Source organism: Narcine bancroftii, chromosome 3 (genome assembly GCF_036971445.1).
Source record: "Narcine bancroftii isolate sNarBan1 chromosome 3, sNarBan1.hap1, whole genome shotgun sequence".
Lineage (NCBI taxonomy): Eukaryota > Metazoa > Chordata > Chondrichthyes > Torpediniformes > Narcinidae > Narcine > Narcine bancroftii.
In genome coordinates this window covers 135,763,840-135,908,018 of record NC_091471.1, presented here as the reverse complement: position 1 = coordinate 135,908,018, position 144,179 = coordinate 135,763,840, and the positions used below count along the sequence as shown (strand labels likewise).

Here is a 144,179-nt window from a genome sequence, read left to right as displayed (position 1 = left end):
AGATTGCTCCAAGGAAATAATCAGGATGAGGGTGAAAGAATCCTCTTTGTATGTTAAGTTCAAAGAAATGCTGGAGTCTAATCTCAAACAATGGCTTGAAAGCAAGGATGGCGAAAATGGCTTTCATGGTCGTTATTATGGAGGGTTTGACAGGAATTGGACAGATCTGAAATTAGATTCTGACAAATCACACACTGAGAAATGAGAATGGAGTGGATGAAGATCCAGGGAATGCAAATGTGACATATAAGCTGGGAAAATCTAAACCCCTTTTACTTTGAAAATTAACTTCTGTTTCTTTACTTTTAAGATCAGCTTCATTTTTAATTGACTGAAGGTCACTGGAACTAACCATTTATTCCACCGCTTTAATCAAGTGAAGAGTAAACACCACTAAGTGAAAACTTTTGCTGGCAATTTAAGACAAGCAAGTTTTCTGCAATTTTGTTTACCAAATCTTTTTTTTTGTGATTGAGAAGTAATAAACACCAGAAGTGTCAGACAAAATTATTTTATAACATTTCAAAATGCATAGATTTCAGCAGAAAAAAATACTGTGCTGGTTTCTGGCTCTCATTATTCCAAGTGCAGCAACCAAATCTCAGCCTCCTCTAAGCAGGACCACACAAAATCTGTAATTTGGCCAGCCTCCTATTAGTTAGAGTTATCCTCTGTTGGGAGGGGTGAGATTTTGGCAGACAAGGCCATTACATTGCTTCCGTGGGTTGACCTGATTAAAGACATAAAGCTATTTATCATTTGCACCTCTTGCTCAGATTACAGTTAAATTCTTCAAGATGTGCCATGCATATGTTCAAATCAGTGAGGTTGACATTTTTTTGCTGTCCATTCTATGGAGCACATGAATGTTATGAATTGGCAGGTGAGTGAGGCTTTGTACCTTCTTTCCTTTCAGAAACAGTTTGTAGTAAGTTCCCCCCCCCCCCCTCCATTTTCTCTCCTTTGAGAGAGTATTTCAAATGTGTTGTCCTATTTGGGTGAAAAAAATGTCATCATATCTCCATCTTAAATGGCCAACTCCAATTTCTTTCCTTCACGAAGAATGGAAGAGAGCCTCTTCAGCTTACGGTTCATGTGCCTCCTGTGACAACTTTCACCTGGTAGACAAAAGGAAAACTCATTTCCCACTATTGTACTGATATGATTATCTTAGTTGAGTTTGATTTGTGGGTGATGTCTGAGTTGAACTGTGATTGTGACTGAGAAGAAAGGACAAATGAAGACTGTAAGAGGGAAGCTGGAGCAATGGTTCCAATAATGGACCATGTTTCTATAGATTTATGCTAAGGACTGAAACTTGTGAACTTGCATTTGCCAGTCAGGTACAGTTCATTTTAATCTGTAATATCCTGGGCACGGAAGCACATAACTTCTTTGGACACTTCATTGAGTAAAATGAAAAGGTCTGATCTGAGGATTGAGCCATCATTCCTTCTGTTGCAGTTTCTCATGAGCATATTTGCATCCCTCAGCAATACACTTTATATCAATCCAAAACCAGAATGGAAATTTCCCATTGAGGATTGACATTAAATAGCACAAGCTTGGCCCCTATTAATGCAGCACATGTTGACTGTGAATTTCGAGCTAGGATGGAGCATTGTCCATTCACAAGTATCTCAATTGTACACTATGTTGTTCCACATTTATTTTGTGTGTGCTGGTTTAATTACACAGCACAGGTTTGCTTCTCTTATTACAGAGAATCAGGTAAGAGTGACTTAAGACAGGAAATAGGTCATCGTGAATGGCTGCTTTTGGGGTTTGAAGGAGATAGGTGGTCATGCTCACCAGCAGGCAGTACTTCAACCATTTCTTTTCCTGTCTTACAGGGCTTGATGATTAGGTTTTCATGTGTAAAACTTGAAAGTTGCTTTAAGCAATGATGGAGGAATTGCATAACAGATGAAAGGTATTGCCAAAAAGTGTAAGATAAGCCCTTTTAGTTGGAGAATTAAGGAGATTTATATAATGTGTTCAATTTTGAAGGAGGTTCAGTGAGAGAAAAACCTGAGGATACGCAAATATGTGGCAGCACAAGTTGAGAAATAGATTAAACAGGGATAAGGGAACATTGGCTTTATTGATGGAAGCATAATAGTTAAAATGAAAGAAGCTCAATAAACATATATTGAATTGGCCTCAAATGAAATAGCGTGTCAAAATCGAGCATCGGATTTTAGAAAGACTGTGTAGAACGTTGAGAGGTTGCAGAATAGACTTTCTGGGATGTTCTCAAGATTTGAGGTCTTCTTTAACCTGGATACATTTTAGCAAATGGGATTTAGGAATAAAAATTGGTAAAACTTGAAAAAGATAGAAATTTAGGAAAAAATTTCATTTTAATTGAATTAATATGACCCATCATTGTAATAGATAAGTGTGACCATCCCAATAATAGTAGTTTAATTGTAGTGCGTCATACCAAAAATTCTCTTCCGCTAAACTTTTATAACTTTTCGTAATTGTAATTCCTAAATGTTGAATTGATTTTTCACTGCTTTAAATGGGAATTTAGAATAGCTTGCAAAATATCCTTTTAAGGGTAAAAGTTCACGCTTAAGAAAATTTATAGTCCAAAAACTGGTTAAATTGGGTGAACAAAGTTAATATATTTGGTATAAAAACTTCAGAATTTGAAATAAAAACCAATAATTCATCTGCATAAAGAAATACTTTATGTTCAATTCGACATCTAGTTATACCTTTGAATTTTCTACACTGTCAGAGAGCAACAGCTAAAGTTTCCAGTACTATATCAAAAAGCAAAGGACTTGCCACATTTCCCTATTAAGACTAAACATTTCAATTGTTGTAAATTAGACTGAATTGAAGCTATTGGGCATGAATTTAATAATTTAATCCATTTAATGAAATCTGGACCATTTTTTTTCTAAGAGAGCAAATAGATAATCCCATTTCACCCGATCAAATGCTATCTCAGCATCTAATGAAGGAACACATTCTGTCGCAAGGGTGGAGGATAAATATGAAATATTCAATAGATGATGTAATTATAATAAGAATAGTGATTTTTAATAAAACCAGTTTGGTTAGTGTCGATAATTATTGGTAGAATATTTTCTATGTGTTAAAATCTTGGATAGAATCTTCATATCAACATTAAGTATTGTAGATTCTGTTGACTCTTTCCCTTTTTTTGGATAAGGGTATACAAGCCTCATTAAACGATAAGGGAAGCCTCTCATCTTTAAATGAGTCACCCAAGCTTAAGTGGGCACCAAGCCATTTGGAGAAAGATTTATAAAATTTTACAGGAAAACCGTCTGGTCCTGGAGATTTACCAGACTGTAGTAAGGAAATAGCCACAGCTATATCCTCCTGTGAAATAGGTTTCTCCAGACTTGCACGTCTGTCTTGAGAAAGCACAGGTAAATTCAGCCGATATGGGAATTCCAGCATTGAAGAATACTCATTGTTAAATTCAGAGGTATAAAGGTTAGAACAAAATTCTCTATGTCTCATTTATTTTGAAATAATCTGTTGCCATTTTACCATCTCTCATCTTAAATCTTATTCATTTGTTTTTTTTTATTTGTATCTTTTTCAAGTTTTGCCAATTTTATTCTTAAATCCTTTTTTAGCTCATTAGGTTCGGCTATTTCTACTTACATATGGCAGGGAAAACAACCATGTATAAATAAAGCCCATCTTCAAAAGACAAAAAGGAATGGAGGATTATCACTTGCAGATTTTAGATTCTATTATTGGGTAATTAATATACATAATTTAATTTTATTATTATATTTTGATGTTAGTGAATTGTCACTTTTGGATAGAAATGGAACTGAAGTTTTCAAAATAACCTTTCTTTATCGTCAATTTTAGGAATTTTTAAAACCAATTTCTTTTTCTCAATTGATACCTAATCCATTAATAAGAAATAGGTTGAGAATATGGACTCAATTTAGAAAATTCCTTTCTAATGGCTTATCCCATTAGAAATAATTATATATTTTCAGCCATCTCTGCTGGACGTAGGTTTCAAGGAATGTTATGGATTAGGTATCCAAAGTTATAAGGATTATCCAAGATAGCTTTGCTTCTTTTGAACATTGATCAGCCAAATTTAATATTTCTAGCACATTTTCTTAGATATTAAACCTTGATTAGAAGGAGGTGATAAATTAAATTTAGTTAAAATTTTCAATTTTATTTGAATTTTATTTAAATTTAGTTAAAATTTTCAATTTTATTTGAATTATTTGAATACTTTGCTTACCCACATAAAAAGTGGTTACATGATGTAATGTCCTATTTAAGTTTAGAAAATTAGATACAACATTAAAGATAGAAAGTTTCAATTTGTAAAGATGTGGGGCCCATTTTGAATGATCTGGAAATTCTCTGTCCGATGTCTGGAAGTCGCCATCAGATTCACAGTTTTCCTTTCCTTTTACAAAGGATACCTTGATTAAAGGGAGGGGGTAGATTAGATTTAGCTTTTAGTATTTTTTAATTTTTATTTGGATTAATTTAGGAAATATGGGTTTCAACATGGTTATCAATAACTCGTTTCTCATGTGGATTAAGGAACTGTCTAATGTAGTTCCATCCATTTTCTTTTGTACTTGTATGTATATGAGATGACTTGTTTTGTGTTCTCCTTAAGATTTTGCATTGTAAATTTATATGTTAAACTCAATAAAAACATTTAAAAAAGAAGAAAAATGGGGATTGTCATCAGAGCAATTAAAATAAGTCATTAAATAATTCAGAATCACAAAGGATCTTGACAAAGTGAGTAAAGAAAATTTCCTTCCATTAGTGAAAGGCTGAAAGGAAAGGATCCAAGTTCAAGTTTACACCACAAAATTATGGCAAATAATTACAGTATAAATTTAAAAATAAGTAAACAGCATACTTGTAGCTATCTTTTGTAAAGGGTTGATAGCCTCACAATTTTAACACCAGGTAACCAGGCGTCAAGCTAAATGGCAGCAAGCAATTGTGTGCATTAGCAGACTAGCGCTCTGCTGTGGGGCTCAATGGCAAATTCAACTTTGGAGCAGGAGAGGTCCTGCACTGGCATTTAAGCACCAGCTTCAGTATTTGATCACACGTGCATGGTCATCAGAGTTGAACGGAACCACAGATTGTAGGGAGCTAGAAATTCACCATGGCACTGCCATTTTAAGGTAAGCACATAATGTCAATAAGCATTTGGGCCCATCAATCCATCAAACATCAAGGACCCATTTACATTAATCCCACTTTATTCTTCCACTGTTCCCATTAATCTCCCCACATTCTCCCAATGATTGCCTACATGCTAGGAGCGAGTTGTAGTGGTCAAGTAACATCTTTGGGATGTGGGAGGAAACAAGAGCATTGGAGGAGATACATGCAATCACAGAGAGAATGAATAAGGCAGCCCTGGAGATCAGGATGAAGCCCGTGTCATTGCAACTGTGAGGCAGTAGCTCAACACATTATGCCACTCTGCTGCTTCTGTTTAACTCTATCAGAACTATCTTTAACAGTAAGTAACAGTAAGTAGAAATTACTGCATGCCCTTGAAACCTGGAAGGCATGGCCTCCTGAACAGGAATCACCTGCACTCACAACTTTTACTGCCCCTTCCACCATTATCGCCACAATTCTCCTGATAATAATCAAATAATCCATTGTAGCAAGTTGTGAAAGAGCAGCTGTACAGACTGGAGATGCAGGCTGCTAGTTCGGGTATCACAACGGGATGCTTGTTTAAAACTCGCATGCTTGATTTTCACAGTGACGAAAACGTACACACTAACTACTGGAAGAGATGGATGTGCGCCGCCATCTTTGCTGTGGCTGCCCCGCTGACCGCACGTAACAAGCAGGGCTGGTTCATCCTGGCACATCTGTGCGTCGCCATACCACCAGCAAACACTAGAATGTTTTGATAGACCTTTGCCTCCCTCATCTACCAGCAAAGTGGATTGCCCTGGGGATGCTTCTGTTGATCTTGTTGATCATTCTTGATGGCCAAACACCTATGCTGGGCTGCAGAGTGCTGGTGACTGGCTTGTGGGAACCAAAAATTGGATCTAGATTTGTCCAGGAGCAATGGTGAGCAGGCCTCCCAAAAGGCCTTGGGTGCTGACGGCTTCTTCATGCTTCTGGGATTTGGGAATCATGGGTTGAGGAGATGCAGGAGCCGGCCCCTGACTGCCCCAATTCGGTCGACTTTCCGACTGGATAACATGATCGTGTGCCGAACTGCACACCTGCTGTACTCCACACTCCGCTCTTGACCACAACCATCGGAGAAAAGCAACTCAGACCCCAAGGTGGTCCTAGCATCCACCATGCTATTGGAAGACATTCCCCATGGACTCGGGCACTTGATGATGAGCATCAGTGTCAATGGCAAGGTAATAAGATGCTTGTTTGATAGTAGCAGGTCTGAGAGCTTTGTGAACCTGAATGTGGTCCATATGCTGAAATTAAAAGTATACCCAGCAAAATTCTCTATCACCTTCGCCGCCGAGGACCACTCTATCACGGCACTCAGGTGCTGCTCAGTGGACTTGACAGTCGGGGGGGGGGGGGGTGGAGCATATCAATGGTTCAGGCTCCTGGTCATGCGCAAGGTCTGTGCTCCCTGTCATCCTGGGACTAGACTTCCAGTGCCACCTCCACAGACTCACCCTTGTCTTCGGTGGCCCATTCATCCCACTCGCCATCCACAGCACGAAGCTCAGTAACTACCCCCAGTCCATCTCCACCCTACAGGTGCCCCCTCCATCCCTTTTCAACTACCTGATGCCAGATTGTAAGCCTATAGTGGCCTAGAGCAGGTGCTACTGTGCAGCCGACAGGACCTTTATCAAGGCTGAGGTGAGACAGCTTCTGGCAGAAGGAGTTATCGAGTCCAGCACCAGCCCCTGGAGAGCCCAGGTCTTTGTTGTAAAAGGGGGCAGCAAACAGAGGATGGTCATCAACTATAGTCAGATCATTAACAAGTACACCCAGTTGGACGCCTATCCACTGGCCCACATTGCCAAAGTGGTAAACGAGATAGCCCAGTACGGGGTCTTCTCCACGACTGACCTGAGGTCAGCCTACCACCAGCTCCCCATCCATGCACAGGATAAACATTATAACACCTTTGAGGCAGACGGGTGCCTCTAGCAGTTCCACTAGGTTCCTTTTGGGGTCACAAATGCGATGTCTGTATTTCAGCGGGAGATTGATTGCGTGGTAGACTGACCTAAGACCGATCTTCCCCTACTTGAACAATGTCACCATCTGCGGCCATGACCAGCAGGACCACAATGACAACTTGGAGAGATTTCTCCGGATGACTAAGTCACTGAACCTCACTTTCAACAGGGAGAAGTGTGTGTTCAGCTTCGCTACATCAGAAAGGACATCGCCAATGTCATGATGCATACCATGGATGAGGACACCCCATTCCAGGTGGAGTGCGATGCCTCTGATGTCACCCTCACTGCCACCCTCAATCAAGGGGGCGGACCCTTGGCCTTTATCTCAAGAGCTTGGACACTCCACCATCAAAAATGAGGTTCAGGTGATTCAATTTTCACAGGTATAGAATGCAAATGAAGATAGTGCTGGTGTTGATCATAGATGAGACATTTTGCCTTGTTCTTATTGAAAACAATACTTTGAGTTGAGCAAATAATTTACTCATACCAGCATTCATCCCATTTCCTTGTCTGCTCAAGCTGAACCAGAACACAGGAATTATTTATTTATTTATTTCAGAGTATAATTTTTTTTTGTCAGAGTGCATACATGACATCACATATAACCTTGAGATTCTTTTTCCTGCAGACAAGGCAGAATTACCACTTATTGGTAGTGAATTTAAATATACTGTACAACATGTAAACATGTAAACAAATAAAGAACTATAAACAGATAACAATACAGAGAGAATTAAAAAAAAACAATTAGGTGCAAAAGTATGAGTCCCTGATTGAGTTTGTTATTGAGGAGTCTGATGGTGGAGGGATAGCTGCTGTTCCTGAACTTGGTGGTGCAAGTCTTGTGGCTCCTTTCCCTCTTTCCTGATGGAAGCAGCAAGAATAGAGTGTGTGCTGGGTGTTGTGTATCCTTGATGATTGCTGGTGCTCCCTGTTGGTAATGTAGATATTCTCAATGGTTGGGAGAGTTTTGTGTGTGATATCCTGGGGTGTGTCCACTGCCTTTTGGAGGGCTTTGGCATTCTGCTTTAACCAGAATGGGTTTACACCTCACTTTTCTATTAGGTCATGGTTTCAGAGTTCTATGCTACCTCAGACCTTTTGAGTACAACTTCATCCTTGACCAGAATTGAACTACACTCTCCTATCTTGCACTGAATCCCTTTATTAGCTATCTGGAGTTTCTTTCTAACCCCACAAACATTACATTTAACATTCTCATCTTCATCTTTAAATTCACTGCAAACCTCGCTCCACTTTACCATAACACAATATTTGGCCAGCCATTTATTATGCCATCCCTTCTGACACTTACCATGAGGCTGCCTTGGCCCTACATGCCATAGATTTCTTTCTAGATTTGTCTATTTCTCCAACAATAAAAATCAAGTCAGACTGTATCGGTTAGACTAAATCTTCTGTCAACTTTCCACATCTCTCTGCCCATATCTTAGTGCTCCTTCTAATATCTCTAATGGTTTTTTTTTAACCTTGACATAAATGCTCAAATAGTATTTCCTGGTAGACGACTCTGCTTTTCCTGGCTTTTCTCCCATCCTACTGAGAAAATTATGTCTCATCTTTGTAATTTCAAATCCCAATCTTGATAACCTTAGTTAGCCATTTTGAAAACACTTTATCAGAGGAAACAAATGAAGCCTCTTTTACCTTTCCTATTATCTTATATTTCTGATACCTTGGATTATCTTTGCCAATCAATACTAGGTTTTTGTATCCTCCCAAGGCCTATATTACCCTTGCCATAGTTTTGTTTCATGTTTTATTTTCTTTCAGAAATCTGTAATTTAAGTTTGCGTAACAAAAAAAATGGAGTCTTGGACTCCTCCTTATCTTTGCCAATCAATACTAGGTTTTTGTATCCTCCCAAGGCCTATATTACCCTTGCCATAGTTTTGTTTCATGTTTTATTTTCTTTCAGAAATCTGTAATTTAAGTTTGCGTAACAAAAAAAATGGAGTCTTGGACTCCTCCTTATCTTTGCCAATCAATACTAGGTTTTTGTATCCTCCCAAGGCCTATAATACCCTTGCCATAGTTTTGTTTCATGTTTTATTTTCTTTCAGAAATCTGTAATTTAAGTTTGCGTAACAAAAAAATGGAGTCTTGGACTCCTCCGAAAGGAGAAAGAACGTTTCTTTGAAGTGTTAAGTTAAAATCTAGACATGATGTCATTCCTTTTCAACAAAGACAACCATCTAGGCCTGTGAGGAAACAGTAGTTGACAAGTAAACAAAGCTGGAAATTATTGCATGGCCTAAGGTGCTAGCTGACACTGCGCTGCCAATGAGCTGTTCTCTTTCATGTTTCCCCTATTTACACATAAGATGGACAGAACAGAGTCTTAAACCTGTTTCTGCAGTAGCTAGAAGATAGATGGATTGAGAAGGAAACATTAATTCTTTCGACAATACAACAGGATTGAAATTACATAGCCTGAAGGAGAAGGAAAACTTTTGTTATATTGCTTGAATCTCAGATATAACTTTATCTTTTATTCATTGTTAAAAGTTGATATACTCAAAATGATATACAACTGCATTTCTTAAATTTCGGCAAAGTTTTATAATTTCTATGATCTCATACCTGAGAGATCTCAATTGGAAAGACACTAGTTATAAATAGTGAAATATGTGAAAATGTATCCGTTTGGCTCAATGACATAATTAACCCACATTTCTTTAAGAAGATGGCGGTGCTCCCGAAGCTGCTGTAGTGGCACTGGTGCGTGGGAGTGGAGATACAGTGGTCCTGTGAGGTTCAGCTCCCCCCCTGTCGATTGCCGATGGCTCCACACAGGCTTTGAACAGCTCACTGAGGGAGCCGACAGTGGTTTCAGTTGAGATTCCACGACCTCGGGGTCTGTGCCCAAGATGGCGCCACCTATTAATTGGCAGCAGCCGTGATTCTGTGGAAGTGGAGGACTGGAGCAGGGCACCAGAAAACAGGATGACCAACCCCTGTCTGAGAAGGAGAGATGACCCACGGGACTGTGGCCACGGAGATGGACCAGTGATGGGTCTCTGTGGGGGGGGGGGGCTGCTGGTGTCTTGAAGGGGGGTACCCACAGAAGCTGCAGGCCACTTCAGACTGCGGTCTGCTGCAGACTGGCTTAAACTGGCTGGAGGGGTACTAGGTATCAGAAAAAGAATGCAAGGAGGTGCTGAGGGTGCCGAAGGGAATGTGGGAGGTTTGGATCTGGACTATGGAAAGCTGCGGAGGCTGTGAAAACACTGGACACAAATCTACAGACAAATCTATGACTCTGGGGGGAGCTCTCTTTTGCTTCTCTCTCTCTGACTGTAAGAAATGAAAGAGGCGCTTAGGCAATTCCTGCCAGTGGTGAATCTGTCTGCCTTGCAGCAGACAAAATGGAAATTTCATGTAACCATAATAACCATATAACCATTTACGGAGCAGAAACAGGCCATGTTGGCCTTTCGAGTCCGCACCGGTTCACTGATTTTGTGCACCCTCTTCAGGCATTGGACCAGGTAGATCTTCATTCAATAACCTTATCAGAACATTCCAGCACATGTAATAGGACACTGCTTTATTACTATGACAATAAATTGAATCTTGAATCTTGAATATATCAGAAGCTATTTAAACAAGAAGATTGTGTGATTTCCAGATAGCCAATGAAATTTTGGAGGACTGAATAATCTTGATTAATTTATTCTATTCTGTATTTTTTCTTTCTTCTTTGGCTTGGCTTCGCAGACGAAGATTTATGGAGGGGTAAATGTCCACGTCAGCTGCAGGCTCATTGGTGACTGACAAGTCCGATGCGGGACAGGCAGACACGGTTGCAGCGGTTGCAGGGGAAAATTGGTTGGTTGGGGTTGGGTGTTGGGTTTTTCCTCCTTTGTCTTTTGTCAGTGAGGTGGGCTCTGCGGTCTTCTTCAAAGGAGGTTGCTGCCCACCGAACTGTGAGGTGCCAAGATGCACGGTTTGAGGCGATATCAGCCCACTGGTGGTGATCAATGTGGCAGGCACCAAGAGATTTCTTTAGGCAGTCCTTGTACCTCTTCTTTGGTGCACCTCTGACATGGTGGCCAGTGGAGAGCTCGCCATATAACACGATCTTGGGAAGGCGATGGTCCTCCATTCTGGAGACTTGACCTACCCAGCGCAGTTGGAACTTCAACAGTGTGGATTCGATGCTGTCGGCCTCTGCCATCTTGAGCACTTCGATGTTAGGGATGAAGTCGCTCCAATGAATGTTGAGGATGGAGTGGAGATAACGCTGGTGGAAGCGTTCTAGGAGCCGTAGGTGATTAGATTCAGAGCACAGGACCAATGCCTGAAGAGGGCACACAAAATCAGTGAACCGGTGTGGACTTGAAAGGCCAACATGGCCTGTTTCCGCTCCGTAAATGGTTATATGGTTATAAAATGAGGGACATGCCTTCTACCTAAACTGCTGAGCATTTCTGGTGTTTTATGTAATGCTACTGTAGCAGCAATACTGAGAATTGAGCTAATATCCGAGTGAGTGAATAATCCTGATGTGCCAGTTTAAACATCTGACATCATATTTGGAAATTATATTGAAGGTAGAATATCTATTCAAGATTCAAGATTCAATTTATTATCAAAGTAATAAAACAGTGTCGTATTACATGAAATTTCTTTTTGCCTGCTGTAAGACAGACAGATTCACCTCCAGCAGGAATTGCCTAAACACCTCTTACAGTGAGACTTACAGTCAGAGAAAGAGAAGCAAAAGAGAGACCCCCCCAGAGACACCGAGTTTCCGTAAATTCACCTTCAGCGCTCCTGCAATTCCCACAGCCAAACGGCATCCAGTCCAAACCATTGGCCACCTGAGCTCCAGATACGAACCTCCAACACAGTCAGGAACCCTTCAGCACCCTTGGCACGTCCTTGCATCCCAGTTCCGGTATGTGATACCCCTCCAGCCTGTTCAAGCCAGTCTCCAGCAGTCCACAGCCCACTGTGAGTCTCCCGAGAGCAGTGTCCAGCAGCCCACAGCTTCCACGGGTTCTTTGGCTCGAGTCACCAGCAGCCCACTGCATGCACTGGGCCCTCAACCATCGAGCCCCCTTTCTGGTTCACCACCGTGGTCACTGTCCCCGCAGGTCATCTCCTCCACTTTCCTTCTCAGACAGGACATGATCTTCCCATCTTCTGGTGCCCTGCTCCAGTCCTCCACTTCCCCAAAGTCTGCAGCCCCTTGTGGCTGCTGCCGATTAATAAGGACCGCCATCTTGGACACAGACCTCAAGGTCGTGGAATCTCAACTAAAACCCTGGTCATCTCCTTCATTCGGCCATTCAAAGTCTGTGTGGAGCCGATAGCAGATGACTGGGCGGCTAGACCCTGCAGGAGTGCTGCATCTCTGCTCCCTCTCTCCCCGTGGGTCCATGCAATGGCAGTGCTAGTCGATAAAATATACCAAATGAAAAACAAATTTGAAGTTCATCTTCCAAAGCAATTTATGTATCCTTAATCTTCTGTGCTTATTTAAAGAATATTAATCTGAGAACCTCATATCCATGGAAATGGCCTCACACATAGTGAGTTCAACTAGTTGTGCCCACTAGCAGCTGATTAAAAGGTAGCTTAAAACCATATATTTTCAAAGGCATGGACATTAATATGCACATGAAAATTTTTAAATGTAAAATAATGTTTACTTGTTTACATTAAAGAAAAACAACAGTCCTATATTTCATTAATATTATTTAAATTATTTAAAATATGTTTATTTGCATGTGTGAACATTTGTAATAAAAAAAAGAATTTTGGGAAAACCATTGCTTTCAGCATTGCTAATTAAACTAGATAAGGTCAACAATTCAACACATCAAAGAATTGTATTAATGTAACAGAAAATATGAATAATTGTTTCTAAAATGGCATCTGATTGCACTAGTGTATGGAAGATTTATATTTGTTATTCAAGTAAGACAAAGTGAAGTCTTAAAACAATCACTTTGCTTTGGGAAGACATAGTGGAATTTGAGCAGAATTTGAATTTAGATTTTGGATAAGACCTGAGGTGAAGACTGCCATATGTCAGTAAAAGTCTCTGGAACCTCTAATTGCTTTACCAACACCCCTTAGGGAAAGAATTCTATTGTCCATATCTGGTTTGGTTTGAAATTATCTCTATTACTGCTATTTCTTCAGGAAGCTGTATCAAACAACTCAAAACTACTGGAGGCACATAGGAACACTTTCACCACTACACTTCTTCGTCAGCTCAGGGTGTGAATAAAAGCTCAAATTCCTCAATGTTCACATGCCAGAAAAAAAATCATTAGTAAGACATAATAAAGTTGTAATGCAGCTTAATATGTATTAATTGACTTGTTTTTGATATCAAAATGATCTTATTATTTCTTTCATGATTATTTGATATTTGAGGAAAACAACTTGGATTCTCATATTAATCATGTCAACTGCCTTTTTAAAAACATAAATAGGAAAATGATCTGATCAACATAAAGAGATACAGCATGAAAACAAGCCTATCACATACCTATTTCATCATCCCATAACATTGTATCTGGTCCACATGCAATGTTTGCTGATAATGGTCTACATACAATGCACTCGGTACAGCATCTACACTCTGTTGACACAATTACTGGTCAGAATGGGCTGGATACGTTAGAACAATGCTTAACCACAAAACACCAAAACAGTTACATTATGGAGAGCTGACTGAGAGCAGATGATGAGGCTGTGGGCAGAAAAAGAGATTTAAAGACTCTTAGAACATTCTTGAAGTCTTTAACATTGGTTCACACTACTGTGAACAACAAGCAATGGGTCATCCTGTTTAGTGTGCCAGTATAAAAGTGGTGCTCATTCATATGATGAAGCCAGATTGAGGAATTAAAGAAGAAAAGAGCAATGGACCAGTGTTGGACAATCCAACACCAATATTTTCAAGGCTAAGATTATTGAATTTTTAGGAACCAAAAAATTAAAATAAAATGTTGAGGCCCAAGCACCAGTCCCTGTTGTGCATTTCTTGTCACATTGTACTAATTGGGCAGTATGGTTAGCATAGCAATTAGCACAATGCTGTAACAGTGCCATTAAGCTGGTTTTGTACCCACCACTGCCTGTAAGAAGTGTACATGTTCACTCCATGTCTGTGTGGGTTTTATCCAGGTACACTTGTTTCCTCCCATCCTTCAAAATATATGGGGGTTGTAGGTCAATTGAGTGTAATTGAGAGGCATGGGCTCATGGACCAGAAGGGCCGGTTAGCGTGCTCGATGTCTAAATTTAAATTTAGCCAGGAGACCCTATTCACTCTCTGTTTCCACTCAACTATCACCAATGTGTCAATACTTACTACATGACCTTTTGTTTTCTGATTTGGCTCTTTTCAAATCTTTTGGAAGTCTTGGCATTGTACTATCACCAGTTTTCTTTCTCCAAACTCGTTATTTCTCAAAGAGTTCTGATTAATTTGTTAAACCATTTCACCATTTCAGACCATCCCTTACGACAACTAACATGCTTCCTATGCTGACAAAGACAGCGAAAATACAGGGATCAAAACTGAGACCTTCACTGATTGATGAAAGACTCGTCTCTAACAATTGTGAAGCCTTGTGGAAGTTGCAGGCTAGATATGGTTGTCTGACAAAATATATCATGATGTTGAGGCCTCTTTGTGGAGTTGGGTTACCCACCCCAAGGCTGTTCTTCATCTTCCTAATGGTCATTCTTCCTGTTTCGGAAAACCAGCTTGGCATTGAAATTGACTTTTTGGGCTGATTTTAGGAAAGTGAATCGAGGAAAGCATCCGGTCCGGATGGAGTACCAAGCTGAGTATTAAAAGTCTGTGCTGACCAACTTGCCAATGCATACACAGATAATTCAAAATCTCACTCCAGCAGGGCATAGTGGGTACCCACCTGTATCAAACAGGTGTCCATCGTACCAGTGCCCAAGAAATGTGTGGTAACCTGTCTAAATAACTATCAACCAGTGGCACTCACATCAACAATGATGAAGTGTTTTTAAAGGTTGGTGTTGAAGTGTATCAGCTCCTGTCTGAGCAGTGACATGGACTGTTCCAATTTGCTTATTGTAGCAACAGGTGGATGCTACCTCACTGGCTCTACACAAAGACCTGGAACCTCTGGATAGGAATGATCTATACATCAAGATGCTCTTTATCAACTAAATTTCAGCATTTAACAACATCATCACCTCAAAATTGATCAACAAACTCCAAGACCTAGGTCAAAACACCGTACTGTAGAATTGGATCCTGGATTTCCTCACCTCCAGACCACAATCAGCGAGGATTGTAAAGAACATCTCCTCCACAATCTCCATCAGTACTGGATCACCATAGGAGTGTGTTCTTAGCCCCCTATGCTAGTCGCTATATACCATGACTGTGTGGCTCAGTATGACAAAATATCATCTACAAATTCACTGACAATGCCATGATAGTGGGTTGTATATAAAAGGGCAATGCAGAATAAAGGAGGAAGATTAAAAACTTGGCTAAATGGTGAACCAACAACAGTGTTGCACTCAATGGCAGCAAAACCAAGGAGCTGATTGTTGACTTTAGGAAGGAAAAACCAGAGGTGTGCGATCTAGTGATCATTGGGGGATCAGAGGTGGAAAGGTTGAGAAAATTTAAGTTCTTGGGAGTCACTAGTGCCCAAGAAATGTGTGGTAACCTGTCTAAATAACTATCAACCAGTGGCACTCACATCAACAATGATGAAGTATTTTTAAAGGTTGGTGTTGAAGTGTATCAGCTCCTGTCTGAGCAGTGACATGGACTGTTCCAATTTGCTTATTGTAGCAACAGGTGGATGCTACCTCACTGGCTCTACACAAAGCCCTGGAACCTCTGGATAGGAGGATCTTTCCTAGATGGAGGATCTTTCCTAGATCCAACACATAAATGGCATCATGAAGAAAGCACATCAGCGCCTCTACTTCCTCAGGAGTTTGCAGAGGTCTGGCATGACATCGGAAACTCTGCCAAATTTCTGCAGATGTGTGGTGGAAAGTGTGCTGACAAACTGCATCAAGGTCTGATATGGACATTATGATGATAGAATGCTGGTGATAGTATCAGAGATGAATGCAGCACCTTGAGTTAGATATAAAGAATTGCTGCACCATGAGGTGATGAATTATTAATAAAGTATTGTTAATATAAAAGAATCCAAGGTTCTTTATTACTTAAAAGAAACATCACATGGTACCAGGAGTGTTTATCAGTTGGTATCAGCAGCAAACATGGTGAGTGTGAAGACTCCTAGCACTGAGAATAGGACTGGGAATGTCGACAACAAGTTGGTGGTTGTTCAGACGACGATTCATTCTGTATATGCAAGCCATTGGACTTGATAGCAAGCTGGATGCACAGAGGTTTGCACTGCTACTTTCTGTGGTGGGACCTCAAGCACTAGAGATTTTCAACACATTTGTCTTTACTGAGTCAGATGATCAGGGCAAGTTAGACAATGTTATTGAGATATTTGATGAACACTGTTCACAAAAGAAAAATGAAACCTTCAAGAGATATGGGATAGCATGGGTGCACAGAGCTGCAGGCAGAGAGTTTCAATACTTTCATAATTTACTTGAATCTAAAAGCAAGTACATACAATTTTGGATCGTTGCAAGATTCAATTATCTGTTTCTAAATTATGTTTGGAATTATTGAGAGAGAGGTTGCTATGAGAGACAGAGCTTACCTTAGTTGTAGCTGTGAAGATATGCCATGTCAGTGAGTTAGTTCTGCAGCACACAAAAAAAGCTTGTTGAGATTACAAAAGCCGGAGAAAATGAAGACATAGCTGCAGCCACAGTGTCTGGATGCACAGAGAATGAGACATAGGAAACAACAAAAAGATGGCGAGGCATTCAATTGTAAATGATGTGGCACACAAAATGCACCAAACAGTGCCCTACCTATGGAAAAGTCTGTAATAAGTGAAAAAGGCAGAATCACCATGCAAAACAATGTTTATCCAATGGGAAACAAAACAGAAGTGAAAGTGTGCACAATATAGAAGACATTGCCCTCAGTGATTCATTCTTCATGGGCATGGTGGTGCAGGAAGATTTCAAAGCAACAGGCACTGAACAATCAAGCGTGAACAGTGTTGAGCAGGACAAGTGGACTGTGTCACTGCATGCAAATAGAGCCAGATATCCCTTTCAACCTGGACACAGGGGCAAAGGCCAATGTGATCTGTGAGTGCAACATCAGGACAATGAAGATAAAGCCATCCATTCATCCAAATTCTGTTCAGCTCAAGGCCTACAATGGGCAGCACATTGACACGAAAGGAACATGTCGACTAAAGGTGAAAGTTAAAGGTAAAGAGCACCACATTGTGTTTACAGTAGTCCCAGATGGATATGAATCACTATTTGGTGACAAAGCATGTGAAAACTAAAGCCTCATCAAGAGGGTGTATCACATTAACAGCACCAGTGCAAGGAACAGCATAGAGGAAATATTGAATCAATTTCCAGACATTTTCGAGAGGTTTGGAGTTCTACCATTCACCTGTAAGATACAGTTAAAGGAGGATGCACAGCCAGTCGTGCATGCCCCAATGCAGGTTCCAGTGCCACTAAAAGATAACCTCAAGCAGGAACTTGACTGAATGCCATCACTAGGGGGCATAAAGTGGAATAGCCCACAGAAGGGTGAATTCAATGGTGTGTGTCAAAAAGAAGAACGGTGACCTATGAGTGTGTATGGACCCAAAAGACTTGAAAACCTATTATAAAGAGGGAACATTATCAGATTTCAACCAGGATGAAACTACAAGTGAGATGGCCAGTGCAATGTTTTGCACCAAATTGGATGTATCCCAGCGTTTCTGGCAAATAAAACTTCATGAAGATAGCATAAAATACAATACATTCAATACACCATTTGGCTGATACTCCTGTCTGAAGATGCCTTGTGGAATTTCCTCAACTCTGGAAGTGTTTCACAGGACAATGAAGCACACTATAGAAGGCATAAATGGGTTACGCGTGTACATGAATGACATGATCCTAAGGGGAATCCACACAGGAGCAACACAAGAGGCTCATCAAAGTGCTACGACACATCCAGAAGTATGGATTAAAGCTAAACAGAGTAAAAATGTCAGTTTGGTGTGAAGGAAATCACCTTTCTGTGAGATAAGCTGTCAGAGGGAGGTGTGGAGCCAAACAAGAGCAAGGTGAAAGCAATTCTAGAGATGCCCAGACCATTGACAAATAGGGCATATTGAGTGTGCTGGGAATGATCAATTTCATTGGTAAATTCAAACCTGTCCTCCAAAACAATGTACCTGAGGATGTTGTTACAGGACAAATATGAATTCAAATGAACAGACAACTACGAGGAAAAATGGGGACGACTGAAGACCATTCTAACTACAGAACTGGTGCTTTTGACTTTCTTTGACCCATCCAGAAGGACGAAAATATCTATGGTTGCTTCAAAAGATGGAATAGGTGCCGTATTACTTTAGGCTGTAGAAGAAGATTGGAGGCCAGTTGCATACACATCTAGGATGATAATAATATCTGAATGCCGATATGCACAGATCAAGAATGAGTGTCTAGGTGTGGTCTATGGGCTTGAGAAACTTCACAGTTATGTATATGGTCTACCAACATTCATGGCAGAGACAGACCACAAGCCATTAAAATCCATAATCAAGAAAAATCTCAATGAGATGTCACCAAGAATCCAAAGACTAATGATGAAGCTACATTATGATTTTGAATTGGTGTACACACCAGGAAAACTTACTGTGTTGGATGATGTGTTGTCCAAGGCAATGACGCAGAGTGAAGAACATAATAAGAGTTTCACAGAGACATATGTTAATCTCCACGTGAATCTGAGCACTGAATCTCTTCCCGCATCTGTCATGAAATCCAAGCAGATCACAGCTGAAACAGAAAAGGACACAATTCTGCAGAAGGTCATCAAGAATCTGAATGAAGGATAGCCTTAGAGGTGAATGTCAGCCACACTACCACATCAGAACTGATCTGTGCGTTCTCAATGGGCTTCTACTCTGACAGAGCAGAATTATAATTCCTCATCACTGCGACAAGATTTGCAATGCATGAGGGGCATCTTGGATGGAAAAATGTAAGAGGAGGACCAGTACTGATGTTTATTGGCCTGGAATAAATGCTTAAATTGAGAGAATGGTTTCAAACATGTTGTAATGCGCGTCGAAAGAACCAAAGACTTGTTGATCCAAACCAAGGCTTTTATTAACTAAAAGACTGGAGCTCTTCACAGGTGGCTGACCAGTCCAGAATGACCTGGTCTGGCTAGGAGCAATCCTTTAAGACCTGCCAGTAGGTGTGGCTACACTCTCAGCCAATCACAGTCATCCTACACGACCATCTGTACATATACACGTTGGTGATAGAATCTGTACTATCACACACGTAAAGCATCCAAAGGAACCCATGATCATATCTGACTCACCAGCAAAACCATGGCAAAATGTTAGGATGTATCTGTTCCACCTGGATGGAAGGAATTACTTGTTGATTATGGACTATCTTCTATTGAACTACCCTGACGTGACACTGCTTCCTAATCTGTCTGATGGTTGTGTGATCAAATATATGAAATCGATCTTTGCAAGACTGGACTTCCTCAAATCGTCTACAGTGACAATGGACCATGCTACAGTTGTAGAGAATTCCAGAACTTTGCAGAAGAGTATAATTTTTGACATGTGACTACAAGTCCTCTACATTCACAGTCAAACGGTAAAGCAGAGGAAGGAATCACATAGTTAAACAACTGCAGGACTTGGGGTCTCCAGGGGCTCTATGATACCTTCCGCTAGAAGCTGCCTCAGTTCTGCCTTGATGAAAACCCTGTTGGCTGTGCATTAACACGTGCTTTTGGCAGCTATAGGCTTGCAGTCTGGCGTCAGGTTGTTGAAGAGGGATGGAGAGGGTACCTGTAGTGTGGAGAGGACATAAGTGGACTGGGGGCGACCGCTGGGCTGTGTGCTGTGGAGTGTGAGCGGTGGGAGGGGCCCGCCAAAGGTGAGGGAGAGGCTTTGGATTTAGCACTAGAAGTCCAACCCTAAGATGACTGGAGCACAGAACTGGGGCATGACCAGGAGCCTGAACCTTTGATATGTTCTCCTTCCCCCCACTACTGTCAGATTTTCTAATCAGCACCCAAAGGCCGTGATGGAGCAGTCCTGGGCTATGAAAGCAATAGGCATTTTGTTACCTTCCCATTGACTGTGGTGTCCATCATTGAGCACCCGAGTCCATGGGGAATGACCCTTTTTAAGGTGGTGGATGCTAGGACCACCTCCTGGTCTGAATCGCTGCCCCCCCCGATGGATGAGGCGAGTTGTGACCAGCGCTTCCTTCCGGGGTGTTGGATGCGTCGGGTGGGTGATCACGAATGCACCCATGTTGACCATGTCATCCCGTTGATGAGGTGCACGGGTTGTGGCAGTCAGGGGCCGGCTGGCCCAAGATGGCAGCATCCGGTGGTGTCAATGCAGTCGGGTGACCTAACTGGCAGAGAAACCAGAGATGATGTCATCTGTGTGGGTGGAATTGACGTCTTTGGTGGGGGCAGAAGTTGCCTCAAGGAAGATGGCAGCACCTGGGGTGAGCACACTGCAGCTGTGTAGGTCACGCCAGGCAGGAGGTTGGGGGAGTCGAGTATTGAAGACCTCTGCATGATGAGGTGCAGCCTCTAAGGAGCAGACTACCTCCATTGTCCTGGTAAGTGAGGCAATGTTTTCATCCAGCAGCTTTTGTTGCATTCTCCTTGATTGTAGCCCTTGCACACAGGCATCCTCGATCAGTCACTCCACTTCCCCTTCGGTCACCCCGGTCTCGGTTCAGCATGTGTGAGCTAGCTCACGAAGGGCCCCCAGATAGACATCTGCCATCTCACCTGGCTGCTGGACCCTGATGCTGAGCAGATACTGGGTGTAGACCACGATTGTCAGGGGCTTCAACATGCTCTCCAGGACAGCCATTGCAGCTTCATAGTCCGTGCAGTCTCTGATGGTTTTGAAAGCTCATGGGCCCAGCTTGGTGCAGAGCACCATGAGTCGCTTCTGGTTGGTGTTGATCACCTTAGCTTGTGTTTGGATGATCACCTCAATCGCGTGCTTCCAGATCTCAAAGTGTGCCTGAGCATCCGAGTGTTGGGGTTCGATCCCCAGCTCCCGATTGTCAGAAACTTCTCCATGGACTCTCTTTAAAATTTTAATGGATTAAATTGTGGTGCGCTGTGGTGCAGCGAGTAAACACAAAACTCAACAAAGACTGTACAACAGGCTTTAATCTATTAAAAGTCTCTACGCCAGTTTCTGTCCTGATGGCTCCATGAGTGACTGGCCCAGAAGGGATCAGCTCAAGTTTATATTCAAGTCGGTTGTTTGACAACCAGTGAGGTGAAGTCATCCCCTTAGGTGGTCTTCCTCCAGGTACAGAGGTCACCCCCTGCAGTAGGCTGGTGGTCGTATCACCACATTAAGGGATTGGACAAGTCAGTTTCTAAAAAACCATAGAGTTTGTGTGACAATGCCGTTTGTGCTTTCAACAATCTGAAGACTGCACCTGCAAAAACCATGATGCTTGTGCACCAAAAGCCCAAAGTCTTCCTTTCTCTAACCACAGATGCCTCCATCAATGCTGTGGGAGCAGTGTTAGAGCAAAAGAGTTAGTGGGAAGATGGAACCGCTGACATTTTTTTTTCCAGCCAAGCTGTCACCATCTCAGGTGAAATATAGTACATTCAGGTGTGAACTCCTAGCCATCTATCTCACAGTGAAGCATTTCTACTTTTTGTTGGAAGGTCGCCATTTCTCGATTTATGCAGACCACCAGCCTCTTACGTATACCACATGTATAAGCACACATCTTTACTTGCGCAGAGAGGTTCAGCACTTGGGCTTCATCCCACAATTTTCATTGGACATGCAGGTCATCTGAGGGAAAGCAAATGCTCTGGCTGATGCCCTGTGAGGTGCAACATTGACGCTTTATGTTCAACTACTGCAATCAATTTCACTGCCATGGCTCGTGCATAGCGCACCAATCCTGATCTCATCCGGTATCACCGGATCAACTCTGGTCTCCATCTTCAAGATGCGTGCTTTGATAAATTGGGTGAAACAATAGTTTGTGACTTTTCCACAGGAAAACCTAAGCTTTTGTGCCAGCTGCAATGTGGCGAGAGATTTCATAACCTGCCTCATCTTTGTAGAAGAGCATTGATCCAACTGATTATGGAACTCTTGACCTGGTCTCACATTAAATGGGATGTTGGATTATGGGCAAGAACCTGCTTGTTGTGTCAACGCTCTAAAGTCTCCAGACAGATACCCATTTCCATCATGTACACCTAGACTTGGTAGGCCCGCTTCTGCCATCCAAACGATACATTTACCTGCTCACATGTGACAACCAGGCTACCAGGTGGCAGGTGGCTATTCCTGACACTGACAGCTCTGCAGAGTCGATCGCTTGGGCTTTCATGAATCAATGGGTTCCATATTTCGATGTCTGGGCACCTTTACAATGGACCGAGGGTCTCAGTTCAAGTTGACATTGTTCTGAGCTCTCATGGAACCTTTGGGTATTACCCACATTCAGACTATGGCCTACCATCATCAGGCCAACGGCCTTGTTGAGTGTTTCCATCACCAATTGAAAGCAACATTGACAGCAGGTGACGATGCATCTATGTGGTGCAAGCATTTGCCCATGGTTCTCCTTGGAGTATGTACTGCTGTAAAAGAGGATCTTGGATGTTTAGAGGCAGAAATGGTATATAGCATGACATTGACTTTGCCCAGTGAGTTTGTGAATGGGTTCCAGGGACAGCTCTCTATGATCCAGTGAGTTATGTTGACCATTTTTAAGAAAGCATATGGTTGCTCAGACCTACACCTATGCGACATGCGTCACCTGCAGTATAGGTCCCAGATGATTTACAATGCTATATGCATGTATTCATTTAACATGATGCTGTTTGCAGACCACTTCAGCCTGTTTACAACAGACCTTTTGAAGTCTTACAGCGCCACTGAAGACTTTTGTCATTCGCAAATATAAGAAAGTTGACACGGTCTCCAATGGTAGGTTGAAGTTGGTGTATACTGACGGTTCATGTTCTGCCTCGGCGCCAACATCGAAGAAACAGTCACACCCCTGCTCGTCAGAGCATACACTGCCCATCTTGCAGTATTTTACTAGGTCAGGCTGAACTGTCAGCCCTCCTGACCATTACGTAGAAGGACAGATCAAATCAGTCACATCCTTGCATGGCTCAGATGTTGGGGATGAGAGCAGCAGTTATCAAGGATCCACACCACCTGTGCTCTGTACTTGCTGCTGCCATCGGGAAAGAGGTATAGGTGCCACAAGACTTGGACCAGCAAGTTCATGAACAGCTGCTACCCCTCCACCATTAGACTCCTCAACAACAAACTCAATCAGGGTCTTGTTTAAGGACTCTTACTTTTGCACTTTATTAGTGTTTTTCATCTCTCTCTCTCTCTCTCTCTCTCTCTCTCTCTCTCTCTTTATTGCACAGTTAGATTGTTTATGTTTCTTTGTTTGTTTTCATGTGTACATTGAGTCAGTTTGTTTTTGCACTGCCAATAAGGAGTAATTCTTCCTTGCCCACAGGAAAAAAGAAATTCAGTGGTTGTATGTACTCTGACAATAAATCTGATATCTGAAATCCGACTTAGCAAATAACACCCACTAAGTTGTTCCCACATTCATAGTGATGAAATGTTTTGAAAAGTTGATGTTGAAACATATCAACCCCCTTCTGAGTGGTGACATCAATCCACTCCAATGTGCATCTTTTACCGCAACGGGTCTATGGCAGATGCCATCTCATTGGCTCTATACAAGGCCCTGGAACATCTGGAGAGCAAAGATGCATAAATCAGGGTGCTCTTTATTGACAACAGTTCAGCATTCAACATTATCATCCCCTCAAAACTAATCAGAAAACTCCAAGACCTGGGCCTTAATACACGAATATGTAATTGGATCCTGGATTTCCTCACCTCCAGTCCCCAATCAGTGCTGATTGGTGAGAACATCTTCTCCTCAATCTCCATCAGCACTGGAAAACCACAGGGCTGTGTACTTAGTCCACTGCTCTACTCACTTTACACCTATGACTGAATGGTTCAGTTTGACAACAACACCATCTACTAATTTGCTGACAATACCATGAGAGTGGGCTGTATAAAAAGAGGCGATAAGTCATCATACAGGTCGGAGATTGAAAACTTGGCTGAATGGTGTACTAACAACAACTTGCATTCAATTGTTACCAAAACTCAAAGAGCTAATTGTGGAATTTAGTAAAGAAAAAACAGAGGTGTACGATCCAGTGATCATTGGTGGATCAGAAGTAGAGAGGGTGAGCAAATTTAAATTTAAATTCTTGGAAGTCACGATCTGAGAGGACCTTTCTTGGACCCAACATAGTAAAGTCATCATGAAGAAAGCACATCAGCTCCTTTTCTTCCTCAGGACTTTGCAGAGGTTCAGTATGACATCAGACATCTTGGTAAACTTCTACAAATGTGCAGTGGAAAGTGTTTTGACTGGCTGGATCACGCCTGGAATGGGGGTACCAATACCTCTGAACGAAAGCCATGCAAAACATAGTGGACACAGCCCACCACATAATAGACAAAAATCTCATCTCTTTGGCTTGGCTTCGTGGACGAAGATTTATTGAGAGGTAATGTCCACGTCAGTTGCAGGCTCGTTTGTGGCTGACAAGTCCGATGCAGGACAGGCAGATACAGTTGCAGTGGTTGCAAGGGAAAATTGATTGGTTGGGGTTGGGTTTTGGGTTTTCCTCCTTTGTCTTTTGTCAGTGAGGTGGGCTCTGCAGTCTTCTTCAAAGGAGGTTGCTGCCCGCCGAACTGTAAGGCGCGGTTTAAGGCGATATCAGCCCACTGGCGGTGGTCAATGTGGCAGGCACCAAGAGATTTCTTTAGGCAGTCCTTGTACCTCTTCTTTGGTGCACTTCTGTCATGGTGGCCAGTTGAGAGCTCACCATATAACACGATCTTGCGAAGGCGATGGACCTCCATTCTGGAGACGTGACCTGCCCAGCGCAGTTGGATCTTCAGCAGCGTGGATTCGATGCTGTTGGCCTCTGCCATCTCGAGTACTTTGATGGTAGGGATGAAGTCATTCCAATGAATGTTGAGGATGGAGCGGTGGCAACGCTGGTGGAAGCGTTCTAGGAGCCATAGGTGATGCCGGTAAAGGACCCATGATTCGCAGCCGAACAGGAGTGTGGGTATGACAACGGCTCTGTATACGCTAATCTTTGTGAGGTTTTTCAGTTGGTTGTTTTTTCAGACTCTTTTGTGTAGTCTTCCAAAGGCGCTATTTGCCTTGGCGAGTTTGTTGTCTATCTCGTTGTCGATCCTTGCATCCGATGAAATGGTGCAGCCGAGATAGGTAAACTGGTTGACTGTTTTGAGTTTTGTGTGCCCGATGGAGATGTGGGGGGGCTGGTAGTCATGTTGGGGAGCTGGCTGATGGAGGACCTCAGTTTTCTTCAGGCTGACTTCCAGGCCAAACATTTGGCAGTTTCCGCAAAACAGGACGTCAAGAGCTGAAGAGCAGGCTCTGAATGGGCAACTAAAGCGGCATCGTCTGCAAAGAGTAGTTCATGGACAAGTTGCTCTTGTGTCTTGGTGTGAGCTTGCAGGCACCTCAGATTGAAGAGACTGCCATCCGTGCGGTACCGGATGTAAACAGCGTCTTCATTGTTGAGGGTCTTTCATGGCTTGTTTCAGCATCATGCTGAAGAAGATTGAAAAGAAGGGTGGTGCGAGAACGCAGCCTTGCTTCACGCCATTATTAATGGAGAAGGGTTCAAAGAGCTCATTGCTGTATCTGACCCGACCTTGTTGGTTTTCGTGCAGTTGGATAACCATGTTGAGGAACTTTGGGGGGCATCCGAGGTGCTCTAGTATTTGCCAAAGCCCTTTCCTGCTCACGGTGTCGAAGGCTTTGGTGAGGTCATCAAAGGTGATGTAGAGTCCTTTGTTTTGTTCTCTGCACTTTCTTGGAGCTGTCTGAGGGCAAAGACCATGTCAGTAGTTCCTCTGTTTGCGTGAAAGCCACACTGTGATTCTGGGAGAACATTCTCGGCGACACTAGGTATTATTCTATTTAGGAGAATGCTAGCAAAGATTTTGCCTGCAATGGAGTGCAGCGTGATTGCCCTGTAGTTTGAGCAGTCTGATTTCTCGCCTTTGTTTTTGTACAGTGTGATGATGATGGCATCACGAAGGTCCCAGCAGAGCTTGAAAAACTCATGCAGTTTGGCATGCAGTTTTGCCGCCAGCCTTCCAGACGTCTGGGGGGATTCCATCCATACCTGCTGCTTTGCCATTTTTCAGTTGTTCAATTGCCTTATATGTCTCTTCCCGGGTGAGGAACTCATCCAGCTCTAGCCTTAGGGGCTGTTGAGGGAGCTGGAGCAGGGCGGATTCTTGGACTGAGCGGTTGGCACTGAAAAGAGATTGGAAACATAGTGGACACAGCCCACTACATAATAGACAAAAATCTCACCACCATCGAGGACATCTACATGGAGTTATGCTGTTGTAGAGCAGCAGCAATTATCAAGGATTCACACAACCCAATACATGTTCTCTTCTCGCTGCTGCTCTTAAAAAAAAAGTATAGCTGCCACAAGACATGTACAACTAGGTTCAGGAACTTTTGTTACTCCTCCACTATCAGACTCCAAAACAAAAAAAAAACTCAATCAGGGACTCATTTAAGGACTCTTACTTTGCACAATATTTATTGCTGAATATTTATCATTCCATATTGCACAGTCACTTTGTTTACATTTCTTTATTTTTAAAAAAACATTTATCTCTTTTATATACATATCCTTTTCTTGAGGACAGCCTTCAGTTACTGATAAGTAGGAAAACTCTGCCTGGCTCATGAGAGAAAGAATCTCAGGGTTGTATGTGATGTGATGTATGTACTCTGACAATAAATATAAACTTTCGATATTGAACCTTTTGATCTTTGAACTTTCAACATTCATTATATAATGGATTGACAATTTTTCCATCTCTGCCATTTCTATTTCTACAGATCAACCATAACTGATCTTCAGAATGTGAAAAACAGTGCCATCCTTGTGAAGATTGTGAATGATTTTTTACACACTGGTGACTGTAGATGGTGGAATTTGGAGCAAAATCACAATCTGCTGGAGAAGCAATCAAGACTGGATGAAAGGTTCCGACCTAAAGCATTGACAATTCTTTATATCCCACCAATGCTGCTCGACCCACTGAATTCATCCAGAAGATTGTTTTTACAAATTACTGTACCATTATTCTGCACAAAATTTATTTGCACAAGTTTACCACAGTCTAGTATTCTCGCTGACAGGACTAAGTGTTTTATGAGGTTTACACGCATCAACAGATGCAACTGAAGGACGTGATAGAGGGGGAGGGATGAAATGGCATTGCTAGTCAGGGAAAATATCACAAGACAGGACAGCCCAGAGGGCTTGTCTACAGAGGCCATATTGGTGGAACTGAGGAATGGGAAAGGTGTCATCCCACTGATAAGGTTGTATTATAGACCGCCCAATAGAAAGAATTGGAGGATTAAATCTGTAGAGAGATAGCAGAATGATGTAAGAAACAGAAAGTTGTGATAGTAGGAGAGACTTGACTCCCATTCTTTAAAAGGGCTAGATGGCTTGGAGTTTGTAAAATGTGTTCAAGAAAGCTTTCTAAATCAATATATAGAAATACCAATGAGAAAGGATGCAATACTTGATCTCCTATTAGGGTACCAGTCAGGTCAGGTGACAGAAGTATGTGCAGGTAAACCTTTTGTCATTAGTTTCAAGTTAATTATGGATAAGGATAGGTCTAGTCCTTGAGTTGAGATTTTAAATTGGAGAAAGGCCAATTTTGTGGAAATGAGAAAAGGTCTAGTAAGAGTGGATTGGGATAGGTTGTTTTCTGGCAGGGATGTGTTCAGTAAGTGGAAGGTCTTCAAAGGCAAAATTTTGAGTGTAGAGTTTGAATGTTCCTGCCAGGATTAAAAGCAAAGTTAACAGGCATAGGGAACCTTGTTTTTCAAGGCATATTAGCAATCTGGTAAAGAGGAGGCGAGAGGTGTAGAGCAGGAATAGGCAACAAGGAGCAAATTAAGTACTAGAAGAGTATAAAAAATGTAAGAATATACTTACGAAGGAAATCAGGAAGGCAAAAAGACATGAGGTTGCTTTGGCAGATAATGTGAAGGTAAATCCGAAAGGTTTCTACAAGTATATTAAGAGTAGAAGGATAGTAAGGGACATAATTGGTCCACTAGAAGATCAGAGTCATCATCTATGTATGGAGCCTAACTAGAAGGGGGAGATATTAAACAGTTTTTTTTTTCGCAGCAGTGTTTACTCAGGAAACTGGCAGAGTGTATAAGAAAGGAAGGGAAACAAGCAGTAGTGTAATGAAACATAGAGAGATTAAAGAGGAGGAGGTGCTTGCTGCCTTGCAGTGAATAAAGGTAGATAAATCCCCCAGGCCTGACATGATATATCCTTGGACCTTGACAGAGACTAGTGTAGAAATTAGAGGGGCCCTGGCGGAAATACTTTAAATGTCCTTAGCCATGGGAGAGGTGCTGGAGGATTGGAAGGGAGCTCATGTTGTTCTGTTGTTTAACAAAGGGCCAAAAGTAAACTAGGAAATAATAGGCCAGTGAGCCTGACGTCAGTAGTGGATAAATTATTGGAGGGTGTTCTGAGACATAGAATATACAAGTATTTGGATAGTCAGGGCTGATTAAGGATAGTCAGCGTGGCTTTGTGTATGGTAGGTCATGTTTAATGAATATTTTAGAGTTTTTTTGAGGTGGTTACCAAGAAAGACTGTGGATGTTGTCTACATAGACTTTAGTAAGGCCTTTGACAAGGTCCCACATGGGGGGTTAGTTCAGAAAGTTCAATCACTAGGTATCTATGGAGAGATTGTAAACTGGATTCGAAATTGGCTGAATAGGAGAAGACAGAGAGTAGTAGTGGATGATTGCTTCTCAGACTGGAGGCCTGTGATTAGCGGTGTGCCTCAAGGTTCGGTGCTGCAACCATTGTTGTTTGTTGTCTATATTAATGATCTGGATAATAATATGGGAAATTGGATCAGCAAGTTTACTGGTGACACTAAGATTAGAGGTGTGTGGACAGCAAGGAAGATTTTCCAAGCTTGCAGAGGGATCTGGGCCACTGGAAAAATGGGCCAGAAAATGGCAGCTGGAATTTAATGCAGAGGTGTTGCACTTTGGAAGGACAAACCAAGGTAGGATGTACATGGTAAATGGTAGGGAACTGAGGAGTATGGAGAAACAAAAGGATCTGAAAATATAGATACATAATTCTATGAAAGTGGCATCACTCTTTTGACATCTTGGCCTCTGCAAATCAAAGTATTGAGTATAGGAGCTTGGATGTTATGGTGAGGTTGAATAAGACATTGGTGAGCCCAAATTTGGGGCATTTTGTGCATTTCTGGTTGCCAATCAGTAAGATTGGTTACTATCAGTAAGATTGAAAGAGTACAGAGAAGATTTACTAGGATGTGGCTGGGTCTTCAGGAATTGAGTTATAAGGAAAGATTTAACAGGTTGCAGTTTTATTCCTTGGAATAATGAGGGGAGATATAATAGAGGTTTACAAAATTATGAGGGAATAGACAGAATAAATGCAAGTCAGCTCTTTCCACTTAGATTGGGAGAGATAAATATGAGATGACATGACTTTGGGGTGAAATATGCAAGGTTTAGTGGGAACATTAGGGGAACCTCTTCACTCAGAGAGTGGTGAAAGTTTGGAATGAGCTGCCATCTGACCTGGTAAATGCAGGCTATTTCTTAAGTTTTGAAAATAAATTGGATAGATACATAAATGGGAGTGATCCAGAGTGTTATGGAATTGGTACAGGACAGTGGGACAGACTGAATGATGTTTTGGCACAGACTGGAAGGGCCAAATGGCTTGTTTTCTCTCCTATTGTTTTCTATGGTTTCTATGGACATAAGTTTTAGATTCCTGCACATTTTTCTTGATTATGATTTTCCCAGACCCCACTTTCAAATGTAGATAACATCCGCACACGCTTCAAGGGAAGCAGAAGGAAGGTGACCTACCGAAAACAATTCAAGTTCTTGAAGAGATAGATCCTGAACAGCACTACTTTTGGAATATTTTTGAATATCAGAGCTGCTAGTAAATTTGATGAATGGTACAGTCTGAGGCATCTCCTTACTGGCAACCAAGGCTTTTTAGTGGGTTTTCCAATCAGAAGGCCCACCGCAATCAAGGGTCTTATTGGCTTACTTGAAGAAATTCATGGTTCGAGACACACTCAGAGCATGAGTCACTGAGCATGAGTGACATTTTTGGTCCGACATTTCTATTTTTTTAATCCTTTGATCAAATTATTGAATAACTCTTTGGCTAGTTGTGATATATTCCCCAATGTTGCATTGTTTGAGTTTCCATTTATTTTCTGTTGCATACTTTTGTTTTCCTTTTTAAATTATCTCCCTGCAGCAGTCTATTGAATTTGTCACATGTTTTGATACATGCATGAGTTGCTCACAAAGATAAAACAGAAAGTTGTTTGCAGTTCAGAAAACCTTTGGCATAAAAAGTCACATCTGTTCACATGATGATGGAAGATATATTAAATTCCAACATAGCCTACGAAGGCTTTGAATTTGGTTCTGATTTCATCAGTATGTTTGCTAGAATGTGTGGCTGGTTTGATTGCCTTCCAGTAAAGACATTGGTTCTTCAGCCAGAATCAACTTTTCTGTGCCTCAACACTCCCTGCTGTGGCTGAAGCTCCATCAATCATTTCTGGACTGGTCCTGCCAGTTCTTGGTAGGAACATGTTACAAAATGACTTGGAATGAATAGATGTTTCATTCAGGGGATAGGGAAAGTGAAATGTTCAAAATGTGAAAATGACAGTAGGCTATCCGTGAGAAGGCAGTTTAAAATGTTTGACTGTTGCTAAATAAAGAAGGTAGTATAAAATATCATCATTCTGTAATCTCTGTTGTTTAAGTCCAAGCAATATATGGTATATTTCATTAGGAATTTTTGCATATAAATAAACAAGGAGTCATTTTCCATGAGCACAGCTGCTAATAATGCAGGCTGTATTTGTAGGCATTAAATATGTGCAATTTAAAAACAGTACAAATTAATCTCTGAACAGTATCCAAGATCATGGAAAATCATAGAAATTTATAGCACAGGAGGGGGCTATTTAGCCCATTGTGTCCATGCTCTCAAAAATTGACATCCCCACATCCCCGTCCTAACAGAGTCCATGGCTGTGCAGATGGACTTCAGGTTTTTTTCCAGGTACATTTTATAAGAGGGGGTTTATCTGCTTCCAAAACACCTTCAGCCACAGTTCCAGAGATCCACCTCTGATTGTTTCACTAGTTAACATAATAAGAAATAGGAGCAGGAATAGGACATCAGGCCCATCACGCCTGCTCCAATAGATCAAACTTATCGATCAAATTATACCCTCTAATTCAGTGGTTCTCAACAGTTTTCTTTCCACTTACGTACTATTTTAAGTAATCCATTTTCCATCAGGGCTCTGTGATTACTTAGAGATTGCTTAAGGTGTATGTGTGTGGGAAGAGAAGGTTGAGAACCACTGCTCTAGACCCAATTGTTACTGAAGTATTTTACTTGAGAAAAATTGTCATTGGCCCATTTCCTTTGGAGTTATGAAACCATGGACATAATGAGTCAATCAGGTACGATTAAAACAGTGGTTTTCAAAATTTTTCTTCCCATCCACATACCACCTTAAGCAATCCTTTACTAATCACAGAGCACCTATGCCATAGGGAATACTTAAAGTGGTATGTGAGTGGAAAGAAAAAAAGTTGGGAACCACTGCTCTAATTCTTGACCTCTCTACTCAGGTGAAAAAGTCGTCACTGTTTCTTTTAGAAAATGATTATAACTACTGATGCTAAAGCAGAAATGTTGTTTCTGCTTTAGTCAAGCGGCATCTATGAAAAGATAAAACAGTTAACATTTCAGGTGGAAGACCCTTCATCAGAGTTGAGAAAGAGAGAAAGCAAGTTACTCTAAGTGACAGTGGTGGTGGGGAAGTGCAAAGTGTAGATAAAAGGGGATGTCTGTAAAGATGGAGCTGCCTCTGTTTTGGCATACAGTCATCATTACAGATCCATCCTACCTGCGATATGAATGAGCAAATTATGGACCCTCCATTCATAAAATTGATAATCTTGGAGACCAGTGAGATGGATGTTGATGGGTTTGATGGGTATTGCAGGCATGTAGGCATCTGTGGGAGCAGGGCATTTCTTTGTGCCTACTCTTCCCCACCCATCCGAGCCGTAACAATTGGAGGCTGGGTTGAGATGAGCAGAGTTGGCAACACTGAGTAGACTCCCTCATTCACCCATTTACTCAGAGAAGATTGCTGGTGAAGGCTCATTCTGTGCCTGATCATTCTCCCAACACAGTTGTTTCTGTGATCCTCTATCAAACAGTGTTTTTTGTCCTTTTCTGATTTATGGACAGTTCTTAGGAACGGAAATGTGTTGTAACCTTGTTCTTCCATCAAAGCAAAATGATGACTCAGGACAGAATCAAGACATGGAATACTTTTTAAAAAGGTATTATCCGATTTTGCTTCTGGAAGCAAACCTCAATTCAAGGTTCAAGTTTCCTTTTATTGATACGTAATAATACACAAATATGTAATACACATTATATACTTCAACTTTTGTCTTCCATAAGGTAAACAAAAAGTCGCCATGAGCATTGCCCGGTGCTCCTAACAATAAGACAAAATTATGCAAAAGAGAGCCCTTTCAGAGAAACTGAAGCCCCTTTCACACGTGCCAGTGCTCCTAGGAATCGAATGCCAATTGGCGTTTAAAGTGGCAAGTGTTAAAGCAAAACCTGCTCAATGCCGGCATCAGATAATGTCATATCATGCCAGGGATTGCCGGACTCGACCCCTAGTACAATCCCTGGTGTCTGCAGATGCTGGCATTCAGATCAAGCAAGTGTGAAATGGGCACTTCCTATTAAAGGTAGAATAGACCAAACACCAGGGATAAACCGTTGCAAGTGTGAAAGCGTTCAGTGTCCCAGTTAGGAATGGTCTAGTCTGAAAAGCCAAACCCCCATTCCTATCCCGGGACACTGAATGGCCGATTTACTGGGATGCAAGTATGAAAGGGGCTTGAGTGTCCAAGGATTCATCTCCAGCACTCCTGCAGCCTCCATAGCCACAAAGACTCCTGTTCAAAACAATTGGCAGCTGAGCTCCAGATCCAAATCTCTATTCAATCAGAAAACCTTCAGTGCCCGAGGCCCTTTGGAAACTTTCTTGCCCTTCACACTTTCTTTAATCCCAGTTCTCATGAGCCAACCTCCAGCAGCCTGGAGCCTCTGTGGGTTCTTTGACCACAGGCACCAGCAGCCTGCAGCTTGTGTGGATCCTTCAGCAGCTAATCTCCTCATTGGTCCGTTCCCATGGTCACCTTCCCTGTTGGTAATTAGCCAGATATACGCATGCAGGTAATCACAATTTGTGTCTGCCAGAACTTGCATAAGCCGTTGTCTTGAATTTATATCAGTGTTGCACAGGGAGAATAGCAGGCAAAGTTAAGCCATCCAATATTAATAATTTCAGGCTTATGTCAGTGTCATAAACACATAATACAGCCTGGATATTTTAGTACATGAAAATTCTTAACTTTGACAGTGACTTGTAGTAATAAGGGATTTTTTTTGCAATAGGTTTGCACAGTAAGATTACTTTTGATGGAAAAGTAGAATTATCTGTGAATATTGATATTTAGAATAAATCACTATTTACTGACTAATCAACATGAAATGAATATACAACAATTTTGAAGTTTCAGTGTTATTTTTATTTCAAGCAAATTTGATAGTTAACTGCATAAAAGAATAATTAACATTAGTGTCTTATCATAGCAAACCAGAAGAATAGAATGTGTCAAGATTCCACGGCCATAATGTGATCTTATCTGTGCCTAATGTTGCTGGTTGAAAATACAATGTTGGCCAGTTCTTCGGAGTGAAACGTGAAAGTCTGCAGACATGTGAATGTGGTGAAAACACGGAAATGCTAAAGGAACTCAGCAGCTCTTGCAGTGTCCATAGGAGGTAAAGATAAATAACCAACGTTTTGGGCTGGAGCCCTTCCTCAAGCTATGTTCTTCAGCTCCTCCTAGAATAATGCCAAGGGATCTTTTCCATCCAGCTCAACCAATATCTCACAAAGTGGTTACTTCTGACCACTTCCATTAATTATCTATTTTTATATCCGTTGTCTCTTTCTGTTTAGTGATTTAATGTATACTATTAGAATTGTTTTTATTTACAAAGTACAGTAAAACACCTGGTATCTGAAATTCAAGTAACAGCAAAAGAAATTAAGAAAATAAATTTTAAAAATTAAAATAAATAAGAATAAAATAATTGGTAGGAATTACTTAAGTTTAAAGTTGTAAAAAGAAATGTTCTCTGAAGTTACACATAAACCTTTGGTGAAGATGGGGTTTAATTATCTACCATGTTATGATGTCCTGGGTTGTGTCCACTAATTTTTGTAGGGCTTTTCTCTCAAGAGTATTGGTGTCCCCATACCAGACTGCAATGCAGCCAGTCAGCACACTTTCCACCACACATCTGTGGAAATTTGTCAGGGTTTCCAACATCATACCAAACCTCTGCAAAGTTCTGAGGAAGTAGAGGAGCTGACATGCTTTTTCATGATGCCATTTGTGTGATGGGCCCAGGAAAGATCCATCGAGATAATGACTCTGAAGAACTTAAATTTGCTCATCCTCTCCACCTCTGATCCCCCAATGATCTCTGTGATTGTTAAATGTTTTCAAAGAATGTGACCAAAAATAAAGTAAAATCCTTCAAGGTTTATATATTCATGCAACTGAAGTTTGTTCAGTGTAAGTACAGTATAGTATTTTTGTCTATTGACTTCTAAACTGTTTATTATTAATGCAGGTGTATTAATTCGGCATTGTAAGAGTAAGCCTCAAGCATCTGAAAAATACACTTAACTGGCATCTACCAATCCCTTTAAGTACTGGATACCAGGGGTTTTACTTCCTGTTTAGCAGCAGCAAGCAGAAGTGTACATTGTATTAATGTGTATGACAATAAACTTATTATCGTTATCACAAGGAGCTTCCATTGTCTGATCGAATTTCATTGATCAAGGTGATGAGGTAGTGAGGAGTGTTGTTTCAGAGCAGGACAGTTGGCATACTGCAATAAGTAAGTGCAATACTGTTGCAGGACCAGTGAAATGCATTTGAATCCAGAGCTGACTGTAAGGAGTTGTTATGTACTCCCCATATCTGCATTTCCTCAGGACATTCTGGTATGTACTCCCCATGACTGCGTTTCCTCAGGACATTCTGGTTTCCTCCCAAACCTTCCTTCAAAATGTACAGGGTTGTAGGGCCTCTTATCACGCTGCATGTCTAAATTTTTTTTTTATTTTAAAAATAACCTTGTGAGTCTTGGAAAAAGACTTCTGATCATACAATAACAAAAATTATAATAAAGAAACTTGGGTTCTTTTAAGACAACTATACTTTATTAGCTATAGACTCAAGACCATGTGGAGGCATCCATCTTGAATTCAACTGAAGCTGGAACCAAACTAGGACAGTGGCCTTGTTGTCCCAACTGTTGGAATCTCTGAGTCTCACTGAGTCATGTTGTGCCAGTGGCCCTAAACTTGCTGACTTGTAATAGTTTGTTTTTTGTCTCCATTGCAGGTGCTTTTGTTTCTGTTCAACATCTTCAATATCTTTGTTCTATTTTGGGTCTGCAGAGAAGGGAAGTGTTGTGTATAGTCTACATCCCATCAGAATATTCTATCCCATGTTCACATGGTGAATTTCTGTAACTCAATAAAGCTAGATAAGGATCTGAGCCACTGACCAGTGTTTTCTTGAGCAACTGTTTAACTATCTGAACTCTTTTCTTTCCTTTACTGTTTGACTGTGGATGCAGAGGATTTATAGTCACATGTTGAAATCATACCCTTCTTCAAAGTTCTGCAATTCTCTTCAGCTGTAACATGGTCCATTGTCACTGTAGACAATTAAAAAGGAATTCCATTTGTTGCAAAGATCAATTTCATTTATTTGATCACACAAGCAGCAGACACATTAGAAAGCAATGCAATCTCCAAGTAGTTCAATAGATAGTCAATAACCAGCAGGTAATTCTTTCCATCCACATGGATCAATCCCAACTTTCTGCCATAGTTTTGCTGGTAAGTCAGTTATGATCATGGGTTCCTTTGCCTGCTTTCCATGATGTTTCAAATAGGTCTCACAGCTGGAAAGTAACCTGTCAATGTCAGCATTTATTCATGCCAATAAACAGTAGTTCTGTCCCTCCTCTTGCATTTTTCCATTCCAAGGTGCCCCTCATGCACCCTTTTCAGCATTTCTTGTCACAGTGATTGAGAAATGATCATTCTGTTCTGTCTGAGCAAAAGCCCATTGACAACACACAGCTCAGCTGTAATGTTGTAGTATGGCTGAAATTCACCTCTAGGCCATCCTTCATTCAGATTCTTGATGACCTTCTGTAGAACTATGTCCTTTTCTGTTTCCACTGCAATCTGCTTGGATTTCATGTCAGATATGGAAAGTGATTTAGTGATCAGGTTCACATTAAGATTAACATTTGTCTCTGTGGCACTCTCATTGTGTGCTTCACTCTGCGACATCGCCCTGGATAACATATCAGGTAACACAATAGGTTTCCCTGGTGTGTACACCAATTCAAAGCCATAATATTGTAGCTTCATCATCAGTCTTAGGATTCACAATGACACTTCACTGAATTTTTTCTTGATTATGGTGGATCATGGAAAGCTGCTGGACTGGATAACATTCCTGGAAAAATGTGCAGGTGATGTGCAACTCAGATTGCAGATGTTCTCACTGGCATCTTTAACATCACCCTGAGAAGCACCATGGTCCCAACATGCTTTAAAGCCACCACCATTGTCCCTGTGCTGAAGAAGTCGTCTGTCTTTTGAGGGGCTTGTCATGAGGCACATCAAGCACCTGCTGCCCCCGTCATTGGACCTCCTGCAGTTTGTATATAGATCCAAGCACTGTACAGATGATGCCATTGCTATTGCCCTCCATCTAGCCCTCAGCCACCTGGAAAATAAGGGCACTTATGTTCAAAAGCTGTTTATTGACTTCAGTTCAGCATTCAACGCTATCATACCTCAGTACCTGATAAGGAAGTTGGGCCTGCTGCATCTGAATATCTCCCTCTGTAATTGGATTCTTGACTTTCTTTTGGGCAGTCCAGATAGGAAACACCACTTCCAAACTTCCAAGACCATCACACTGAGCACGGTCGTGAGGAGGGGGTGGGGGGGTGCAGGGCTTTGTTGCACCGCCAACAACCTGTATCTGAGTGTTAATAAAACTTAAGAGATGGTTGTCAACTTCAGGAGGGCCAAGGGTTGACAACTGTTGAGGTTGTCAAGCATATTAAATTCCTTGCAGTGCACTTGGCAGAGAATCTCACCTCATCCCTTAACACCAGCTCCATAGCCAAGAAAACCCAATAGCACCTCTACTTCCTGAAAAGGCTGAGGAAAGTTCATCTCCTGCTCTCCATTCTCACTACATTCTACAGAGGATGTACAACTGCATCACCACCTGGTTTGGAAACTGTACCTCCTTGGACTGAAGTCAGTGGAAAAGATCACTGGGCCTCTCCTTCCAGCATTACAGACATCTACAACATTCAATGCTTGCGGAGAGCAATAAACATTGTGAAGGACTCCACACACCCCTCATATAAACTTTTCTCCATTCTGCCATCTGGTAGGAGGTACTATAGCACTCAGGGGCTTGTGTCCAGATTGGGCAACAGCTTATTCCTCCAAACTATCAGGCTCCTGAATTACCACAATATATGTGGATAGTGTACCATGGACTTTTATTGGTTATGTCTTAATATTTTAATTTCTATTTTAACTTTATTTATATAAATCTGCTCCATCGTCCCCGGAGAAATGCTATCACGTCCTTCTTCTTTCTTTGGCTTGGCTTCGCAGATGAAGATTTATGGAGGGGTAAATGTCCACGTCAGCTGCAGGCTCGTTTGTGGCTGACAAGTCCGATGCGGGACAGGCAGACACGGTTGCAGCGGTTGCAGGGGAAAATTGGTTGGTTGGGGTTGGGTGTTGGGTTTTTCCTCCTTTGTCTTTTGTCAGTGAGGTGGGCTCTGAGGTCTTCTTCAAAGGAGGTTGCTGCCCGCCGAACTGTGAGGCGCCAAGATGCACGGTTTGAGGCGACATCAGCCCACTGGTGGTGGTCAATGTGGCAGGCACCAAGAGATTTCTTTAGGCAGTCCTTGTACCTCTTCTTTGGTGCACCTCTGTCATGGTGGCCAGTGGAGAGCTCACCATATAACACAATCTTGGGAAGGCGATGGTCCTCCATTCTGGAGACGTGACCTACCCAGCAGAGTTGGATCTTCAGCAGCGTGGATTCGATGCTGTCGGCCTATGCCATCTCGAGTACTTCGATGTTAGGGATGAAGTCTCTCCAATGAATGTTGAGGATGAAGCAGAGACAACGCTGGTGGAAGCGTTCTAGGAGCCATAGGTGATGCTGGTAGAGGACCCATGATTCGGAGCCGAACAGAAGTGTGGGTATGACAACGGCTCTGTATAGGCTAATCTTAGTGAGGTTTTTCAGTTGGTTGTTTTTCCAGACTCTTTTGTGTAGTCTTCCAAAGGTGCTATTTGCCTTGGCGAGTCTGTCGTCTATCTCGTTGTCAATCCTTGCATCTGATGAAATGGTGCAGCCGAGATAGGTAAACTGGTTGAACGTTTTGAGTTTTGTGTGCCCGATGGAGATGTGGGGGGGCTGGTAGTCATGGTGGAGAGCTGGCTGATGGAGGACCTCAGTTTTCTTCAGGCTGACTTCCAGGCCAAATATTTTGGCAGTTTCCGCAAAACAGGACGTCAAGCGCTGAAGAGCTGGCTCTGAATGGGCAACTAAAGCGGCATCGTCTGCAAAGAGTAGTTCATGGACAAGTTGCTCTTGTGTCTTGGTGTGAGCTTGCAGGCACCTCAGATTGAAGAGACTGCCATCGTGCGGTACCGGATGTAAACAACCTCTTCATTGTTGAGGTCTTTCATGGCTTGGTTCAGCATCATGCTGAAGAAGATTGAGAAGAGGGTTAGTGCGAGAACGCAGCCTTGCTTCACGCCATTGTTAATGGAGAAGGGTTCAGAGAGCTCATTGTTGTATCTGACCCGACCTTGTTGGTTTTCGTGCAGTTGGATAACCATGTTGAGGAACTTTGGGGGGCATCCGAGGCGCTCTAGTATTTGCCAAAGCCCTTTCCTGCTCATGGTGTCGAAGGCTTTGGTGAAGTCAACAAAGGTGATGTAGAGTCCTTTGTTTTGTTCTCTGTACTTTTCTTGGAACTGTCTGAGGGCAAAGACCATGTCAGTAGTTCCTCTGTTTGCGCGAAAGCCGCACTGTGATTCTGGGAGAACATTCTCAGCGACACTAGGTATTATTCCATTTAGGAGAATCCTAGCGAAGTTTTTGCCTGCAATGGAGAGCAGCGTGATTCCCCTGTAGTTTGAGCAGTCTGATTTCTCACCTTTGTTTTTGTACAGGGTGATGATGATGGCATCATGAAGGTCCTGAGGCAGCTTTCCTTGGTCCCAGCAGAACTTGAAAAACTCATGCAGTTTGGCATGCAGAGTTTTGCCGCCAGCCTTCCAGATGTCTGGGGGGATTCCATCCATACCTGCTGCTTTGCCACTTTTCAGTTGTTCAGCTGCCTTATATGTCTTTTCCCGGCTGAGGACCTCATCCAGCTCTAGCCTTAGGGGCTGTTGAGGGAGCTGGAGCAGGGCAGATTCTTGGACTGAGTGGTTGGCACTGAAAAGAGTTTGGAAGTGTTCTGACCTCTGGGATCAGCTGAAGTCTACCATACTGCAATCCACTGAAGAGGTACTGGCCTTCTCCTCCAGGAAAAACAAGGACTGGTTCGACGAAAACAACCAGGAAATCCAGGAGCTGCTGGCAAAAAGTGAGCTGCCCACCAGGCTCACCTTACAAAGCCGTCCTGGCCAGAGAAGAAACAAGCCTTCCGTCGCGCATGCAGCCATCTTTTGCGCAAACTCCGGGAGATCCAAAATGAGTGGTGGACTAGCCTCGCCAAACAAACCCAGCTCAGCGCGGACATTGGCGACTTCAGGGGTTTTTACGAGACTCTAAAGGCTGTGTATGGCCCCTCACCCCAAGTCCAAAGCCTGCTGCGCAGCTCAGGTGGCAAAGTCCTCCTCAGCGACAAGATCTCCATCCTCAACCGATGGTCAGAACACTTCCAATCTCTTTTCAGTGCCAACCGCTCAGTCCAAGAATCACATCCTTATCATGCAAAGAATGACATTAACAACAAATAAAGATGACTTGACTTGACTTGATAATGGATGTGTGGGAGCAGCAGTTGGACTGACGGAGGGAAGAGGGGCAGACAGGAGGCAAAGAGGCTCCCAGACAGGGCAAGTGTGAGGGTGTGGGCGGCAGACATCACCCCCTATTTCCCACCCCCCCACCCTGCTTACCCTAATGCCTTCTGATTAGATCTCTTCTGGCGTCAACTCTGCCAGGGTGAGGCTGTTCACTCTGCTATGCAAGTGAAATATTTATGTGTTTTAATATTTATGTGCATTTTTTTAAATTTAGGGCCCCTTTATAACATATGCTTCAGGCCCCACAGTAGCTTAATTCCCCCCCTGAGTGCATCACTGAGAGCAGTTTCTTCTACAGTGTGCACACTTCCACTCTTTTTTTTCCCTTTGGAAATAATGAATCTTCCCTATTGCACTTATTACAAACTTTACCATTAGGCTGGGCATTGTTTTGGTGCATGTTGAGTGTCACATTGAATAATGATTCTCCACCTATTTGTTGTTTCCTATATCTCACATTTTCTTTATGTGCTTGGACACACACTGTGGCTATGACTATGCCTTCGTTTTCACTGGCTTTTACATTATCACTGAACTTTTTCACGTGCTGCAGAGCTAAATCACTGTCTTGGCATATCTTCACAGCTCCAGCTCAGGCAAGTTCTGTCTTTTGCAGCAACTTCTCTCTCACTTTTTTAACAAGGGTCCCGAACACAATTTGATCATGGTGCAGTCAACTGGGATTCACTGGTAGTGTGGTGTCCTGATGGCTGGCCCCATCTCCTGGCTCTTCCTCCCATCTGCTCACATATAACCCTGGTTTCCCACCTAAACCCAGAAGACCACCATGAGACCTTATCCATAGTTATAAGCTAATAAAAGCATTTGATCTCCCTCCAGTCATGAGAGATTTTATTCATGCTAAAATTTTATTTTCTTATTCCCTAAACGATGGAAGCGCTACTCAAGCCATGGTGGTAGACCCTCTGTCCCTCGATGTGGCTGAGGTGTTCACGTACTGGCTAGACTGCTTCCAGGCCTACCAGAGACATCTTCCACACTGATGAACTCAGGTGGTCCACACTTATTTTGAGGGTAGGAACAAAAGAGTATGCAGTCATCATGGACTGTTTTGCATATGATGCTGCTATCAAGGCATTGGAGGCACAGTACCTGATGTTGCAAAATGAGGTCCTAGTGAGGCACCGACTCAGTCTATGTCACCATCAGCCAGGAGAGACCATCGATGATTACCTGCTGGATCCGTGGACGCTTGCCAAGAAGTGCAGGTATGAAGCAACTACAGGCTGCATTCGTGAGGAAGAACAGATCCGGGACACTAGTCGTGGGGGTCCGCTCGAGGTAAACGAGGCAGCGACTGCTTAAGTCAGGTAAGAAGGACATGACTAGCCACTTTGAACTGGCCAAATCATTGGAACGGGCCAAGCTCAAGAATGACAACCTCGAAGCCAGTGAGCTCACTTACCCAGGTGACAACTTCCAAGGACCAGTTGCTCCTGCTATCCCAGCCCTAACAGCTGCCACTTCCCATGCTAGGGAGTGCTTTTTCTGCGGCAAGAGCCAGCATCGCTGATCTTGTTGCCTGGCTAAACACTCAGTGTGTTCCAGCTGTGGCAAGAAAGGACATTGGGTGAGGGTTTGCTGCATGAAGGGAAGCCCGGGGAAGTTTGCAGCCTGCACCACTCATGGATCCAATTCCAGCCCAAGCCATCTACCTCGAATTCACCCAAACCCACTTACTGCACTACACGCCGATGGAGGGTGGCAGTGAGGAAATAGCATGAAAAGGCCGGTGGCCATCTTGCCATGACACAAATTCAAACTCGGCTCCATTATTTTCAGAGGAGGAAGGAGGGTGACCATCTTGCTGCGCCATGAGGCCAACTCCATCTTACCCACGGACAACCCAAGAAGGTGGGGGCCACTCAAGTGAGGAATATGGAGTCTCTGGGGATCGAGACTCAATGGTCCTAGATCAGGACAGATCTCACCAGCTCAGCAACTCCATAGTGACTGTGAAGGTAAATGGACATTCCACAAAATTTCTAATTGACATGGGCTCTTTGAAAGCTTCATAGACTCATGGACTGTGCAAAAATACAACCTAAAGATGTATTCTTCCAATTATCGCATATTCCTTGCGTCTCATTCACATTCTAGGCATGTTCAACAACATTTGTACAGTACAACTGCCATTTGAAGGGGAAGAATTCTGTAAGATTTGCCTATAGATACTTCATGAATTGTGTGCTCTGGTGTTGTTAGGTCTGACCTTCCTGTGTCAACTTAAAAGCATGACCTTGAAGTATTCTGGTTCCTCCCCCCGTGATGGTTCGGAATGGAGGGCTCCTAAAATCAGAACCCAAATGCAGCCTCTCCACACTGAATATCTTACCTTGTTGAAAGCTCCAAGGGCGGATTCAGGAGGTGGACACTGATCCACCTATGGGGGTAGAGTCAAAGATGGAGTGACTCTCTCCACCTCTGACTCTACACCCCCCACCCAGGCAGACTGGAGGGGTTATTCACATATTCTCTTTGTAGCATATAACAATGCTGCAGTTCAAAATCATTGAAATTGTGAGGTAGAAGGTGTCTATGGTACTAGTCCTTGCAAGGAACACCATCGACACAGACCAGGGTGAGGTGTACTCGCAAGTCAAGCTGTTCTTAATGAGCAGTTTGAGGCCAGATCAAAAGGCCATAAGATATAGGAGCAGAAGTAGGACAGTTGGCCAGTTGGGTCCACTCCATCATTACATCATGGGCTGATCCATTCACCTATAGAACATAAAACAATACAGCACAGTACAGGCCCTTTGGCTCTCGATGTTGTGCCGACCCATATATCCCTTCCTAAAAAAATGTACTAAACTCTCCCTACCCTTTAACCTTCTATTTTTCTTTCATCCATGCTTCTGCTTAAAGCCCCTTTCACACTTGCAAGTGATCCCAGGAATCAAACGGTAATTGGCCTTTAAAGTGGCAAGTGTGAAAACAAAATCAGTTAAACGCCAGTGTCAGATTACATCATCTCACGCCAGGGATTGATTATCTCAACCCCTAGTACAATCCCCGGCATCTGCAGACACCAGCATTGCGATCAGGCAAGTGTGAAATGGGAATTGCATTGTGGGATTGAAATGACCCGTTTTTGCATAAGGGCAGGAAGAAAAGATTAAAATGAATTTATAAACTTTGCCATGTGGAAGTTGCAGTGGGAGAAGAGAGAGAGAGAGAGAGAGAGAGAGAGAGAGAGAGAGAGAGAGGAAATAAATAGTAATAAACAGCAATAAATAAAGATTTAAACAAGCACTTAACTGTGCGAAGTTCAATGATTATTATTTGAGCAATGGGAGTTGGTGAATCAACGTGAGATCCCATCCACACATGTGTAACCATTCCTTTACAGCCCAGAAGGATGAAGCCACTGAACATAAATGAGTTAAATTAAATGAACCAACCATAACATGAACCTGTGACTGAACATGTTTATTGCAACCAAAACATCTTTATCCATAAACAAGAAAAAGGAGGGGAGGGAGAGTTGGGCATGTTGGCTACCAACTCCCATTGCTCGAATAATAATCATCAAACTTCACACAGATAAGTGCTCGTTTAACTCCTCATTATTCTTCACAATGTACGTTGGTTCTCCAACGTGAGAGTTTGTAGCTCAGTGGCTTATCCCCTTCAGGTGGTTCGACAGACCGATGGGTCCCTTTCCTGTGTGTAGGATGGAAGCCATGAAACTCATGGTTTAAAGGTTTATTGTAGAACCTATTAAAGGATCTCTCATTCCTCCATCCCTCCTGGCAAAGGATATCCGAGGTCGCTGCCGCTCTAGTTGAATGGGACCCAAACTGAGAAATATCCACTCCAGTCGCACTCATGACCTTCTGCAACCATCTGGTCAACATCTGGGGTGGGGGGGGGAGCGATTTCCCACTGATGTGCTTTCTTATAGAACGTAAAGAGGTATTTCTCATTTAGTCTAATATGCTTTGTACATACAATATATCTTTTTAAACAATCCAGCACATATAATATTTCATCTTCACCGTATGCATACAATGAAAATTCAATCCCAATTCTCCTTTGACTTTGACGTTTCAAAATATCTGTAACTTGAATGCTTACACAGTTCTCTTCCCAATGAATATAGTCCATATGAATGTGAGACAAAGTTTGTACCCTCTGGGACAATGTCAAGGCCACCAGCATTATCAGCTTATGGGACAGGCTATGTAAATCCAAACTGGAAGTTTGTGGCAGTAGCCTTAAATAGTCCAAAACAATATTTATGTCCCAACTTTCTGTATATCAGGATACTGGAGGATGCAAGTGGAACACTCCTTTAATAAATCTTTTGATCAGGGGGGTTTTCATCATCTCATGCTCAGAGTCCTGGAACATCAAGAAAGCAGCCAACGCACTCTTCACTGTATTCACCGCGCTGTAGCTGGCCCCCTGCACATAGAAAATATTGGTTAGAAAACTCAGTATGCCTCCGATAGAGGCTGACTGTTCATTCAGTCTGATTCGGGCTCAGTAGTTTTTCCATTTCCCCACATACGAGGCATACTGTTTCTGAGTAGACTTTCTCCAAGATGCCCACAGGATATCCAGCGTTCTAGGTTGCAGATCCTCGCTCTCTAATCCTGCAACCAAACAGACTTAACTGAGACAATGAATGAGATATCTTTGATTAGGAGACTTCTGCTTTTCGTGAATATCAGTGGAGTCCCCACCATAAGCCTAAGGAGTACGGGGAACCGACATTGGCCAATTAGGCACTACCAGCAAACCCAAGGCACCGTCTTCCTGTATCTTATTCAGGCACTTCGCCACAAAGGGGGAAGCGCATAAAAGTTAAATCTTGACCAGTCTAGGGTAAAGGTGTCAATGGCCTCCACTTGGGGATCCGGCAGCCAAGACACAAACTGCAGAACGTGGGCATTAAGTCTGGATCCAAACAAATTGATCTCCAGCATGCCAAAGGTGTCTGCTAGCCATTTAAAATATTTCTTACTCAGAGTCCACTCAGTGCTATCATTGAATTTCCTGGACATCAGGTCCTCCAGTACGTTGATCCAACCCGTCAGGTAGGCGATACTAATGCAAATGCTGCTCTGAATACACCAGCACCAAGTCTCAATGGCTAACTTGTTACAGGAAGGAGATTTAAGATGTCCCATATTATTGAAGGAGGCCACAGCTCAAGTGTTATCTCACCTCAGCAGTACATGAATGTCAGCTTCCCTCGCACAGAAAGTGCTTGAAACCCCACTAGCATTTCCAAATAATTAATTTCTGATTTAGAGGCCTCCCTGAACTCTATATCCATCCATCTGCCTCCAGTAGAGAACTTTTAGGCTCGTGGCTCCCCAACCTTCACCACTGGCATTTGACCTGATCTCCAGGTCCACCTTTCTGACCTCGATCTTCACGTAAGCCCATGAGATATGGTCGACCTACCATACCAGGTGGGATATGACCTCACTAGTTAGCCTCATGGGCCTGTCAAAATGTCCCCTGGCTGCCTTAATTATAGGTTCCCCAGGAACCTATAATTTAGCTGGCCATGTTGTACTGCCAGGAAAGCCACCACCAATTTTCCAATCAATCTGGCCATCTTTCTTATGGAGGGACAACACTCTGTCATGAGCCCTCTGCAGGCTGTCCTAATCTCTGCCACTTTATCCTCTGGCAGGGTAAGTCTCATGTCTTCTGTATCAATAATGAAGCCGAGGAATTTTAACTTTTTGTTAGACACCAACACTGATTTCTCGGGATGAATGAGAAACCCCACATGGCTTAATAATCTCGAGGCCGCTGCTACTGCCCTTTTCGTCAAATGATCTGCCCAGGATAAAAGTATCATCTAGGTTACCCATTACCGTGTGCCCCTCTTTCCCTTTTTTAAAAAACTTTATTCAAAAGATAAGTAAAAAGTATAACATACAATCTATTCAAACAAAATAATTTTACAAAGATTTATATATAAAGAAAAGCAAAACACAACAAAAGCAAAACAAATAAAAAAAGAAAACAAAAAAAACCTTCCCCCCCTCCCACCCCAGCTAAGGGGAGCCAAAAATATAAATCATATATATAAAAACAATTTATAAATGTTAATAACAGTTCAAAATACATCCAATTGCATATATTTCAAATACGGAGACCATTTATCAACAAAAAAAAGAATAATTATCATGTAAATTATAAGTAATTTTTTCCATAACAATACAAGCTTTCAATTCATTATGCCAGCATATTATATTAATTTCTACATCATCCTTCCAAGTACTAGCAATGCATTTACGCGCTACCGATAACACTAAACGTACAAAAGCAATTTGAACTTTATCCAAACCCATTCCCCTTAAAGAATACAAATCTCCCAACAAAAAAAATCATTGGATCCAAAGATATTTTAAAATTATACAATTTTTCCAAAACTATTTTAATTTTTTACCAAAATTATTGGAGTTTCACACAAGTTCAAACAGCATGTAAAAAAGTACCAGTACACAAACCACACCTAAAGCAAGAATCCGAATTACTAAACCCATATTTATTTTAACTTTTCCGGACTCAAATACAATTAATGTAAAAAATTATAAATGACCATACCATATCTTACATTAGTCAATTTAATTACATTGTCCTGATACATATTCACCCAACCATCTTCAGGAAAAGTAAACACTAAATCAATCTCCCATTTAAGTTTAGATTTTTCCCAATCTGGTTTATCCATATTGTCTTGTAATAAATTATACATTTGTTGGGTTAAGGCCTTATATATGAATCCGATTGCTAGGGCAGTGACAAATGGACAGACATCTTTACCTTTTGAATTGACTCGATCAACATGTCAGGGCTGCCCATTGTTGCCAGCCCTATTTGCATTGGTTATAGAACCATTAGCACAGGCTATTAGACAAAATGAGGATATTAGAGAGATGAGGATTATGGATGAAAAATATAAAATTAATCTATTTGCAGATGATGTGTTGATATATTTGACAGAACCTGAGAGATCATTGAACACAGGAGTGTTTATTGAAATTTGGAGAATTGTCGGGATATGAAGTTAACTGGGATAAAAGTGAAATTTTGCCAGTTGGAGTAGAAGATTATTCTGAATTTAAAAATATTACAAAATTAAGATGGATGAATAAAATCAAACACTTAGGTGTGTTTGTGAACAATGACTATCAATCATTATATCAATTAAATTATGTACCTATATTGAGGCTTAACTAAATGGAAAGATCTTCCATTAACTCTAATTGGACATGTTAGTTGTATTGAGATGAATATCTTTCCTCAAATTCAATATTTATTTCAATCAATACCTTGTTTACTTTCAAAGAGTTTTTTTCAGGATTTGAATAAAGCAGCATGAGAATTTTTGTGGAAAGGTAAATTAGTTTGAGTAACGTTGCACAAACTTACTTGGAAGTATGTATTGGGTAGCTTACAATTGCCACATTTTCAAAATTATTATGAGGCAGCTCAGTTAAAGTTTATTAGTAGACTGATGGATTTGGGCTAAGGTGGAGATATCATGTCTACCTAGAAAGGAGATATATGAATTTATATTCTGTTGGAATTTGATTTTATTGCAGAAATATGATATGCCAATATGGAAACCTTTATTAAAGATTTGGATTAAAAAAAATAAAATTTTGGGGTCAAAAGATAAATTATCAATTTTAACTCCATTATATAATAATCGGCTTATTCCTTTTTGCAATGTTTAATAGTTATTTAAATATTTGGAATTCTAAAGGTATAAAGACAATACAGGGCTGTTTTGTAAAGGAACAATTTCTTTTATCCATTTGAGATAATGATTTGAAATATCTTTAAATTCTTTATTTGTGTATTATCAATTTAGAGCTTTTGAAAAAGAAAATTATGGCAGAGAGATGTATTTACCTACTTTGTCAAAATTTGAATCTTTGACCTACTATACCAAAGAGGGGTTATATATCAGTTATGTATAATTTATTACAGTGCCCCTCTTTCCTGAGCTTGGCAAACCCAGTAACTTGGTAAATGCCCAACTTGGGTGCTGAGCTCAGCCCATCCAACAAAGTCTTATACTTCCATAGCTCTCCCTTCCAGGAAAATTTTAAAAACTTCCTGTGCTGTGGGCAGATCGCGACCGAATAATATGCGTCTTGAAAATCTATCGAGGCTATGTAGTAGCCCTTACGTAACATAGGCAACACAGAATATATGTTATCCATTTTAAAATGCCTGTACAAGACATATTCGTTAAGATCCAATAGATCCAATATCACTCTAATGCCGCCACTTCTTTTGGGTCGTGTGAAGATGTTTGATACAAATTCATGTTTTTCATGGCTAATGTTCAATACCATTTTTCCTTTTTGATGCCGTGATTGCAGCATGTACAGCCACCATCATTTGCGGTCTGTGTATATATGTATTAAAGACCCTTCCTCTTTATCTGAGGGGATTTCTGTGGATCATATTCGATTTTATACCCCTTTACTGTCTGCTGGATAGAAGTATCCATAGTAATATTACACCATCTATCATAGAATAGCATTAATCGACCGCCAACCTTTAAAGCCTTGTAATTATCAGGAGTACTCAACAGTAAATGCATAGTGCTCACTTCCTCGACCTGCCTAGTCTGTGGGATGGTGCATTCTGGGCCCACCTCCACAAAGTACTTTAAGTGGGAAAATTCTGCTGCTGCTGTCTCCATGGAGGGCGTTGCCCTATAAAGATCTGCTGGCTGTAGTCGCTTGGAGCAGGAAACCACCTCGGATAACCCACTTAAATACACCTGCATACCTGCAGTAGGGGTGAAACAAAACAGGTTCTCTTGCCTGCGCTCTCGAACATCTGATCATGCCAGTCGCTGCCTTCTGCTGCTCATTCAAATCTTTCACCTGTTTGCAGAGATTGCGACCAAATAAAAATTTTGTTGCAGGGTTAGATGGCCTGCACAAATGAGCATATCTTACATTTAGGTTGGGCTTGATTAGTTCCTTCCTGAAGGCATTCAGTTCATAGTTTGCATAGGATAACACCCGTAGCGTGTCTTGCTGGGTCTCCGATAAATCGTGTGAGAGCATTTGTGCGAATGCAGTGATACCTTTAACCAGCGACCCCTGTAGTCTATGCAATTTCATGTCTTTTGCACTTGTGGGAACCTTCAAATTGTCCCATATTGGGGGATTTACCTTAGGCACCTCCAACAGGCAGTTAGAGGACAGGGGTACTTCCTAATGGATTCTTCTAATACCGTCTCCTCTGCTCTCTTGGGCCCTGATCGAGCAGGTGCCCGTTGTGCAGAGACCACACCCCTCTTCGGGCTTTTTCTGGTTATTCTCACCTGTTGAGTTGGTAGCTTTGCTACACAACGTGTTAATTTTGGCTCAGGTCCTACCTGCGCTTGTGCGGGGTACTCCCCCTCGCTGCCACTCGATATACTGAGGTCCAATCGTCTCATGCAGATCACCTCATGCAGTGGCATTCATGAAGCCAGGTTGGTGCAGCCAGACTTGGACCCCACCTCAGCGAAGGTAAATCTCTGTCGCCTGATCTCACCCCCCCCCCCCCCCCCCCAGCAGAGGTAGATCGGCATTGCTGATATAATTTTCAGACCCCAACTTCAACGAAGCTAGGTCAGTGCAACCAGCATCGGGCCCCAACTTCAACGAAGGTAGGCCACTGCCACCTGATCCCACCCACAACGGAGGTAGATTGGCCTTGTGGCTCCTCAGCTGGGACACTGAACCCCGGCAGACCCACTGGATTTTTGGCACTAACGAAGCGCTATGGGGGAGGCTTTCCTCCTTGGGCTTTTGCCACCTTGCCTCTGCCACAGCCCCTCATTGGCACCAGGGAACCTCATGCTGATTTTCCCGGACCTTTTCCGGTACACTTCTACCTCCAGAGGGCTACATCGGGGCCTCCCCTTATCAGGACCCAGGAACCTCCCACTAGCAGTTCCGGAATTTTTACCGCTCCTTTCCTTCTCCAGATGGCTCGTTTGGGGATTTGATTCCATTTTGTGGATTGCACTCCTGTGATCTCCCTCAGGGCTCTGATCCTGCAGACCCACTAATTTATCACTTTTTTTGGGATCACTCTATTGCATTCCCCACTGATTCAGCAATTACCCTTGCCAAAAACATGTTTCTCTCCTTGCAAGTCAACGGATGTAATGGCTGCGCATGCGCGGATGGGATCTCACGTTGGCGAACCAACGTGCATTGTGAAAAATAATAGCAATAGTGAAAATTTTTTAAACAGTGTGGGAAAATTGGTAGTGGCATAGCGCACAATTTATAAAGACTGTGGGAAAAAAGTAATAGCGGATCTGACTTCCCAGAATGAAAAAAACACACAAATGCTGGAGAAATTCAGCAGGTTAAACAGTGCCTTTATGTAGCAAAGATACATCACCAGTGTTTCGGGCTTGAGCCCTTCATCAAGGTGTGGTGGAACATGAAAGATGTCTGAACAAAAGGGGGAAGGGGTAAGGTGTGGTGGTGAGGGTGGGAGATGAGAGGTTAGGGGGCACACCGCAGGAGAGTGGAGGAGTCTAGGCTAGGTGGAGAGAGAAAGGAAGTAGGAACTGGAATAACTAGTTAAAGGGGGAGGGGGTGTGGGAAGAGGAAAAAAGCAAGGTGATTAGTGGAATGCACTGAACTCAATGTTCATGCCCTGGGGTTGGACAGTGCCCAGACAAAAAATGAGGTGTTGATCCTCCAATCTGTGGGTGGTCAGGTGAAAGGCCATGGACAACATGTGAGCTTGAGAGGGTGACTCAGAATTGAAATAGTTGGCTACGGGGAGGTCGCTTTTGTTGCAGTTGGAGAGGAGGTGCTGAGCGAAGCACCGATGTAGAGAAGGCCTCAAAGGGTGCACCGGAATCAGTAAATGAGTTCTTTGGAGGTACAGGTGAAGTGTTGCTTCACCTGAAAGGTCTGTTTGCGACCTCAGACGACGGTGAGGGAGAAGGTGGGTGTGTTGCAAACTTCTCCACTCTGTATAAATTGAGTGCTTTAGCGCTACCAACTTTCCCACCCTGTTTAAAAATTGTCCGCTATTGCTATTTATTGCTCGCACTTTCCCCCCGGTCCCCTGATAAAGGTTTATATAGGTCGGAACAACAAAAACAGGAGCTGTACATAAAGTTTAATTATGTTATAATTATGCATGATTAATTTTGTTCAAATATAAGGTCATAACACATTGATCAGGATTTAGGGCAGATCCACCTTTGCTCAATGCATCATGACATCACCAGTAGAAGATAGAACAGTCCTAACCCTGGGGATGGCTCCTTGCAAGTGTGAAAGTGTTCACTCTCCCAGTTAGGAGTGGTCAAGTGTGAAAAGCTTAATCCCCATTCCTATCCCAGGACACTGAATGGCGAATTTAGTGGGACGCAAGAGTCTTTTAAATGCCCCCAATGCTTCCGCTTCCACCACCATCCCCAGCAAGACATTCCAGGTATCCACACTTGTTTGAGTAAAACAATTACCTCTGATTATTGATTATAATGACACAATTAATTACTGATCCAAATATTACATTAGAAGGAAACATTTTCAAAACTATGCCTGCAACTCCATGAATCTGATGTCAGAAATTATTCATGAAGAACACCACTTTTCTTAAAAACTAATGAATTTGGAGGTGCAACTAGATCAAATATTTTGCAGACATGAATGTAATTTTAAGTACACATCCTGGTATCAGCAGATGCTTCTCAAGACCAAAATACGTTTTTGTAGTGTTCTTGCTGGGTTAACATGTCTGGGCAAAACCTGACAGCTGTCAGGAGAACGTTTCAATGCAACTTTTGTACAGCTTTAATTGTTGAACTCAGAGCTGCAGGGCCATATGACAAAGGTATGCCGACTGAGTTTTTCAAAAAATGTATTTATTGCGATGGCCTTCAGAGAGATATTTTAACTATTACATATGCTTTAGGTGATGCCTGTACAAAAACAAAGGAGAGAAATCAGACTGCTCAAACTACAGGGGAATCACGTTGCTCTCCATTGCAGGCAAAATCTTCGCTAGGATTCTACTAAATAGAATAATACCTAGTGTCGCCGAGAATATTCTCCCAGAATCACAGTGCGGCTTTCGCGCAAACAGAGGAACCACTGACATGGTCTTTGCCCTCAGACAGCTCCAAGAAAAGTGCAGAGAACAAAACAAAGGACTCTACATCACCTTTGTTGACCTCACCAAAGCCTTCGACACCGTGAGCAGGAAAGGGCTTTGGCAAATACTAGAGCGCATCGGATGTCCCCCAAAGTTCCTCAACATGATTATCCAACTGCACGAAAACCAACAAGGTCGGGTCAGATACAGCAATGAGCTCTCTGAACCCTTCTCCATTAACAATGGCGTGAAGCAAGGCTGTGTTCTCGCACCAACCCTCTTTTCAATCTTCTTCAGCATGATGCTGAACCAAGCCATGAAAGACCCCAACAATGAAGACGCTGTTTACATCCGGTACCGCACGGATGGCAGTCTCTTCAATCTGAGGCGCCTGCAAGCTCACACCAAGACAAAAGAGAAACTTGTCCGTGAACTACTCTTTGCAGATGATGCCGCTTTAGTTGCCCATTCAGAGCCAGCTCTTCAGCGCTTGACGTCCTGCTTTGCGGAAACTGCCAAAATGTTTGGCCTGGAAGTCAGCCTGAAGAAAACTGAGGTCCTCCATCAGCCAGCTCCCCACCATGACTACCAGCCCCCCCACATCTCCATCGGGCACACAAAACTCAAAACGGTCAACCAGTTTACCTATCTCGGCTGCACCATTTCATCAGATGCAAGGATCGACAATGAGATAGACAACAGACTCGCCAAGGCAAATAGCGCCTTTGGAAGACTACACAAAAGAGTCTGGAAAAACAACCAACTGAAAAACCTCACAAAGATAAGCGTATACAGAGCCGTTGTCATACCCACACTCCTGTTCGGCTCCGAATCATGGGTCCTCTACCGGCACCACCTACGGCTCCTAGAACGCTTCCACCAGCGTTGTCTCCGCTCCATCCTCAACATCCATTGGAGCGCTTACACCCCTAACGTCGAAGTACTCGAGATGGCAGAGGTCGACAGCATCGAGTCCACGCTGCTGAAGATCCAGCTGCGCTGGATGGGTCACGTCTCCAGAATGGAGGACCATCGCCTTCCCAAGATCGTATTATATGGCGAGCTCTCCACTGGCCACCGTGACAGAGGTGCACCAAAGAAAAGGTACAAGGACTGCCTAAAGAAATCTCTTGGTGCCTGCCACATTGACCACCGCCAGTGGGCTGATAACGCCTCAAACCGTGCATCTTGGCGCCTCACAGTTTGGCGGGCAGCAACCTCCTTTGAAGAAGACCGCAGAGCCCACCTCACTGACAAAAGGCAAAGGAGGAAAAACCCAACACCCAACCCCAACCAACCAATTTTCCCTTGCAACCGCTGCAATCGTGTCTGCCTGTCCCGCATCGGACTTGTGAGCCACAAACGAGCCTGCAGCTGACGTGGACTTTTTACCCCCTCCATAAATCTTCGTCCGCGAAGCCAAGCCAAAGAAGAAGAGGTGATGCCTTTGTAAAGTTGTATGGGTGGTATTGGTTATGTGATGGTAAATCCAGTTTCCAGTCAAATAGTTACAACAGAAAACTAGACAAAAACAAGGAGAAGGTGCTTTGAGAATTTCTGAATTTTTATGACAGAAAATAAAACAATCATATGAAATATTTAAATAATTTTAATTGATATTATAACTCTAAGAAAAGACAAGCATCAGAACTGTTCAGACATCATAAAGTCACATGATATTCAAGGTAGTTGGCCACAAGTTCAAAGCTTCATAGCTTTGCGTTATGACATTCCTCATCCTTTGCACTCAACCTCGGCCTCTGTAGGAACTGGAGAAAAAATGTACATTTATCTATATCTCCAGATAAATTATTAAGATTAAGTTTTGAGAGGACTTTTCTAATGTATAGAAACATATAAAATTATGCAAGGCATAGATAAGATGGAAGAAGGTAAGTTGTTTACAGTGATACAGGAGACCAGAACTAAGGGACATAGCCTCAAAATTCAGGGGAGTATATTTAGGATGGAGATGAGGAGGAACTATTTTTCCAAGGTGGTGAATCTATAGAATTCACTGCCCATTGAAGCAGTGGAGGCGAACTCAATAAATTAAGACAAGGTTAAATAGATTTTTACATAGTAGTGGAATTAAGGCATATGGGGAAAAGCGCACATAGGTGGAGATGAGCCCATCATCAAATCAACTCTGATCTCACTGAATGGTGGCGAAAGCTCGATGAGCTGAATGGCCTTCTCCTGCTCCTATTTCTTACGTTCTTAAGTAACTCAAAGAATGATGAGAGAAGCTTGAATTTGTTTCATTTGTTCTCCAGATGCAGGAGAGACCAGCACATTCCAAATCATTTAAAAAAATCTCTGGTAAAAAATTTCAAGAAGGCAATGAAGAGACTACTGGGAGGAGCTCACAGGAGGTTCACAAGAATGATTCTGGGACTGAAAGGATTATCATATAAGGAGCATTTGACAGCAGTTGGCCTGTACTCATTGGAATTTTGGAGAATGAGGGGTATCTCCTTGAAACATTTCAAACGTTGAAAGAAATGGACAGAGTAGATGGAGAAAGATTATTTCTCATGGTTGGAGAGTCTAGGACAAGAGGGCACAACTTCAGGAATGAAGGGTGTCTGCTTAATACAGAGATACAGAGGAATTTCTTTAGCCATTGGGTGGTTCTGGATAGTCAGAGGATCTTTCCTGGACCCAACACACTAATGACATTATGAAGAAAGCACGTCAGTGCCTCTACTTCCTCAGGAGTTTGTGAAGGTTTGGTACGACATAGGAAACCTTGGCAAACTTTTACAGTTGTGTTGTGGAAAGTGTGCTGACCAGATACATCACAGACTGTTATGGAGAGACCAATACCTCTGAGTGTAAGACCCTGAAAAAGGTAGTGGACACAGCCTAGGAAAAACCCTCGCTACCTTTGAGAACATTGACCAGGAATGCTGCCATTGGGGAGTCACAGCAATCATCAAGGATCCACATCACCCAGCACATGCTCTGTTCTCGAAGCTACCCTTTGGAAAGAGGTATAGGTGCCAAAACACTTACACAACCAGGTTCAGGAACAGCTTTTACCCCGCCCCATCAGACTTCTCAACAAACTCAATTAGGGACTCATTTAAGGACTTTTGCACTTTATTGTTTTTCTTTGCTCTCCGTATTGCACAATTTGTTTACATGTGCTCATTAAGTATATCTTTTTGCACTAATAAATGGTAATTCTCACCTACAGGAAAAAAGATTCTCAGGGTTGCATGTGATGACATGTATGTACTCTGACAATAAATCTGGATATTGAACTTTTATATCTATGGAATTTGTGGAGGCCAGTCATTGGGTGTATTTAAGACAGAGTTTGGTAAGTTCTTGATTAGCCAAGGCATTATGGGTAAAAGCCAGGCAGTGAGGCTGAATGGGAAAATGGATCAGCTCATGATTAAATGGTGTGACAGACTTGAATGGTGGAATAGCCTATTTCTGTTCCTATGTCTTTTGAACTATCATGTATCATCCATTAGAGTTCTATTTGATTCTGAGTAAAGATGCTAAATTAAATGAGTAATGAATCATAGCCAATCTGGAGTGACATGAACTGTTTACATTTTCCTGAAACCATTATTGTTGATCTTCTCTGTGGTCAGATCCACAGTAGGAGGTGTATTGGTGAGAAGACGACTTGGTAAATTGCTGCAATGCATCAAACTCCATACATTTATACTGCAACTCCCATTCTTCTCAAATTAATCCAGCATGATCCAATGCCTTATGAGGAGGCTTACAGTCTCAAACTACTCCCACCTCAATGATGTCAGCTGATTTTCCAATTTATAAAGATATATTCCCATTTATAAAGATATGTCAATTCTACCTCCCATTCATTGAAACAAAATGGTATATTGGCAACCCCTTCCTCCCTTCAAGTGAAAAAATTCCCTCCCATTGATATAGATCAGTGCAGGGTCAGCGCCAGAACGAGTCTTAGCAGGGAGTATTAGGATGACCACAATCTGGCACTTGAAAACTTGCTTGGGGGGGAGGCAGAAAAAGGGCACTTACCATGTTAAATATAGCATCCGGGGTCCGTGCACCATGCACGGCCATGTTTCTTCTTGCACGCATGCGCTAGTGCAGGCTAGCGCATGTGTAATGGATTGGAATACCAGGGCCACTAGCGTCACTTCCTTGGAGGGAGGGAAGGGGAAGTGATGGTGGTGATGCTAGTGGCCCTGGTACTCCAATCTATTATGCATGCACGCAATAAGAAATATGGTGACACATGACCTACATACTCCGGGACGTTCCATTTAACCTAGTAAGTGCCCTCTTTCTGCTCATAGGAACATAGTAAGTAGGAACAGGAGTAGGCCAAAAATGGCCCATTGAGCCTGCTCTACCATTCAATAAGATCATGGCTGATCTAATTTATGACCTAACTCCACCTACCTGCCTTCTCCCCATATCCCCTAATTCCTCTATCATGTAAAAATTTATCTAACCGAATTTTAAATATGTTTAATGAAGTAGCCTCAACCACTTCCCTGGTTAGAGAATTCCAAACATTCACTACTCTCTGGGAAAAACTATTTTTCCTCATCTCTGTCCTAAATCTACTCCCCCAAATCTTGAGACTGTGTCCTCTCGTTTTAGTTTCCCCAGCCAGCTCAAAAAATCTTCCTACATCTTATCCTATCCATACCCTTCATAATCCTATATGTTTCTATAAGATCTCCTCTCATTCTTCTGAACTCGAGCGAATACAATCCTAGACGATTTAATCTTTCATCATAAGTCAACCCCTTCATCCCAGGGATCAACCCACAAAATAGAGGACAAATTAACATCCAGCTCAAGGTGGTGCCAGACAGAGGACAGATTACTCAAAAGTGGGCTGTCTGGCATAAAACCAGACATCTGGTCATTCAAGCGTGGTGGGGGGGGGGGGGTGTGGGGGTGTTCACAATACCTCCTTTTGTGAGGAAATCCCTTCATTTTCGCCTCACCACCCTGGTGCTGACACTAGATCTGTGTGATCCTTGGCAGCTATCTGGAGTAAGGAGATTAACACACTTATGTAAATGTATTATTCTTCAAGTATGATCTGTGTATTCTTTTCCTTTATTGCCTTCAAGCAATAAAGGATGATAAATCCCTAGGGCCTTACAAGATACTCCTTCTGACCTTGAGGGAGACTATTGAAGAAATTGCCGGAGCCCTGGCCGAAGTATTTAAAATGTCCTTAGCCACAGGTGAGGTGCCAAAAGATTGGAGGGTTGTTCATGTTATTCTGTTGTTTAAAAAAGGCTCCAAAAGTATACCTGTAAATGATAAGTCAGTGAGCCTGACATCAGTAGTAGGTACATAATTAGAAAGTGTCCAAAGAGATCGGAAATACGGACAGCCATGGACTGATTAGGGATAGTCATCGTGGCTTTGACCATGATGGGTCATATTTAACCAACCTTATAGATTTTTTTAGGAGGTTATCAGAACAGTTGATGAAAGAAAGGCTGAAGATGTTGCTTTCATGGACTTTAGTAAGGCCTTTGACAAGGTCCCACATGACAGGTTTGACAGGAAGGTTCAGGTGCTCGGTATTCATGGTGAGGCAATAAATTGAGTTCAACATTAGCTATGTGGGAGCAGCCAGAAAGTGATAGTGATTATTGCTTCTCAGAATGGAGGCCTGTGACAAGTGGTGTGCCTCAGGGATCTGAAATCTGAAATCTGAAAAAAGAAACTAATGGCAGCACTGCCACTGGTGTGAACCCTGGAGAGCAGGGAGCGGAGACACAGTGCTTCTCTACAGGGTCCAACCGCTTGGTGTTCATGCCAGCAGCTCCATACAGGCTTCAAATTGCCTGTTAAAGGAGCCAATAGTTTTATTTTCATTAAAATCCTGCAACTGTGGGGCCTGGGCCCAAGATAGCGGCACCTGTCTCAGCCATGGTCATGAGGGGTTGCAGACTCTGGGGAGCAGTGGACCAGTGAAGAAAACCAGAAATGGGGAGAAACAGCCCAATTATGAAGGAGAAACAAAGGAGGAATAGTGGCCATGGCAGTGGACCAATGAGTGGCTCAGTTACTGAAGGACCCACAAATGCTGTAGGCAGTCTGTGACGTGATTAAGGGACTCATGTAACCTGGATTCGTGAAGGTGCTGATATCAAGAAGAGCTCCTGAAGAGCCCCGGAAATAGAAGACTTCCTGATCATATTAGAGTTTTGGATCTCTAGCTTGGTTTGCCAATGGATCAAATAGGGGCTTGAGTATTTGTAAGGACTGTGGGAGCACTAGAGATGAAACCATCACCAATTAGTGTCTCTGAAGGGACTCTCTTTTGCTACTCTTTATGCCCTTTCACACTTGCAACTGATCCCAGGAATTAATGGCCAATCAGCCTCTGAAGTGTCTAGTGTGAAAGCAAAATCTGCTCATCGCCGAAGTCAGATGATGTCACCTCATGCTGGTGATTGACGGCCTCAACCCCTAATACAATTCCCAGTGACTGCAGACACTGGCGTTGCAATCAGGCAAGTGTAGAGCGGTTAATTGCATTGTGGGATTGAAATTACTCAAGTTTTTGCGTGAGTGCAGGAACGTGAAGGAAGAAAAGATTAAAATGAAGGTTTAAACTTTGCTGTGGGAAAATTGCAGTGGGAGCAAGAGAGAGAGCGAGAGGAAATAGATAGCAACAAATAACAATAAATAGGAATAGCGTACATTTTATACAGCGTGGGAAAGTTGGTAGCTCTTTCCCATGTTCTTTATAAATTGTGAACTATAGCGCTACCAACTTTCCCACACTGTTTAAAAATTGTCCACTATGCTATTTATTGCTGGCACTTTCCCATGGACCCTTATAAAAGTTTATATAGGCCAGCATAACAACAACAGGGCTGAAGGGATCATATTATGTTGTACATAAAGCTTAATTATGTTATAATGATTACTGATTAATTATTACGTTTAATTTTGTTGAAATATAAGATCATAATACATTGATCAGGATTTAGGGCAGGTCTGCCATCACTCGATGTGTCATGAAGTCACCTGTAAAAGGTAGAACAGTCCTAACCCCAGGGATGACTCCTTGAAAGTGTGAAAGTATTCAGTGTCACAGATCAAGTGTGAAAAGCCAAACCTCCATTCCTATCCCAGGACATGGAACAGTCAATTTAGTGGAATGCAAATGTGAAAGTGGCTTTTCTCTCTTACTGTAAGGGGCATCAGACAATACTAATGGCAAATTTGTCTGCTTATGGCAGGGAGAAAAAATATTGTGTAATATTACATTTTCTGTATTATTACATGACAATAAAGGAATCTTGATCCTTGTGAGATTTTATTGCACACAAATTTATCTGCTACATTTTTTAAGTTGACAACTGTGATTGTAACCAGCCAAAAATACATTTTTGGCTGTGAAGGTTCATAACAACCCAGTGTTCAGAAAAATACAGTGTAAGTGGAAGTTATTTCCCATTATTTAATTTGACATCTTTTCCATCCATTAAGTATCATACCTTCATAATTAAAGGAATGAAACAAAGCAACACCACTGTCTGAGATTGCATATTGATATAGCTTCAGAATATAATTGCTGGTGTGTTCAACATGACAGAACATAGAACAGTTACTGAAAGCTCCTCGTTGTGACACAACGGTATTTCAGCCTGTTCATTGCTTCATTTTGTATTTCTGGCAAATATTGTGTTTTTATTTCTTAATAAACTTTGTTTATCATTTACTGAATGTGGAGATCTCTGCAAAGACCATGACTAAACAATTTTGTGAAGGTAGTGATGAGTAAACTTAAATCATTATAGTTCTTCTTTGCTTCCATAATATTCCAGCTATTCCAGGATTTAAACCATGGTAACAGCCATTGGTTTGGAAGAGCTTCAGCAACATCTTGGCAAATTAGTCCAATGCATTTGTCGATGAAGCACACTGCAGATCAAATGGGTTGTTTTGTCCAAGATTGTTTCAAGCTTCTTGACATTATTTAGAGTTGCATTCATTTAAGCAATTGAAGCTTGATATCTGAAAGGCTAGAAGTCTTCAGAAAGTAAATTTTCTGATAAGTATTTTATGTAGTTGTTCCAGTTAAGTTTCTGGCCAATAGTGGTCCCTGAGTGTTGCGACTTGGAATTCAGTAATGTTAATGTCATTGTTAATGACATCAGTTTCGAGCATGCATGGTTAGTGTTTCTTTTGAAGACAGCACATATTTTATTTGGCATGTTCAACCCATGTTGACTTGCTATACTACATTCAGAGAACAGATTGCTTTGTTTTGGGACTGGGATGATTGACCCCTCAGAAACCATGACCTTCGAGTTCAGTCAATGAAGTGTTTTTCTTGACTGCCATTGTCACAGTCAAGCAAGTGCCACCTTGGTGATATTCGTGAGACTTATCCTGAACACAAAAATAAAACAAATGGGTAATGACATAATTTTGTTGACCTAACGGGCAATAATTCAAGTGTTTGGTCAGCTTTATTTTTTGCCTGTTGGCGCCTGATCTCCATTGATAACTATGTGGAGCAGTGAATAAGCCAAAATTGTTCAATCTAGTAACCTTTGCTGTTAATCCTTATCTAGGATCTCTATTCCCTTAAGGTCATAAATTGGAGCTATTTTCAGACATTCAAGAGAAGATTTTCACCAATTTATTAATTGGGCTAGCTCTAGCTTCGGCTATTGGCTAAATATCAATCCTTAATACCAGCCCAAGATGAACCTGCACTAGAACTATGAAAAATGCTTCAGTCCTTTGATTCTAGTTTCTTAGGAATGACCACATTATCTTTGGTAATTATCCAGCAGTCTCCACATCTTCATGCACAATACTTTCCACACCTAATCCCTCCTATTCTTAAACACATTTAATTCTTAAAGCCTACCTGCTGGCTCATGCAATTTTTTTCATGCACTTTTGCATTCACCTTGGCTGAACATCCATCTCTTACTGAACTAATAGAAAACTTTTTTAACATTAAAGAAACTGTGTAACTATAAATATTATTATTGTAAATAGGTCATTAGCCATGAGCCTCCACATGGCTCTCCAGTCACAACTTTGCCATCCAAAATTGACAGTCCTAATTTCTATTTTGGTTTCCTAATCATTAACCAGTCCTCCATCCACACCAGCATAACACATGTGTGCTCTAATCTTGTTTAATAGCCTTTGGTGTAACATCTCATTGAATTGTTTCTCAAAGTTCAAATAAACCACGTTCATTGTTTACCACTTATCTATTCTGCTGGTTACAACCTCACAAAACTCTTACAGATTTATCAGATGCGATCTCCTTTAAATAAATCCATGATGACTGCCTTAAATGCCCTACTACCATTTATTTTGCAATAACTTCAATCATTTTCTCCACCACTGCTGTCAATCTGTTTAGTTTGTTGTCTTCTGTTTTCTCTTTCCCTTCTATAAATTTTGAAATAATATTAGCTGCCGTGACGGGATGGGCCATGGATGGATGGATGGATCTAATTAGCGAGATCCCTTCTAGAATGTATGGAACTTTGGAACACCATCCATCAACATCTTTTTCAAAATCTTGGGATTACACATCATCAGATCCTGGGGGTTCATTAACATAACATAACATAACAGTCCAATGTTAACTTTTATCGGCCCTAATTATTTTCAGCTCCTCATTAATGAAACCTCCTACATTTCCAGAAGACAGACAGAAAATTTTAGTTTAATTCCTCTAACATTTCCTTATTCTCCAATATATTCTATTCTAACTATGGCCACAGGACACCTTTATTAATTATTACTAATTACTTTTTTTTACATATTTGTTGACTCTTGCTCCTTTAATGTTTTTGTTGGATGACTCTCATCATTTACTTTCCCTTTGTTAATCAATTTCTTAGTCCTCTTTTGTTAAACCAGGGGTCGGTCATGAGTTCATTCCTCACTGGGGCCTCATTTCTGTGAAAGGCGCTTGACAAAGTGGCAACTCTCGGTCTTCCTTAGGATAGACAAACTTAAATAATTTCATGTAGTATTACATGACAATGGAGCCTTTACCTTTATCTTTACTTTTGCCTTTGTTTCTCTTTTTGGAAATATTATAATGTTAACTTTTATTTTGCAGCTATGGGGGAAAAAAACCTATGTTTTTTTGTGCCCTAATGGTACATATATTCTTTAAATGTTAACCATAGGTTTCTTCCTATGATGTTTCTAATATAGTTTCCCAATCCACCATAATGGATGGTCATTCCATAGGAGGAAGTGGTCATAGGTTACCATGTATTACCCCCTTTGGAATAAACTCAGGTTTAATTTCTTTATATTTCACTTTGATTATACTTAAGGCCTTCACTTTAGATTGAACTAATTCATTATTAACTATTGTATGAAATTCTATAAAATTATCATCGTTCTTCTTGAAAATCCCTTAATCAAGAGATTGATTGCCTTACACATAGCTTAATATTAGACCTAAAATAACCTGTTCTCTCATTGATTCCTAAAGTAAAACACAAAATTGTGTAGACATCACGCTTTGAAGAATGGCTCAAGCCCAAAACGTCATTTAGGTATCTTCACCCTTGCTACATAAAGGACACTGTTTCACCAGCTCAGCTTCTCCAGTATTTTGTTATCTACAAAACCTATACATTCCATTTGTTCTCCATACTTCACTGCTACTTTGTTTTGCACTGTCCATAGGAGGATTAAAATCCTCCATGGCAATTTTATCACCCATGAATCTTCACTTCCATTATGAATTAAATTAAATTATCTGACTAGTGATCCCATTCTGCCTATATCCTATTTTCATCATTTTGGGGTGTGTGTGTGTGTGTGTGTGTGTGTGTGTGTGTGTGTGTGTGTGTGTGTGTGTGTGTGTGTGTGTGTGTGTGTGTGTGTGTGTGTGTGCGCGCATGTGGGTGTGTATGTACGCATTAGAGGTGAGTCTTGGCTTGTTGGGGCCTTAGAAGCAGTCAGAGCTATTCCACGAGTACACCCAGTTGCTGGTACTGAGGAAGCCCAAGTTCCACATCCAGACACAGCAAAGTGCTTGGAGTTGAGCACGTGGTGTATGACCGTACCCATGGCCACGCTAGAAGAAACAGTATGACCCAGAGAAGTCAGAGATTTGATTTGGGGCAATTGAAGGTCTGCTACTTCATTGTTTCTGTTTTATGGTCTTTTATTAAAACCAAAATCCTATTGGCCTTTCTGCAGCTTCAGTTACCTGGATTTGCACTTCTAAGTAATTATCCTTTTGAACTACTAAGCCTATTTGCTCTTTGTAATGCCATGTTGAAAGTAATCTCATCTGTTTTCTTATCAATGTGCTGCAAGTTCCCACAGTTGTTAGTGTGTAGCCCAGCAGGTGTTACCTTCTCAACCAGTTATTAAAGGGATATGCTGCCATGCAAGAAACTGACTTCTACTTCAGTGAGCTGTTGTTATTAAAGCAGTGTGATACTGCAATGATATAAGGAGAGAGGGAGTTTTCCAATCTGAGTTTTGATGGATTTGGATAGGTTGTTGTAGAAATATTACTACAATGTTTAGACAAATTTAGACATGCATGGATAGAGCAAGATAACAGACCCTTTCGGCCCACAGGCCCATGCCGCCCAATTACATCAAATTGACCTACAACCCCCAGTACATTTTGAAGGGTGGGAAGAAACCGGAGTCTTCAAGGAAAACCTATGTAGACTCAGGAAGAATGTACAAACTCCTTACAGACAGCACAGGATTCGAACCCTGGTCTCAATCATTGGTGCTGCAACAGCATTATACTAACCATACACTGACAGCAAATGTTTTCTTCTCTTGTTTATCCTCTGAGCTTCTCATTCAACGGATGCCTCATTCAGATAGAGGCTACATTCAGAAAGAGTTGGGGATATCAGAAGAGCAGCCAAAAGCAAGACATCATATCTTCTGTGAATTGTTGTGTTGAATAATATATTCATAGGCTCTGGTTATTTTTTTGCAATCATTGCAGAAGCATTTCACATCCTGTGGGATGATCTTTTAGGCTCTTATGCCTTAAATACTCTTTTTATGGAGGTCCATGTGATGATGACAGTCTTGCCTCATGGATTGTTCAAGGCAGCAAGAATAAATTTATGCCTCACCTCTCACTTTGATTCCAACCACAGCATCAGAGAACCATACCGCACAGGAACAGGCCCTTCATCCCTTGTGTCTGTGCCATACACGATGTCTAAATTGAACTAAAACCTTGCTGCTTGCATTTGATAGATATCTCCACATCCTCTTCATATCCAAGTGTCTGTCTAGAAACCTGCCTGCACCCTTTACCTGGGAGTCCAATCCAGGGATGCACCATTCTCTGAGTAAAATATTTGCCCACAATTTCCTCCCTAAGTTTCTTCCCCTCACTTTAAACACATGTTCTCTCTTTATCCTTGGGAAAACATTCTGAATACTCATCCCTTCAATGCCTCTCACGAATTTTTAAACTTCTATCAGGAGGTTTATTTATCATCATTTTCAATTTCACTGAGGTGAAGGTGCAGACGCTTGTTTTTTTTCCAATATTTCTGGCTTCCCATGAGTGAAAACAGTTATTGCCTCCTCTTGTGCCCCATAAAAGATCTCACTAATATTTCAAACCTTCCTATGAATTGAAAGGATCTCCACACCCCCATCTACTTGACTGTGATAAGAATTTTTAGATGTCAGCATGTTTCTTGGTGGCACCTATGAATTTATCCCGAGAGAATCAGCACTGCTGGTTACTTGCAGTGGTCAACACCAGGAGAATGGATCATATGGTCAAAGGACTACCCTCACATTGACTGGTTTATCAAATCAATTCAGACTCCATACGCTGAAAATGAGTGCCAACGAAACAGAAAACATGTAAGCACCAGAATCAGAGTGGAATAAGCCGTTGGCATTTCAGAAATGAAATTTTATTGTCTCCAAGTGTTCCTGCAGCAATGTCAACTGTCAAAACTTTATTGTTGTGTTCTGCATACTGAACAACATTACCAACTTTGAAATTGGCTTATGGCATAAAAGATCAGAAAACATATCCACGATCAGAGGACCACAGGGAACAGCCTGAAGTTCTGCAAGAGCAGGACTAGGTAGCAACTGGCTAGGTGAATATCCCCAAAAGAACATTGAGAGCCTCAAATTGCATCTGAATGGAGGATAGAGGCATTCTTGATGAGGGAAATTATTTTTAATTATGCTTATATATCGCCCACCAAAAATACATAAAGATTTTATCACTCTAATCGCAGACTTCCTTTCAAACACTATACCCAACTTCGATCGAGTTCTGATTCTTGGTGACTTCAATATCCATGTGTGTTGTTGAACTAAGCCACTTCCTTGTAAGTGATTTTATGCATTTAGTTGAGTCTTTTAACTTAGAACTTCGTAGACAAAGTTGAGTCCCACCCGTAACATAACTGTACCATGGTTCTGCTTATCTAACCTGAACTGTTTTAGTCCAATCACATGAACCATCCTTAGAAAGATTGTGTCCTCCATGAAACCTACAACCTTCCCCCTTGACATTATCCCTACTCCCCTCCTGAAGGATGTTTTCCATATAGCTGATCCTAGCATCCTGGCCACTGTGCTTTTCAAATTTGTTTCAAGAACGCTGTGGTCCAGCCCCTCCTGAAAAAAACCCAACTTGGACCTGACCACACCAAAAATTACAGACATGTTTTTGAACTTCAATTCCTATCAAAGATCCTTGAAAAAGTTGTTCTTTGCCAATTATTGCCCTACCTACATCAAAATAACATTTCAAAAAGATTTCAGTCCGTTTATAAGGCCCACCATAGCAGAGTCGACCTTACTAAAAGTGTATAATAACCTCCTCCTTTCTACTGACTCAGGTGGCTCCACCATTCTAATTCTCTTGGTCTTTAGCACTGCATTTGACACTGTGGATCACATTATTTTAATAGACCGTTTCCAGTATGAGATCGGTGTCAATGGCACGGCCTTAAACTGGTTTAAACCATATCTTAATGATAGGAATTTCTCAGTTAATATGGGCAAATTTTCTTCTTCTTCAATTACTCTTTCCTGTGGGGTCCTACAGGGGTCTATTAAAGGCCCTATTCTCATCTCTTTATATGCGGTTCCTCTTGGTCGTATCATTCAAAAACATGGCATCTCTTTCCATTGCAATGCAGATGAGACTCAGCTCTATCTCCCCTTGAAACCTAACAACTAATCAAAGATAGCCAGCCTCACTAACTGTCTAGAGAACATAAAATGTTGGATGGCTTAAAACCTCTTACAGCTAAGCAAAGGCAAATTTGAGGTGTTACAGAATAAGTTAATAAAATTATAATAAAATATATTTTAAAAGGGTAAGATTGTGAGGTTTAGTTATTAGGTTACATTTCACAAACAAGCATCTCATTTTCCATGCAAGAACTATGCAAGGGTAGACTTTGTGCCTGTAATTGGCTTTGCAGAGACAATGAGAAGTGCTTGTGAGTTTCACAAGTAGGTATTAATGGACCAGCTTATTTGAACAGTGTCCATGCTCAAGAACTGAGAAATCTTTTGGCTTCTCAACTGGTTCCAGAGTTTTAAATTTCTGGTTGAGGTTTGTTGTCCTAAAAGGGCCATTTGGTTTTGCAAACAGAGAAAACATCCATTGTTTGTGAGAGAGAGAGACTGAGGAATATTCTGCAACAGTTTGTGGTGAAGACTGCACATTGACAGACCTGCTGCATGATCCCATTTCAAGACAAATTTTGTGTTCTGAGTTCAGCAAATTCTAAAGCTCTGTAGTCAGTTGCAGAGATAGTGAATGATTATTGTGTTTCTCTTGAAATAGCAGAAAACAAAGAACTCTTTGTGGTTACCTGGGAAAAGAGGGGGAAAGATTCTTCGGTAAGACACTTCAGTTGCCATTTGTGTGTCCGACAAACAACAAATATCTCTCTGAAACCAATGAAGACCTTCCTGAGCAGTAACAACTTAAGTTAAAGCACCAGAACTAGATGAATGTAATATCTGTCCAATTCTGTGCATAGTATGGAAGATTGTCTGATACTAGTGAACTTGAAGAAGTAAAAAGTCAATGATTGGACAGTGAAAAAGAACTTTCCTGAATACATAAATATTACATACCCATGTGCTTTGAATTAGAATAGGGTTAAGTTAAGTTAATAGTAATAAGTTAAGTATTGGTCTTATTATTATGTATTAAGAAAATAAAACCAGTTTGTTTAAGTAGACATTATCTTAGTGACTTTCTTTTGCTGCTGGTTTTTGAGTCCTTTGGGCTGTAACAGATTATTCTATTTTGTCCCCCTAATTTTACCAAGATTATCTCCAATAGACTTGGTAATTTATGTACCTTCATTAATCCCCACGTCAAATCCTTTGGTGTGATATTTGATTCCACTTTCAAGTTCGACAAACAAGTTAATCCAGTAGTAAAAGCTAGCTTTTTCCAGATCCACACTATTGCCAAAATCAAATTATTCCTGTCATTTGATGATCTTGAGAAAGTTATCCATGCCCTTATATTTTCCCTTTTAGACTATTCTAACTCTCTATATACTGGGATTAGTCAGTCTTCATTATCCCATCTGCAAATGGTTCAGAATGCTGCAGCCATGCTCCTGACAGATGCCAAGAAGAGGGGTCATATCACTCCTATTCTGGCTTCCCTCCATTGGCTGCCAGTATGGCTCAGAATTGATTTTAAAGTTCTCCTGTTTGGCTATAAACACTTTTATGGGCTAGCCCCCTCTTATATCACAGATCTCTTAACACTATACCACTCCAAGACCCCTCTGGTCAGCTAACTTGGAGCGCTTGGCTATTCCACGCTCAAATCGTAAACTCAGCCCCCAAAACATGGAATAACATTCCTCCCTCCATCAAATCAGTTCATTCCATCAATTCTTTTATATCTAGATTAAAGATGCACTTTTGTTCACTAGTGTTTTGAGTCCTCCTCATGCACCTGATTGTAACCTTGTGTTCTAACCTCTCGTATTCGTTTTGTTCTGTACTTTAAATAGTTGCTGGTTGTGATGTCTTTTTGATCTGTACAACACTTTGGACAATGTGAGTTGTTTTCAATGTGCTATATAAATAAATAAACTAAACTAAAACTAAATATTTTAAACGAAGCCTGATGAATCATCATGCCCATTGCAAACCACATGTCATCCTAATACAACAAAGCATGGTTAGGATGGTATACAAAATAACCTAAGATCCTACTCAGCTGGATTTTCTGCAGCAATTTTATCCCTGATCCGATTCCTAAACGGCTCGATAATGTATTCCCTGTGTACATCTTAACAGTTATGACATTTGCATAAAATCCAGCTCATAGAGATTTTTCCTTTCTATGGGTTCCAAGATTTGTTGAGACCTTGATCATCCAGACTGCTGCTCAACATTAACTGTGGTGAGTCGACATTGAGAGTAATGGATATCACACCATATTAATTAGATTGACTTACAATGGTAGGGAAGAAAGCATTCATGCCTGTGAACTCTATGCTCATTTAGCAATGAGAAATACTTCAAGGAACTCCAAGCGAGTGCTTCATTTTCAGCCATTTCTCTGAAAGACCATATAAAGGGGCAGGACTGATAAAGTAACTTTTTTACTCAACTACCAGCAATTGAATGTAATCAAGTTTTTGTTTAACCCTCTCTTATGAGAGGTTTAGCCAGGAGCAATAAAGTTTTTTTTATCACGTGCACAAACAGGATCCCCCTTCACCTCCTCTCCCTTTAGTCTTCCCTCCTGCTCTTCCATCTGCTGAGTCTCCAGTGCTCTGAAGGTTTGTCTTCTGTTGAAGATAAATCAGTGTTCTCTCCTTATATTGCAAAAGGATAAAACAGAAAATAGTTGCAAATGTAAGCTGCTCCCGAAGCACCTTCATTGCAATATAAAAACAAACAAGAAAGGTTTAGTGATCAGTATCAAACTATGTTAATGAAATTCTGTACAACCTCTGATAAATGTTTGGTTTGCTCCTCTGTGATCTCTCTGCCCATGAGGAAGAGGATGGTCAATTCAAGGTTGGTGAAATAAGCATCCTTTTTTTCTCAGTAACCAAATTCCTATTCCTTGCTGCTTTTGCCAAAATGTAAGTGACGAAGCACATCAGGGGTGGGTAACCTTTTTTTTAAAAACTCACATGCCACCTTAAGTAATCCCCATGCCATAAGTGCTCTGTGATTAACAAGGGATTGCTTAAGGTGGCATGTGAGTGGAAAGAAAAAAGTTTGAAAACCACTGTTTTAATCATCCCTAATTGACTCGTTATGTGCACGGTTTCAGAACACCAAAGGAAATGGACCAATGTCAATTTTTCTCAAGCAAAATATTCCAATAACAATTGGGTCTGGAGCAGTGGTTCTCAACCTTCCCATGCCACCTTAAGCAACCCATTACTAATCATGGAGCACTTATGGCATGGGGAATACTTAAGGTGGAATGTAATTTTATTTTAAAAAGGTTGCCCACTCCTGATGTGCTTCATCAATTACATTTTGGTAAAAGCAGCAAGGAATAGGAATTTGGTTACTGAGACAAAAGGATGCTTAAGGTGGAATGTGAATTTAAAAAAAAACATTGCCCACCCGAGTAACCCATACATTATCCCACCTTCTGATGGTTGACCTCCACTTGGGGAGTGAAGTATATTGAAATTTGGTGGTGGGATGGAGGTGGGCTTATTGGGGAGGTTAGAATGTTTGGAGGAGGTGGGGGTGTAGATAGAGTAAATGTGTGGTTAATAGTTTCCAAGAATGGATGTTTGTAGCCTGGATATGAAAGGAATCTTCTTACTGGTGTGGCACTCATCTCGATATATCTTGTGAGATAACTTTGTTTTGTGAAGTCAGGATTCAAAATCCTGAAGGAGACATCTCCAACTGCTTCTGGACTGATTTTTTAAAATAGTGCTCTGGAAAATCTGGCACACAGGGTATTCTTGTTTCTATTTGTTTTATCGATCGAGGCTGATGCCTTTTCGGATTCAGCACCATGGCTCAGCAGCTTTCCTGAGTTGAAGCCCGTTCTGTCAAGAGCCATGCTTTACAGCGTTCAAAGCTTCTTTCCATGAGCCAGTCATCCTAATGCTAATTCAAAAATATTTTGTGACTTTTTGAGAAAATGTAACAACATTTTAGCACGCTAAAAGTAAAACTCAAATGATTGTTTTTTTTTGGATGACTAAGACTAAAGAGATGAATGTTTCTTGTTCCACTAACTTGGAGGAGTTTTATTCAAGAATAACTGCTGAGGAGCATAAAAAACCTACTGAAAAGTGAGGGCACAAACTTCATAACAGATGGTGAAAGTCCAATCAGTCTTGTCTTTGCTAAGATGATTTTAACAGCATAATACAGTTCTATTTCTATACCGTTTTAGTTGAATCAGCGACTGGAAATCTCAAATTCTATTTCAACCAGGGAAATGGTTAGATTGGTAGTGCTAAGAGTTGTGTGAGCTCCCCTGTTGAATGTTGCAAGTCAATGGATATGATCAAGGAATTTTAGAAGAGCCTTAACATTATCTTCAATCCACCACCATCAAGAGCATCAAAACCAGGACTGCCAGGCTGGGGAAGAGCTTGTATCCTGTAACCATGGAAATCATACCAAATATTTATATATATTTATTTGGATTATTTATGTGATCTTTATCAGGGTGACATACTTAGTGTAACAGTTAGCACAACACTGTTACAGCTTCAGTGGCCAGGGTTTCGATCCACCGCTCTCTGTAAGGAGTATGCACGTTCTTTCCCTGTCTGCGTGGGTTTCCTCCACGTGCTCCAGTTTCTTTTGACCATTTAAAAATGTACAAGGCTTGTAGGTCATTTGGGGATAATTTGGCCACATGGACTCATTGGCCAAAAGAGCCTGTTACAATGCTGTATGATGATGTATATATGTCTTTATGTACTTTGTATTGTGAACTTTTGTGTGTGCACCATGGTCTGGAGAAATGCTGTTTCGTTGGGTTGTATATGTACAATCTTATGATAATAAATTTGATCTCGGACTTAATATTCCCGTTCCCCTTTTAACCCCTGTGATGGTAAACTTAGAACCAAGGGTAACTAGCATATTCTTTTTCATAAAGGAACCACAGAATCTTCTACACCAACTTCAGAATCGATGAGTTCACAACCACTGCTGTTGAGGTCCAATGTCAAATTTTAGATAAGGATTAAACTTCTGGCACTTTGGTGGATGTTTCCTGCAGACCTCATTGCAGAGTAGAAAATGGGAAAAACCTATTTTCCTTCCTGTCAGTAAGATATTTTATTATCAATGCTTTCAGAAATATGGCACCCAAGCTAACAATAAATAACATCAGCAAACTTTCTCTTTGGTTGTGCAAAACAATTTTGGGTAGAATACATTGGCCAACAATTATTAAAATGAAACAGACTGGCCATCTACACTGTGATACACTTATCGCCAATTCATAGTGTTCCATCCTCAAGGAAAGTTCTTTTGACTGAAGAAGCAAAGGTATAAAGTTGTACAATGGTGTATACTTAAGTTTTGAATATCATGAAATGGCGCCTTCATGTCAAAGTGGAAGAAAATCAAGTTTAATATTTGGCCTTAGCTTATTTAAAACACAACACACTTGGCACATTTTATTCAGTGGGAATCATAAAAAGTCACCAAGGGTTTAAAGCTTTCAATCTCTGTGTTGCTAATGCAGATACTTTGCTTTGAAAGAGGTGGATCGCCTCCCTTAGGTTTGTTGCCAATTTCAAGATGCAAGGTGGTCATCTAAACATCAAACAGTATGCAACCTGGAGGAGTCACGTGATGTAGTAGTGGCCAGTAGGAGAATACCAGCCCTCTCCAGAAAAGAAGAAAAAAAGTGAAGAAAAAGCAAAGCCCTAGATACACAAAACACAACAAATAAAAGATAAAGGTGGGGAGAAAATGGCACCTCAGAAAGAAAAATCAAAAACAATGGGAAAAAAAAAGGAAAGATGCCAGAAGAGAAAGGAAAAGGCCTTACCTGCACGAAAAAGCAGGGACCTGCCATGGAAAGAGGAGCCCACTCCCCGAGGTTAGTGGAGACCCCACAGGGTGGCGACCTACCGACCCCGGGACTGCAAAAATAGCTCACTGATCCAAACAGAGGTGCGCAACTGCGCACGACAAGGAGAACACCGACGCGAGGGGAGACCAGCTGTGGAGTGAAACTACACAGCACGAACAGCTGAGAGATGCCCGACAGCAGAGCTCCCAGCAAGAAGAAAAAGAAAGCAATGGGAAAGGGAGGGATGAGAAAGAAAAACAGAAGCAGGAGGCCCAACAGATAACCAGCCCAGAAGAAGAGGACCAACAGCAAGAAACCATGAAAAAAAAACAACAAACTGAGACAAGCAGCTCAACAAGAAAGTCAGAAGAGACACAGATACAAGGAAGAGAAATAGAAGACACAAACCCAAGAGCAGACACAGAAGAAGAAAAAGAACACCAAGCTCTGCACAGAGGAATAGAAGGTAAAATGAATGGACAGTACATAGATAATTTTTTTTTCAAGAACAAATGAAAGCATTAAAAGAATGGTTGACATTAGAATTTAGTGAAATGAAAAGAAAAATGAAAAGCACAGAAGAAAAAGTGAGTAGAATAGAGCTGGTCATAACAAATGTAGGAAAAGGATTAGAAAATGTGGAAGAACGTGTAACGGCGGTAGAAATGGAAGTGAACGACTTAGAAAAAAAATTGGAAGAAAGTGACAAAAAAGTTAAAGAAACACAAGAGTTGTTAGCTCAGAAGATGGATATAATGGAAAACTATAGTAGGCAAAACAATATAAAGATAGTGGGCCTTAAGGAAGATGAAGAAAGCAAAGATATGAAAGAATTTATAAAAAAATGGATCCCAAAAGTCCTGGGAATGCCAGAAATGCAGGAAGGAATGGAATTAGAAAGGGCACACAGAACATTAGCCCCAAAACCACAGTCACAACAAAAACCAAGATCCATTTTAGTAAAATTTCTGAGATACATGACAAGAGAAAATATATTGGAGAAGGCAATGAATAAAATTAGAGAACACAAAAAACCACTGGAATACAAAGGTCATTTCTACCCAGACATAAGTTTTGAACTCCTAACGAAGAGGAAGGAGTTTAACGCAGCAAAATCGATCCATGGAAAAAAGGCTATAAATTTATGTTAAGATATCCAGTGGTGCTTAAAATAGTTATCCCGGAGCAGCAAAACAGACTGTTCTCGGATCCGGAGAAAGCACGAGAATTTGCAGAATGCCTGCAAGACAGAAAGTGAGATGAAGAGATATAACAAGAATGAAGAACGATGACAAACTACATTTAAAGATGTAAAAATAATGCATAAGTAAGAACTAAAGGAGGGAAGAAAAGGGAAGTAAGGGAGAAGGGGGTGGGATAAAAAGAGGAGGGGTTAAAAAAGAAAAAGAAAAAAAAAGAAAAGAGGGGGAGCTATGTTTTAATGTGAAGATAAAAGGGTATTAAAGGTTACGGAGATAAGGCGGGGATGGGGTACTGATCTCGTTGAATGGCAGAGCAGGCTCAAAGGGTCGAATGACCTACTCCTGCTTCTATCTTCTATCTTTCTATGTTTCTATGTTTATGGTCCTGTGGATTGACCACTAATCCAATGCTCTTCAGCAACCATTCCATATTGTGATGCAGCCGGCAAGGTTGCTCCTGTTAGAGCTCCTGTAGAAAGTTGACAGTATAGACACTGGTAGCCTTGTCCACTTCAGTCTTTCCATGAAGTGCAGTCACTGTTGCGCCTTCCTGACAAGTGAGATGTTGAGTGTCTACGATAGGTCACCTCTCAAGTAGATTCTGAAGAACTTGGTGCTCTCTACTCTCTACATCAGGGGTGTCAAACTCAAATTCACGGAGGGCCAAAATTAAAAACTTGGACTAAGTCGAGGGCCGAACTAAATATTTATTGAAAATTTTCAACAACATCTGCATGTTTTCTCTTCTTTCAACATATGTAATGTTAAACTTTTTCTTATTAAAATAAATGTTTAATAATAGTTTTGGATAAATTCTTTCCAGAAGCATTAACAAATGAGAAATAAAATATTCAATAAATAATATTTCTCTATAGAGGATTTGTCAAATGTTGTTAGTGTGTTGTCGAATAGTAAAATCTGAGGGCTATTGAGAATGTGGGAGAATAACATGATTCCTGAAACAATCAAATGGGTGACTGATTGTGGGCATGAACTCTAGCAGGGTTATTTGCCATGCCCTTTTTCCAGATATCCTTTGATTTACACACTTTTCAAGTTTTATGCCTAATGAGCTTGTATCCAGGTGCAGGACCATTTTTAACCAGGAATATATTTATCACTGTGACATGAAACTATTGGAAGATCGTTTTATCCTGAGATTAAAGTTCATAATACTTACTCAGGCCTGTGTGCGGGAGGGCGGGGTTTGCGGCCGATCGGGTTGGACAACGACAGTGCGGGGGCATCGGCTCTTGCTGCAGGGCGGCATCTCGGCGGATCAGCAGCCCCGTCACCGTGAGTCGCGGGTCGGCCTGCGGCAGGGAGGGGGAGTGGGCAACTGTCCTGGTGAGGTCAGGCCCCCCCTGAGTTTCTGCCGGACCCCCCTTTGACCTGCTGAGTTTCTCCCGGATCCCCCTTTGGCCTGCTGAGTTTCTCCTGGACCCCCTTTGACCTGCTGAGTTTCTCCCTTCTGGTGTTTTTACGAGAACCACAGACTTTCGCTCATACATTGATGAGGGGGATCAAGGGCCAAACATTGTCAGGTACCTCTCTGCTGGATAAAGGATACGGTTTAACCCGCTGAGTTTCTCCAGTGTTGGGTTTTCACGAGGTAGAGTCAAAGGGCCGAAGTGCCTGTTTCTGATCTGTAATGTTCTACGGACCCTGCTCTTCTTTCCGTGCCGGTGTCCCAGGACCTTTCCAGGGCAGTCTCCGCACTCAGGACCGTGCTGGGATCCCGGTCAGCGGTGGAGGAGCAGGTGAGTGCAGCTAATCCCGATCCAGACACGCCACTCCGGAGATTGGCGGGGGGTTCCACCCTACCTGCCCGACCAGCCTCGCTCTCCACGTGTACTCCGGGCACCCGCCACTGGTCCGGTGGGAAGCCGCAGGGTGGCCGGCTGCCGGCGCCCCCATCGCCCGCCGGGGAGCCCCAATCTTCCCTCCGGCATCCTGACTCCATCTGCAGCTCCAAGAAACGCTGTGCCACTGGGGTTCCGGGCGCTGGGAAGCGGCCTTGGCTTCCCCTGACACCGGCCAGGCTGCGCTGTGGTGGGGGGATGGGCGGGGGGACACCACAGCGTGTTTATAAAACCACCCACCACTACTTTTCAAGGACCAGGATTTTTCTCTCTCTCTCTCACCCTGGGACACAGCGTTTACTGTGCATGCGTTATACTGGCGCGGCGGCCAGCGGGCCACCTCTAATACATTTTTGATATGATCTTGCGGGCCAAATATAATTATATCGGGCCAGAGTTTGACTTGTGTGCTCTACATTATCGAGTCATTAATGTGTAGAGGAGGGAGGGCATTCCTGGTCCTACTCAAGCCCATGATTATCTCCTTTAACTTGTCCACATTGTGACTCAGTTTGTTATTCTCACACTATATCATAATATTTTCCACCTAGGTAGTGCTGATGAGACCAACTATTGTTGTGTCATCTGCAAACCTGATGACTCTCTTGGAGCTGGATCTGGTGTTGCAGTCGTGGGTCAGCTGCTTGAATAAGAGAGGGGTGAACACAAATCCCTGAGGTTTGCCAGTGCTCAGAATGATGGTGCTCGACGTCCTGCTGCTGGTCAGGACAGACAGTGGTCTTTCCATAAGAAAGTCCATTGACAGGCAAATTGAAATGGACCCAGTGACTCTGGCAGGTGCGCTTTGATGTCTTCCATCACCAGATGCTTAAAGCATTTCATAATAGTGGAGGTCCGTGGCACAGGGTGGAAGTCATTTAATCTGTTACTGTCACCACATTTGGTGCTGGGATAATGGTGGCTGTCTTAAAACCCATGGGCACAATGGACTGTTGGAGTAAAGTGCTGAAGATGTCCATAAGGATCTCCATTAGTTTGTCTGTGCAATCTTTCAGTACCTGACCATGTAAATTGTCTGGTTCCACCCCTTGAGTGGGTTCACCATGGATAGGGTTCTCCTCAACTCAGATGTGGCTATGCAGGGGCTCATTCATCAGATGGATATGGACTTTCTTCAGTGTCAGCCTGTTCTTCTCTTCAAACTCTGCATAGATGTTCAGCCTGTCTGATGCTACTCCCTTTAACTTGCAAGGTTGTTTTGTAATCTGTTATAGTCTTGATCCCCTGCCACAGATGCTTCATGTTGCTAGTGTCCCACAGTTGTCCATGGATCTTCTGTGTGCATCTTGCTGTGCCTTCTGGATTGCACGGGAGTATTCAGCTCTGACTGATCTTAGTATCGTATTGTTTCCTTTCTTGAAGGCAGCATCATGAGCTCTGAGAAATGCCTGGAGTCCTGCAACCAACCATGATTTTTAATTAGCCCTGCTTATGCATCTTTTGATCTCTGAGACATCCTCAATGCACTTGCAGATTTAGCCGCTCACTGAGCTTGCATACTGGTTTTTTTAAAAAAAAAATATTTTTCACACTATGATCCATATTAATCAAAATACGCACAAACATTTCCCTCTTGAATATACAGTGTCATTTTCTCCCCTTTTCTCCCCCCCTCCCTTCCCTCACACCCTCCCACCCCCCTCCAAACCCATTAAACATTCAACATAAACAATACAATAAAACCATTAAACAATGTCATCACAAAATGAAAATAAACAAGAAGATTGTGTCATCTACTTTTACAGACTGGGTCAGTTCATTTCATCTTCTTCTCATTTTATCATTTTAGGGGGTGAAGGTCCGTGGTAGGCCCTCTCTGCTGTTTTCCATGTACAGTTCCCAAATTTGTTCAAATAATGTGACTTTATTTTTTAAATTATTTGTTATTTTTTCCAATGGAATACATTTATTCATTTCCATGTACCATTTCTGTACTCTCAGGCTCTCTTCTGATTTACAAGTTGACATTATACATTTTTTTGCTACAGCTAAGGCTATCATAATAATTTTTTTTTGTGCTTCATCCAGTTTGAGGCCTAATTCTTTACTTCTTATATTACTTAGAAGAAAGATCTCTGGATATTTTAGTATGTTGCATTCTGTGATTTAATTTAATACCTGATTTAGATTTTCCTAAAACTTCTTCACTTTCTCACATGCCCAAATTGCATGTAGTTTTGTTCCCATTTCCTTCTTACAGCGAAAACATCTATCTAATAATGTTGGATCCCATTTATTTAACTTTTGGGGCGTGACATATAGCCTGTGTAACCAGTTATATTGTATCATGCGTAACCTCGTATTTATTATATTTCTCATAGTTCCAGAGCATAGCTTTTCCCGCATTTCATTTTTTATCTTTATGTTTAGATCTTATTTCCACTTTTGTTTGGGTTTATAGCTTATTTCATCATTTTCTTTCTCTTGCAGCTTGATGTACATGTTTGTAATAAATCTTTTAATTATCATTGTGTCTGTTATCACATATTCAAAGCTGCTTCCTTAAGGTAATCTCAGTCTGCTTCCCAATTTGTCCTTTAAGTAGGTTTTCAGTTGGTGGTATGCAAACATTATACCATGAGTTATTCCATATTTGTACTTCATTTGCTCAAATGATAATAAATTATTTCCCAAAAAATAATTTTCTATTCTTTTAATTCCTTTTCTCTCCCATTCTTTAAAGGAAAGGTTATCTATTATAAGAGGGATTAGTTGATTTTGTGTCAATAATAATTTTGGTAATTGGTCATTTGTTTTTTTTTCCTATCTACGTGAATCTTCTTCCAAATGTTGAGCAGATGGTGCAGTACTGGTGAAATTTGATATTGCAACAGTTTTTCATCCCACTTATAAAGTATATTTGATTTTCTGTTCTTATCAGTTCTGCCAAGGGTTCTATTGCTAAAGCAAACAGTGAGGAAGATAGTGGACATCCCTGCCTAGTTGACCTGCTTAATTTAATTTGGTTCGATATATATCAATTTACTGTCACCTTTGCCATTGGTCCCTTATATAATGCTTTAATCCAATTAATATATTTCTCTGGTAGGTTAAACCTCTGTAAAACTTTGGATAAATAATTCCATTCTACCTTGTCAAAGGCTTTCTCTGCGTCTAAAGCAACAGCCACTGTTGGCATCTTATTTCCTTGTACTGCATGGATTAAGTTAATGAACTTACAGACATTGTCTGTGTTTGTCTTTTCTTAATAAATCCAGTTCAATCTAGTTTTACTATTTTTAGTACACAGTCAGCCAATCTGTTTGCTATTATCTTATAATCTGAGTTAAGTAGAGATATTGGTCTATACGATGCTGGTGTTAGTGGATCTTTTCCGGTCTTTGGTATTACTGTAATTATTGCTGTTTTACATGAATCTGGTAAGTTTTGTGTTTCTTTTATCTGGTTCATCACTTCTAGGAGAGGAGGAATTAGTAACTCTTTAAATGTTTTATATAATTCTATTGGAAGTCCATCCTCTCCACGCATTTTATTGTTCGGTAGCTTTTTTAATATATCCTGTATTTCCTCTATTTCAAATGGTTTTATCAATTTGTTTTGATCCTCTTCTTGAAATTTCAGTAGTTCAATTTTAGCTAGAAACTCATCTATTTAGTCTTCTTTCCCTTCATTCTCAGTTTGGTATAATTGCTCGTAGAATTCCTTGAAGTTTTCATTGATCTCTGTTGGGTTATATGTAATTTGTTTGTCCTTTTTCCTTGATGCCAACACCGTTCTTTTAGCTTGTTCTGTTTTAAGCTGCCAGGCTAGTATTTTATACGTTTTTTCTCCTAGCTCATAATACTTCTGCTTTATTTTCATTATGTTCTTCTCCACCTTATATGTTTGTAGAGTTTCGTATTTTATTTTTTTGTCCGCCAATTCTCTTCTTTTTGTTGTATCTTCCCTTGTTGCTAGTTCTTTTTCTGTACTTACTATTTCCCTTTCCAGCTGTTCTATTTCCAGATTGTAGTCCTTTTTCATTTTAGCTACATAACTTATTATCTGCCCTCTGATGAAGGCTTTCATTGCATCCCATAATATAAATTTGTCTTTCACTGATTCCGTATTTATTTCAAAGTACATTTTAATTTGGTACTCAATAAATTCTCTAACTTCCTGTCTTTTAAGTAGCATGGAGTTTAATCTCCATCTATATGTTCGTGGTGGGATGTCCTCCAGCTCTATTGCTAATAACATGGGTGAATGATCAGATAACAATCTAGCCTTATATTCCATTTTCCTAATTCTCCCTTGGATATGGGCTGACAACAGGAACAGGTCAATCCTTGAGTATGTTCTATGTCTACTTGAATAATATGAGTATTCCTTCTCCTTTGGGTGTTGTCGCCTCCATATATCCAAAAGTTCCATTTCCTGCATTGATTTAACCATAAATTTGGCTACTTTGTTCTTTCTGCTCGTCTTTTGTCCAGTTTTATCCATCTTTGGATCTAAATTAAGGTTAAAGTCCCCTCCTATCAATATATTCCCCTGCGTATGTACAATCTTCAAAAAAATATCTTGCATAAACTTTTGATCTTCTTCATTAGGTGCATATATATTGACCAAATTTGAGAGTTCTGAATATATTTGACACTTTATCATTACATATCTCCCTGCTGGATCTATTATTTCCTCCTCTATTTTGATTGGTACATTTTTATTGATTAATATAGCTACACCTCTGGCTTTTGAATTATATGATGCTGCCGTTACGTGCCCTACCCAGTCTCTCCTTAATTTATTGTGTTCCACTTCAGTTAGATGTGTTTCCTGCATGAATGCTATATCTATTTTTTTCCTTTTTCAGTAAATTTAATAGCCTCTTCCTTTTGATTTGGTTATGTATTCCATTAATATTTATAGTCATATAGTTCAACATGGCCATCTCATACTCTGTTTACATCTCATTTCCACTTCCTCACCACCACCTTTCCCCTTTTCCCCATTTTCATTTCTCAGTTTTCCTTTTTTAAACACACTGTATGACAACACTTCTAAAACATAAAATACTTCAACCACTCCCACATCTAAAATTCCCATAACCCCAAGTATCCCCCACCCCTTCTGAGTCACCCCTTGTCCCTTGCCGGGCAACCACAACTCCCCTCTCCATTCGAACTGCAAGTGTCAAGCACGATTTACCTTTTGTAAATCCATGTTGACTCCGTCCGATCCCTTCTCTGCTAGTCATATGCTCCGCTATTACATCCTTAATAATAGATTCCATCATTTTGCCCACTAATGATGTAAGGCTCACCAGCCTATAATTCCCCACTTTTTCTCTACCCCCCTTTTTAAATAGTGGGGTAACATTAGCTACCCTCCAATCCATGGGTACTGATCCTGAGTCTATCGAGTTCTGGAAAATAATTCTTAAAGCATCTGCTATCTGAATGGCCACTTCCTTAAGTACCCTAGGATGTAGATTATCAGGCCCTTGGGATTTATCTGCCTTCAATCCCATCAATTTCCCCAAGACCATGTCCTTAGAGATACTGATATCTTTCAGTTCCTCCCTTGCATTAGTCTCTATGTTTCCCAACATCCTTGGGAGGTTATTTGTATCCTCTCTTGTAAAAACAGAACTAAATAAAGAATTTAATTGGTCTGCCATTTCCTTATTCCCCATTATATATTTCCCTGATTCCGACTGCAAGGGAACTAATCTGGATTTCACCAATCTTTTCCTCTTGACATATTTATAAAAGCTTTTGCAGTCGTTTTTTATATTTGCCGCAAGCTTACTTTCGTAATTTATTTTTGCTCTCTTGATTAATCCCTTTGTCCTCCTTTGGTGCATCTTGAACTGCTCCCAGTCTTCGGTTGTGGTACTTTTTTTGGCCAATTGATATGCTCTCTCTTTGGACCTAATGCTGTCTCTAATTTCCCTTGTTATCCACGGTTGAGTCACTTTTTTTGGTTTATTTTTATGCCAAACTGGTATAAACGATTTTTGCAATTTCTCCATTAGATCTGTGAATGCTTTCCATTGTCTATCCACAGTCAACTCCCCCATAAACACCACCCAATCACTCTTACTCAACTCCCGTCTCATACCATCATAATTCCCTTTATTTAAATTCAGTACCTTAGTCTCGGTTTTAATTTCATCACTCTCCATGTCGAGTGAGAATTCGATCATATTGTGATCGCTCCTACCCAAAGGGCCTCGTACAACAAGATTGTTGATTAGCCCCTTATCATTGCATAATACCCAATCTAAAATGGCCTGCTCCCGAGTTGGTTCCTCGACATATTGGTCTAGATAACCGTCCCGTAAACATTCAAGGAATTCCTCCTCCTCAGTATTTTTACCAATTTGACTAGTCCAATCTATATGCAAATTAAAGTCTCGCATGATGACAGCTGTTCCCTTATTGCACGCTTTTCTAATTTCTCTTTTAATGCCTTCCCTCACCTCTACACTACTATAAGAGCGGCAGAAAGGATCACTGGAGTCTTCTTCCCCCACATCAATGTGATTTACTGTGATTGTTGTTTGAAGAGGGCTCTTAAAATGGTTGAGGACCCCTTATCACCCCACACGCACCATTCTCCAGCTACTCCAGCTATAATGGGAAAGAGATGCAGGTGTATCAGAGTCAGAACCACCAGGCTGAGGAACAGCTTCTTCCCACAGGTAGTGAGACTGCTGAAGGACTGAATAAACTGCTCATACAAACCCACCAAGACTCTACCATTTATTAATATTTATTTTCTTTTACATATGTACTGCATTCTGTATTTATCATTTGTCTGTATTTATGTTATGTCTGGCTGCATGTTTCTGCACTGAGGATCAGAGAATGTTGTTTTGTCAGGTTGTACTTGTACAATCGGATGATAATAAACAGTGAAGTTCCTGGAAGACTACATATCAGAGGATCTGTTCGAGATGCAGTACATTGCATTTACCTTCTAAGATGCGTGCATAGATTTGTAGACAGGAGACATCATGGGTAAGGTATACACCACACTTAGTTGGGGTGCAGAATTGCATTAGAACAACACTTGCAGTGAGCCACATCCCTTGGTACAGGGAATCAGGAGTGTATTTGGAAGGAACATAGGAACATAAGAACATAGGAAGAAGGAACAGGAGTAGGCCAAAAAAGCCTCATCGAGCCTGCTCCGCCATTCAATACGATCATGGCTGATCTAATTTATGACCTAACTCCACCTACCTGCTTTCTCCCCATATTCCCTAATTCCTCTATCATGTAAAAATTTATCTAACCGTATTTTAAATATGTTTAATGAGGCAGCCTCAACCACTTCCCTGGTTAGAGATTTCCAAACATTCAATACTCTCTGGGAAAAACTATTTTTCCTCATCTCTGTCCTAAATCTACTCCCCCAAATCTTGAGACTGTGTCCTCTCATTTTAGTTTCCCCAGCCAGCTCAAAAAACCTTCCTACATCTATCCTATCCATACCCTTCATAATCCTATATGTTTCTATAAGATCTCCTCTCATTCTTCTGAACTCGAGCGAGTACAATCCTAGATGATTTAATCTTTCATCATAAGTCAACCCCTTCATCCCAGGGATCAACCGAGTAAACCTCCTCTGGACCGTCTCCAAAGCCAGTATATCCTTCCTCAAATATGGAGACCAGAACTGGACACAGTACTCCAGGTGCGGTCTCACCAGTACCTTATACAGTTGCAACATTAACTCCCTACTCCTGAATTCAATTCCTCTGGCGATGAAAGACAACATTCCATTTGCCTTCTTAATAACCTGCTGCACCTGCAACCTAACTTTTTGCGATTCATGCACAAGCATGCTATAGTTTTTCACCCTTTAAATAATATTCAGCTCTTTTATTTTTCTTGCCAAAGTGGATAACCTCACCCTTACTAACATTGTACTCCATCTGCCAGACCTTTGCCCACCTATCCAGCTTAATTATATCCCTCTGCAGACTCTCCACATCCTCATTACAATTTGCTCTTCCACTCAATTTGGTGTCATCCGCAAACTTGGCTACACCAAATTTTGTCCCCTCCTCCAAGTCATCAATGTAAATCATGAACAGTTGTGGGCCTAACACTGACCCCTGCGGCACCCCACTTACCATTCTCTGCCAACCTGAAAAACTCCCATTTATCCCGACTCTCTGCCTCCTGTCAGACAACCAATTTTCAATCCAGGCCAATATATTTCCCCGGACTCCACTTTCCTGTAACTTACTGAGAAGTCTCTTGTACGGCACCTTATCAAACGCTTTCTGGAAATCCAAATATACAACATCAACCTGTTCCCGTCTATCCACCACACCCATTATATCCTCAAAGAATCCTAACAAGTTTGTCAAACTAGATGTTCCCTTTCTAAAACCATGCTGCGTCTGCCTGATTGAACCCTTATGTTCCAAAAGTTTCACCATTTCATCTTTAATGACGGCTTCAAGCATTTTTCCAAGTACAGACGTCAAGCTAATTGGCCGATAATTTCCAGTCTTCTGCCTACGTCCCCGTCTTGTGGAAGTGCGCACATGTGAAAGATAGAGTAATAGGGTCAGCAACACGGGTATCAGGGATCATCACACACAATGTGTCTGCTTACACCATTACAGCTATTAAGCTCTGTGTTGTGCAGAGAATAAGCGGCCACTGGTAATGGAGTCCACCGGGTCCGATGTGAATGAATGTGCAGAGATTGCATGTCCCTACCAGGAATAAGGGCCAAGTTAACAGACATAGGGAACCTTGGTTTTCAAGGGATATTGGAGAGCTGGTAAAGAAAAAGAGGGGACTATATATGCGATATAGACAACAAGGACAACAACTATTTGCAGAGTATAGAAAATGTAAGAAAATGCTTAAGAAGGAAATTATGAAAATAAAAAGAAGACATGAAGGTGCTTTGGCAGATAACGTGAAGGAAATTCCAAAGGGTTTCTACAAGAATATTAAAAGTAAAAGGATAGTTCTTCTTTGTTCTTTGGCTTGGCTTCGCGGGCGAAGATAGTAAGGGAAAATTAGACCTCAAGTGAATCAGAGTGGTTAACTATGTGTGGAACCTTGTGAAATGAGGAAACCTTAAACAATTTTTTTGTATTGGTATTTGCACAGGAAACTGGCATAGTGAATAAGGATGGAAGGGAAACAAATAGAAGTGTCATGGAGCATATGGAGTTTAAGGAGAAGTAGGTGCTTGCTGCCTTGCAACAAATAAAGATAGACAAATCCCCTGGAGCAGATATGCAGTTCAAAAAAAAAAGGGATGAACTTACCGAATGTACCGACAGGTGCCGAGAATGGTCTTTTTACTACCGCTGGTGGGGGAAAAAATGCCTGTAGGTGTGTGCCCCTGTATGGCTACCACAGCAGAGGCAAGCCTGTAAAGTTGTCAGTAAACGACAAAGCCAGTAGTGGCAGCGGCAGCTAGTATGAGTACTGACCTCCTCTATCTCCATGATCAGGCTCATGAGCACAAATTTCCCATGGATACAGGTGCTGTGCTCAGTTTACTCCTTTGAAAAGACAGACAAGCTGCCAATGGGACGTCCATGCTCAGTTTTGGCACGTGACATGTCACAATTAAGATAGGGGAGGTAGCGTTCCATTGGAATTTCATATTGGTTTGTGACGCACAGCCCATCTTGGGTGCAGATTGCCTACGGGCCCATGACCTTGCAGCTGACATCAAGTGAAAGAAGCTAGTCAACGCCACTACTTTCTGAACATACCCTCTAATACCCCTACTCGGGGTGCAAGCCTTACGCATTGACACCTACGCAGCCCTGCTCAACAAATTTCCTGGTGTGCTCTCTCAATTCAATTCCTTGTCAATGGCCCTTGGCTTAACCCATTAGATTGAAACCTCGGGCCTGCCGATTTATGCCAAAGCTCATTGTCTCGCACCAGATAAACTAAAGCAGGCCAAGGCAGAATTCACTGCCTTGGTGGTATTAGTTATCATTTGGTGTTCCAACAGCACTTGGGCATCATCATTACACATGGTGCCCAAGTACACCGGTGGATGGAGACCTTGTGGTGACTACCGCAGGCTCATGATATAACAATGCCTGACAGATACCTTATTCCGAACATACAGGATTTCACTGCTCACCTGCACAATGGCCGTATCTTTTCAAATGTTGACCTCATCAAGGGATATCGTCAAATTCCAGTCCATCCAGATGACATTCTCAAAACAGCAATTATTACTCCTTTTGGACTTATTGAATTCCTTAGGATGACATTTGTTTCGAAGAGTGTTGCTCAAACATTCCAGCAGCTTTATAGACACTTTGGACAGGGATTTAGAATTTGCATACCGCGGTGGTACACCACCAGCCTACTGCAGGGGGCAACCTCTGTATCTGCAGGAGTGTAAGGAGACAGGACAACACCTGGCCAGCTGTCAATCAGTTTGCCTGAATCGATCAAGCCCCACCCGGTCGGGTGTCAATCACCCTCTAGGATATCAGCCTGTGCCGGCCTCCCGAAGCCTCACACTGAGTTCCTGCAGCCACAGCCAACCTGCCTCTGTGGAGGTTTTTGTGGATTAAAGCCTGTTGTTCAGTCTTTACCTGGTGTGTGTCTGATTTTGTCTAACAGTGCACCACAATTTAATCCACAAGATTTTCCCACGGCTGCCATGAAAAAACTCCTGCATGCAGGGAGCCTTGAGGTCGACCCACACCACCCGAAAGCCCAGACACGCTTCGAGATCTGGCAGCACGTGGTCGAGGTAATTGTCGAGGCACATGAGGGTGACATCCTGGACTCCGATCGGAAGAGGTTGGTCCTAATCTGGTCAAAGCTGGGTCCCTGAGCCTTCCAGGTAAACAAAGGCTGCACCACGTACAAGAGGACAATGGAAACTCTTGAGAACTTGTACAAGCCCCCCATGAATGTGGTCTGTGCAAGATACCTCCTCAACACCTGAGCCCAGCAACCCAGGGAGACGGCTGAGTCTTACCTGGGACACTTGCGAGAGTTGGCCCGACTGTGTCTGGCTGAATCTGCGGTAGGTGGAGAGGAGGTCGTGAGGTTGATCCGGGACGCCTTTGTCCGAGGTCTAATCTTGAGGGCCATCTGGCAGAAGCTGCTGGAAGACAACATCTATGCCCTAACCAGGACTGTGGAAGTGGTCCAAACCCTGGAAGCAGCAGCCCTGCACGTCGAAGCCTTCGATTCCAGGTTCCCCCAGGTTCCCTCATGGCCCTCTCACTCTGCAGCTGCAGCCCCAGGCTGAACTGGGGAGGAGAGAGTCGCTGCGGCAGGCACCCGGTGCCCCTGTAAGTACTGTGGGTCCTGGTGTGGGTCAGATCAACTATCATGCCATAACTACCCAGCTAGGAACCTGTATTGTTCCGGATGCGGCAAAAAAGGCCATTTTGCAAAAGTGTGCCTCTCTAAACCTGCCGGCAGCTCAGTGGCCCTCTATGACCTCCCTACCTCCCCTGCAGACCCCCCCACATGCGCATGCCGGATGGCGCCATTGTCCCCATGATGACTTCCGTCTTCCCCAACTTCGACTGCGCAACATCCGGCCCTGCCAGCAACTGTCGCAGCATCTTCCCCGAACATCTGCTACAGCCCTCGCCCTCGCCGCTTGCTGAGAACTACAGCGACGTCACTTCTGGCTCACGGTATGAGGTCACTTCCGGCTGATGTAATGACATCATTGCCACTGGCTGTGATGATGTCACTTCCCCTAGCGCAGTGGGCATGGCTGGAGAAGGAGGCCAGCCACACAGCTGCTCCCCATGTGCCACCTCCGTCTTGGGCCAGGCAGCGCCCGACACGGAGGGCCCCCGACGACATTGAGAATAACGTGGTCAACATGGGTGATAACCAGACCGCGCTACCGACGCTACCTATGCCTCCGGGTGCCATCAGCTGCCTAACACCTCACACAGTGACCGATGGCAATGTGGTCAACACGGGCAATGACCAGGCCACCCTACCGATGTTCCCCACGCCTCCGGAGGCCATCGGCCACCGCATGCTGCACCTCATGACCGATGGCAATGTGGTCAACACGGGCAATGACCAGGCCACCCTACCGATGTTCCCCACACCTCCGGAGGCCATCGGCTACCGCATGCTGCACCTCATGACCGATGTCAACGTGGTCAACATGGGCAATGACCAGGTCACCCTATCGATACTCCCCATCATTCCGGATAGCGATGACTCCGACTCCGAAATGGTACTGGCCGCCACCATGCTGACCAGGGACATTCCCCACAATCTTGGGCGCTCAATGATCGACGTGCGAGTCAACGGGCATGTAACAAAGTGCATGTTGGACAGTGGCAGCACCGAGAGCTTCGTTCACTCAAATGTGACCCACTCCCTAAGGTTAAAGATCCACCCTCGCCACCAAGGATAAGACTGTTGGCACCCTCGGGCACTGCATGGATGATATAATGGTGGGAGGGGAGACTTACACAGGATTCAGGCTCCTGGCCATGCCCAAACTCTGCGCACCACTCCTCCTGGGCCTGGATTTCCAGTGCCACTTGCAGAGTATCACCCTTGCCTTCGGTGGGCCCCAACCTCCACTCACCTTTGGCCTCTCCACATTGCGCATCATCCCACAGGGGCTCTCCCCACATCTTGCGCTAGGCTGCAAACCGTTCACCACCAGAAGTAGGCACTATTGCACTGCAGACAGGGACTTCATCAAGGCAGAGGTGTGGTGACTCCTAGCAGAAGGCATTATAGAGCCCAGGAACAGCCCTTGGAGAGCCCAAGTCCTGATGGTCAAAGGGGGAAGTAAGCCAAGGATGGTCGTGGATTACAGCCAGATCATTAATAGGTACACCCAGCTGGATGCCTACCCCCTGCCATGGATTGTTGACATTGTGAATGAGATTGCCCGCTATCGTGTTTTCTCCATGATTGACCTGAAGATGGCATATTACCAAATCCCTATCCACCCGAAGGACAAGCCCTATACCGCCTTTGAGGTGGACGGGCACCTGTACCAGTTCTGCCAGGTTCCTATTGGGGTCACGAATGGGATCTCCATCTTCCAGCGGGAGAAGGATCGCATGGTAGACCAGCATAAGCTAAAGGCCACGTTCCCATATCTGGATAACGTTATTACCTGCGACCATGACCAGCAGGACCACGATGCAAACCTGGAAAAATTCCTCCAGAAGGCCATGGAGCTTATCCTCACTTACAACAAAAAGAAGTGTGTTCAGCACCACCCCCTTACCATCCTGGGGTACATTGTGGCCCATGGAGTCGTCGGCACAGATCCAGAAAGGATGCGCCCATTAATGGAGTTACCTCCCTCAACCCCCCCCCCCGCCATGCTAAAGACCCTCCGCAGGTGCCTGGGCCTGTTTGATTATTACTCGCAGTGAGTCCCTCACTTCTCGGATAAGGTCCACCCACTGGCCAAAGCCACAACTTTTCCCTCCCACCTGAGACGCAGGCAGCCTTCACCTGCATCAGGCAAGACATCACGGACGCCATAATGCAGGCTATGGATGAGGACTTCCCCTTCCAAGTGGAGAGTGATGCCTCCGAGGTGGCCCTCGCTGCTACCCTCAACCATGGGGAGCGCCCTGTCAGACCCTCCATGGCTCTGAGCTAGGGCACTCGCCATTGAAAAGGAGGCCCAGGTGATTGTGGAAGCAGTCTGCCACTGGCGCCACTACCCGGCCGGCAGGAGATTCACGCTCATTATGGACCAGTGGGCCGTGGTGTTCACGTTTAACACTACCCACAAGAGCAAGATAAAGAATGACAAGATCCTTCGCTGGAGAGTCGAGCTGGCCCCCTACAGCTACAACATCCAGTACAGTTTAACGACTCTCCTGATGCCCTCTCTCGCACCAGTGTGTCTATGCATGGCGACAGGTTGCAGGCATTGCATGAGTCCCTCTGCCACCTGGGCATCACCCGCTTGCACCATTTTGTTAAATCCCGAAATCTGTCGTACACCATCAGGAACGTCAGGGACATGACCGAGGCCTGTCGGGTCTGTGCGGAGTGTAAACCCCGCTTCTTCCGCACCCCCTCCCAGGCCCACATTGTAAAGGCTACTTGGTCTTTCTTGTGTCTTGGCATGGACTTCAAAGGGCCCCTGCTTTCCATGAATCAAGATGTCTACTTCCTCATGGTAGTGGACGAGTACTCACGCTTCCCTTTCATTAAAGCTTGTCCAGACACCTCCACGACCACCATCATCAGGGCCCTGGGGCACATCTTCACCATGTTTGGCTACCCCACCTTCATCCACAGCAACCGGGGGTCTAGTTTTATGAGCGATGCCAGTACCTGATGGCGAGGATCATCGCGACCAGTTGCACGACAAGCTATAACCCAAGAGGAAACGGGCAAGTGGAACGCGAGAATGGGGTGGTCTGGAAGGCAGTCCTCCTGGCTCTCGGGTCAAAAGAGTGGGCTGTTGAATTCTGGCAGGACGCCCTTCCCGAGGCGCTCCATGACATTCGGTCACTGCTGTGCACAGCTACCAATGAGACCCCTCACAAACGTCTGTTCTCATTCCCCAGGAGGTCGGCGACTGGAATGTCACTCCCAGCATGGCTCATGTCCCCGGGACCGGTGCTTCTGCATAAGAATTTACGGACACACAAGGCCGAAGCCCTGGTAGAGCAAATTTTCCCCCTCATGCAAACATAACTACACTTACGTTAGGTTCGGCAGTGGTAGGGAGGACACCGTCTCAACCAGGGACCTGACACCAGCAGGAGCACCCACCACACCACGCCACCCTCCAATCCAGGACAATGCTGACCAGGCATACATTCCCGTCCCCATGTAGCTATGGGGCACGCAGGGCCTCCTTGACCACCAGGGGCCCACTTCAGCCTTAGGAGACAAACCCGTCCCCCACCACTCCAATACGACCCACATAATACGTCGACCCCTGCCCCGCTGGCCACCCCTCCGCGCAACACCACACCAGCCACACACACCCCTGCTGCCAGCCCCCCCCCCCTTCCCCTCTGACCAGTGACCAGGAGCCACTCCTACGACGGTCACAGAGACCCCGACTGCTGCTGAATCATTTCACCCTGTAAATATTGTGTGTACATATTTGAAGTGATTCCTTGTTACTGCCCCCCCCCGGGACAATTTTAAAGAAGGGGATGAATGTGGTGGTATACCATCGGCCTACTGCAGGGGGAAACCTCTGTATCTGCATGAGTGTAAGGAGACAGGAACAATTCCTGAATGGATCAAGCCCCACCCGGTCAGGTGTCAATCACACTCCAGGATTTAAGCCTGTGCCGGCCTCCCGAGGCCTTACACTGAGTTGCTGCAGCCACAGCCAGCCTGCCTCTGTGGAGGTTTTTGTGGATTAAAGCCTGTTGTTCAGTCTTTACCTTGTGCATCTGATTTTGTCTAACAGCACACCACACACTTACATATACTTAGACAACATCCTCATCGCCAGTCAAAATGAGCAACTGCACTTACACCACCTGTTCCAACGGCTGGATGAATTCGGACTTACCTTCAACCCTACCAAATGCCAGTTTGGCAAGTCAACCATTGATTTCCTAGGACACAAGATCAAGGCAGAAGGTACATTTTCCTTATCCACCAAAGTGGACACTGTACATGCTTTCCCAAAACCTACCACGGTTAAAGGAGTGCAGAAATTTTTGAGCATGGTGAATTTTTATCACCGATTCATTCCGGCAGTTGTCAACATTCTTGGCCTGCTATTTCAACTCCTCACCAGAAAGCGCAAAGAAATTATTTGCACCGCAGAGGTGGAGTTTGCATTCGCATCCGCCAAAAATGCTCTGGCTAATGCAGCAATGCTCACATATCCTAATCCCACCACCACCTTGGCACTCACCATGGACATCTCTGATGCAGCAGTGGGTCCGGTTCTCAAACAGTCTGTCAATGACCATTGGCAACCCATGGCTTTATTTGGCCACCACCTACAGCCATCAGAAATGAAGTACAGTGTATTTGATTGAGAGCTGTTGCCGTTGTACCTGGCCACACAACCCTTCCGATATGTTTTGGAGGGCTGCCATTTCACTGATTTCACAGACCACAAGCCACTCACTTTCGCTTTTAGCAAGATATCAGACCCATGGTCGGCCAGGCAGCAACACCACTTGTTGTACATTTCCAAATTCACTGCAGATGTGCGTCATGTTTCAGAAAAAAATAACCTGGTCTCTGACACACTGTCCAGACTGGCAGTGCATCATATCCAGGATGGTGCCGATATCTCTGACTTGGCGAGGGCACAGGCCGTGAACCCAAACGTTCAGGCTTACAGAACTGCCATCACAATTGCACCACATCACAGCATACCACCTGCAGTCCAATGGTCTTGTGGAACGTTGACTGTACTCAAAGCCTGACTCACCAGGCCCAACTGGGTTGACGAGTTGCCATTGGTTCTGCTGGAAGTGCGCACCACCCCAAGGAAAAGATGCCACGTTGTTTGCAGAAATGGTTTATGGTTCAGTTCTCTCAGATCCAGGTGATGTTCACTTCTCGTCTGACTCCTGCCTTTGCGATTTGGACATGCTTTGGCAGCTTCAACACCATGTTGCAATAAGAAAACTGATTCCAACAAACTGGCATGGAACCTCAAACAGCATATGCCTCCAACACTCCTTGATACTAGCCGCATTTAGGTGTTCCAATGAAGATTACCCGCCTGCAGGCATGGCTAGCAGAGGTCAGCTGGCATTCTTAGGTGGCCACAGAATGGACGGCTTTCTGGCACCTAAACGTGTCAGCTGACTGCTAGCCGTCAAGCAGCAAAAGCCGGCTACTCGAGACATTTGCCTAGCCCCGCCCACGCTCCCTTGACGTTATTTACAGCGCGTCAAGGCATGCCTGACAAATAACTCAGACATGATTTGACGCGCTGCTGGTCTCTCCCTCCTCGCCTGCCCGACTCCCGCTGCCGGTCTCCCTCCCCCCTCGCCCGCCCGACTCCCGCTGCTGGACTCCCACCTCACCAGCACAACTCCCGCTGCCGGTCTCCCTCCCCCCTCGCTAAGCCAGACTACAGGAGGTACAAAGAAAGGAAATGTATGCAAACCTCAGATGAGCAGAGGATCTGAACATCTCGCCAATGACCCTGGTCGGCGAGGGCCTACTGCAGGGGGCGATCTGCATACCTGCAGGAAGATCACCGGAGGACAGACCACACCTGGCCAGCTGTCAATCAGCCGACCTAAATGGATCAACCTCCACCCGATCGTCTGCCAATCATCCGCTGGGATATAAGCCACATCTGGCCCCTGGAGGTCAGTTACATGGAGTTGCAACTAACTACAGCAGAAGACTTTAAGTAGAATAAAGCCTGTTGTTCAGTCTTTCGAATCTTTATTATCACTGACGAATTTTATATCCCTTGGTGGCTTCAGAAAGTAAAAATGTTGGTACATCTGTACATTGTACTTATGAAGTTGACAATAGACTCTCATACTCATGTCTTAATTTGTTTTTTTCAGGGAATTGTACACAGGATGTAGCAAGGTAATAAAAATTGGACAAAATGGAAAACATAATTTATTTTTTGGGGGTTTTTTAGGCAATAATGCACAAGATGAATGAAGCAACGTAATAAAAATCATGTTCCCATTGAGAACGGAAGCTCCATTTATTTCCTTTGGATTAATGGAGGTTGAGATTATATTTTAATACTAATACTTCTGTTACCCTGTTGCAAAAAGTCACATATCAGCAGCGTGTGCTCTAAGGAGTGCTACACACAATTAATTACATGAGATTGATAATGGACTGAATAATAGAAATCATGAAACTGCACTGGGCTGGGTGTGACTGTTTTTATGTCAAAAGGATGAATGAAGTGGTGGAGGGAAACAGCCAACTGTTTCATAATTGTACTTCCCCAGCTGAACAAACAGATTCTATCAGGTGCATGATTAGCTATGAATGAGTTAACATCAGAAGTTTTCACTGGAAGCGTTTAGCATCAAACCTCAAACAATGGCTTCCCATTCCTTGGCTTTGAGCCTGAATAAGCAGCCCAAGAAAACAGTGGTTATGAAATTCTCTGCAGTCAAGGATCAGACCTGAGATTTATTTTGGCACCTCCCTTAAGTCAAATGAATGTTTGCAAATTAATACAGAAAGTAGTGTGTCTTCATTGTATATAGTTGTACCAACCCAGTGATGGAACATTCATATTAAACATCAGCCCTCTGTAAAAATATCTATGCATCAACCAAAAAGAAGACAGAGAAGCAATGTTAAATCTGTAACTTTCCCTTCCGTTTTAAAAAGTCACAACCTGTCTGAATGTTTGTTTTATAAGTAAACCTAACTGAGAATTTTGTAATAATTCATTCCTGAGTAATGGATTTTTTTCCCTCGGTTTAAGGAACTGAGCATTTCTAATCTATGTTTGCACACCTGTCAATTGATATAGGTTACCATGTATAGAGATTCATCTCTGAAATTTTGAAGAAGCAATATCATTTTTATTCATCTGGCCTTAGTTCAAAGTTATATTCTATCATAACTTTATAACAAATCTTTTAATACACATAGGCCTTTACATAACTTAGAGATACCACAGTTATTGGCCTAGTTATTAATCCTGGCTCCTGGAACCCAAACATAAACAACTGTCAACACAATGAGAACTGGATTCGAAATTGACTGTGTAGGAGAAAACAGAGGGTGGTAGTGGATGGTTGCTTCTCAGACTGGAGGCCTGTGAGTAGTAGTGTGTCTCAGGAATCCGTAATGGAACCATTGCTTTTTGTTGTCTATATCAATGATCTGGATGATAGTGTGGTAAATTGGATCAGCAAGTTTGCTGATGGCACAAAGATAAGAGGCGTGATGGACAGTGAAGAAGAGTTTCAAAGCTGGCAGAGGAATCTGGACCAGCTAGGAGAGTGGGCCAAAAAATGGCAGATGGAGTTTAATGCAGACAAGGGTGAGGTGATGCATTTTGAAAGGGAAAACCAAGGTAGGAGATATACAGTAATTGATAGGCGACTGAGGAGTGCGGAGGAGCAGAGAGATCTGGGAATACAAATACATTGTTCCCTGAAGTTGGCATCACATGTGGACAGGGTTGTAAAGAAAGTTGTTGGCATCTTAGCCTTTACAAATCAAAGTATTGAGTACAGAAGTTGGGATGTTATGTTGAAGTTTTTTAAGATATTTGTGTGGCCAAATTTGGAATATTGCGTGCAGTTCTGGATGCCTAACTAACAGGAAGGATATAAATAAGAGTGATAGAGTGATAGAGTGCAGAGAAGATTTACTAGGATGTTCCCAGTGTGGTGGAACATGGTATTGCAGGCATGTTCCCCCCTGAGCTGGGCAGGCTGGTCCACCTGCTGAACCGGTAGCCCCTCCTCTTAAGACCTCTAATAAAGGCCAAAAGCCCTAGTCTCCTCCCTTGTACCTGCTCATGGACTTGAGCCAGCAGCATACTGACGCATGCTTGGATCTTTAGATCAATAAAGCTTTTGGCCCTTACTTTGTGTATGTGAGTGGTCAATTTATTGATTTAAAGCTTTAAGCACCGTGGACAAGGTGATTCAGTTGGAGAAGCTGGAAATTGACCCGAAAGACCCAGAAGCCTCCGTGAAATTTGACATGAGGCTACACTGCTTGAAGGCCTTCATGAGGTGCCACGAAATCACAGCAGACAGCGTTAAGTATGATCTACTATTCGCAGCGGTAGGCCATCGCGCGTACCAACTGATCAGCATTTCCTTGGGTTATAAAGTGGCGATGACCCTGCTCCGGCAACAGTACAAAGCACCAAGGAATATCATGTATGCGACAAGTTCATTCTAGACATGCAACAACTGGGACGAGACTGCAGGTATCAGGACATGACAGTGGTGGAGTACCAGGAAGAGCTCACCCGTGATGGGCTGGTCGCTGGATTCTTCTCCCAACACATCTGCGAATGATTCCTGGAGAAAGACAATTGGTCTCTACAGGAGGTCATTCAGATGGCCCGGGAACACTGCCTTCACCATGGGCCACGCGGCCCCCAGATAAGCAGAACGAGTGGTGCCATCTTGGGTCTCGGGGCCCCTGCCCCGACTACCGCAACTGCTGAGCACACGAGGTCCAACCACTGAGACCAGAGAAAGCATCTGGGAAAGTACTGTCCTGCATGTAGTGCAACCTGCTTGAACTGCTGGTGTAAAGGGCTCTACACAAGGGTATGCCAATCTAAGCCCCCCACGAGCCAAATTCTGTGCCATCATCTTGATAAGGAGGGACGTCACTGCTGGCTTCACTTCTGGGCTCCACCACGTGCAATCCATAGGAGCGTCCATCTTTGCAATCTCCCAAGCGGTCATCTTGGCAGCCGCTGACTCAATGACACAGCAGCAGCGGGTCAGACAGTGAACCAATGTTAGATTTGATTATCTTGGACCAGATTCAGCCATGCCAGCTAGGACGTTTCATGATGGACATAGAGTTAAATGGTCATAACACGGGTTACCTGTTCAACACAAGGAGCACCGAGAGTTTCTTACACCTGAGCATTGCTGAACGCTCCTCCCTGACTGCGTCTCCTGCAGTGCCAGGTGGCACCAGCCTCAAAGTTCCTCTCGATAGAAATCCATGGGAAGTGCTACGTGAACCTAACTGTGGAGGGATGAAATACAAAAATTTCAGACTGTTGGTGATGCCCATCTCTGTGCCACTGTCATTTTGGGACTGGATTTCCAGTGCCAGCTAAAAGGGGTACTGATGCAATTTGATGGCCCCCACCCCCCACTCACAGTCATGAATAACCAGTTCCAGAAGGTCCAACCCCCTCTTTCTTGGAGAGGCCCAATCATTCACCTGAAGGCCGGGCAGCCTACCAGCTTGTGGCCTGGCCACCCTAAGGAACTTTCCACTCTCGCTGTCTCAAAACCTCACCCCAGACTCTAGGCTGGTGGCCACTAAGAGTAGATGGTACAGCCCGGAGGACGGGGGATTCATTAAGTCCGAGGTGGAACGGTTGCTGAGGAAGGGCATAATAGAGCCTAGTAATAGACCATGGAGGGCACAGGTGTTGGTGGTAAAGGGGGCAGAGAAGAACCGATGGTGATTAACTACAGTCAAACCATCAACTAGTTCACCCTATTGGACACCTACCTCCTGCCCAGAATTGATGACATGGTGAATGAGATCGCAAAATACAGGGTCTTCTTGACCATAGATCTCAACTCAGCATACCCTCAAATCCCTATCTGCCCAAAGAACTGGCCATACACAGCATTTGAGGCTGACTGTCGACTATCAATTTTTACGGGTCCCTTTTGGCCTCACAAATGTGTGTCAGTATTCCAAAGGGAATTGGACCACATAGTGGATAACAATGGGTTAAAAGACACTTACCCATACTTGGATAATGTCACCATATGTGGCCATGACCAGAAAAAACACGACAACCTGTGAAGGTTCTTGGCCACTGCGAAAGCCCTCAACCTAACATACAACTGGAAGAAGTGTGTATTCAGTACAGAGTGGCTGGCGATCCAGGGTAAGTGGTGGAGCATGGTGTAATTGCCCACGACCCTGAGCGCATGCACCCCCTCTAAGAATCGCTTCTACCCCCAGAACTCCAAGGCTTTAAAAAGGTGCCTGAAGCTCTTTTCGTATTACGCACAGAGTCCCCAACTATGCCTGGTGAAAATCACAACCTTTCCCCCATCAGTGGTGGCCGATAAGGCCTTCGAGAGCATCAGGGTTGAGATCGCCAAGGCAGGAATGCATGCCATTGATAAGTCGGTTCTGTACTAAGTGGAGAGTGATGCCTCTGACTTTGCCCTGGCCATCAGGCTGAACCAGGCAGGCAGGACAGTGGTATTTTTTTCGCACACCCTGCAGGGCCCCGAACGCAAGCAATCCACTGTGGAGAAGAAGGCACAGGCTATAGTGGAGGCCATGCACCACTGGAGGCACTATTTGGCCAGTAGACCATTCACCCTGTTGATGGACCAGAGAACTATAGCCTTTATGTTTAATAACAAACAGTAGGGTAAAATTAAGAATGACGAGATCATGCAATGGAAAATTGAGCTGTCCACCTATAATTACGAGATCTTGTACCGGCCAGATAAGCTCAATAAGCCGCCCGGTGCTCTGTCCAGGGGAACCTGCATCAGGGTGCAAGTAGATTGCCTCCACACCCTCCACGATAGCCTCTGCCACCCCAGGATCACAAGACTCTAACACTTAGTGAGGGCCCATAACCTTCCTTACTTGGTGGAGGAAGTCAGAGAGCAGACACACAGTTGCCCAGTCTGTGCCAAATGCAAGCTGCAGTTTTACAGGCCAGAAAGAGCCCATCTCATTAAGGCCACTTGCCCCTTTGAATGTCTCAGCATAGACTTCAAGGGGCCCCTCCCATCCATGAATCAGAATAGCTATTTCCTGAACATTATGGATGAATACTCAAGTTTCTCATTTACCATTTCCTGCCCAGACATGACCACAGCCACGGTCATTAAAGCACTCAGCACCATATTCACTCTGTTCAGGTGCCTCGCATACGTGCATAGTGACCGAGGTTCAGCATTCCTGAGTGAGGAGCTGTGATATTACTTTGTCTCCAGGGGAATAGCGATGAGTAGAACCACCAGCTACAACCCCTGAGGGAATGGCCAGGTAGAGAGGCAAAACAGGACCATTTAGAGGGCAAACCTGTTGGCCCTAAAGGCAAAAGTGATGACTGTGTCCTAGAGGCAAGAGGTACTTTTGGAAGCACTGCATGCCACCAGGTCCCTACTTTGTGCCGCTATGAATGCAATGCCTTATGAAAGAAAGATTTTACTCCTTCCTTAGGAAGTTGGTGTCATGAACCACGCTGCCGGTCTGCCTGATGGACCCTGGGCTGGTGCTCCTCCAGAAGCATGTTAGGACCCACAAGACAGAGCCACTGGTGGAGGGAGTCACCTCCTGCTTGCGAACCCCCTCTATGCGCTAGTAAGATACCTAGATGGACGAGATGATACTGTGTCCATCCGGGACCTGGTGCGACCGGGTATCTCAGCATGGGAGGTGCATCCAATACCATTGTGTAATGACCACCCGAGTTGAGGACTTAAAAATCCCACCCCCAGCACGGCCCCCAAAAATGTTTCCCCAACAGGACTGCAGAGGTCCCAATGGCTGGTAAAACCACCGGAGAAACTAAACTTGTGAACATTACTGTGCAACTCATGGACTGTAAAGATAGAGTCTATCTAAAAAGGAGGGCTGAATGTGTTGGAACATGGTATTACGGGCATGTTCCCCACTGAGCTGGGCAGGCTGGCCCACCTGCTGAATCGGTACCCCCTCCTGTTAAGACCCCTAATGAAAGCCGAGAGCCCATGCCTGCCCTTGGACTTGAACCAGCTGGTTGCTAAGGCATGCTTGGATCTTTAGATCAATAAAGCCTTGGGCTCTTACTTCATGTCTTTGAGTGGTCATTGATCGCACTGCAGCCGGTTCTTCAGGAGTTGAGTTACAGGGAAAGATTAAACAGGTTACGACTTTATTCCTTTGAGCAAAGAAGAATGAGGAAAGATTTGATAGAGATTTACAAGATTATGAGAGGTATAGACAGAGTGGATGCAAATAGGCTTTTTTCACTTAGTTTGGTGAGATAAATACGAGAGGTCATGGTTTTAAGCTGAAGGGGAAAAAGTTTAGGGGGAACATTAGGAGAAGTTCTTCACTCAGAGAGTGGTGGGAGTGTGGAATGAGCTGCCATCTGATGTGGTGAATGCAAGGTTTAATTGGGTTTTTCTATGAATAAATTGGATAGGTACATGAATGGGAGAGGCCTGGAATGAGACCAGGTCAGTGGGACTAGGGAGATAATGGTCAGTACAGATTAGATGGGTTAAATGACTTGCTTTCTGTGCTGTAGTGTTCTATGGTTCTGTGGTTCTAAATTTACACTATATGAAATAATATTTGGAATTATAGCTTCTTAACCAAGAATTGAAAAATTAAAAGCTAGTTTTCATTTGTAATATATTGCAACAATATTGGCAGAACCAACAGTGAATTTAGAAGTGTTTTGTAGCAAACCATGAATTACAGTAAATCTGAGGCAAAAACTGAAGTTGAAGAAAATTCAGAGAACTGTCAACAGAGATTAGTTTTGAGTATGTTCTTGCATCAATCTATCCATATGCATTACCTTCTTCTTTGGCTTGGCTTCGCGGACGAAGATTTATGGAGGGGGTAAAAAGTCCACGTCAGCTGCAGGCTCGTTTGTGGCTGACCAGTCCGATGCGGGACAGGCAGACACGATTGCAGCAGTTGCAAGGGAAAATTGGTTGGTTGGGGTTGGGTGTTGGGTTTTTCCTCCTTTGCCTTTTGTCAGTGAGGTAGGCTCTGCGGTCTTCTTCAAAGGAGGCTGCTGCCCGCCAAACTGTGAGGCGCCAAGATGCACGGTTTGAGGCGTTATCAGCCCACTGGCGGTGGTCAATGTGGCAGGCACCAAGAGATTTCTTTAGGCAGTCCTTGTACCTTTTCTTTGGTGCACCTCTGTCATGGTGGCCAGTGGAGAGCTCGCCATATAATACGATCTTGGGAAGGCGATGGTCCTCCATTCTGGAGACGTGACCCATCCAGCGCAGCTGGATCTTCAGCAGCGTGGACTCGATGCTGTCGACCTCTGCCATCTCGAGTACCTCGACGTTAGGGGTGTGAGCGCTCCAATGGATGTTGAGGATGGAGCGGAGACAACGCTGGTGGAAGCGTTCTAGGAGCCGTAGGTGGTGCCGGTAGAGGACCCATGATTCGGAGCCAAACAGGAGTGTGGGTATGACAACGGCTCGGTATACGCTTATCTTTGTGAGGTTTTTCAGTTGGTTGTTTTTCCAGACTCTTTTGTGTAGTCTTCCAAAGGCGCTATTTGCCTTGGCGAGTCTGTTGTCTATCTCATTGTCGATCCTTGCATCTGATGAAATGGTGCAGCCGAGATAGGTAAACTGGTTGACCGTTTTGAGTTTTGTGTGCCCGATGGAGATGTGAGGGGGCTGGTAGTCATGGTGGGGAGCTGGCTGATGGAGGACCTCAGTTTTCTTCAGGCTGACTTCCAGGCCAAACATTTTGGCAGTTTCCGCAAAGCAGGACGTCAAGCGCTGAAGAGCTGGCTCTGAATGGGCAACTAAAGCGGCATCATCTGCAAAGAGTAGTTCACGGACAAGTTTCTCTTGTGTCTTGGCATTACCTAACACCCTCTAATTGTCCATGTAGACAGCATCTGCAGCATTCGACTCATCTACATCCCCTGTTATCCAATCACAAAAGAGTCAGATTATGCAAATACAATTAGCTTTTAACAAATCCATACAAACTCTCCTTTATTAATTCAAACTGATCTGTGCCCATTGTTTTCCTTGATTTCTGTTTTCATAAACTTCCTTGCAACCAGGACTAAACTGACAGGCCTGGAGTTGCCTGGTATGTGTTTACATCCCCTTTTGAACAAAAGTGTCACATTTGTCATCTTACACCTGCAGTATATCCATTATAGGGCAGGAAGATTATGTAAGCTTTTCTCCAACCTTCACTCCAGCTTCTCTCAGCAACCTGGCATGGATCTCATCCTCACCTCATGACTCATTTACCCCAATCTATTATCTTGACTTTTCCCTTTTGAGATTTTGATAAAGCATATTTTTTAATCAGTAGCATCCATCTGTGTGTGTGTATGTATGTGTGTATATATATATATATATAATATATATATATATATATTTTTTTTTATATATGTATTTTATTCTAGACTGATCCCACTTTCCTCTTTACTATCTGCATTCAACTTACACGATGACAGAAGATTTTTTAAAATTACTATCTCATCATATACTATCTCTGCTTGACTTATGTTTCTTGACACTTCCTCTCTTGGCTTACTTTATCTAGCCTGGTTCTCAATGAAGTTATTCACCTGATAGTTTTCTCCTCTACCTCCTTTTTTACATGAACAGGTCTGTTTTCATTCCTTTTGTCCATATGGGAATGAACCTGGTCACGTTTGCATTTTGAAAATGACATATTGGTGGGTAAAATTAAACATAGCAATTTCACTCCAATTTATCCTAGCTAGGTATCTTTCCATCTTATTAAATGTGGCTCTCCTCCAACTTAGTTGTTTCCCTTTGAATCCCGCCTTTGTTATTAATCTACACCTTGAGATTGGTGGCTGTGGGTCTGGAGGTGACTAGTGAGGCCAATCCGGGCCCTGAATGCTTGCCCACATGTGAGACACAAGTGGGTGGGTACTGTCATGCAGTGGATGCTGCTCAGACCTTGCACACAGCATGCTTTCATTGCACCTCAATAATGCACCTGAGTTCAGCTGCACAGACTCCTGTAGTGACCTTGCTGCACCAAGCTAGATGGTCGAGGCCAAGGGTCTCCCACATGCTGAAGGCAACACCCAGGCCTTTGAAGGATGCTTTGAGGCAGTCTTTGTAACGTTTCTTCTGCCCGCCAACTGAGTACTTGCCCTGACACAGTTCCCTGTACAGCAACTGCTTAGGCAATCAGCTGTCTGGCATTTTGACCACATGTCCAGCCCACCTGGCTTGGGCTTTCAGCAGGAGGGTGTAAACACTGCAGAGCCCAGCTCGTTCCAGGTTTTCTGTGTTGGGGACTTTGTCCTGCCACCTAATGTGGAGGAGTCTACAGAGACAGCTCAGGTGAAAGTGGTTGAGCTGTTTGGCATGTGTGCTGTAAATAGTTCAGGTCTTGCTGACATAAAGGAAGGTGGTAAGGACAACTGCACAGTAGACCTTTAGCTTGGTGGTAAAGCTGGGACCTCTCTACTCCCAGACGTTCTCATGGAGTCTACCAAAAGCAGTACTGACTTTGGCAATCCTGTTGTTGACCTCAGCGTCTATGTTCACTGCGCGAGAGAGTACGCTGCCCAAGTAGGTGAAGTTGACGGCTGCCTGGAGGTTTTGGCCCTTCACCATAAAATGTGGCTCCTGGTATGGCTTTCCTGGGGTAGGATGGTACATAACTTCAGTCTTTTTGGTGTTGATAGTGAGACCGAAGTTGTTGAATGCTTGTGAGAAGCAGTCCATTTCTGATGTGGATTCCTTCTTCATAGTTATGGAAGGCATCTATCAGATGCCATACTGAATACCATACTGAACAGAGTCGAGGCGAGAATGCAGCCTTGTTTGACGCCATTTGTCACTGGGAAGGCCTCTGACTCGTCGCCATCATGCAGAACTTTCACCATCATACCGTTGTTAAATTGCTGGACGATTATGATCAACTTGCTGGGGGAGCCAAGCATCTCCATGATCTTCCACAAGCCTTCTCTGCTGACCATATCAAAAGCCTTGGTTAGATCAACAATGGTCACAAAGAGGTCGCTGTGTTGCTCCTGGCATTTTTCCTGGAGTTGGCGCACAGGAAAAATCATGTCCAAGGTTTCACGTTCACCACAGAAGCCACACTGGCTTTCTGGGAGCAGACCTTGCACAAGATGTTGGAGAAGGCAGTTGAGTAGGACGCGGGCCAGAATCTTCCCCACAATGGACAAGATGGAGATGCCTCGGTGGTTGTCGCAAGACTGGCGGTTGCCTTTCCTTTTGTAGATGTGGACTGTGGTGGCATCTTTCAGCTGTTGCAGGACCTGTCCCTTTCTCTACATGGACTGGAAGAGTACGGTCAGCTTTTGCATTATGCAGCAGGGATTGCATTGGGTCCTAGTGCTTTGCCACAGGAGAGTTGCTTCACTGCCTTCCTGATTTCATCTACTGTGGGGAGGGTGTCGAGGTTCATGTTGATCTCTACCTGGGGCAGGCGGGCAATGATCTCATTGTTGATGTCAGCAGGGTGGTTAAGGACGTTGTTAAAGTGCTCAGCCCACCGGTCTAGAATCTGCTTCTTCTCTGACAGCAATCTACACCTTACCATTGGATGGTCACTGCTTTCCAAGTTCTCTCCCACTGACACAGAGTCCAGCTGACCTGTCCTATTTCTCAGACTCAGTTTCAATTGTGTCAAAAGCTTACTGAGCAAGGAAGTTCTCCTCAGCAAAATTTAGAAAGTCCTTTTTTTTATTCTCTGGCCTCACCTCACTCTAATCTTTATTAGCATATTTGAAATTGCCTGCTATCACTACTCGATACTACTTGTAAGTTTTCATCATCCGTCTTTTATTTACTAATCTGAAAATATTCCAGCAACGTGAAGCCTCTACCTCCCAGCTTTTTAACTCTAGAACATGGAACGTGATTCTATATTTAACCTGCCAAAAGGGGTTCATTTCTCCCAGTGCTAAACTATCTTTCTTAATTAGTAACTACCTCATTTTGTTTCTGTTTTTACTGAACACCTTTTTTGAGTGATGTTTCAGTAATTGCAACTCCACAAAAATAAATAAAAATTATTCACACTTGTAAATTAACCACAGAGGATTTTTTTTACTCTATTGCTGCTTGGTCAGCACTTGGTCAGGCGGAAAATCTTAAATATTGAAAGAAAACAAGGCAGAAGGGTGAGTGGAAGGACCAAGTTAATGCTGCAACTCAAATCAACTTGAATATAACCTCCTCCCATGCTTCTAGAGCTATCAATATCCTGTGGGCTAGGCTACACCAATGTGAATATCATCAGAAAAAGCCTCGCCTAAAGATCATGGCTTCCAGAAGGTTCCCAAAACCGGTAGTATAACTTCCTCCATAGGTTTCAGCCTCAAAGCATGACTTCCACTGGCATTAACTAATCATAAGGTTGGGTCCATGGATAATACACTAAGATGAGTAACAGCACTGGGCTGGTGTTGGCCAGATGCTATGATCATATTGATGAGGTTGGAGCTTGAATTTAGTGTACCCTCTACAATTGGTCAACTGGCTGAGAGTTATCAAAAACTGCAATATAGATTTAACTGCAGAATTAGCTTTAATCACTAATCAACTATGGATTTTGTCAATAGTTTGTAAAATTATGTCCAACTTAAAAGCCATACATTTATGAACATAAAGAAACTTCCTCAAGACTCATTAAAGTTTCAAATGACAAATTCTTTCAATTCATCATCAGTGTTACAGGCTGAAGCCAAATTCATTTCATCCAAGATCAGATTTAATATTCTGTTCACTAGACTCAAACCAGAATCATTTGGCAATCTCATATTTCCATTGTTCAACAAGATTAATCTCCCCTCAGGTAGTAAACCATCCCAAGTTCAGATCTTAGCTGTCACAAAGCCCTCATTCAAATGGCTCCATTCTGAATTCCATCAAATATTTACGACCAAGGGCCACATTTTTCTTCTGTGCATTAAATGTGATAAAAGAATGTGCAAAAGGTGAGCAAAATTGATAAAAAGCAATGACAGGCAAATGATTATTTTCATCATAACAGTCTGAGTAAACTTTCTGAAAATAAATCAGTACAAATTCCTGAAAACTAATAAAAGTTTGATAGCTAAATGCAATCATTTTTATTTACATGGCACCCTTGATGATCCTTAATGGCAGCACTTCAGCTGGTGCAGACCTGTGGAGAGCAGGGAGCAAAGTTACAGCACTCCAGTGGAGTCCAACTGCCCAGTCCGACTGCTGTCAGCTCCATACAGGGTTTAAATGGCCTACAAATGGAGCCAATGGTGGTTTTATGGTAAAATTTCACAGCCTCAGGGTCTGCGCCCAAGATAGCAGAGCCTATGGTCGATAGCACCCTCGAAGGGTTACAGACTCCAAGGAAGCAGAGGACTGGTGCAGGGCACCTGAAAATGGGGAGAGCAATCCCGTTTGCGGAGAAGCAGTGGAGGTGACCCATGGAACAGTGATCTAGGTGGTGGACCAGAGTGGTTCTGTGGTTAAAGAAACACACAGGCAGCGGGCTGTTGGTGACTTGAGCTGAAGAACCCATGCAGGCTGTGGGCTGCTGGCAACTGCGATTGAGGGATTCTCACCAGGCTGCAGATTGCTGGAGACTGGCTCAAGACGGGGTACCAGGTATCGGAACTGTGATGCAAAAGGGTGCTGAGGATGCTGGAGGGTTCCTGATCATGTTAGAGGTTTTGATCTAGAGATCGCGCTTCTTATGGTTGGGACTGGACTCTGTGTGGGTGCAAGTGCTGCAGAAGTGTTAGAAGTGAATCCACAGACACTCGATGACTCTGAGAGGACTCTCTTTTGCTTCTCTTTCTCTAAGATGCACTTCAGGCAATTTCTGCCAATGGTGAGTCTGTCTACCTTAAGACATATGAAAACAGATTCGATGTAATATTGCACTGTATTTATTACATTACAATAAATTGAATCTTAAAAGTAGTAAAGCATGCATTGGTATAACATTAGGATAAGAATTCAAAACTATTGATACTGACTCGAAGTAGAATACATAAATAAAAAATATCAAAAGTGTCATCTTAGGGAATGTTTTACATGAATAAATAGGTGTGGAGGTTTAATTACAGAGTTCCAACACTTGGGATCTGTGTAGCTGAAGTCACAACTAGATACAATGTACAGGAAGCTCAAGCTGAAGGTAGGCAGAGTGCTCAAAGGGTAGTATGTCTCTAGGGAATTTCCAATGATAAGAGTCTTTAGTGCTGCAAGGATCTGAATACAAGAAAAGTATTAAACTTGGGCTCTGGTGGAGTAGAGAGGCCAGGCGACTAGAGGAGAGGAGATACTGGATCTAGTACTGGGTAATGAATCTGGTCAAGTAAGACCTTTCAGTGGAGGAGTATTTTGGTGATAATGTCCACAATTCCCTGCGCTTTAGCCTAGCTATGGACAAGGGTATAAGCAGACAAAATGGGAAAAGCTAATTACAATAGGATGATATAGAAATTATGGAGAGTAACTTCTAATTTTAAGACTATGACACCTTGTCTTCGATTTACCCATCAAGGAACACATCTTATTCTCATTCACTCTGTCAAAACCTTTCAATATTCAAAATGTCTCTATGAGATTCACCCCGCATTCTCCTATCCTCCAACGAATACAAAACAAGAGCTGTCAAATGGTCCCTACATGCCAGCCCCTGCATTCCAGAAATCATCCTAGTAAATCTTCTCTGCACCCTCTCCAACAACATCACATCTATTCTAAAATAGGGGCCCCAAAACTGTACACAGTACTCGAAATGGGATCTCACCAGTGCCCCATAAAGTCTCATTAACACCTCTCTACTCTTATACACTATACCTCTTGAAATGAATGCAAACATACCATTTGCCTTCTTCACTACCAATCCCACCTGGGCATTAACTTTTAGATTACTCTGCACAAGAACGCCCAGGTTTTGCACCTCCGAGGATTGAATTTTCTCCCCATCCAAATTGTCCCCTGTCTGTCTATTTCCACTGCCAAAATGTAGAACCAAACACTTCTCAACATTGTACTTTATCCGCCATATTTTTCCCCAGTCTCCCAATCTGTCTATATCCTTCTGCAATGTTACGGTTTCTTCAACAGTTCCTGCTCCGCCAACTATCTTAGTGTCATCCACAAATTTGGCCACAAAACCATTCATTCCACAATCCAAATCATTAATATAAATTGTAAACAGCAGCGGCCCCCAGACTGACCTCTGTGGAACACTGCTTGTCACAGGCATCCATCTTGAACGAGATCCCTTAATTTAAACCCTTTGCTTTCTGCCTATCAGCCAATTTTCTACACAGTCTAATAGCATCCCTGTAATTCCATGAACCTTTATCTTATTTATCAGCCTAACATGGGGCACCTTATCAAAAGCCTTTTGAAAATTCAAATATATAACATCAACAGCCTCCCCTTTGTCTATCCTACTTGAGATTTCTTCAAAAAACCCTAATAGGTTAGTCAGGCATGATCTACCCTTTAAAAAAAACCATGCGGGCAAGGACCAATCCTATCATGCATTTCCAGGTATTTCATAATTTCATCCTTGAGGATTGACTCTAATATCTTCCCAACCACTGACGTCAGTCTTATAGGTCTATAGTTTCCTTTTTTTCTGTTTCCCACCTTTCTTGTACAACAGAACCACATTTGCAACCCTCCATTCCCCTGAAACTATGCCATTAATTTTGCCAACTGCGCCATTAATTTCTGGAAGACCAATAGATCTACAATCTCCAAAGTCACCTCTTTCAAAACCCACGGGTGTATCTCGTCTGGTCCGGGAGATTTAGCTATCTTTAATCCATTCAATTTACTTAACACAATTTCTCTAGTAATCTTAACTGTATCCAATTCTACTCCCTGAAGCCTCTGTCTGTCAGGAATAATAACTAATGTCTTCCACAGTGAATACATACATATTGATTTAATTCTTCTACCATGTCTTTGTAACTCATTATAATTTCCTCAGCATGGTTTTCTATTGGTCCTATGTCTCTCTTTTATTCTTTATATTTAAAAAAAACTCTTAGTAACTTTTTTAATATTGTTTGACAATCTCCTTTTATAACTCATCTCTTCTTTCCTTATGATTTTCTTTATTTCATTCTTTAAGTTTCTAAAGGAATCCCAGTCCTCTGATTTCCCACTTGTTTTAGCTTCCTTGTATGCCCTCCCCTTTGCTTTTTATATTAGCCTGAACTTCTTTTGTTAGCCACATTGGTACCATCTTTCCTTTGACTAATTTCCTTTTCCTTGGAATATATCTATTCTGTATGCCCTTTATAATTTCCAAAAATATCTTCCAATCCTGCTCTGTTCCTCCAACTAGTTTGCTTTTCCAGTTGACCTGAGCCTGTTCTTTCCTCATACCACCATAATTTCCTTTATTCCACTGAGAAACTGATACATCTGATAACATTTTTTTCCTTTTCAAATTTGAAATTGAATTCGACCATGTTATGGTCACTGCTTCCTAGAGGTTACAAGACCTTTAACTCCCTAACAATCTCAGATTCATTGCACATGACCCAACTGAGAACTGCAAATTCCCTGGTGGGCTTCTCAACAAGCTGTTCAAAAAATCCATCTCTTAGGTTTTCTCCAAACTTACTCTCCTGTGATCCAGTAAATTCCTGTCCTTCCCAATCCTCTGCCATGTTAAAATCTCCCACAATTATTTTGATATTATCTTTGCGACATGCCCTTTGTATTTCTATTTGTATCTCATAGTCTACTTCTTGGCTGGTGTTTGGGGGCCTGTATTTAACTGCTAATATATTTTTTTTGCCCTTGGCATTTCTTAATTAAACCCATACTGATTCTACTGCTTTAGACCCTCTGTCCCTTCTTTCTCATGATTTAATGTCATTACTTATCATCAGAGCCTCCCCCTCACCCCCTCCACCTCTACCCTCCTGTCTATCTTTTCTATATACTGTGATATTGAGCTCCAAATCGCACATCTCATTGAGCCAGGTTTCAGAAATGGCCACAATGTCATACCTTTTTAGTTGAATCAGAGGGACCAGGTCATCTATTTTGGTTCCGATGCTACGTGCATTAAAGTATAATGTCCATAAGCCCACTATTGATGTCGTTTGTACTTTATTTCTGTTCAACATCTCTTTCTTCCATCTGCTCACCTGCCTTTCCTTTATGTTGTTATTGACCACCTCTTTACTATTAATTTCTACCTCTGTTGTAACTCCCTGTCTCGCTGCTATCCTATTTTCTTTGCTCTCATTATGATTTCACAGAAGAAAGCACTGAAGTTATGTGGAGGATATTTGGGGACTACTTGCTCCAGGTTCTGTATATGTTTGTCCCACTGAGACAAGGAAAAGATGGTAGGAAGAAGGAGGGAACCATCATTGACCAAACAGTTGAGGCAGCTAGATAAGAGGAAGAAGGAAGCACACATTAGATTTAGGAAGCAAAAAACAGGAAGGGACCATAAGAATTATATCATAGCCAGGAAGGAACTTAAGAAAGCTTGAAAGGGGCATGAGAAAGCCTTGGCAAGTAGGATTAAGGAGAACCCCACAGCGTTCTGTGCATATAGGAAGAAGAGAAGGATGATGAGAGTGAAGATAGGGTGGCTTAAGGATAAATGAGGCAACCTGTCCCTTGAGGTGGAGGAAGTTGGGGAGGTTCTAAATGAGTACTTTGCTTCACTATGTAAGGATTAAAATGTATTTCATGCTTGCAAGCAGTCTGTTAGTGGTTTTGTGGCTTTTTGTTTAACATACATATGGTATCTCCTTGCAACATATTTGAGCCAAGATTTAGCTGGTTTCTTAGCTTGTTAGGGATATAAGATTTTTAGTTTAATTATTTTGTTCTGCAAAATGGAGGATCCAGACAATGTTCCAATATTTCCTATTGACTGTCTAACCACATTTTAGAGGCTTGTAACATGTTTAGCAACTTATAATAACATTAACAATGTTTAATAAACTTTGGAAAACTCAACTTAACTTAAGAAAAAATTTGCTTAAACGAGTCATAGACCCCCCAACAACAACATTCTTTTATCCTTCAAGCAACTATAAAGGAAAGTAATTGCTACAGTATTCATCAAATCACCTTGATCAAGGTGAGGTCAGAATAAACCAAGCTTGTGTGCTGAGCCATGTTGAGATGAGGAAAGAGGAAGTGCTTCTTTAAGGATCTTCTTAAAAACATTAAGATTGATGGTCTGGATGAGATATACACAGGTTGTTGTGGGAAGGAAGGACAATGATTGCTGTCATATTGGTGATGATCTTTGCATCCTCCTTGGCCACAGGGGAGATGCCAGAGGATCCGAGAATAGCAAATATGGTCCCCTTGTTTAAAAAAAGTATTAGGGAGGATCCTGGGAATTTTTAGGCCAGTGAATCTTATGTCAGTGGTAAACAAACTATTGGAGAGGATTCATAAGAACAGGATTTATGAACATTATGAACAATCTTCTTAGGGATAGTCAGAATTGCTTTATAAGGGGAAGATAATGACTCTGGAGCCTAACTGAGTTTTTTGAGGTGGTAACAAAAGATACTGATGAAAGTTGGGCAGTATATGTAGTCTATATGGATTTGAGTAAGGGACTTGACAAGTTTCCCCATGAGAGTCTTGATCAGAAAGTCATGAGCCATGGGATCTATTGAACCTTGGCTGTGTGTATTCAGAATTGTCTTGCCTGTAGAAAGAAGAGAGTAATAGTGGACAGAAAGTCTTCTGTCTGGAGGTCAGTGGTTAGTGAAGTTCTACAGGGATCTGTTTTGGGATCCCTGATCTTTGTGATCTTTGTAAATGACCTAGAAGAAGAAGCGAAAGGATGGGTCAGTAAGTTTGTGAATGATATGGAGGTTGGAGGAGTTGTGGATGGTGCTGAAGGTTGTTGTAGGTTACCAAAGGATATAGACAGGATGCAGAGTTGGGAAGAAAAGTGGCAGATAGCGTTCAATCTGGATATGTGTGAAGTTATGCATTTTGAAAGGTCAAACCTCAAGGCTGAGTACAAGGTTAATGGCCAGATACTTAACAGTGTGGAAGAACAGAGAAACCTTGGGGTCCAAATCCATGCTGCAAGGTTGCTGCATGGGTGATAGGATAGTTTAAAAGTTCTATGGGATGCTGGGCTTCATTCATAGGGGGATTGAGTTCAAGAATTGAGAGGACATATTGCAACTCTATAAATCTCTGCTAAGATCACACTTAGAGTATTGTGTTCAGTTCTGCTCACCTCATTATAGGAAGGATGTGGAAGCTAGGAGAGGATGCATAGGCAAGGTTAGCAGAGCTGGGACTTTTCATTTTGAAGCAAAGAAGGATAAGAGGAGATTTAATAGATTTACAAGATTCTGAAACATAAAGATAAGGTAGACAGCCCATGCCTTTTGCTGGGTGATATTCAGCAAATAATTAGGTCTATCATTTCTTGAATCTACATCTTGAAAGAAATTTTGCATGGTCAGAAGACATCTGTACAAAATGAAGGGAGGTATGTTTAAAGAAGACATCTGGGGTGTTTTTTTTTACACGGAGGGGTGTGGGTGCCTGGAATGACTTTCTAGGGGTGGTGGAGGAGGCTGAAATATTAGGGACATTTAAGAAACTCACACATTTGTAAAAATTATTTTACAAAAACTCAAAAGCATACATGTTATTGACCATGCAAAATTTCTTTGAAAATGTAGATTCAAGAAGTGATAGCCCTGGTTATTTACCACTTACTGTGCACTGAGTTCCAAAGGGGAGTCTGAACCATCATGAATGTAATTTATCAGTCCTGATAATTTCAGAGATTCTGCGGGACAGGATTGACTTGCATTTGAAAATACAAGGGCAGATCAGGAATACTCAGCATGACCTTGTGAATGGAAAATTATGAACATGAATGTGTTTGAGCTTTTTGAAGAGGTGATCATGAAGAATGATGAGGGTAAGGTGGGAGAGATTGTCCACATGGATTTTAGCAAGGCTTTTGCATGGTAGGCTGGTCCACAAGGTCAGATCACATGGGATTCTGGATAAACAGGCAATTGGATGGTAGGAGTCAAAGGGTGATAGTGAAAGGTAGTTATTTAAATTAGAGATCTATGACTAGTATTGCACCATAGAGGATGATGCTGAGTCCACTGATGTTTGTTATCTATATTAAAAACTTTTCTTTGGCTTGGCTTCGCGGACGAAGATTTAAGGAGGGGGTAAAAGTCCACGTCAGCTGCAGGCTCGTTTGTGGCTGACAAGTCCGATGCGGGACAGGCAGACACGGTTGCAGCGGCTGCAGGGGAAAATTGGCTGGTTGGTGTTGGGTGTTGGGTTTTTCCTCCTTTGCCTTTTGTCAGTGAGGTGGGCTCTGCGGTCTTCTTCAAAGGAGGTTGCTGCCCGCCAAACTGTGAGGCGCCAAGATGCACGGTTTGAGGCGATATCAGCCCACTGGCGGTGGTCAATGTGGCAGGCACCAAGAGATTTCTTTAGGCAGTCCTTGTACCTGTTCTTTGGTGCACCTCTGTCACGGTGGCCAGAGGAGAGCTCGCCATATAACACAATCTTGGGAAGGCGATGGTCCTCCATTCTGGAGACGTGACCCATCCAGCGCAGCTGGATCTTCAGCAGCGTGGACTCGATGCTGTCGACCTCTGCCATCTCGAGTACTTTGACGTTAGGGATGAAAGCGCTCCAATGGATGTTGAGGATGGAGCGGAGACAATGCTGGTGGAAGTGTTCTAGGAGCCGTAGGTGATGCCGGTAGAGGACCCATGATTCGGAGCCGAACAGGAGTGTGGGTATGACAATGGCTCTGTATACGCTTATCTTTGTGAGGTTTTTCAGTTGGTTGTTTTTCCAGACTCTTTTGTGTAGTCTTCCAAAGGCGCTATTTGCCTTGGCGAGTCTGTTGTCTATCTCATTGTCGAAACCAGTTTACCTATCTCGGCTGCACCATTAAAAACTGGATGCCAATGTTGTTTACATTATGAGTAACTTTGTGAATGACTCACAAATTGGTGGTCTAGTAGGCAAAGAAGGTTATCTCAGGTTACAAAAGAATCTAGCTGACCTGGGAAAGTTGGCAAATGGAACTTAATTGCAAGTTGTTGCATTTTTGGAAGATAAACAAGGGCAGTAAATGGTAGGGCCCTGGGCAGTTTGCGTTACAGAGGAATTGTTCCGTGAAAATGAAAATCATGAAGACAACATGGTGAAGAATTTGTCTGGCAAGCTTTCCTTCTTTGGTCCGAGCAGCAAGTACAGGAGTTGCAATCTAATGTTAAAACTGTAAACACATGAAAATGCTGCAGGAACTCAGCTGCTCTCCCAGAGGCCACCCTTTTCAATTCTCCATCCCATTCCCTTACTGATATGTCTATCCATGGTCTCATGTACTGTCAGACTGAGGCCACCCGTAAATTGGAGGAACAACACCTCATCTTCCTACTGGGCACCTTCTAACCAGATGGCATTAACGTCAACTTCTCTGGTTTTCATTTAAACCACACAGCCCCTGTATCCACTGTTGTCTCTTCATTCTGTCTCCTTTCGCACAGACATGATCAATTCTAGCTAGTCACTTTCATATTCAATTAGCACCTTTTGTTGGTCTGGATTCCTCCCCCATTGTTTGAATTCTGAGACTTTCTGATATATCCTGCTTCTGCCTTTTCTGATTTTTCCGTGAAGAAGGGCTCAGGCCCGAAACATTGGCAATATATCTTTGTCTTCTACAGATGCTGAAAAGACAAGCTGAGTTCCTCCAATATTTCAGTGTGTTTACCACGATCTCAGCATCTGCAGCCTACTGTATTTCACTAATGTTACAACTGTACCAAGCATTGGTGAGACTATGTATTGAGTATTATCCACAATTATGGTCACACAGCTACAAGAATGATATAATTTAGTTGAAAAGCATGCACAAATGTTTCACAAGCATCCAGTAGGCTTGGTTATAAGGAGATACTGGGACATTTCTCGCTGGAGCATAGGAGGCTTAGAAAGTCGTTACAGAGCTTTATAAAATTATGAGGGGCATAGATCAGGTAAATAGTCATTGTCTTTTTCTGAGAGAGCCTAAACTAGAGGACATAGATTTAAGGATGAAGGGAAAATTTTAAAAGGGACACACTTTCATCCAGAGAGTAGTGCCTACATGAAATGAGATGCCATAAGAAGCGATAAATGTGGGTTCCAGTGTAAAATTTAAAAGATGTTTAGATAGGTTTATTTTTAGGAAAGGTTTAGCGAGAGAAAGGCTAAATTCAGGAAAATGGAACTTATTTAACTTGTTTCCATGCTGACTCTTTGACTATAGCACATTCAAGAAGCCCGGAATCTCCTTAACTGTTCACTCCATCCCATGGTTTCTGCTTTTGAAGAAGGACATGCTCATTTTCCTTCAAGTAGACAGTCATTCCCCTAATGTTGGGTGGGCAGTAACATAGGATATGTGGCATAGATGGGCAATAACCAGACGATCCAGAAGCGTGGACATGTGAGGGGATATTGGGCTAAGCTATCCAGGTGAGAGTGAACAGGTCCCGTTCTGTCTGCAGAGGTTCACAGATCTCTTCGTCACTGACTGAGAGAACCACAATCGCTGGATACACTGGAGAGATTTGGAGATATGAATAAGAATAATCAACATTTTGGGTTGAAACATTCCCATTCTTTTTCTCCCACTAATGCTGCTCACCTTGCTGAGTTCCACCAACTGATTGAGTTTGGCTTCAGGTTCCAGCATCTGGAGTCTCCTGTGTGTCGCCATAAATATGAACTGAGTTTGGTGGAAGTGGGTTATTTTCTAATGGAATTCCGTTTTATCTCTTTCTGATGTCTGCTCGTGCTCTAGTTTCACAGTGATCCCAATGATATGACCATGGAGACACTGATGGCAAAAAATGTAATAAGTGGAGAGATGCACTTTACCCCAAAGTCTTCTGACAGCCTGAGGGAGCTTTCCTTCCTCAAAGCAGAAATAAAGGCTGAGTTAAACACTGCAACCAAGTGAAAAAGCAGTACTAAATATAGTTCTCTCTGTGGCCCATGACATCGAAAGACTCAGCCTGCTGAGTCCACTCCATTATTCTATCATGAACTGATCCATTCTCCCACTCTGCCCCATTCTCCTGTCTTCTCCCCATAACCTTTAACACACTGACTATTCTGATACCTATCAATCTCTTCCTTAAATTCCCCCAATGATTTGGCATCCATAGATGCCCATGGTGGCAAATTCCAGAGGTTCATCATGTAAAGAAATTCCTCCTCATCTTTCTTTTAAATGGGCGCCTTTAACTATTGAATTTGGGTACACTTGTCTAAGACTCTCCTACCATGGGAAATGCATAACTTTGCTATATCTACTCTGTTCAGACCTTTCAAAGTTAATAATGCCTCTGAGGTCCCCCTATTCCAAGGAATGTAGTCCAAGAGCTATCAAATGCTCTTATATCCTTTTCCTTGGAATGCAAACAATACATTCACCTTGTTCATCACCAACTCAAACTGAAGGTTAATATTCAAGGTATCCTGCATGAGGACTCCCATGTCTCTTTGCATCTCTGAATTTTTAATGTTCTCCCCATCCAAATAATAATCTGCCCTTTTATTCTTTTTACCAAAATGTATGACCATACACTTTCCAACACTGAATTTCATTTCCCACTTCTTTGCCAATTCCCCTAATCTAAGTCTCTCTGCAGCCATTTCCTTCTCACTACCTGCGCTCCCACCTGTCTTTGTATCATCTGAAAACTTAGCCACAAAGCCATTCATTCTGAAATCCAAGTCATTGACATACAATGTAAAAACAAATGGTTCCAATACTGACTCCTGCAGAACACTACTGGTAACCAGTAGCTAACCAGAATAGGATCCCTTTATCCCTGCTGATTAGCCAACTGTCTAGCCATGACAGTATCATTCCTGAATTTCCATGGGCTCTCATCTTGTTATGCAGCCTTATGTGCAGCACCTTGTCAAAAGTCTTTTGAAAGTCCAAATATACCACATTCATTACATGCCCTTTGTCTAGCCTGCTTGTGGTTTCCTTATAAAAATTGAGTAGATTTGTCAGGCAAGATTTTCCCTTAAGGAAACTTTGCTGACTTTGGCCTATCTTGTTAGGCACCTCCAGGTTCTCTGCAACCTCATCCTTGACAATCCCCCATCCATATATCTGTCCAAATTCTTCTTAAATGTTAAAATTGAGTCTGCATTCATTACTTCAGTTGGCAGCTTGTTCTACACCTCCAACACTCTTTGTGTGAAGAAGTTCCCCCAAATATTCCCCCTAAACTTTTCCCCTTTCACCCTTAACCCATGCACTCTGGCTTGTATCTCACCAACCTCCGCATAATTTTAAATATTTTTATAAAATCTCCCGCATCCTTCTATGCTCCAGGGAATAAAGTCCTAACCTTTCCCTGTAACTCAGTTCCTGAAATCGAAGCAACATCCTAGTAAATCTCTGCACTGCTTCAATCTTATTGATACCTTTCCTGTAGTTGGCTGACCAACACTGCACACAATACTCCAAATATGGCCTCATCAATGTCTAATACAACTTTACTCAATACTTAAATTTTTGAAGGCCAATATGCTAAAAAGATCTCTCTTTACAACTCTATCCACCTGTAATGCCACTTACAGGGAATTTTGTGTCTGTATTCCCAGATCCCTCTGTTCTACCACACTCCTCAGTGCCCTACCATTCACTGTGTATGTCCTTTCTTGGCTTATCCTTCCAAAATGCAACACCTCACAGTTGTCTGCATTAAACTCCATCTGCCATTTTTCAGCCCATTTTTCTAGCTGGTCCAGATCCCTCTGCAAGCTTTAAAAACCATTTTTGCTGTCCACAGCATCATCTGAAAACTTGATGATCCAATTTACCATAATATCGTCCAGATCATTGATATAAATAACAAACAACAATGGTCCTAGCATTGATTGCTGAGCCCTACAACTAGTCACAGGCCTCCAGACCGAGAAGCAATCGTCCAGCACTATTCTCTGGCTTCTCCCATCCAGCCAATGTCGAAGCCAGTTTATTATATCACCAAGAATACCTAGCGTCTGAATTTTCCTGACTAACCTCCCTTGTGGGACCTTGTCAAAATCATTACTGAAGTTTGTGTAGACAACATCTACAGCCTTTCCTTTGTTAAATTTCCTGGTTACCATTTTGAAAAACTCTATAAGATTGAAACCATGCCAGAATCTATTGATTTTTGGAAGATCATTACCAATTTCTCCACAATATCTATTGCTACTTCTTTCAGAACCTGAGGGTGCATTCCATCTGGTCCAGGAATCTTAGACCAGCCATTTCCTTGGGATCCCGCACCAACTTGGTTTTCCCAATCAATCTGCATATTGAAATCCCCAATGACTATTGTAACATTGCCCTTTTTGGATGTATTCACCATCTCCCTCTGTAGCTTGCACACTTTATCCTATCTCCTGCTTGGAGGCTTGTATGTAACTCCTATCAGGGACTTTTTACATTTTTGGTTTCTTAATTCTACTCACAGGAACTTTATATCTTCTGATCCAATATCTCCACTCCCCAAATATTAAATCTTATTTTTAACCAGCAGAATTGTCCACCCCTCTGCCTACCTTCCATTACACTGTATTTCCACGGATATTTAATTCCCAGATATTGTCTTCTTAGAGCCATGAAACAATGATTGCCACAACGTCATACCTATCAACTTCTAGCCAAGCTAACAGATCATCAACCTTATTTTTCTTAATTTTTAAAATTAAATTTAGACATAAAGCACAGATTCAGGGCCTTCTGGCCCATTAGCCCATTCCAACCAAATATTCAAATTACCCTACGACCCCTGTATTTTGTGAAGGGTGGGAGGAAACTGGAGCACCTGAAAGAAAACTCATGTAGACTTGGAGAGAACATACAAACTCCTTACAAACAGCACCAGATTCTGGCGCTGTAATAGCATTGCGCTAACTGCTGCACTATAGATAATTATCACTTATACTGCGGCCATTTAAATACAAGAGCTTCAGTGAAGCATTCACCATCCTTTTCAATTTTCTTCTAAAGTACACTGCTAAATGCTTAATCTTATGCTTGCAATTTTGCCCTCACTGAACTTTCTAAGAGAACATAACATAGCTACAGTCGCAAAACTCTAAATAAATGCCGCACAATGGGTAATGTGTCTCCATGCAAGTCTCATGTGTCAAATTGGTGCATGTTGAAATTTTGCAAGCTGCAAGATTTCTCCAGAATCACCCAGCTGAAGCAATTCACAAAGCACAGCAAATCATATAACTGTACAATCTACTTTCAAGGCTATTGAAGTTCAATTAATGTTGGATATATTTTTGACCTAATTTCTCCAATCTTTGTGTTCATTTGGATATTTTCTGATTAAATATGGTGCTTAGTGAAAACACCATATTAATTCCGTTGGTTATCACAATGTACAAAGAATTGATGGCCATTTAATCAAAACTAGCACTTCTTATGCAGTGCACTCACTTCCTTGGTCAACTTTAGGATAGACATATGGATTCATTCAGGACTGAAGCTTTGGAAATACACTAATGAGGATGGCCATTGGGAATGCAAGTTATTTACACTCTTTGGGAAAGGTGGAAGTATTGCAGACCATAATGACAAATGTACCTGTCACCTTTATGACGCATTTGCAACAGCGCATTATTTGACATTTAAAAGCTGTTTAAGAATGAGCAACATTACAAAAATAGCTGAAGGAAATGTTGATCTTACCAACTGCTGGAAATGCCTTGTTGATATTACAAGAGTTGTTCATGTAGACAACAAAACCTCACCCTGCTTCAGCACAGCCTGATGCAAGTCCTAACTGATCTAGTGCTAGCTGATGACTGCCTCCTTTTATCCTCAGGCACACATACCATATAATTGTGCACTCAAGAACAACAATAGCCACAAAGAAATACAATAAAATATGAAAAAAACGTAAAAACATTTTAAACATCACGAAAATTACATTCCAAAGGCTATTAATATCCTTTTTTTTACTTTCTTGCTGCATTCTGAAATGAGAGAAAAAAAACATGAAGACTTTGTGTAGAAACATTAGTTGGTGCTCACTTAATTGTATTTTTCCTTATTGCTTCAAGATCAGGAAATGGGCACAACTGCAGCAATGAAAAGAAATTGGCACAAGACTCCCTTTCTCAGATTTCCACCCCCCCCCCCTCTATTTTAGTTCTCTCACCACACACGATGAAGCAATTGGCCTTCCAATAATATCTAGGCACTAAATGTCAACTAAGCTCAAGCCAAACACAGATGTGAATAAACTCCAGCCCAAGTAGCATTGGCTGGGCTTCAGTTAACCATCTATTTTTCAGGAAAGACAGGGTTAATAGGTAATTTAGTAAATGGGAAAATCAAACAAAAAAATTTGCAAAATATCAGCTGTAACATATATATGAAATAAAGTACAGACTTAAACATTTTCAATTAGGTCCCAGCAACAGGTTTAAAAAAACTGTATTGATATTTAATTTTTTCCACTTTAGAAGGTCATTTACAGACAATTGAGCATTCCATGTGTCAATCAATTCTGGCATCTGGTCTAGATAAAGTAAGACTGGGGATTTTAAAATTTTCCTTCTATAGTTTATATGAGGAATTATCTAATTGAGTACGATAGCAGCAAAATTTCTCAAAATCCATGACTGAAATAAACCACAGTCTCTGTGTTGCCCGAGGTAGTAGCATTTGAAGGCAATGGAAAAACAAGATCTCAACATAAATAATAACATGGCTTGCTAAATTTGAATCTTGGATATAATTAGCAAACAAAGAACTGCTGGAGGAACTCAGCATCCATGAATAGAAAAGGTCAGTCAACACTTTGGGTCTCAATAAAGGATCCATTTCTACCATCGATGTTCACTGACCTATTGAGTTCCTCCATTTTATGTGTGGCTCTGCAGTCTTTCTTTGTATTTCTCTTAGATACAATAATGTTGACTTAAAATAATATGATATACCTACAAACTTAAGGCTTTAAAAAAAGATCTGATGCTAAAGTAGAAAAATGAAAATGTGTGTTAAGAGAAATTATCAATTTTCCTGATGTAGAGAAAGAAACTTCTAACATAGATTTCTAACATATGGTTTCTTCTAACATTGGTTAACTATTTCTTTTTTCCTACACATATAAAACTCAAATTTAAACAAGATAAACGATGTGGTTGAACCTCTCACCACCGACATTCTCTTTGATTTTACTGGCAAATTTAAGCTTGTTCCTCAGCTTTGATTGTTCCGGACTTCTCAGGAGTTATTGATTGTTTGTGACATAGCCAATGTAGATTATTGAGCCATATTACCTTTCCTTGGAATGGAAATAGATATGTGTTAGTTAAAGCAAAAAATGCATCTCAAATGTAATTCCAGAATGATCTCCAGAGTGCTGGAGTCTCCAGTATAACTCTTCATAAACACTTCAGGCTATAATTAACAAATATTAAACTGATCTAAAATTGGATATGCATTCAAGGAACCCAAGTGAAACACATTTGAGTTAATTTGGATTCCAATTTCAGTTTGCTTTTAATTGCTGATGGCAAAAAAAAACAAGGGAATGACTCATGTGTACTGAAAAAAGTAGAAATATACCTATGATCTGTTTATTTAAATAACTATCTAAAAATTGGATTATACAACATTGTATTTATGATTGAAAATTGATGTTCTTTGAAGTTAATCATAAGGATTAAGAAGTCAGTTATGAGAAGCTCTTTTAGACTGATGAATTGCATTGTATTATTGTATTTAAAACTATTTTTATAGCACTCCACATGGCAGTTTTATTATTTAATGAGCTACTCAGCCACATGACATACTGTTGCAGGCTGTGCATTGAGCTGCCTGGATATAGTACCAATTTCTGTGGGAAATTGGTAAGTTGTGGGAAAAGATATCTCACGACCAACTCTATGTATTTGGAGAGTTCAAATTTATTTTTTGACATATTTCACCCTGCACTCTACAGATTGGGTAAGGGGCACGCCCCTCCTCCTTGGCCTTGGATTTCAGTCTATGATGTGGCAAGTGCCACAGGCTGTCTTTCACACCAGAAGCCCACTGGAAGTGAAATTCTGGCAAATAAAACTTTTTCTTTGTGAATATTTTATTTATCATTTGTATCAATACAAAATGAATAATTCAGTAATATAGTAATTATCATAAGTCATACACAATGATACAAAAATAATTTATTTTTTCTCCCCAACCACCCTCCCCCCAAAAGAAAGAAGAAAGGAAAGAAAGAGAAAAGAACATCTACTTCTACGTATATAATATTGTTAGCAGATATACTATTGATCATTTTTATAGCTTCGAATTAAGAGGGGAGGGTGAAATGGAGAAGGTGAATGGAATTTTATTCATAAAATCCATATATGGTTTCCAAATTTTATAAAAATTTTCAACTCAATTTCTTCAACTCTATGTAATTTTGCATTTCAATATGGCAAATAAAACTTGTAGTACTTTCCAGAGAGCTGTTGGGTGCTTTGTCCTCCAGAACCTCATAGCCAAGAACATTCAATCTTGGGCTGAGACTTTGCAACAGCTGCTATAGTAGGATGATATTAACAAATGGCCAGGAAATGGGCTGTCTCAAGATGTGCTGTCAAGTCCAAACTAATTAAGGCATTGTATTTATTCCAGCTACGTAGTAATGATGTGCACTATTGTTTATATTGTTTATGGAAAATTGAAATCATTTTATACCACTTTCGAATATAGGTTTATTTGCAGAATCATCCCTGTTTCATAACATCCAGTAAAATAGCCTATTAATCTAATCTATTCACCCACATGGTTATCATACTGGGTACAAGATGCAGCTACATCTAAAGCTACTTGATTTTCCTTTTTATCTGGGCAATTTTGCAAATCGTCTTTTTTGAATTTATGTGATGACAGCCAATATGTGCACAGTCTTTCAAATATGATCATACCTGAATGTCCTTAATATCTGCTTGCATCAGTTTGAAAGAGAAAAATGAAGGGAATGGCCATTGCTCAGTAAATATAGTTTCAGTCACTAGTAGAAAAAAAATGAGTGTTATAAAATGTTTTTCATATGACAAATCAAAGCAATCTAATTTTATTGATGGTGGCAGGTTTTTAAAAATAGGCTTAATGGTGTAAATACCCTCATAACTGAGGATCACCTCAGCCAATCTTCGACCTAATTCACAGATGTTCACTATCAGGATTGTGGTCTTAAAGAGTTGTAGTTCTTTTACTAATCAGTACCAGCAGATTTTAAATGTGTAAGACAATTTCAATATGAAACCTGCAAGTAAATGGAAAGTCAGATCAAACACTTCAGATCTCTTCCCAATTCCACAACAGCCTTTAAAAAAATTACATAATAGCACAAAAATATTTGATCTCCATTCAGATTGTTTTTATTATGAGTGATACAGATAAACAATTGAAATAGTTCAAAGGGCTATTCTTGCTGCTTTGCTTCAATCATGTAGGATTCACATTTCAGGTTCAATGGATCAATGTCACACTGGGTGGCGTTAGCTTTGATTCTTTTTAAAATTTAAACATACGGCACAGTAACAGGCTATTTCGGCCCAATGAGTCCATGTCACCCAATTTATACCCCATTAACCCACACTCCTGATATGTTTTGAACAGTGGGAGGCCCCTGGGGAAAATTCAAACAGACATGGGAAGAACATACAAACTCCTTACAGACAGTGCAGAATTTGAACCCAGGTCCAGTCCCAATCGCTGGTGCTACAGTAACCGTGCCACTCAGAGTTATCTGACATTTCACTATAATCGCTCTGGAAAACAATTGGAATCCCCTGTAAAAATCCACAGATGAACTTGAATGATGTTTCACAAAGGTTCATTGATTTTCCAACAAAGATAAATTGGGAGACTGGGCCAATCACATTGAAGTTCCTGACATTTAGATTTTGTAAATTTGCATCTTACTGAACATTTTTCTAATTTGTTCCAGTTTTCATTTCAGGTCTCTATAGAGCATTCAGTAACAGTGTTTAAAAGTCTGGCTTCTCTCCATTGGGACTACAACTTCATCAAGTTACAACATGCCTTAAAATTTTATGTGATAAATTGGGAGTTTATTGTCCCTTGATAATGATAACATTAAACAATAGTATAATTAGGAGTGGGCTAATTATTCCAGAGTATTTTTATTCTCACTGCTCAGTACAAAGTTGATTTAAAATACTTTGTGGGATTTTTATTATTTGATGTAATCATCGTACCCCTAGTAAACTGAAATCTTCAACCATCAGATGCACAAAAGTTCACTCACATGTTTGACATTGCCTCAATCTCAAAATTGTTTCAAATTTTCTCCTTGCTTCACTGATATTGTTTCTGCCAATACATCCTTTGGGATTTATGCTGGTAATATTATTTAATGAAAGATTGGTGTTTATTTTTTAGAATTTCATTTCCTTTTTAACTTGATTTTTTTGTCATAAACTTGGTATTTCTATTTTAGCTACGGGCTTGATTCCTGCACCTTGACAACTGTGCTGATAATTCTTATTTATTTTCTTCACCTCATACTGGTAAGTAGCTTTATTACCACTGTTTTACAGAGGTGAAAAGTTATGCATGTTTTAAAACTAAGTTTCTATCTCACGACTCCCGAGTATGTAATCGTATTAGAATGCAAGTGTTATTAGGGTGGAATTGAAAAGTCCTTTGGATCATACAAAAACATTTTTTTGAAATAGTAAGAGACTGCAATCACGTTTCAGCTCCATTCATGAAACAGTGATTGTGGATACAATTTGGTACATGGAATTAACAGCAACATTTAATTCAGAATTTTGTTACATCTAAAGACAATATTTGTTGTAAAGTTTAATTTTGTGCTGCAAAAATCTCATTGGCACAGAAACACAAAAGAAAACATAATATCAGGACACAGCAGTTAACTAGAAGTCATGAAGAAGAGTTAATACAACAAGTTGGTCCAATCCCAGATATTGCAGGTGTTGTGCAGATGGACTCATTACTTGAGAAAATATGAAGATTGTCTTTCGATAAGTACCTCCAGCATCATAGAAACCCATAGGAAATTAAAATCAAAGTTACTGCCCCTGAAAAGAAAACAGAACAATCAACGGATCAGGTAGCATCTAGAAGCAAACCAATCCATTAAATCCTACACATGAGAGGAAATGTGTAGTGACAAAACTTTCCATCCTCTTAAAAGCATCCATTAAGATCCTCCAATAAATAAAATGCTGGAGAAACACAGGAGGTCACACAGCATCCAGAGGAAGTAAAGGTATATAACCAACATTTTGGGCCTGGACCCTTTATCAAAGTATGTACAGAAAGCAGGCTAAAATGGGAGGGGGGGGGGGTGGGAAACAAGGGGAAACTGGAGAAGTTGATATCTGGTTGGAATGTGTCCAGAGGGAATGTTAGGTGTTCCTACAGTTTTGTGGCTGGCCTCGGTTTGGCAGTGTATGAGGCCATGGATAGACATGTCAGCATGTGGATGGGTGTGGAATTTAAAATGATTGGCCACTGGGAGGTCATTGCTATTGTAGTGGACAGAGCAAAGGTGTTGAACGAAACAACTTCCCAGACCGCATCCAATTTCTCCAATGTAGTGTAGGTAACAATGGGAGCACTGCATACAGTAGATAGCCCCTGCCTCACCTGGAAGGACTGTTTGGGGCATGAATGGTTGCATGGGAGAAGGTATGGACACAAGTGTAGCATTTCCTGCAGTAACAGGGTAGGTACCGGGGGGGGGGTGGGGGGGGGGGCACTTAGTGGGAAGTGATGAGTGAATGAGAGAATCACGAATGGAGCAGTCTCTGCGGAAAGCCGGGGGTGGGTGTGGGGTGAAATGAAAGGTAAATGTGTCAAGTCAAGTTTATTGTCATCTAATTGTACAAGTACAACCCAACAAAACAGCGTTCTCCAGTCCTCAGTGAAAAAGAAAGGAGCCTTCCAACCAGACATAACACATATACTGACAAACATTATGCAGGACAAGTATTTCATCCATACCAATAAAAAATAAATTTTGTTTCATGAATATAGAGTCTTCAGTGGATAGTGAGACCAATTCCTTTGGTCATTCAGTATTCTCACTGCCCATGAGAAGAAGCTGTTCCTCTGCCTGGTGGTGTTGTTTCTGATATGCCTATATATCTTCACTGATGTGGTCGTTCCTGGTCCTCCTGAAGTCCATGATCATCCCCTTTGTCTGGTCTACATTGAGACACAGGTTGTTACTCTCACACCATTTCACGAGATTTTCCACCTTTTCTCTGTAGTGTGACTGATGGTTGTTGCTGATGAGGCCATGTTGTGGTCTAAAATGATGCTGTTGTGACACCTGCAAACTTGATCACACTATTGGAGCTGGATCTGATGATGAAGTCATGGGTCAGTACCATGAACAGGAGTGGGCTGAGCACACAGCCCTGAGATGCGCCAGTGCTCAGTGTGACAGTGCTTAATGTTCTACTATCGGCCTGGACAGACTGTGGTCTTTCCATTAGGAAGTCCAGGATCCAGTTACAGAGAATGGTGTTGAGCCCCAGTGAGGACAGTTTCTCCACCAGCTTCATGGAATGATCGTATTAAATGCTGAACCAAAGTCAATGAAGAGCAGAGTGGTGTATGGTGGTGAGATCACATCATAAGTAGTGGAATTTGTGGAGGATAATATGTTGGATGCAGATGCTGGTGGGACAATGTATGAGGACAAGGGAAATTCTGTCCTTGTTGTGTCTAAGAGTAGAGGAGGCCAGAGCTGATGTGTGGGGAATAGAAGATATGTGGGTAAGGGCTGAATTGATGGCAGTAGAGGGGAAGCCACATTTTTTGAATAAAGATCACATCTTGGATGTTCCAGAATGGAGGATCTCATCCTGAGAGTAGAATTAATGGAGATGAAGGAACTGAGAGAAAGGAATAGAATCCTTAGATAGGATTGGGTGTGAAGTGCTGTAGTCAAGGTAACTGTGGGAGTTGGTGGGTTTGTACAAAATGACTGAAGAGAATTTGTCTTCCAAGATGGAGGCAGAGAGATCAAGAAAGGGGAGAGTGTTGTCAGAGATGAACCAAGTAAATTTGAGGTTAGGGTAAAAGTTAGCAACAAACTGAATAAAGTTGAAGAGCTCATCATGGATGCATGAGACAGCACCAAAGTTGTCATTGAAATAGAGTTGAAGAGCCTTGCCTGTGCACGTTTGTACTATGGATTCTTTCTTTGGCTTGGCTTCGCGGAAGCAGATTTATGGAGGGGTAGTGTCCACGTCAGCTGCAGGCTTGTTTGTGGCTGACAAGTCTGATGCAGAACAGGCAGACACGGTTGCAGCGGTTGCAGGGGAAAATTGGTGGGTTGGGGTTGGGTGTTGGGTTTTTCCTCCTTTGTCTTTTGTCAGTGAGGTGGGCTCTGCTGTCTTCTTCAAAGGAGGTTGCTGCCCGCCAAACTGTGAAGCGCCAAGATGCACGGTTTGAGGCGATATCAGCCCACTGGTGGTGGTCAATGTGGCAGACACCAAGAGATTTCTTTAGGCAGTCCTTGTACCTCTTCTTTGGTGCACCTCTGTCACGGTGGCCAGTGGAGAACTCACCATATAACACAATCTTGGGAAGGCGATGGACCTCCATTCTGGAGACGTGACCTACCCAGCGCAGTTGGATCTTCAGCAGCGTGGATTTAATGCTGTCGGCCTCTGCCATCTCGAGTACTTCGATGTTAGGGATGAAGTCGCTCCAATGAATGTTGAGGATGGAGCGGAGACAACGCTGGTGGAAGTGTTCTAGGAGCCATAGGTGATGCCGTAAAGGACCATGATTCGGAGCCGAACAGGAGTGTGGGTATGACAACGGCTCTGTATACGCTAATCTTTGTGATGTTTTTTAGTTGGTTATTTTTCCAGACTCATTTGTGTAGTCTTCCAAAGGCGCTATTTGCCTTGGCGAGTCTGTTGTCTATCTCGTTGTCGATCCTTGCATCCGATGAAATGGTGCAGCCGAGATAGGTAAACTGGTTGACTGTTTTGAGTTTTGTGTGCCCGATGGAGATGTGGGGGTGCTGGTAGTCATGGTGGGGAGCTGGCTGATGGAGGACCTCAGTTTTCTTCAGGCTGACTTCCAGGCCAAACAATTTGGTAGTTTCCGCAAAACAGGACGTCAAGCGCTGAAGAGCTGGCTCTGAATGGGCAACTAAAACGGCATCATCTGCAAAGAGTAGTTCACGGACAAGTTGCTCTTGTGTCTTGGTGTGAGCTTGCAGGCACTCACACATAGCTGGGTCCCATGGCTACCCCTTTGACTTGGAGATGAGTCAAAGGAGAAGTTATTGAGAGTTCTGCCAGTCAGAGGAGGGTGATGGTGGAAGGGGAATTAGTTGGGTCTGTTGTCAAGAAAGAAAGAAAGGGCTTAGAGACCTTCTCTAAAGGGGATGGAGGTTTATAGTGATTGGCTGTTCATGGTAAAGATGAGGCAGTCGAGTTCAGGGTAATGGAATTTATTGAAGTGATGTAAGGCACCCTCCCTGTGTCTGTGTGGGTTTCCTCCATGTACTCCCACCGTTCAAAAATGGATGAGGTTTTTGGAGTTGTACATTAATTGGTGTTTTTGGGGGAGTATAGGCTTGTAGATTGGATGTAGGTGAGGAGGGTCTGGACCAGGGGACAAAGCAGAGTTGAGGTAAGCGGATACCAGTTCAGTGAAGCAGGAGCATGTGGAGACTATTGGTGTACCTAAACAATTGGGTCTGTTGGCCTGTGCTCATCTCCCTGATCTTTCTTTTCTTCTCCTCAGACTTTTAATTCAGGTGCCTGACCGCTTTTTACTCATACCTTGAAAATGGTGTTAATATTTCAGATCAATGACTAAAGATCGAAGTTGAGGAATACAGATCTACAGTTTCTGTAAATCATTTGAAATTTAAACTAGTTCAGGGGACTGGGTTTGAAAATAGAAGATGGTAAAGTATCCTGGTACTGTATCATGTGAGCTATTGTATACCATGATGATTTTTTTTCCCCCCGAGACAGTTTTGTTTGGCACCGGTCTTCACTGAGAATGGCTCTGTTGTAAATCCAAAGGTTGATAGCAGAGTACATAAGCTACTGTGAAGCAAGCACAGAATGAAGTAAAATTTCTGCTGGAATTGTTACACAATGAAGATCACATCCTCTGAGTGAACTAAATGCACACTACTATTCTCATTAATGTTTTTGTCCCAAGCAGTTAAAAATTCTGGGAGCTTTCTCTGTTTTGGGTGGCACAGTTAGTGTGGCAGGTTCGAATCCAGCACTCTCTGTAAGGAGTTTCTACTTTCTCCCCATGCTGCTCCAGTTTCCTCCCACCCTTCAAAAAATGCATGAGGATTGTTGGGGATTGTAGGTTAATTGGTGTATTTGGGGGTTATGGGTTCATAGGCCAGAATGGCCTGTTACTGTGCTGTACATCTAAATTTATTGGGGCTTTAAAAAGTTGACTAATCTTTCTTGGGATGCAAGAATGCCTCCTTTGCTAAGGTTTCCAGTGGGATATGTCTGTATTTTCTAAAGATATAGAATATATGGTTAGTTTGAGAAGAAAATAAAAAGGAATAATGGTTTGGCTTTCTTGGGGAAAAAATGGTTTTATTGATTACTAGAACAATTTGGTATAAGCCCAGTTAAACTGTCAGGGATATCTAGGGATGTTGTTCTTACTGGAACTTTTTGGATGTAAGTTTTTGGTAGACTTATGTGTTATCAATATATAAATATCTATTCCTGCCAATAATTCATTGCCTTGGTAAGTATTTCAATTGTTTTGGAATGGATAATAAGATCTTCAACACTAACTTTCATTAATTTTTGTTTACTAATCATGACTCCTCTTTATGATCATCCCAGACTTGACAGGATCATCCTGACAGCCCCACTGAAATGCAGCAGTGACTCACGCATCGATTACTTCACAAATATGAACCTTCTGCCAGAGTGGAGTTATTCAACAGATGATCTCTATCTGTTCCACAAGAAATGAAACAGAGATTTAAGAATCTAGACCATGAATACTTATGCTATAACAGCTCAGCAATGAGCTGACCTGAGCCAATGACATCTCCCAAACTACCAATAAAATGAATTAAAGTCAGTGGAATAAAAATCAACTAAGTTCTTCAATGAGTGGTGAATTCCTGCAAGTGAAAATTACCTGCCCCCATGAGAGACCTTCTCAAAATTCTTTCTGTAAACTATAAACTGTGATATGGTGATTATGACACATGTACACAATCACATTTCTTTCTTAACACAGGAGAACTTAAATATCGCACTATTTTAATTAAAATCAATAGCAGGTGGCTTCAGTGCTGGAGCCCATTGTCAACAAATGCATCAAAAGATCACTAAACAATATGATGTCAACAATCACGTGCAAAGTGAGATGTTGTCAAAGTTAACTGAACACTTCAAATATCAAGCCTTCTCTGAGCACGATATGTATTCCCCAGATCTTGCTAATGGTAAATTATAAGAATTGCCTGGAAAATCTAAGTGCAGCTACATTTGGGTTATTGGTCCCTACTGCAACCTTCTGTCACAGCTAAGGTAAAGAGTCAGGTGAAACTAAGCAGGTGCTTCATATATTTGGTTCTGCCAATAAGTCATGCAGAACTCCTTTTGGAGGTTAGATCCTCAAAAGTTGGCAAAGCAAAGGTTCACCCAGGCCTGAGCTGTTGTTAGAAAGGGGCAGTGAGGAGGGTGGGAATATCACAGTGTTGATTTGGTGCCAGGAAATTGGGAGCTTGGATGGTGATGGGGTGGAGGGGAGGAAGACTATAGGCTATGGTGGAGATTAAATTTGGGGCTGGCAGTTTGAATGATGCAATGGGATTAAAATCCAAAGGGTAGCACAGAGCAAGATTGGAGGATTAGGACCAAAAGTGGAGACAATAATCAGAAGCAGTGGTTGATGCTGTGTAGAGTTGGGTCGGGAAGTGGCATTTTTTCCCCCCCAAAACATATAATTTAATCACAATAAATCATATAAAATAGAGGTGAAAAAAGCTGGTCAAAATTTTAACATTCATAGTTTCAGTCATATTGGGTAGATTATTTACAATGTAGGAAAACCTGTTCAAAAATTTTTACATCGTGTCAATCAACTCATCAATATACATTTCACATTTTATATTCTTCTCTTAATACTTCTAATCGTTAGCTTCATTTATAATTTTTTTACACAGAAATTCTGCAATATTTCTGTAAGGAAGACCTGGCATTAAGCCAGCATTGGTCATTTACACTGAAATGGGAAAAGCCTGCACTTTTACAGGTCAGTGTGTCTTTTTACACAGCAAGCAACATTACAGGATCAAAAGAGGTGGGACTTGTAACTCTACTGCGTCAGTGCCTAGTGTGATGTACAACATACGGGTCAGACATATCTTTCAAAACAAAAAATGGCAGTTGATTTTGATGTGCTTATGGTACTAGCTGTGAACATGTACACCATTCTTCGAGCAGGGGCTAATTTCCTCCGCATCATACACGACTTTATGATGCACAGATGGATGCAGAATTCATGCGAGCAGCATATTCGTGTGATCAGAAATATATTGGAGGAGAATTTGAAGAGAAACAGAGAGATGTTTGATGTCGAAAGGCATGCAGACCTTAGATGCTAGATGGAGATGTTTCAATCCTGTGAGTCAATTCACGTTGCTCTTGGATGGAAAGATGTGGAGGAGAGAGGGAGAGACCACACAATGAGGATGAGTGGTGGAGTAATTTTTGTATGTCTCGGCCCACTTTTGCATTTTTATTGGAACTTGTTGAGCCAAAACTGAGGCGCAAGACAACAAACTAGTGACAGCCTCTGGACCATCAGCTTAGACACGCAATTGCTTTGTGATGGAATGATATCCCATGTGACTATAGATCCATAAGTTGTATTTTTGGTGTCAGTGTGACCACTGTGTGTGCGTTGGTACGCCAAGTTACAGGAGCATTGAAGAGTGCCCTATTTAAATGTTTTATTGATCTGCCGAGTGGTGACTGACTTCAGGAGACAATGGACATATTTGTAGAATGGGGAATGCAATGTGTGCTGGTGCCATTGATGTGCATATATTCCCATTATTTCCATCAGAGCCCCTCATGAAGACCCACGAGGCTTCTACAATCAGAAAGGCTGGCACTCCTTTGTCCTTCAGGCCATTGCTGAGCACAACTACTGGTAAAGACCATGGCCTGAGTTACAATTATTTTTCTTTATCAAATAATGTGTTTCATATGTCAATCTATTCACAGTCTTTTTGTTGTTTCAACTTCACTGATGTGTATATGGGTTGGGCTTGTCGCATGCATGATGCTCGAGTTTTAGCCAACTTGCCCATCTACAAAAAAGCCAAGGATCAAGGAGGGTACTTCTTCCCATGTGAAGAATACCCCACTGTACAGTAGTTTATGTGTGATTCCGTCTATCAATCACATGTATTTTTTGTCACATGTAACCTAGGATACAATGACAGAGAAATGTTTATATGTTTAAACTCAATGAATGGCTGACTACTTCAAATCAGATTCATGTCAAGTCAAAGGGTCAGGTTCAATCCTGTTAATGTAAAACATCCACTAGAAAACATTAGTGAACTGATAGTTTGTGATCTCAGAGGTTGCATTAAGTACTTATAAATCTAAATTTCTCTGTACACAGAAATCCAACGGAGTGAAAAATCCCCGTGTATCTAAGTGGAGACCCAGCTTAGTCCCTCAGGAAGTGGTTGATGAAAAGGTTCACAAGCCACTACACACTTGATCAATGTCACCAAAGCTTTAACTTCCATCCATTTGAGCTCGGCAAGGATGGTGGTGGAAAACGTTTTTGAACATCTCAAAGGTCACTGGAGGTGCCTGGCCAAGCGACTTGATATTTGTACCACTTTTGTAACAGACATTGTTGTTGCCTGTTGTGTTCTACAGAATATATGCAAAATCAACAAGGAACACTTCTTGCCAGAATGGAACACTGATCTACCCGATCTCTCTGAGAAGCCTGATCGGGTTGCTTATCAGGGTGCACAAGCACCAGGTGATCAGTGAGGCAATTATTTCCCTTATGTAAGCAATTTAAGTGAATAGATAACAGCAATGTATATTGCATTTATGAGAGTATTGTAGTGAAAAGGAGCCGTAAGTCAAAATAAAAAAGATTTAATTCAACTGTGTATAACTACTTACAACTATCCAAATAAACAAAACACGCATAACCATTTGAAAAAGTCACGTCACTCCAGAAGCTGGAGGAAGGAGGAGGAAGAAGGTGGCTGAAATTACTCATATGCCTTGTCTGAGTGTTGCATGAAGTCATTCTGCTGTGGTGCCTGAGAGAAATACTGGCTACAGGGTGCAGGAGTGTGGGAGTTTGTTGCAGTGCAGCAGGTTGTCTTGCAGAAGATGATTAGTGAGTAATAATGTCCCACATGAGTGAGGCCTGGTTTGCATTTCTTGTTGGAAGTCTTTAAACATGTGGCCAAACCCTTCCATCTTTTCTGACTGGTCACGTCCATCAGCCTCTGCACTGCCATCTCCACCTCCTGCACTTCTCTCCTCATCCACACCTCGTGGGCCTTCTGCACCTCCTGCCGAAGATGCTCCCTCTCCACATCATCTCGGTCCAGAGACAGTAACATTTCCTTCATCTCCTGGGTCACCACCTGGGCTTTGGTAGGTCTCGGGTTTATTCTTGGGTGGCATGTACCGTAGAGAACATGCTACATTAGTGAGATCACTCTTTATGGAAAGACACATTTGCAAAACACATAGCAAAAATGGGGGATCATGAAAAGAAACAAGTTTTCATCTGGTCGATCATGAGGCGTAGTCTCTGTATTGCTGGCCTCTGTATCTATGCCGCCCAGGACCCCAGCATCAGAAATGCTGCTGAAAGAGAGAGAAACAGCTGTAACGGTATTGCGGACGATGGATCCTCCATGTTGCTCAGAAGCCAAACGGGTGTGCTGAGTGATTTGTGCCCCAGATGGCATAGCACAGATCAAAATACAGCCATTCCAAACTCCCTCTGCCACTCCTGCCATTGTGGTCATTTACCTGGTGGTATTTCTTACGCAGGCATTTCAGTTTACTAATGACCTGGGACTTGTCCTGAGAAAAACCCCTGTCTCTCAGCTTTTGAGCAACCTTCTCTATTATCGGGCCATCCCTCACTATACCCATTATGTAGCAGTTAATTTCATTCTCAGCTCGGATGGTGAGGAGCTCATGGATCTCTGTGTCACCCCAGTTCACAGGCATCGTGGTCGTTAGATGCTGACCCCCTGACTGTTGGTTTAACATTTTCAAATCTTACATTGAAATGTCGCACATTACGTGTCATCACAGCGTCATATTCCTTATCTGAGTTGGTCCCAGAATGCCAGAACCACCTTTTACACAGCCAGTGTTCCAGAACTGTTACTAGGTTTGCCGCTGGAAAAAAGCAAGGACTGACCACCCCCCACCCCACCCACCCCCACCCCCATTCTGTCGGTGTTTTTTAGACAGCGGGAATTCCATTAAAAAGGAACAAATGTCCTGGAATGAAAGGGCAACATTCCCAGACTGACATCTCACTATGCTGGAAGACCAACAGGTTTCGGGCCAACCAAAGGGCATCCTTCATTGAGCTGATGGTCTTCCAGCAGTTCTGGATGTCAGACTCAGGGTGTATTCCTGGGAATAGTCCATTCATCAGAGAATACTCTATACATTGCCACTCAGGGTGAGCCATGACAAAGTCCCTGCAGCCCTCTCCACACACACTTTGTGAATCTACTTTTGACAAAGAGGTGGGCAACAGTCTCCACTCCACCATAGCCGTCCCAAGAACAATGGGCGGAGAGGATGATGTTCCAGTTGTGTGAGAAAGATAGGGCTCCTCTCACCACCAGCCAGGCCAAATCCTGGTGCTTGTTTGTGAGCCCTGGCAATGGCGCATTCTGCCAGATAACCTGAATAGTCTGCTCAGTGAACCATCCCACCGGATCCATCAAGTCCTCCTCTCTCAGTTTCTGCAGGACGTTCCATGCTGACCATTGCCTGATGGCCTTGTGGTCGAAGGTGTTGTCTGAAAAGTCTTTTCAACAAGGGATAGGTAGTGCAACAAAGTCCAGCTAACTGAGACATTGCACAGCAACAGAGCCAGGCCTATAGTTTGCAACAGCTGTGATAGGTAGAACCTCAGAATGTAGTGACATTGGGTGCCCTAGTCCTTCCTTTCCACGCAGACTTATGCAGCCACACACAAAGGTGGTCATCAGGTTGAGTACCATGCTGGATACACCCCTGCCCCCATTGTCTGGCATCTTGTACATGGTGCTCCTTCGTATCCTATCCATTTTAGAACCCCAAATGAACCTGAAAACTGCTCTGGTAACTATCAGGGCAGAGATGTTAGGGATGGGCCACATCTGTGCCACATATAACAGCACTGAGAGCACCTCACACCTGATGACCAATGTCTTTCCAATTATTGAGAGGGAATGTCATGCCCATAGTCCCAATTTTTGTTGGGCCTTTGGATTCCGGTCCAATTCTTGATAAACACCTCAGCCCCTCCAAAACCAGATCCCCAGCATCTTCAGGTAGTCAGATCTAAATAGGTCAGGCCAGTTCCCGGAGAGCATGGACTCGCTCTTCTTTTGGTGTACCCTGGCACCTGATGCGGACTCAAATTGCACTACAAATGTTTGTGTAGAGCATTTTAATCCAATTCCAGATTCCATCCCCAAAGCCCATTTTGGAGAGTACATCAGCATGTATGTATGCAAAATCTTGTCAAACACTTTCTCCTTGGCCTGCATATATGCTATGGTATCCCTCAGCAGTTCAAGGCTGTCAGAAAACTTCCTGCCCAGAACCATGAAGGTCTGGTGTGGGTGGATCACCTGTCCCAGAACAGACTTGACTCAATTGCCAATGGCCTTAGACAGGATTTTGTAGTCAACATTTTGCAATTAACTGGTTCTCCAATTCCTGATATCCTTGTTCTTCTCCTTCTGTTTGAAGATGAGGGAGATGACACCCTTCCTCATAGAGTCTGACATGCTACTGCCAAGAGCATAGCATTGTATACTTCCAGCAGGTCTGGACCTACCGAGTTCCACAGAGCTGTGTACAACTCAGCTGATAAGCCATTGCTTCTGGGAGTTTTACTCAACCAAAAAGAATGTATGGAGTCCATGAGCTCCCCAGAGTAATTGCCTGATCCAGACATTCCCCCGTGTTGTCATCTAACACCTCCATGATAGAGAACAGGAAGTTTTAGGAGGCCATTTTGTTTGTAGTGTCATACAAACTGGCATAAAAGGATCTGCTGATCCTGTGAATACCCATCTGCAAGGATTTGAATGAACTGTTCTCTTCCTTAAAGCAGTGGATCACAGAGCTCCCTTTGTGAACTTTTTGGAAGAAGAAATGTGAGCATATCTCATCCTGCTCCACTGTGAGGACTCTGGATCGGAAAATGATCTTGGAGGACTCTGAATAGCAAGGCTTGCTGACACTTTACATCTCAGAATTGCTCCCTCACACCCACCCCTCTCGACTGCAGAGGAGTTGTTATAGGTCAGCCTGGAGTTGGCTCAGCTCCCTCTGTCTCTGTCTTGCCCTCTGAACATCCTTAAGGATAAAGTACCTCTTGATGTCTCCTTGGTCACTTCCCACCAGGTTACTGGGAGTCAAAAAGGGTACCATGGTTCTCCAACCAGCGTACTCCTTCTTTAGTTCATCTACGTTCTCTGGGGTCAGCAACTTTGTGTTCAGTTTCCACATTCACCTGCCTGCCTTCTGGTTTTCCTGTCTGTGACAGGAGCAGTGGACAGAGAACACTGGCATAACATGGGTGGTTCTGATTGTGATTGCTTTCGACACAAAGACCAAGTCTATCTGGGACCAGCATGAGTCTTCTGATCTCTGTCAAGTGGGTTGTGGCTGTGTTCCACTTGCAGAGTTGCTGAAGGTGATGCACAGCTATGCGTTCTTCACAATCACCATCAGGAGTCTGGAGGAGCTGTCTAGTTTGCTGTCGACACAGCTGGATTGTCCAGATGCATCTATGATGTAGCTGAAGTCACCATCCAGAATGCCTGCCTTGGATGTCACCAGCAATGGTGGGAGCTGCTGGAAGATGGCCAGCCTCTCACTCAGCACAGGAGAGGCATACACATTGATTAGCCAGAGTGAGGTGTTATGGTTCTTCAGGTCCACCACAAGGATAAGTTCCCCAACCACCTCCTTAATCATGGAGATTTTAAAGTTGCCACTCTGCAGCAAGATGCCCAGACCAGAAGGGTGACCATAATTTCCTGCCCCCATCCCATCCAAGCAGACAACCCATGGGGCCACAATCTTGACCACCTCCGATATTTTCTGAGGTGTGGCAACCTGCATTCCTGTAGGAAAATCACATTATCTTTGATTTTACCAAGGTATTATAAACCATTAATACATTGCTCACATTTAGAGTGGCAAATTTAATATCCATTTTGGTTCATAAGAGTTCACAGTCTGTAATCTTTACTGTCCAGCCAGTGTCCATCAGCCGAGCCCACATTCCCACCACTTTGGTGAACTTCAGTACTGATTGTGGGCTCAGGGTGTGATCCTCCTCAGGGAGCGGAGTCTCGGTGGAGTCACGTGATGGAGTAGTGGCCGGACGGTGAACTCCAGCCCTCTCCAGAAAAGTCGGGAAAAACAAGAGAAAATACAAAGGCACAGAAATACAAGTTAAAGAAAAGTGAGTATAAAGGTGGAAAGAAGATGGAGACAAAAGGAGAAAAATCAAAATCAACGGAAAGAAGAGAGGAAGAGAAGACAACGGAGGAAAAAGGTGAAGGCCTTACCTGTCCGAAGAGGCCCGCGGTGGAGAGAAGACCCCACTACCTCAGGTCGGTAGAAAGAGAACTACAACAATGGCTCACAGAGCCGAGTAAAAGTGCGCAACCGCGCATGCGCGAGGAGTCGCGCATGCGCGATGCGCATGAAAAAAAACACACCGACGGGAGGGGGGACCAGCTGGGGAGTCGATCTCCACAGCCGGCAACGACAGCTGCAGAACACCTGCAGCAAGAAGAGACCAGAGAAGACAATGGAAACAAGAAAGAAGAGGAGGAAAGGGCAGCAAAGAAACAACAGATGGTCAACCTAGAGGAAGAAGAAGAGGAAGAGGAAGAGTACAGGGAAATAGAAGAAGAAAAGAAAGGCAAGGTAAAGGAGGTACTTGCTCTTGTTAGAGGATACATGGAGTCATTTAAAGAATGGCAAACACAGGAATTCAATGATTTAAGAAGAAGAATAAACAACACAGAAAAGAAAATAAATAAAATGGATATGACCTTAACAGAAATGGGGAAAAAAATGGACAAGATGGAAGAACGGGCAATAGCAGCAGAAATGGAGGTAGAAGACTAAAAAAAGAAATTGGAGGAATCTAATAAAAAAACTAAAGAGACACAGGAATTGCTAGCCCAAAAAATAGATATAATGGAAAATTATAACAGAAGAAATAACATAAAGATAGTGGGCCTTAAGGAAGATGTAGAAGGCAAGAATATGAGGGAGTTTATAAAAGAATGGATCCCTAAGGCCCTAGGATGTCCAGAACTACAGCAAGAAATGGAAATAGAAAGGGCACATAGAGCATTGGCCCCTAAACCACAACCACAACAAAAACCAAGATCTATTGTAGTAAAATTCCTAAGATATACTACAAGAGAAAAGGTACTGGAGAAGACAATGGAAAAAGTAAGAGAGGGCAACAAACCACTGGAGTATAAAGGGCAAAAAATCTTCATTTATCCAGATATAAGCTTTGAACTCCTAAAGAAGAGAAAAGAGTTCAATGCAGCAAAAGCGATTTTATGGAAGAAAGGATATAAATTTACACTGAAGCATCCTGCGGTATTGAAAATATTTATTCCAGGACAACAAAACAGACTATTCTCGGATCCAGAAGAAGCACGAAAATTTGCAGAACAATTACAAAAATAGACTGAGGGATGAAGACGGGTAATGAGAGCAAAAATTATCACGATTGATATGTATGTGGGTAAAGACAAAAATAGACTGAGGGATGAAGACGGGTAAGGAGGGTAAAAATGACCACGATTGATATGTATGCGGGTAAAGAGGTATAAGAGTGAATAGAGACAATGGGCATATGTGAAAGTATCTGTAATTAGAGGAAAACATAGAGAGTATAGACAAGAATTAATAAGGGAAGGTAATGGAATAGAGAGAATAAGGAGGGAACTAAAAGAGTGACCTTTGTGACATATAAAAAACGAAATCTTTTCTGGGGGGGGCTGGGTGAGGGAAAAGAGCGGTCACTGCAAAATCAGTTGACGCTTGCGAGTGGATTCGCAAATCCAAATGGAGAGGGGAGATGTGGTTGTCCGACAAGGGATAAAGGGCAACTCAGGAGGGGAAGGGGAGATTGGGGATAAAGAAGATAGAAATAGGTGAATAAGGAAAATGTGGGATGTTGTAGGAATGTTGTCTGGTAAAGAGTTGAAAATAAGAAAACAGAAATGGAAAAGGAGGAAAGGTAATGATGGAAAAACGGAAAGAGAAGATAAACAAAATATAAAATGGCTACGCTGAACTATATGACTCTAAATATTAATGGAATACATAACCAAATTAATAGGAAGAAACTACTAAATTTACTGAAAAAGGAAAAAAATAGATATAGCATTTGTCCAAGAAACACACTTAACTGAATTGGAGCACAAGAAATTAAAGAGAGATTGGGTAGGACATGTAACAGCAGCATCGTATAATTCAAAAGCAAGAGGAGTGGCTATATTAATTAGCAAAAATGTGCCATTTAAAATAGAAGAGGAAATAATAGATCCAGCAGGGAGATATGTTATGATAAAATGTCAGATATATTCAGAGCTTTGGAATCTACTTAATATATATTCACCTAACGAAGAAGATCAAAAGTTTATGCAAGATATCTTTTTGAAGGTAGCTAATACGCAAGGGAACATACTAATAGGAGGGGATTTCAATCTGAATTTGGATCCAAATATGGATAAAACGGGGAAAAAAATTAACAGGAAGAACAAAGTAACCAAATTTATAATTAAATCAATGCAAGAAATGAAACTTGTGGACATATGGAGGAAACAAAACCCAAAAGAAAAGGAATACTCATACTACTCGACTAGACATAAAACATACTCAAGGATAGACCTATTCCTGTTATCAGCCCACATACAAGGGAGAGTTAGGAAAACGGAATATAAAGCTAGACTATTATCGGACCACTCACCCCTGTTATTGGCAATAGAGCTAGAAGACATCCCTCCAAGAATGTATAGATGGAGATTAAACCCATGCTACTTAAAAGACAGGATTTTAGAGAATTTATTGAAAAACAATTAAAAATGTACTTTGAAGTAAATACGGAATCAGTGGAAGATAAGTTTATACTATGGGACGCAATGAAAGCATTCATTAGAGGGCAAATAATAAGTTATGCAACCAAGATGAAGAAGGACTATAATCAGGAAACAGAGCAGTTGGAAAGGGAAATAATAAACATAGAAAAAAAATTAGCAATAAAGGAAGATACAACCAAAAGAAGAGAATTGGCGGATAAAAAAATAAAATATGAAACATTACAAACATATAAGGTGGAGAAGAATATAATGAAGACAAAACAGAAATATTATGAACTAGGGGAAAAAACACACAAAATCCTAGCATGGCAGCTTAAGACAGAGCAAACTAAGAAAATGGTATTGGCAACAAGGAAAAAAGACAAACAAATTACATATAATCCAAAAGAAATTAAGGAAAACTTCAGAGAATTCTATGAACAATTATACCGAACCGAAAACGAAGGGAAAGAAGGGAAAATAGATGAATTTTTGACTAAAATTGAACTACCAAAACTACAAATAGAGGAACAAAATAAATTAACAGAACCATTTGGAACAGTAGAAATACAAGAGATAATAAAAAATTTACCAAATAATAAGACACCAGGAGAGGATGGACTCCCAATAGAATTCTACAAAACATTTAAAGACCTAATAATACCGCCCCTCCTGGATGTAATCAACCAGATTGATGAGACACAAAACTTACCAGATTCATGTAAAACAGCAATAATTACAGTGATACTAAAACAAGGGAAAGATCCACTCTCACCAGCGTCATATAGACCAATATCTCTGCTAAACACAGATTATAAGATAATAGCTAAACTATTAGCGAACAGATTAGCAGAACAGGTACCGAAAATGGTAAATTTAGACCAAACTGGATTTATCAAAAAAAGACGCACAACAGACAATATTTGTAAATTTATTAACTTAATTCATGCAGTAGAAGGAAATAAAGCACCGACAGTAGCAGTTGCTCTAGACGCAGAGAAGGCCTTCGACAGAGTAGAATGGAATTACTTGTTCAAAGTATTGCAAAAATTCAGTTTACCGGAGAAGTATATTAATTGGATTAAAGCATTATATAAGGGACCGTTAGCGAAAGTGACAGTAAATGGACATGTATCAAAGCAATTTAACTTAAGCAGGTCAACGCGGCAGGGATGCCCACTATCACCATTATTGTTTGCGCTAGCTATAGAACCACTAGCAGAATCGATAAGAAGAGATAATAATATAAAAGGAATAAAAATAAAAGACAGGGAATATAAAATCAGTCTGTTTGCGGATGATGTGATAGTGTACTTAACAGAACCAGAACTATCAATAAAAGAACTATATAAGAAATTGAAGGAATATGGAGAAGTGTCGGGATACAAGATAAACGTAAATAAAAGTGAAGCAATGCCTATGAATAACGCGGATTTCTCAAAATTTAAGGAGGAATCCCCATTCAGATGGCAAACGCAGGCAATAAGATACCTAGGTGTGCAAATAAACAAAAATCTAGGCCAATTATATAAACTCAATTACAATCCACTAATGAAAAAATTACAGGACGATTTAGAGCATTGGAAAGAGCTACCACTAACACTGATAGGAAGGATAAACTGTATTAAAATGAACATTTTTCCAAGGATACTATACTTATTTCAGGCATTGCCAATACAACTGACAGAAAAATTCTTCAAAGAGTTAAAGAAAATAATAAGGAGATTTTTATGGAGAGGGGGGAAACCGAGGATAGCACTAGACAAATTAACAGAATGGTATAAACAAGGAGGCTTACAATTGCCAAACTTCAAAAATTATTATAGAGCCGCACAATTAAGGTACCTATCAGATTTTTATCAAACAAGGGAAAAACCAGACTGGACGAGACTAGAATTAGATAAAATAGGGGAAAAGATACCTGAACACATATTATATAAATGGGACGAAAAATTGGTACAACATAGAACTTCTCCAGTATTACACCATCTCCTCAATATATGGAAGAAGATTCATGTAGAAAGAAATAAAATAAATTACCAAATACCAAAACTAATATTGACGCAAAATAAGCTACTCCCTTTTACAATAGACAACCTTGCCTTTAGAAAATGGGAAAAAAAAGGGATTAAAAGAATAGAAAATTGTTTTTCAGGAAGTAGATTCTTATCCTTTGAACAAATGAGAGATAAGTACAATATAACGGGAGATACAGCGATGGCATATTACCAACTGAGATCCTACTTGAAAGATAAATTAGGAAGCAACTTGAGTTTACCAGAGGGAAGTAACCTTGAATATGTGATTACAGATACAATGTTAATCAAAAGATTTATAAAAAATATGTATATTAAACTGCAAGAAAAGGAAAATGAGGAAACAAATGGTAAAATTAAACAAAAATGGGAACAAGATTTAAATATAAAGATAAAAAAGGAAACATGGGAGAAGTTATGCTCTGGAACGATGAGAAATACAATAAATACGAGGCTGCGTATGATACAATATAATTGGTTACACAGACTATACATTACACCACAAAAGTTAAATAAATGGGACCCAACAGTATCTGATAGATGTTTTCGATGTAAAAAAGAAAGGGGAACAACAATTCATGCAATCTGGACATGTGAGAGAGTAGAAAAATTTTGGGATGATCTCAATCAGATATTAAATAAAATAACAGAAAACAATATACCAAAGAATCCAGAGATCTTTCTCCTAAGTAACATAAAAAATAAAGAATTTGGAATTGACTTGGAGGATGCACAAAAAAGATTTGTTAAGATAGCCCTAGCTGTAGCAAAAAAATGTATTATGTCAACCTGGAAATTGGAAGATAATTTGAAAATACAACAATGGTATATAGAAATGAATAAATGTATTCCATTAGAAAAAATAACATATAGTTTAAGAAATAATATTGAAATATTCGAACAAGTATGGGAGCCTTACATTAAATACAATAGCGAAAACCTACCGGGAACAAACATTACCTAAGTTGATGGAAGGAGAAGAAAAGAAAAGAATGGACTCAGTAGAATTTCTGGTGTATTTTTGTTGAATGACAACATTGTCTAACTGCATTAATGCAACCTAGATTGTATAACTAAAATGGATGAGAGGGGGGGGATGGGGGGGTGGCTTGGGAGGAGGGAGGGGGGAGGGAGAAAAAGTCACTGTAAATGTGTGGAAAAGAAAAAGTGTATATCATGGCTATTGTGATTTATGGTGTGAAAAATAAAAATTTAAAAAAAAAAATTTAAAAAAAAAACAAAAAACAGATCTTATTTTAAAATGCCAGAGCTTTGCTCAAGCCAGATACTTCAGGCTCCGAGTGCCTTTGCAGAAACTTTGAAGAATGCGTGGAGTAATGGATTATTGTTTTGGAAAGCAACAGATGAACCATCGGAAGATTAGGTCCGGAGTCGGTCTGTCTGAGTGAAGTTGGCTGTTCTAAGAGGTTCATGTGGTTTTCTCTGAGTGAGATAGAGAATTCAGTTTTACAGTTCAGTAGCAGCAACTGGAACATGACAAGCTGGCAAGCTTGTGGGAAAACCCCATTTTGAAGACGGATTATGAATTCTTAGTTCAGCCTGGTCAAAGCCCTTGTGGTCCATACAAGAGAAGATGGCTGGATGTATTATGTTTCACTTGAAATAAGGGAAATAGTAAAGGAACTCTGTGGTGACCTGAAAGAAAGAGGTTATCATCTAGAAAACCCTGATAGGGCAAGTTTCTTTGGTAAGACACTGAAGTGGCTGATCAGAAGTGATCAGTTTGGGTGTCCAATGAACAACAAATCTCTCTCTGAAAACTGACAAGAACATTCCTGAGCAGTAACCACTTACCTTTTAAGCACTAAAGCCTGGTGAACTTCATAAATATTAAATTCTGTGCACAGTATAAGAATTGCCTGATATCAGTGAACTTGGAGGAGTGAGAAGTGAGTTTGCACTGTGAATCAAATAACTTTTTTTGCACTTGTACATACATGTGCTTAGAATTAGAAGGGGGTTAAGTTAGGTTAAGTTAATAGTAATAAGTTAAAGTTTGATCCTGTTTTCATGTTTTAAAGAAAATTAAAAGTAACTTTTGTTTAAGTAAAAAAAAAAAAAAAAAAAAAAAAGGGAGCGGAGTCTCCTTGGACAATGCTGGTGGTGTCACTGTGGGAAGATCTGGCTGAGCTACTGCTCTGCCATTTCTTGACTGGTTTATATTCTTCT

The 144,179-nt window shown here is 42.0% G+C and overlaps 1 long non-coding RNA gene across 2 annotated transcripts; it reads left to right on the top strand.

Moving 5' to 3' along the window:
• Positions 1–58,059: 58,059 nt before the first annotated feature.
• On the top strand, positions 58,060–132,693 carry LOC138756239 (uncharacterized). Of its 2 annotated transcripts, XR_011352894.1 has the most exons (5): positions 58,060–58,278; positions 67,881–67,936; positions 124,021–124,090; positions 131,658–131,744; positions 132,225–132,693. It is a non-coding gene; the product is annotated as an uncharacterized lncRNA (long non-coding RNA). The 2 variants fall into 2 exon arrangements; XR_011352893.1 differs by lacking the exons at positions 131,658–131,744; positions 132,225–132,693 and adding an exon at positions 129,416–129,675.
• The last annotated feature ends 11,486 nt before the right edge of the window (positions 132,694–144,179 follow it).